This window comes from Pseudopodoces humilis, chromosome 26 (assembly GCF_049639895.1).
Source record: "Pseudopodoces humilis isolate 2021_Gansu_Grassland_sample_001 chromosome 26, ASM4963989v1, whole genome shotgun sequence".
In the NCBI taxonomy this organism is placed as follows: Eukaryota; Metazoa; Chordata; class Aves; order Passeriformes; family Paridae; genus Pseudopodoces; species Pseudopodoces humilis.
In genome coordinates this window covers 4285638-4417735 of record NC_142225.1, presented here as the reverse complement: position 1 = coordinate 4417735, position 132098 = coordinate 4285638, and the positions used below count along the sequence as shown (strand labels likewise).

General features: G+C 47.7%; 2 protein-coding genes across 6 annotated transcripts; one reads left to right on the top strand and one right to left on the bottom strand.

Moving 5' to 3' along the window:
• Positions 1 to 21371: 21371 nt before the first annotated feature.
• On the bottom strand, positions 21372 to 26830 carry RUMY1 (regulator of UNG2 and MKLN1 interacting yippee protein 1). The gene is made up of 4 exons (XM_005529325.3): positions 26512 to 26830; positions 25620 to 25697; positions 24273 to 24397; positions 21372 to 22855 (listed from the first exon to the last, which is right to left on the bottom strand). The coding sequence occupies exons 1-4, from the start codon at positions 26661 to 26663 to the stop codon at positions 22764 to 22766; spliced, it is 447 nt and encodes a 148-aa protein (XP_005529382.1). The 5' UTR covers positions 26664 to 26830; the 3' UTR covers positions 21372 to 22763.
• A 340-nt stretch (positions 26831 to 27170) lies between these two features.
• Positions 27171 to 130047, top strand: SRGAP2 (SLIT-ROBO Rho GTPase activating protein 2). Of its 5 annotated transcripts, none has more exons than XM_088066955.1 (23): positions 27171 to 27243; positions 28251 to 28832; positions 59277 to 59469; positions 66903 to 67065; positions 78450 to 78512; positions 81285 to 81500; positions 82549 to 82677; positions 87664 to 87885; positions 89439 to 89540; positions 90397 to 90594; positions 99012 to 99096; positions 103153 to 103180; positions 104894 to 104924; positions 105585 to 105645; positions 106883 to 106960; positions 109376 to 109510; positions 110728 to 110833; positions 111395 to 111619; positions 114649 to 114728; positions 118366 to 118546; positions 119106 to 119252; positions 121415 to 121742; positions 124414 to 130047. In XM_088066955.1, the coding sequence occupies exons 2-23, from the start codon at positions 28766 to 28768 to the stop codon at positions 124795 to 124797; spliced, it is 3222 nt and encodes a 1073-aa protein (XP_087923081.1). In that variant the 5' UTR covers positions 27171 to 27243; positions 28251 to 28765; the 3' UTR covers positions 124798 to 130047. The 5 variants fall into 5 exon arrangements, with proteins under 5 accessions (XP_087923081.1, XP_014113642.1, XP_014113643.1 ...); XM_014258167.2 differs by having other exon boundaries at positions 87661 to 87885; XM_014258168.2 differs by lacking the exon at positions 27171 to 27243 and adding an exon at positions 27890 to 28027 and having other exon boundaries at positions 87661 to 87885.
• Positions 130048 to 132098: the final 2051 nt, after the last annotated feature.

Here is a 132098-nt window from a genome sequence, read left to right as displayed (position 1 = left end):
ATAGCCCAGCAGGTCCCTCCCCGGGCTGGCTTTTGAATCCCTGCAGGTCCCTCCCCGGGCGGGGTTTGTACCCCGGCAGGTCCATCTCTAAATTGGGTTTTGGATCCCTGCAGGTCCCTCCCCGGGCTGGGTTTTAAACCCCAGCAGATCCCTCTCTAAATTGGGTTTTACACCCCGACAGGTCCTCCCTCTCCAGGCTCGGTTTTACACCCCTCAGGCTGGGTTTTGGATCCCTGCCGGTCCCTCTCCAAATTGGGTTTTACATTCCGGCAGGTCTCTCCCCAAGCTGGGATTTACATCCCATCAGATCCCTCTCCAAATTGGGTTTTGGATCCCTGAAGGTCCCTCTCCAAATTGGGTTTTACACCCCTGCGGGTCCCTCCCCAGGCTGGTTTTTGGATCCCAGCGGGTCCCTCCCCAGGCTGGGTTTTGGATCCCTGCGGGTCCCTCCCCAGGCTGGGTTTTGGATCCCAGCGGGTCCCTCCCCAGGCTGGGTTTTGGATCCCTGCGGGTCCCTCCCCAGGCTGGGTTTTGGATCCCTGCGGGTCCCTCCCCGGTGTCCCCGCTCCGCTGCCGAGCGCTGCCCCAGCCAGGTGAGTGCCGATCCCCTCCGGAGCTCTCCCCGAGCTGCCCCCGCTGCTTTTGGGCAGGGGGATTTTACCAGATGGGATTCCCAAAGGATGGGAACCCTCCTGCGCTCGTCCCCTGTGTCCCCTGCGCTGCCGGGGACAATCTGCCCTCGCTTTGCAGCGTCCCTGCTGCCCTGGGCTGCTCCTGCTGGGCTCTGTCTGTCCCCAGAGCCCGGGGATGCTCCCGCAGCAGGAGCCGGACCCCCCCGGCTGGGGCAGCTGAGCCTCAGCCCCGCAGCGAAATGTCTGCAAACAACAGAAAACATCATTTATTGTCACCGGCATAAATAAAATAAAATAAACAGCCCGGGGCTGCCTCCTTTGATCCGCTGTGCCTTCCCCTCTCTGCGGGAAGGGATGGGGATGGTCCCTAGGAAGCGACAGAAGCCTCAATTCTGTTGTTTTCCTCCAGCTGGAACAAAACCACCCCAAAAACGGGCAGTGAGGTTCTGCCCGGCCACGGATCGCCAGCATTCACCCCGTTATCTTCCCCAAAACATGGAAAAAATCCATGGGAAAGGGAGAAGGGAGCTGGAGATGTCCCAGATTCTGTGCAAGAAGCTGTGAGCTGAGGGAAAGGAGCTGCACTGGGGGATTGAGGGCACAGCAAAAGCTGGAAAAAAGTTGGATTCTTATTTATTTTTTATTTATTTTTTTATTTATTTTATTTTAATATTTATTTTTATATTTATTTTTAATATAAAAATAATTTTATAAATATAAATTATAAACTTATATTATATTAAAATTATATTCTATTGTAAAACTATATTATAAATTATATAAATATAAAAATATTTTTCTTTTGTGTTTATTTTTGTTTATTTTTATATTAATTTTTATATTTATATATATTAATGCATATTTTTATCATTTTCATTATTTATTTTATTTATTATTTATTATTTATTTATTTTTGTTTTATTTATTTTATTTATTTTTATTTTATTTATTTATTTTCTTTTTTATTTTATTTATTTGTTTTCTTTTTTATTTTATTTATTCATTTTCTTTTTCATTTTATTTATTTATTTTCTTTTTTAATTTTATTTATTCATTTTATTTTTTCATTTTATTTATTCATTTTATTTTTTATTTTATTTATTCCAGTGGAGAAATGGGAATTTATTTTTTTTCCAGTGGGGAAAATCCAGGTGAGTCTGGAGCTGAGAGACTTTTGGATCTCACCTTCCTGAGAGTTTGGGCACCTCCTCATCTTCCCTTCCCAACTTTTTTTTGGGTCCAGATCGTCTTTTCCCACAGGGCTGTGACTGCAAAACATTTTCAGTGCCCCTGTTCACAAACCCCTGGGTGTGAGTGTGAGTCCACAAAATTCCTCTTCTCTTTGGCAACACCCAGGCTTTGTTTTCCTCACTGGCCGCTAAATTATGGCAAGAAAAAGTAAAATTCATCAATTTTCTGCCCTTTTTTCTTATTTTTCTGCAAGGAAAAGATGCCAGCAGTGATGCAAAATTCACCTGGTGTGTGCTGGACACGCCTCTGCTTCTCTGGCTGCTGACATTCCACAGAAATTCCCGGTAAAACAAAAACAAACAACTATTATTTGCTGAATAAATTTGCAGATCACCTCTAATAACCCGAAATGAGCTCAGTTTGTGACTAATTAAAAGACATTCAATATAAAGTAGCCATCAGAGAGTGCCTGCTGGGGGTGCTGTGCATGCTTTCGGTGGATAATGTCATTTTCTGTGTTTGTCATCAGCTGCCTGATTTTCAGGAAGATTAACAGAGGGCAGTGCAAAAAGGGAAAAACAAAAGGGATGAAAAGCTGAGATGAAGGCAGAGATGGAAGGGCAGAATCTGCAGAGAGAAACAAACACTGAGAGGGTTTTGAGGGCAAAGTTGTTTTATTTTTTTCTGGCAGCATTTTGGGAGCAATTCCCTCTCAGTCAGAGCTTTTACTTAGATTTACCCGAGTTTAGTTACAATAAGAATTCTTTTCCAAGGCTGCTTAGAGGAAAATTGAGCTAATTCACAACCCTTGCAACCTGAAAATTCAATTTTCTTTAAGGGGAGAGATGCCACCACAGGAAAGAAATTTATTAATTTTTTTTTGAGCAGATGGAATGAAAAATAAACTCATTTTAATTTGTGGGTTTGCTGAAGATTTTGGGGCAGCTCCTGGGCTTCAGCAACAGCAGGGCTGGGATTTCCAGCAGGGAATTTCTGCCTGAGGAAGTTCAGGAGCTCCAGGTGAGTGATGGCCCAGCCCAGCCTGGTCCCAGCTTAGGCCATTCCCTTAAGCCAGGCTTTGGCAGCAGAGCCTGGAGGAGCTGTGGGATGAGGAAAACCCCCCAGATTTTGGGCAACACAGTTTTTTAAGTCCAGGGAAGGCACCTGGGCAGGGTTGGGATAAATTTCAGCCCCGTGCTCCTGGATATTCCTGCCCTGAAATGGGGTTCAAACTGTGGCACCCCTCCCTTCCCCCTGGGGGAGGCTCAGGCACCACAGCTCTGCATTTCTAAACCCCTAAATTCGGTTTATCAGGATAATTCTGCATTAAAATGCTCATTTTTGGCAGTTCTAAATCAAAGCACAGCACAGAAAACGCTGCTCCTGTCCCAGCTGGCAGCACAGACAGAGGTTTTGTGATTGCAAAATCATTTGGTGACTTTGTTTTGTGGGTAGCTTGCTGGTTAAATAAATAAAATAAATGTGCTGGCTCGGGTTTATGTGCTGCTCTGGCCGCCTTCTCAACACAAATATTTCATTTGTGGTATGTGATGCTGTTAAATTTTATTGCTGACAGCACGGAGCAGGCTTGGGCTGTCTTCACTGAATCACTGAAATTGTTTTTTTCTCTGGTTCAGGTCAGGAAAAGCCAGATTTGGTCATTTTGTGCTGGTTCAGATGCCATAAAATTAATGGTGTTGCAATTGCTTGGGAGCATCCTGGGGTTGTCTCCTTGGAAAGGCTGAGGGCTGGGAATTCCTGGGATCTCCTGTTGTATTAAACGCCAGCTCTCTGTCAAAATGAAGTCATGAATGGGCTCCTCCTCCACCTCCTGAAAAAATACATAAATTTATATTTATGTTAAATTTATATATTTTTATTTGCTGATTTTTATTTGATTTTTTAATATTTTTCTTTTATTTCAAAGCCCAACTTGCTCATTGCTGTTGATCTGTCTTTTGTCCATTTTTTTCCCCTCAGATCTGGACAATTTGGATGCTGAAAACTTGATGTAATTTTAATTTACAAATTAAATGGGTCTAAAAGGATTCCAACCGCTTCTGGTCCATTCTAAAACCTCAGGAAACGCCCCAAAAATGTTAAATTTCCTCTAAATGTTCACCTGGGACTGAAGAGGAGCTTCCAGCGTTTAAAGAAGTGAAACCTTTTCCAGCCCCACCCTTTCCTCCCCCCGTTTTCCTCATTCAGATTTGGGGTTTTTTTCCCACTTAATTAAAACTTCTGCTCTTTATTAATATTAGAGAGCATAAATAAATCTGCTGAGCACAAGGGGAGTGCCCAGAGCGGGGTCTCTGCTGGGCAGAAGGAGAATTTTCATGGAAAAAATCCCTGGGAAGCTGTGAAAAGTGGCAAGCAGAGCAACAAAAACAGAGGGGGTTGTGCCTTGAAGGATCAAGGTTTTCAAGGATCAGAGCCCAAAATGCTGCCCTGAACATCAGCTGAGCTGGAGGGATTTAAAACATCCCTCATGGCCATGCTGCTGCTGATGTTTGGGACATCCCTGAGCACCCGAACACCCCAAATCTCCCCAAACCACCCCCAAAATCACAGGTGGAACCCCAGGGATGCCACTGACCCCACAGCAGTGAGGTTTGGCACTGTGCTAGTCCAGAAAAACCTCCCAGGCTGCTGAAGAGTAGCAGGAGATTTCTGCTGAATAAAACAAATCCAATCCCAGGCCCTTATTGAGGCCGATAACTCCATCAGAATTTACTTTTTCCTTCTTGTTTTGCTGTGCCTTCCCATTTTGACCCAGATGTGTGGAAAGCTGCTTAAAGAGAGGAAACTGCCAGAGGTAAAATTGAAGCTACAGGCGTTCAAGATAGCAAATTACTTGTTTATCATCCTTAAGCTCTCCCTGGTGGTTTCCTTGTGTGGCCAGGGATGTTTAAAGACTTTGGTAGCTGTGAAATGCTTCAATTTCCTCCCCTGCTCCCTCGTCTCCTTTCGCTGTCATTAGCATTTAAAAACCAGACACGGCCAGAGCTTTACAACCTGCAAATCAATAATGAAAAAAAAGAGAGCAACAACCAAAATTACATTTCAAGGCTGGAAACAAATGGGTTTTTTCCTGTCCTCTGCTGTGGGGGGAATTTGTGTGTGTTGGGTGTGGACAGACAGAGGGGAAAGGAGGATTTACCTGGGACAGAATTCCCATCGTTACAGTGACAACGTGGCCAGGCTGGAAAAGCTGCTTAGGTCCCGTAAATTGATTTATGCAGTGAAAATCTGATTTGTGAGAGAGATTTTCAGCCCCTAGAGCTCGAAGAGATGGGTTGGTTTGTAATATTTTTAATAAATCCTCGTTTGGGAATTGGAGTTGGTGGCAGGGAGGAACTCCCTGGTCCAGAGTGTGGGGGTGAGTTTGGCAGGGCTGAGTCTCATGGGGCAGGGATGCTCCAGGGATGCTCCAGGGATGCTCCAGGGATGCTCCAGGGATGCTCCAGGGATCAGCACCTGCAGCTGGAATTGGGGCTGGAATAATCCCACTGGGGACTGGGAGGGGAACCTTTGTGCAGACAAAGGAGGGCACGGGATTTAAAACAGGAATTAACTGAATATCTCAGTACAGGGTGAAGTGAATTAAAACCTCGCCGTGACCTCAGCCCTGCTCTGTCTCCCCTTTCCCGATGGAAATTCCGTGGTTATTCCCATCCCATCACCCTGCAGGTAGGAGAGGCATCAATCAGGGCTGCGAGAGGAGAGGAGCAGCTGCTTGGGGCAGTGTGTTAGGAGATGATGGATCGTGGGGAATCTGCTGCAAAGTTCAAGGCTCGGTGATGAGAGGTTCTCTCCTGGTTTCGGGCCCAGGGAAAACACAGCCAAACTCGGCAGCTCCTGCTGAGGGGCTTCAACAATTAAAACACCGGGAATTCCACACCCGCCCTGATATTTTTATCCCTTCGGAGCGCCAATTCAAGGGATTTTAGAGTGCTGAGAGACAAATTCACAGAATCGGGGATTGGTCACTGAAGTGCCGCTTCCCTTCAGCCATTTCAGCAACTCCTTTGCTTTTCTTGCTATTTGTTCTTTTTGGGGGTTTTGTTTGGGTTTTTTTTTTTCTGTAGAGAACAGCACAAAATAAACCCTCGTTATTGTATCTCCACTGGTAATTTAGCTCGCCGTGCTCACCAGATAAGAAGCGCCAGCGGCATCGCCGCCTTCAGCTCGCACGAAATGTGTCGGGTGGGTTTGTGTTTTTCCTTCCCTCCTCCCCATCAGAGTGTGTGAAAATCTCCTTGGAAACAGAGCCCCGATGGTCTGGCTGCTGCCTGGGCTGCGCTTCCCCGAGCGGAGCAGGGAGCGGGGCTCGGAGGGCAGGAGGCGCTGGGGATGGGGCACCGGGATCTGCCCTGCCTTTGGATTCCCGGTTCTCCGGGGTTCATTCCCGGTTCTCCGGGGTTCATTCCCGGCTCTCCGGGGTCCATTCCCGGCTCTCCGGGCCCATTCCCGGCTCTCCGGGGATCATTCCCGGCTCTCCGGGGTCCATTCCCGGCTCTCCGGGATCATTCCCGGCTCTCCGGGGTCCATTCCCGGCTCTCCGGGATCATTCCCGGCTCTCCGGGGTTCATTCCCGGCTCTCCGGGCCCATTCCCTGCTCTCCGGGGTTCATTCCCGGCTCTCCGGGATCATTCCCGGCTCTCCGGGCCCATTCCCGGCTCTCCGGGGATCATTCCCGGCTCTCCGGGGATCATTCCCGGCTCTCCGGGGATCATTCCCGGCTCTCCGGGCCCATTCCCGGCTCTCCGGGGCCCATTCCCGGCTCTCCGGGGTTCATTCCCGGCTCTCCGGGGTTCATTCCCGGCTCTCCGGGGATCATTCCCGGTTCTCCGGGATCATTCCCGGTTCTCCGGGCCCATTCCCGGCTCTCCGGGGCCCATTCCCGGCTCTCCGGGCCCATTCCCGGCTCTCCGGGCCCATTCCCGGCTCTCCGGGGTCCATTCCCGGCTCTCGGGGGATCATTCCCGGCTCTCGGGGGTTCATTCCCGGCTCTCCGGGCCCATTCCCGGCTCTCCGGGGATCATTCCCGGCTCTCCGGGCCCATTCCCGGCTCTCCGGGCCCATTCCCGGCTCTCCGGGGTCCATTCCCGGCTCTCCGGGGTCCATTCCCGGCTCTCCGGGCCCATTCCCGGCTCTCCGGGCCCATTCCCGGCTCTCCGGGGTTCATTCCCGGCTCTCCGGGGTCCATTCTCGGCTCCCCGGGGTTCATTCCCGGCTCCCCGGGGTTCATTCCCGGCTCTCCGGGGATCATTCCCGGCTCTCCGGGGTCCATTCCCGGCTCTCCGGGGGTCATTCCCGGCTCTCCGGGGTTCATTCCCGGCTCTCCGGGGTCCATTCTCGGCTCCCCGGGGTTCATTCCCGGCTCCCCGGGGTTCATTCCCGGCTCTCCGGGGATCATTCCCGGCTCTCCGGGGTCCATTCCCGGCTCTCCGGGGGTCATTCCCGGCTCTCCGGGGTCCATTCCCGGCTCTCCGGGGGTCATTCCCGGCTCTCGGGGTCCATTCCCAGCTCTCCGGGGTCTATTCCCGGCTCTCGGGAGTTCATTCCCGGCTCTCGGGGGTTCATTTCCCTGCTTTAGGGGGTCCATTCCCGACCCTTCGGGCCCATTCGGGGCTCTGTTCCCTGCTTTAGGGGGTCCATTCCCGACCCTTCGGGCCCATTCGGGGCTCTGTTCCCGGCTTTAGGGGGTCCATTCCCGGCTCTCCGGGTTTCATTCCCGGCTCTCCGGGGTTCATTTCCCGGCTTTAGGGGGTCCATTCCCGTGCTCTGACCATGCTCTCTTGGCCGGGATTGCCGGGGTGTGGAGGTTCCAGAGCCCCACAGCTCTGCACCCCAAAAGTGCTGTGTTCTGGGGGAGCAGATCTCCCTGGAGGGAACCGGGAGCCCTCTGGAGAACCTCAGTGGATTTGGTGAGAGGTGACACCTCTCCAAAAATCCTCCCCCCTCCCCAGCAAGCTGCTGCGCCAAGGATTTGTTCGGAAATGGGCACCGGCTCCCAGATCCTGCACAAACCTGGGGAGCCCTTCCCTGCTCCCACCCGCACCCCGCAGCCCCTCCTCGGCCTTTGGGGAGAGCGAGAGGAGTTAATCCCCAATCTGCTCCCGGCCCGGCTCGCTGGCAGGCGATGGCAGCCCCGGGAAGGGCACTTAATGCTCCTTAATCCCCTGCCAGGCTGAGGTGTCTGAGGAGAAGGTGACAAAGCACAGCGCTGGCACAGAGCGTCCCGAGGGGCTGGGGCCGCGCACACGGGGAGGAACCGGGGGGGTCAGGGACGTGTGGGACCGGCTTTGGGAAAGGGAAGGGGTTGGGAACACGTGGGACCGGTTTTGGGAAGAGGCAAGGGCTTTTGGGAACACCTGGGACTGGTTTTGGGAAAAGGCTTTTGGGAAAAACGTTTTTTTGGAACACCTGGACACCTGGGACCAGTTTTGGGAAAAGGGAAGGGAACACGTGGGATCAGCTTTGGGAAAAGGAAAGGGCTTTTGGGAACACTTTTTTTTGGAACACCTGGACACCTGGAACCAGTTTTAGGAAAGGGAAGGGGTTGGGAACACCTGGGACTGGTTTTGGGAAAAGGGAATGGGTTGTAAATACCTGGGACGGGTTTTGGGAAGAGGAGAGGGCTTTTGGGAACACCTGGGACCGGTTTTGGGAAAAGGGAAGGGCTTTTGGGAACACGTTTTTTTGGAACACCTGGACACCTGGGACCAGTTTTGGGAAAGGGAAAGGGGTTGGGAACATGTGGGATGAGCTTTGGGAAGGGGTTGGGAACACCTGGGACTGATCTGGGGCAAAGGGAAGGGGTTGGGAATACCTGGGACTGGTTTTGGGAAAGGGAAGGGCTTTTGGGAACACGTTTTTTTGGAATACCTGGGACCAGCTCTTGGGGATGGATTCCGCCCCTGGCAGTGCCCGGCTCTGAGCTCTGCTGTCCCTGCCCCGCCCTGGGAGGTTTAAAGTCCCTCTGGACACCATTCCCATCATCTGGGATGTTGAACGGGCTCTGCTGCAGTGGGAATTTGGGATAATTCCCGCTCATGTTGGTGTGGCAGGCGGGGATGTTCCTCACCTCGCTCGGGAGCTCAGCTCTGTGGGAAATCACGTTTAAAATTCCCAACAGCTGAATTCTCTTTGAATCTCCATTTTTAACTTTTCCTCCTGATGCTGAAGGTCTGATTTCTTTTGGGAAGGACCGGAATTTTATAACCGAGCAGAGTCCCCGAGGAGCCTCTTGCAGACCAGGATTTCTCAGCTGGGAGAAGAGGGAACGGTGACTTTGACGGCAAAGCCGACGGTCAAGAGCTCTGACAAAAGCAAATCCTCATTGTCCGCCGAGAAATTCGAGCAGCACGGAACAGGAGTGCCGAATCCTCCTAAAATCTGATTTTAACCACCCGCCTCGGTGCCTCTAAGTGCCCGATAACGCTGAACCGAGGGGAGCGTAACACATTTCTCCGGGTGTATCACAGATGGAGACGATTCTTTCAGCCAAAGGCTGGATCAGGCTGTGGCAGTCGGTTCTGTGCCTCTAAAAAATTCGTTTAACATCGCCAGACAATGCCTTTGTCTGTGGCTCCCCGCACGCGCGGTGTTAATTGCTGAGCATCTCTCCGAGCGATTTCCATGCGCGTTGGCATCTGAGAGGCCGCGGGGATGTTTTTAGCACTGCTGCAATCGGGAATTGCTGCCCCGTGTCGCAGGAAAATGACATTTTGGAGCTTGCCGAGCTCACGGTTCTGACACCTGTAGCTCAGCTGGGCTGCACACCTGAATTTGTGGCTGTGCTGGAGCATCCCTCCCTCACCCCAGGGGTTCCTCCAGTGGAAAATGAACAAAATCATGGCTGGGGGAGCATCCACGGGTGATTTGTCTCTGGGGTTTGTGTGTGGGGATTGCTGTGGGAGCAGCCAAATCCTGGCATCTGCAGCCTGGGATCCTCCTGGGGAGGGGAGAGTGGGGAGTCACAGCCTGCTCTAGGTGGGGATGGGGGAGAGAAGTGCTTGGGGGTCTAGGTTTTATTTGTGTTTGAGGTTTATTGGCAAACAAAAGCCCCAAAACTCATTCCATTCTGATCGTAGCTCTGTTTTCAAGCTGTATGGGGCTGTGTGTGTGGCTCTGCCGTTCAGATCCCTGTTTTTAGTGGATATTCAGTGCCTGGGGAGCTCTGCCCTCCCTAAAGAGCCCCAAAGAGCTCAGCCCCGAGCCTGGGACATCACCTGGAGCTCTGCCCTTCCTCACAGACCATTCCCATCCATCCAGGGCATCAAATCCCACCCCGGGGCTCGCTGCTGTCACACCCAGGTGAGAGCCAGCCCTGCCCCGGCGAGGGGCAGATTTACAGCTCGGTGTTGGATTAAGATGAGATGTGAAAATCGCTGCTAAAGCCCTCGAGCTCAGCCAAGCGGCCCCGGCGCCCCCCAGCTCCGGGGAGACTTCAAAATAATTAAATTAATTCTTAGATCCTCAGGAGCTAATTGGGACAGGATTATCCCAGGAGGAAATCAGAGATACTGGGGACAAGGGGCCGTTCCCTGGAGTGACCTGCACTGGGGGATGAGGCAGATGCTGTTTTCCCTCCTGCTGATCCAAGGGGAACAGGATCCAGGCCTGGGGGCTCCTCTGATCACCTCTTGGGAACCTTGGCCTCGAGATGCCTTTGCCAGATGTTTCAGCCACAGCTGGAGGTGCAGAGCAGCTCTAAGGGGGGAATTAAAAGGAATTATTATCAGCTTGTCCAGGGAAGCTGTGGCTGCCCCATCCCTGGAAGTGGCCAAGGCCAGGCTGGACAATCTGGGATAGTGGAAGCTGTCCCTGCCCTTGGCAGGGGTGGAACTGGATGGGCTTTAAGGTCCCTTCCAACCCAAACCATTCTGGAATTCTGGAATTTTATAATGCTGGGGTTTTTTTGCAGCATCTGTTGATATATGTGTGTCTAATCTGTGTTTAATTTTGCAAATGTGCATTTATCCGAGTGTGGGAGCAATCCCTCTGCCTTTCCTGGGAGCCAGGACAGCCTTCTGCTCCTCCAGGGATAATTCTGACATTCCTGAACGTTCCCTGCAGGGAGCCACCACTTCTCTCCCCATCCACCCCACTTCAAAAACCACGTCCAGAATATCAGAGCACGAGGATTTGCTCGGGAAGTTAAAGGTCCCCAGAGCCCCGAGCAACCCCATCCCGTGTTAATATCCCAACTTTTGACAACCAATATCCACTGTCCTGCCCCCAAACTAATTAATTTTATGCATGATTGAGTTGAACACCATCGTTTAGCTGTGTCTGCTGGCAGAGGCTTTGAAGTGCAAAGCGATTATTCAGGGAACAAGCTGGGAGCTGGTTAATAAGTCCCAGCAAAGTGTGCACTGCTGGGAGGCTGTGAGAGGCTCCTTGTAGGATTTTATTGGTGTTTTGTCTTGGGGACGAGTGGAGCAGCAGAATCTGTCACCAGAGAGAGCAGCACTGACACTCTGGGAGAGGTTTAGAGCTCCCTGAGTGTTAATGAACAGGAGCTGACTCTGAAAATCTCGTCCTTGCCCTCATCTGCCTGGTTTTTCCTGGCTTTGGGCTGGTTGTTGAGGGAGGGAATCGAAGGGAATCAGCTCCCTGGTGCTGCTGTGGGGCTGGAGCAGGCAGGGAGTGCCTCTGGCAGCGCTCCTGAGCTCAGCCCTGGAGGTTCTGCGGTCTCACAGTGGCTGCAGGCTTAATTCTGTTTAATTCTGAGCGTTTTGGGGTGCTCTGAAACCCTGTGCCCACCGTGCTCTCTGCTAAAGGCCCTTCCCCTGAGCTGTTCCTTCATTGTTTTTTATAGAGCCAGGTAGGAAATGAGTTCTTTAATTGCATTTTAATGGCTTTTCATTACCTTTTATCCACTTCTGCAGGAGCACAGGCCTGTAAAGCATCCAGCACAAACACCAAGAGTGGAGCTTTCCCAATGGGAAGCCAAATTCCAGAGATTGGCTTCTCCAGGGGTTCCCAGTTTGGCCAGTGATGGACTGATCACGGCATTTACAGTATTTTAAATCTATTTTGGTGAAGGATTTTTGTAGCAGTTTAGGTTTGCCAATTTCGATTGCAAATACACCAAATAAATGTTGTGTTTTTAAAGCAGTAACTAAAAAAAAATCACCAGAAAACTTAGTGGTCCTGGGGTGACTTTATGATATTGGGATTATTCCACAGCCACAAAGTTCAAAGACAGCAGCAAAAAGCTTTGTGAACTCGATGAAAATATCAACCTGCAAAATTCAGGGAAGGTTTTAAAGGATCCATTTCTGGTGCTCGGTTATTTCCCTCCTGCTTTTCTTTTTCTCTGATGGGGAATGACCTGAGAAAGGCTCGAGCTGCGATTCAATCAGAAAAGGGGAGAGGGAAATGCGGAATTACCCCCGAGAGCCTGGGATGGACGCGGGGAGCGGTGTCAGAGCCCGGGGCTGTGTTTGGGGCAGGAAAATCGCCGGGATGTGGAACCCGGGGGTGTTTAGGAAAAAATACACAAACCCCCCCAAAAACCAAACCAAACTCGCAGGGAAGGGAGGGAAATAAAGGGAAAAATGCAATTAAAGGCGGCTCTAATGAGGCAGCGCCGCGGGCGGGGCGATTCCCCCCAGGGACGGGAGGGGGCGCTGGGGCTCCGGCAGCGCTGGGGGGGACCGGGGGGATTGGGGGGATGTGGGGGGATTGGGGGGATATGGGGGGATATGGGGGGATGTGGGGGGATTGGGGGGATGTGGGGGGATATGGGGGGATATGGGGGATGTGGGGGGATATGGGGGATTGGGGGGATGTGGGGGGATATGGGGGGATGTGGGGGGATGTGGGGGATATGGGGGGATTGGGGGGATGTGGGGGGATTGGGGGGGATATGGGGGGGATTGGGGGGGATGTGGGGGGTTTGGGGGGGATATGGGGGGATTGGGGGGATGTGGGGGGATTGGGGGGGATATGGGGGGGATTGGGGGGGATGTGGGGGGGATTGGGGGGATTGGGGGGGATTGGGGGATGTGGGGGGGATATGGGGGGTTTGGGGGGGATGTGGGGGGGATTGGGGGGATTGGGGGGATGTGGGGGGGATATGGGGGATGTGGGGGATTGGGGGGATGTGGGGGGGATATGGGGGGGATTGGGGGGGGGGGATGTGGGGGGGATATGGGGGGGATGTGGGGGGATGTGGGGGGGATATGGGGGGGATTGGGGGGGATGTGGGGGGGATTGGGGGATGTGGGGGGGATATGGGGGGTTTGGGGGGGATGTGGGGGGGATTGGGGGGATTGGGGGGATGTGGGGGGGGGATATGGGGGATGTGGGGGATTGGGGGGATGTGGGGGGGATGTGGGGGGATATGGGGGGGATGTGGGGGGGGATATGGGGGGGATTGGGGGGGATTGGGGGATGTGGGGGGATATGGGGGGGGATGTGGGGGGGATATGGGGGGATTGGGGGGGATGTGGGGGGGATTGGGGGGATATGGGAGGGATGTGGGGGTTTGGGGGGATTGGGGGGATTGGGGGGATGTGGGGGGGATATGGGGGGATGTGGGGGATATGGGGGGGATGTGGGGGGATATGGGGGGATGTGGGGGGATATGGGGGGATGTGGGGGGGATATGGGGGGATGTGGGGGGATATGGGAGGGATGTGGGGGGATATGGGGGGGATTGGGGGGGATGTGGGGGGGATGTGGGGGGGATATGGGGGATGTGGGGGGATTGGGGGGGATATGGGGGGGATTGGGGGGGGATGTGGGGGGGATGTGGGGGATGTGGGGGGATATGGGGGGATGTGGGGGGATTGGGGGGGATGTGGGGGGATTGGGGGATGTGGGGGGATATGGGGGGGGGGATGTGGGGGGATTGGGGGGATGTGTGGGGGGGATTGGGGGGATTGGGGGGGATTGGGGGATGTGGGGGGGATATGGGGGGGGATGTGGGGGGATTGGGGGGATGTGGGGGGGATATGGGGGGATTGGGGGGATGTGGGGGGATATGGGGGGGATGTGGGGGAGATTGGGGGGATGTGGGGGGATTGGGGGGATGTGGGGGGGATGTGGGGGGGATGTGGGGGGATTGGGGGGGATTGGGGGGGATATGGGGGGATGTGGGGGGGATTGGGGGGGATGTGGGGATATGGGGGGGATGTGGGGAGGATGTGGGGGGGATTGGGGGATATGGGGGGGATGTGGGGGGGATATGGGGGGATTGGGGGGGATGTGGGGGGATGTGGAGGGGATTGGGGGGGATTGGGGGGATGTGGGGGGGATTGGGGGCATATGGGGGGGATTGGGGGGGATATGGGGGATATGTGGGGATACGGGGGGACACAGGGACAGCCGGGGGGCACAGGCAGTATTGGGGTCTGGCTGTAAATGGGGAGGGGGGCACAAGCAGTTTTGGGGGGCAGCAGGGATGGGGAGGGGGCAGCGCCTCTGCCTGAGGTGACGCTGAGCTGGCTCCAGGCTGGGGTGGCACATGTCACTGCTGTCACTCGGACAAACACCAGCACCAGCCCATGGCCAGCTCTCTGCAAACCACTTTATTTTGGGGTTTTTTTAATTGATTGAGCCATTCCCAGCGCTCAGGGAAAGATGATTTCTCCTTTTAGGAAAAGGTAATTTCTCCTTTTGGGAAAAGGGGATTTCTCCTTTTGGGAAAAGGGGATTTCTCCTTTTGGGAAAAGGGGATTTTTCCTCTGCTGGGCCATGAGTGAAGCTCGTGTCTGTGCCCAGACATCAACTCTGCCCCCAACATCTCCTCCCACCCTGGGTCTGACTCCACCAGAGTCAGGATTTTGGGATAAACGGGACTCACTGACATCTCTGCTGCTGCTTTTCCCTGGCCAGACCCCCTGTGGGTGACACCGAGCTCTTTGTCCCCACAATTCCTGCCATGACATTCCTCCGGTCACACAAAAAAGCAGAGAAACATTTTGGAACCGGTTGAGAAACTTCCACCAATTTAAAAACGAGGTTTGGCGGGGATGGTTTTATTCCTGATTTTGGTGGGGATGGTTTTATTCCTGATTTTGGAGGGGATGGTTTTATTCCTGATTTTGGTGGGGATGGTTTTATTCCTGATTTTGGTGGGGATGGTTTTATTCCTGATTTTGGTGGGGATGGTTTTATTCCTGATTTTGGAGGGGATGGTTTTATTCCTGATTTTGGAGGGGATGGTTTTATTCCTGACATGTGAAATGTCTGGATTTTTTTTTCCCCCTGTGTCTGGCAGGATTTCTGCACTTTGAGAATATTCATGCACCGATCTTGCTGACTTCCCTCAAGCTGTTTTTATTCCTACAGCCACTCTACCCATATATTGCTTTTTTCCCCCTCTCTCTGTTCAGACTGAGACAAGAATAATCTCCTCCACGCCCCAGACTATGAGAAGAGTGGGCTGCTTTATTTTTGTGGTGGGTTGCCTTATTTTTGTACTGGATTGCCTCATTTTTGTGGCTGACTGGGCACGATATGCAGATGCTGCCCTGATGTGTGCAGCCACCGTGTGCCCATAAATGCCAGGTTGATTTTGTTCTTTTTTTGCCTTTTTCTGAAGGTTCTGACAGAGCCCGTGGCCGCAGGAGGACAGAGCAGTGAGGAGCAGCAGTGTGAGCATTTATTTGGAGTTTTCCAGCGGCGTTTCTGATGTGGAATTTAATCTGGTGTGTCTGAGCCTGGGGAGCGGCTCCGGGCCCCTTTGCCATTCCGAGGGGAGCTGATGATTTTGGCTGGTTGGAACTTGGCTGGCACATCTGATTTATTGTGTGACCCCGTTCCCAAGGAGACCACGAGTGTAACAGCCCGAGATAAGCTGCTTATAACCTAAAGGTGAATGCCTTAAAATATCAGCGTCCCTTCCTCTCCCCCCGCTGCTGGGGAGCTCCTGCTTCCCCTGCTGTCTTCATTTCAGTGCTGACAGGGGATGGAACCCTCTGTGCTCTCCTGGGGAGCCTTTCCGTGCTCACAGCTGGCTGGAGTTATAAATCCAGCTGTGTCTCCTGTCACCATCCCTGCAGGTTTGTTGATGCTGCTGTCTCTTACCCCGTGGGCTGGGGGCAGCTCCCGTGCTGAGAGCTGGAGCTGGAAGGTGCAGGATGCCCCTGGAGCGTGCCCAGGGGTGGAATTGCTGCTCCCTTTTTGGGTGCTTCACCCTCCTGCCCTGGAGAGGTGTGGGTGTCCTGCTCAGACTGTGGGACCTCGAGCTGGAAGGTCCAGGATGCCCCTGGAGTGTGCTCAGGGGTGGAATTGCTGCACCCCCAGCTCCTTTTCTGGGTGCTTCACCCTCCTCCTGCCCTGGAGAGGTGCAGGTGTCCTGCTCAGACTGTGGGAGCTCCAGCTGGACAATCCCAGGATGGTTTGGGTGGGAAAAACATCTTAAAAATGATCTCATGCCACCCCTGCCATGGCCAGGGACACCAAAGCAGGAGAAGGCTCCAGAAGCTCTCCAGGAGCAGGAGAAGGCTCCAGAAGCTCTCCAGGAGCAGGAGAAGGTTCCAGAAGCTCTCCAGGATCAGGAGAAGGCTCCAGAAGCTCTCCAGGAGCTGCAGGAGAAGGCTCCAGAAGCTCTCCAGGAGCAGGAGAAGGCTCCAGAAGCTCTCCAGAAGCTGCAGGAGGCTCCAGAAGCTCTCCAGGAGCAGGAGAAGGTTCCAGAAGCTCTCCAGGAGCAGGAGAAGGCTCCAGAAGCTCTCCAGGAGCTGCAGGAGAAGGTTCCAGAAGCTCTCCAGGAGCAGGAGAAGGCTCCAGAAGCTCTCCAGGAGCAGGAGGAGGCTCCAGAAGCTCTCCAGGAGCTGCAGGAGAAGGTTCCAGAAGCTCTCCAGGAGCTGCAGGAGAAGGGATCCTCTGGGTTTTGTGGCTGGCTCACAGCTCAGTTTGCTGAGAAGGGATTTGTGCCGCCAGGGGGGTGCAAAGGAAAGCAGCAATTCATGTTTGTATCAAACCAAAATTCGATCCAGTTCATAAAGTAAAAAGGGTTCTTATCAAGGACGGTGCCAGCTGCTTTTAAGCAGTTTTTAAATTTTGATTTCCCACAAGGACTGGAATTAAAAAATTGGACATATTCTGCTGAATAAAGACTTCCTGACACTTAGGAATGCTGCCTTCTGGTAGCAGGAGAGAGGAGAAAAAAACGTATTCATCTGAATTTTAAATTCTCAGCTTCAAAGAAAGCAATTTGGACTCTGGGTAAAATTTGAAGCAGGGGAAAATCCACTTTAGAGAGTAAAATCCACATCCATCCTGGGGTCCAAGAAAGGATGGAGCAACATCGTGGAAAGTCTTGTGGTGGGCTTTGCACAATTGCTGATTGCTTAATTTTTTCCCAACATTTTAGGCTCTCATCAGCCATGAGGGGATGTGAGATTGAACCTGCAGGAGCTTTCACAACCTCCCCTCAGCTGGGACTGCTCTGTTCCATCTGTGCTTTTAACCAAATCATTCTCTGACGGTCTCAGCTTTGGGGGAGCACCCTGGGAGAAAAATGATTGCAGATTTGATGCTCTGGGGGTCCAAAACCATCCACTGCTCTGTGCCCACCTGCAGGAGAACCAATGAATTGCTCAAAGCTCTAAAGAGATTTAAAATTTCAATCATTGAAAGGGCCTGGGGTTTGTGCTTGGTGGAGTAGCTGGACACGCACTTTTGATTGAATATGTGAGGTTTGAAGGTGCATCCTTAGCCCTGGTTTGGGAATTGATCCCATCTCTGCTGTCTCCAGGTGGTTTTGGGTGTTTTTTTCTGGTTTTAACGTGGCCAAGCAGGGCTGGCAGTGCTCACATCCGAGGCAGCTTGTGGCACACAAGCTCCTCGCTCTTCCCTTGCCAGGAGGAGCTTTCTGGGTGAGTTCTGCAAGCACAGCAGGAATCACAGAGCAGACTCGTTCCTGTCGGAGCCTGGCTGGCCTCAGAACGAAATCTGTGCTTCTCCAAACGAAATAAATGCGTGGTGAAGGAACAGCTCATCTGAAAGGTGCTGACAAAAGGGGTGGGAGCTTTGTCCCCCTGTGGTTTGGCTCCCAAACCCCTCTGCTGCCTGGCCAGCCTGTCACTGGGGCTTGGCTCTGAGAGCAAGGCAGATGACGAGGCAAAATCAGGTGAACCTCTTTCAAATTTAACTCCTATTAACCGGCCTGTGTGCCAGGAGCTGTCAGCACAACCAAAACCAGCTTTTCTTTGGGGAAAACGGGGTGAGAGCCCCAGAACACCTGCATTTCTGCTGTTAGCTCCTGTTGTAGTGGAAATTTCCCCTTCCAAAGCAGGCCATATGCTGGAGAGGGATGAACTCATCAGCTTCTGCCGTGGCACAGCAGGGAGGGATCCCAGCGAGGCTGCGCTCACACGGATGATGCCGGCTTCGTTTTAATTAGCGCTTGCCTCCAGGAAAGGAGAGCAGGCAGAGAAATGCAAGGGATCAGGAGTTTTTTTCCCTCAGCCTGGCTTTCTGTGAGGCTGCACAAAGCTGTGCCCACACTGCAGGTGCCTGGAGAGCGCTCTGGGGCTTGGTTCCTCGTGTGGCATCGCCCCGAGCCAGCAGCGCCCAGGTGACATCAGAAGTGAAGCACCAGAGATCTGGGTTGGTTTCTGTTTGGGCAGCTTTCTTCACTTTGGGGTTTTTTGGTTTGGTTTTTTTATCCCCCTCCCCGTTTTGTTGGTGTCCAGGATGCGATTCCTGCTCTCTAAGGAGGAATCCATAGTGCTGCTCCCTGGGCTGAGCTGGTGTCACCCTGGCGAGGTGACAAGAGAGGCTGCAGGCAGCTGGGATGTCCCTCTGGATAAAGAACTTTCTGGAAATGCTGCTGCCCCTCGGCAGAGCAGCGTGGTTGATATTTCCTCTGTTGAGAAGACGGAATTTTGGGGTTAATTCCAGCTGAGGTGCCGAGGGCAGCTTCGCCCTCCTGCTGCTCCTGTGTCCTGCATGAATTGAAATCACAGCTCAGCTCTGCACATCCCGCATCTGCACAGGTTTGGAATAACCTGGGGTGCTTTTTTGTAGCTTTTAAATGGATATTTTGCTTTGTGTGTACTAGAGCAAGAGAAGAAGCAGTGATGCAGTGGAGATCCAAAAGTGCTGGCAAACACAAGGATCCTTGATTTAGGTATGAGCTGGTTTGAGCTTGAGGTGATCTTCAGGGTCCCTTCCGAACCTTTGTGTGGGTCTGTGTGCTGGAAGAGCTGACTTCTCCCAGAAATTCCTGTTGGAACAGGGAGAAGGGATCCACAGCTGCAGGAACCAGCGTGGCCCCGTTGTCTCTTGTGGTGCTGGAGCTCAGGAGTCTCCTCTCGAGGCTTCACCTCTGATCTCCAGCAGTCCCTGGTGCCTTTCCTCCTTGGCTGCCTGGTTTTCTCCAGCCTCCAAGTGCTCACAGCTCCTTGCACAACAGCACCGTGGCTGTGCTGGCCCGGGGACACTCCCAAAATCCAAATATCAGCACACAAAGGTTGTTTACTCAGTGCACAGGCTGCTTCCAGAAACCACCCAGCAGCAGCCTCGCATCACAGACTTGATGAAATCAAGCTTTAGAGTAAATTCCCATTTCCCTTCTCTCTCCAAAGCGTGGCAGGCCAGGCAGAGGAGCAGAAGATCAAAGGTGGCTCAGTGATTTGTGTCTCTTGCTCAGATCCAGAGCCTGGCACTGCAGGTCGTGTCCCAGGAGTGGGGACACATCTGTCACCTGCTGGAAGTGGCTGAGCTGTGTTCCAGGCTGGGGGAGAAGAGAGAGAGGTCCTGCAGAGCCTGGGATCAGTTTGTGCCCGTAGAGATGCTGAGCTCCATCCCAGGCTGGAGCACTGGCCACTCTCTGTGCTTGGCAGCTGCTCTGCAGCCCAGGGCCAGGAGAATTCCTGTTTGTAAAGCCTCTGGGATGGATGCTGGAACAGGGATGTGAGGTTGTGATGAGGCTTTAGGCTGTGCTGGAATAAAGAAGATTTAAAAGTGCTTTTTCTCCCTGTTTTGTTTAATATGGAGGGGTATCAATTTGTCTTGCTCTGACTTTCCCCTGCCCCTGGAAAATGGTTGGCTCAATAATAATATCAATAATTTGATATCAATAAAAAATTCTGAATTTTGAATTTGATCAAGGGAAAAAATCAATCACAGAGCGATCACACAGCTCCCTGTGACTCAAAAATCAAATTAAACTTAGAGATCATCAGCGCCTTTTGGATTTCCAGCTCCAAGAGTTTCCATCCAAACAAGTCTGTGACCCTGAGCCTACAAGCCTGTGTTGCACAAGCTGTGAAATTCTGCTGGGCTGAGCTCTGGGGTGGCCCAGGAGGTTCAGCCCATGGGCTCGGAGGGCTGGGCTCGCCCATCACAGCAGACTCCAGAGCCCTGCAGAAACCCTGACTTGGAATCTAAAATCTGGGACCTTTTCCCTGATGTTGAGTCCCTCCTACACAAAGCACATCTGATTAGAGACACTTTAATTGCTCTGTGCCTTGATGAGCAGAAGGAAAGGCCTTAGGATGCAGTTCTTGGGGTTTTTTTGTGATTCAGGGGATGCACAGCAGAGATCAAATCCAATTTCTGAGATTGTTGGAAATCAAATCCGATTGTTCCAAAAGGAACAAAACCCAGCCAGCTCCTCCTGGATCAGCCTGACCACGGATCTGTCACTGCTGGGAGATCCATCCTGGATCCATCCATCACCTGTCCTGCTGTGTTTTTATTTCCAGCCGCCCCCTCCAAGTGATCCAGGGCAGATTCCAGTGCTTTTATGTGTCAAAAACCAGAGAAAAAACAAAGCAGAGACCTGAGCTGTTTATTCCAAGCACAGCTTTGGGTGGAGTGAAGGACCTGGGAGAGTTTATAAAAATATTGCTGTGGTTTTGTGCCAGTTTGGGGTTAAATCTGTCTATAACCGTGGTGATCCTTGGAAACTCAAACCTTGGGGCTCTGTGAGCGAGCTGCTGTGGCTTTAACACAAACTGCTCAGTTCTTTTTGTTTTAATTTCAGAGAAAGGAGCAGCCCTGGACATGACTGATTACCCTGGTGACATTCATGACAGCTGGGGCAATAGGGGATGTTTGCATATTTTGTACATAATAAATACAACTTCTTTATTGTCACCAAGAAGGGACTGAGCTCCTTTAAATCTTCCTCATTCTTAATTTCCAGCTGATGAGGTGTTTTAATTACACAGGCCTGTTTGAGACAGCTCGTGGTGGAACTCCCAGTTCTGTGTGGACAGATGGGGAGCAAAAAACAGAATTATGGACTTGATGGGGAGGAATTCATCCTCTGCCTCCCTGTGGGAGAGGAGCTCTGCTGACTCAGAAGGGTGAAGGTTACAAACAAGTGCTGGAGTGGCAACAAGCACAGTTAGGTCTGAACTATTGTGTTGCTCATGCAAAAACAATCTGATGTATTTTTAGCTCGTGGATTCTGCTGGGAAGAAAAAAAAAAAATATAAATGTTTGAGGTGTCACCTTGGCAGCTTGATCACAGAAACCTGGCAAAAATTGGGATATTGAGTTATGGAAGGGTTAACTGAGACTGAGAAACTGTCAGGTTTATTTATCTGACATTTATATTTATTCTGACATTTTATTTCTCACAATAAAAGTGATTTGATTTTTGGGTTGTCTAAGACAAAATTCATAACAGTAAAACCCTAATTATTCTACTCTTTTAATCCAAGATGCTATTTCATTGTTTTGATTATCTGATATATCCATATTTATGACTCCAGAGTCCAAAGCTTTTTATTTCCTGGGCAGACACAACACAGGAACTCAAAACAAGACTCACACATACAAATATACACCAATATACATTTAAACAGTGCAGAAGAGGTAGTACCATTAATTAAGAAATACATAAAGAGCAGTAAAAATAATGAGACAATTCAGATCTGTCTTCATTGCACCCCTTTCAAGTATCACAAGAGGCTGCAGAGTGATTTATTCAGCATCAATCCAAATTTAAGTGTCCTGTGTTCTCTGATACGAAATTTACCTGGAATTTTGTTATTGGTGGCCTTCAGGTGAGTAGCTGAAGGGGACAGTAATTAATTTCAGTTCAGAAATTAAATTAGTAATTAATTTCAGGTCAGAAATTAAACATCATGGTTTGTTAACAGCTCAGAAAATGAGCTTTGAATTCGTTACCTACAGGAACCAGATTGTGCACCTCAGGATGGGAAATTAGGAATGAGCACCAAATATTTAACCTGATCTCTTTTTTTTTTTTGCTTTAAAAAAACCCAATTTCATGACTGAGTTTTGTTTTGGAGAATATATATATATATATGAAAGTGGATGGGTTTTATTGCTGCCCTGAAGAAAAACTCCAGCGTAGCCTTGAAGTTCTACTAAAGAACTGCAGAATTTAGGTTTTATGGGGGAATAAAAAACATCATGAACTTGATCTCTGTGGAAAGACAGAATGCTGAAAATATTAAAAAATAAAAATGAAAAGGCTCTAAGAGGCTTCCCAGTGCACATTTAGGAGCATCCAGGGAACCTCAGGTGCTCCAGAAGCTCCAAAGAACAGCAAAACTTGGAGCCACTGCTGAGCACAGAGCTGAGTTCTTCCAGAACTCCCCTGAGCTGGCTGATTATTCCTGAAGGGGTTTTTTTTTTGGGACTGAAAGCAGCTGAGAGGTTTTTGCTTTGTGAAAAGTGCTTTAGGGAAGAAGAAAAGGATTATCAGCTGTAGAGGGTTAAGAATAAAAAGCAAAATAGAGCTCAGTAAATGGATTTTGTATTTCCAAGGTGTATCTCTGCTCAGGGAGTGCATGCCAGGCAGATTCAGGAGTCCAGGGAATGTTATAGGGAAAGAGCAAGAAGAATTCAAATTTTTTTTTTGATTTTTTTGATTTTTTTTCCTCCAGATTTCCTGGTTTTTTTAAGCTCTGATGGGCCATCAGGTAAAATGAAATGAATCCAATGCAAACAGCCAGGCCACCAGCAGAGGGAAGATCCTGCAGGTAACGTTTATCTGATGCACTCCTCCTCAGAGGTGCAGGATGTGTCTTCTGTGCTCTCCTCCAAATCTGGCAGCTCGCCCCAGAGCAATACATTCACACCTGGTGGGAAGGAGACAAAGGAGGGGGGGGAAAAAAGAGATATTTTTGGATTCTGGCCTTATTTTTAAGTTGCACAACCGTCTATTTTGAGAGAAAATAATCCCTGCAAAACCCAGGGAGTCACGTTCGTGATGAATAAATCTATTTTTTATCTTACTTCAAAGTGATCTTGTGAGTGTTGCTGTTTATTTGGGTTTTTGTTTTTCAGCCCAATTCAGAGGATAAACCCCTGCCCACAGAAATATTTATATAACTGATTCAGGTTGATAACCCCCCTCCTGGATGATTTATTTGTGAACAGCATCGATCCGAGGCACAGGTGGCACTGCAAGGTTTGGGCAGGGAGTTTCCCTGGTGATTTCTGCATTCCTGAGGATCCAACCCTGCCAGACACTTGGCATCCCTCCCACCAGGATGCAGGAGCTGCAATTCCAGCTAAGGAGGGCTCAGGGAGGGTCAAAGTGACAACGTGACTCACCCAAAATAAAGAGATGCCCCTGGACAGCTGCCTGGCAGCCCAGTAAAGCCATCCCCACCACTATAAATAAACCTGTGTTTATACTGGTGACAGCCTTGCTGCAGAAAATCCTGATTTATGTGCGTGGAGGGGCAGCTTGAGAGCGATTTACACTGAAATCTTCATTCACTGCCTCCCCCATGAGTGGTTTTGCAGGTCAGGGATTTCATTCACCGCTGCCCCTCTTTGGGGGATGTGGCTTTGGCCATGTGGAGCCTGGTCAGGGTGGGTGAAGATCATGAAGGACAATGAGACATCAAGTCTCATTAAGGACTTTTGGGTTTGGGTTCTTTTTCCCTTTGATTGATTGATGAGAGGGAGGCAGTTTTCTCTTGTTTGGACTCAGTTGTTTATTTTTTCTTCTCAGCATTACAAGGTACAAGGAGTTATGTGCACTATGATAGAAAAGGGGTAAAATGGCCAACAAAGACCTTCAAGGTCTTTTATATGTCCATTTACCCAATTAACAGATGCTAACTAAGTTATTTTTCTTAGTGACCCAATGACCCAACACCTCTGTGCTGCACTATGACATTTTTTAACCAATCACTCACTACCACCCAAAAACCTCTAGAAGAACATGAAGAAAAAAGAAGAATTACAAGAGGCAACACCCCAAATCCTCCATCTTGTCTCCTGTTCTCTAAACTACTTTTTCACCCAGTGATTTAAGAAACTTTCTAACCTACACACTTACACTTTTCCTATCTAACCTTAGCATTTGTTTTCATGTACCACCATGAAAACACGCTCATGAATTTCAGATTATATGAACTTCAGTGTTTCCTTGAATCCTAGAACTAAGTATTAGAAACAAGAGCACACACTCTGTATCTCAGACTCCAACAGGTGGGGAGTTGGGATTTTAGGGAAAGGGAAGGAAACCAAGATGTTCCTCACCAGAAGGGTCCAGCCTGTTGATGCCAAACACGGCCTGGCTGTGGAATATCCAGAGGTGGCCGTTGTTGCAGGACAGCAGGCAGGGCTTGCAGGGACAAATCACGTGGTAGCCAACGATGTTCCCACTGGAAAAGGCAAGGGAAAGAGTGAGCCTGGGGAAAAGGGGGATCTTGGTGGCTTTTTCCAGCTCCAGTTAAAGAGCTCCAGTGCCAGACCATTATGTAACTTGACAGAGTTGAGGGAACAGGGTTAAACAAGTATCTTAAATATTTAGGGAACATCTGTTGGGAGTTGCAGAATATCTGGGTTTTAGATCTTTGGCACACAGGGAAGCGTTTAGTAACTTAAATTGTGTAAGCCAGGTTAGTTTACATACCAACAAAATGCTGGTGGATTTCTTTATTTGTTTTCCTTTGGGAGGCCAGTGATTGCAACCAGCAGAGGAGTTCCTCATGCTTAAAATCCACCTGTACACAAACACCGTGCACAGGAGGGTACCAGCAGCACGAGGGATGAAAGTGAGAATTATGGAATGGTTTGGGTTGGAAAGGACCGTAAATCTCATCCAGTTCCACCCCCTGCCACGGGCAGGGACATCTTCCACTGTCCCAGGGTGCTCCAACCTGGCCTTGGACACTTTAGGGATGGGGAAGGGGCAGTCACAGCTTCTCTGGGCCAGGTTATTGACCCTTATCAACTCTCCTCGACTGAATTCATAATAACCATTTATCCATTTTCATGTGTTCTGATGAGATATCTCTGCTTCTGTCTATAAACTAATATATTGTGTCCCTATCACAAACCCCCCCCAGCATCGTTCAAATCCGAGAAAGGTAAAAATCTTGATTAGGGAGCTGAAAGAATTCTCTCAGATAACTGTGAGCTATCTGAGAGTTGTTGTTTTCACCCCTAAATATCAGGCATTAATAAGGAGGATAAAAGAACTCCAAGAACTTCAGCGACAGCCTGTTCCATCTGCTCCCAACAACCCGATCTGCCAAGAGGATGTTCTATTAATTGGAATATGAGTAACTGCTTCTTGCTGGGGCTTTATTCACAGAGATATCTCAGTGTTGAGGCAGACATTTCATGGGGCAGGTGGCCCACAAGCCTTCAGGAGGCTCAATCCACCCGACAGCATCGTCACATTTCCAGCGGGGACTCGCACAGAAATACCCTGGCAGCCTTGCCCAGGGGCAGAGGGGCTGAGTTTGTCCCCAGCAGCACGAAATGTGCACCAGGGAACACAATCTGTTCCTCCATCCCCTCCCTCCTGAGCTGCGGGAGGTGACAGCGAGGAGGGGACACGGGGCTGGGACACGTCAGTGCCACCGGCTGCGCCCTCACCACTTCAAACAGGCGATGTTCTTCAGCTTGCACTTGCAGATTTCCGTGAAGTAGCAGCTCCCGATGAAATCCACGGTTCTGGAGGAAGGAAATGAGCAGAAGTTTTAGGGCTGTGGTGGTCACAGCCTCGCTGGGGGGAAGTCACAGCAGAGCGATGCTGCCGCTGGTCCTGCGTGGTTTAAACCTCCCGAGGCCACACGGTTCTGTTTTCCTTTTGACTCTCAGCCCTGCTCATATGGAAACTTTAATAAGACAGCCACGTGACATTGCACGAGTACCAAAAATCCCCTTAAAGCAGCCCAAAAAAGCAGAGCTTGCCTTGGTACTCAGAGGCTCCCGGGCTCTGTCAGAACCCTGATTAGGGACATCACCCCAGCTCAGAAGCAGAACAATATCTCAGAGGCTGGGATGTTTAAACCCAAACCTTTGATTCCTTATCTCCTCTCCAACCCATACTTTCTGATTACCATGTCATTTCACAACCTGATTTCCTTACTATTCAAATCTCGCTCTGGGAAAGCAGCTCTGAGCCGAGCTGCGGGAGAGTCCTGGCAGCAGTGACAGATCAGGTTTGTTCTGTTTGCGGATCTTTATTTCAAATTCTAATCTTCGCTTCGGAAAGGAGCGGGAGGAGCTTCCCGTGGCTGCTGAGCCTGTGTCACCCCGACTGATGGATTAAATCGGAGCTGGGATTTGCCCTGGACGGGACATCCTCGCTTTTTGCCGTCCTGCCGCGGGTTCCCCGGGGCTGGGGATGTAGGGATGGGGTGAACCGCGTTCTGCGGGGCTGTTCTCCCGGTGTCAGCGGGTTCTGGAGTGATGCTGAGAACCGCCGGGGCTGACAGGACCCGTCCTCCGTGGGATCCACCCTTTCCCCGTTCCCAGCGCTTACCCCGAGGGCGGGATGTCGGTGGAGTAGAGGTGGGTGTCGGTGTCCGCCAGCAGCACGGCCTGCATGCCCCGCCAGCTCAGCACCTGCCGGCAGAACCGGCAGCACAGCACGCTCACACACCGGTCCTCGAAGGTGCAGCCGGAGGCGGACATGGCGGGTGGGACCGTGGTCCCGATCCTGTCCCGATCCTGTCCCGATCCTGTCCCGATGCTGTACCGGTCCCTGTGCCGGTCCCTGTGCCGGTCCCTGTGCCGGTCCCGATCCCGATCCCGATCCCGGTTCCGGTCCCGGTCCGGCGCCAACGGCCACGCTCCCACCTGTCAGTTTGAATTCCCGACCGCGCCCTCCCATTGGGCGCCGCAGGCCACGCCCACTCATTGAAAAATCCGGTGGCACCACCCCTGCCGTCTGGCTATTGGCGGAAACGCGCGCCTCGTCTCGCTGTTATTGGTTGGATTTGCTGTCACTCACATTGTCGTCCCGCCCCTTCGCCGCGCTCGGCCGGCGGGGCGGTGTCACGGGCGCCAAGCGGCGGGAAGAGAGGGCGGGCTCATCTTGGTGACTGCGCTGTCTGATTGGTTACCGCGCCTGTCGCTCACGCCTAGCTCTCCGCGCCCATTGGCCGAGACGCTGGGCGGGGCGGGGCGGCGGCGGGCCGGTGCGGGGGACCGGGCGGCGGGCGCCAGGGGCCGGAGGACGCCCGGCTGTGGGAGGCGGCTCCGCAGTGCCCAGGTAATCGTCCCGCCCGCCCGCCCGACCCCCGGCCCTCCCGTGCCACCCCCGGCGGGCCGCGGGCAGCCCTCCGCCGCTGGCCCCGCCGCCTCCCCGGCGCCCCGAGCCGCGTCCCCCCTGCCCCGGCCCCCCCCGGGACCCCCCCACGCTTCCTTTCCCCGCCGCCCGCATTGTTCTTCCCGGGCGGGATGCGGATCCGGCGGGTGCCGTGTTTATTTATTTCTTCCTCCCATACGCGCATCTTCCGCGGGGGGCTCCGGCCGCTGCCCACCCTCCTTCCCCCCCTCCCCCAAAAAAAGGGGGAAGAAATACAAATTGTAAAGAAAAGACGGGGGAAAAGTTGTGTCCCGCCCTGCACAGCGGGCGCTGGAACAAACCCTAAATCACCCCCGCAGAAAAAAAATAAAAAAAAAGGCGAAAAGGGAGAAGCTGCGGGCGGAGCCGCCCGGCGGGGGCGCGCCCGGTGTGCCCGGGGCTGCGGGGCCGAGCCCGAGGTCAGCGGGGGATGCTGCGGGGCCCGGCAGCCCCCAGACCCCCGGGAGCCGCTCCCCGAGGAGCTCCTGCTTCCCCAAGGAGCCCCCTTCCCCCCGGGAGCCGCTCCCCAAATTCTCCCCCGGGACCTGCCCCCCAAATTAACCCCGCGGGAGCCGCATCCCAAAGGAGCCGCTGCTCCCCGAAGCATCCCCTGTTCCCCGGGGAGCCGCACCCCAAATCACCCCACGGGACTCTCTCCCTAAATCATTTCCCCCCGGTTTCCCGGGACCTGCACCCCAAATTATCCCCGGTATGTGCCCCGGTCCCCGGTGTAGGCGTGTTCCCTCGGGCACCTGGCCGGGCTGCAGTCGGAACCTCCCGCTGCTGCTGCTGCTGCTCAAAGGACGATTTGCAATGTCAGGGTGTCAGGGCAGCTTTGCTTCCCATCACAAATTTGGGCTGCGAGCAGTCATTTTCTAAATATATAAATATATATATATTGTTATTATTGTTATTATTATTTGTATTTGCAGGCAAAGCAAACCAAAGCTGCTTCTCCTCTGTTGCTGCTCTCGTTTGGGATTTGATTTGCATCATCTCTGAGCCCATTAAAAGAAATAAATAAGAGAAGAGGAGTGAAAAAAAGACGAAAAAAAAAAAAGGGCAAACCAAACCCACACAAAACATGTGCGGAAGGACTTCCACTCCCTGGCTGTGCTATTGAGGATCAGGAAGAGCCTTTGGGGGCTGCAGGATCTCGCTAGGCTGATGCTGCTGCTCAAGGATTTGGTGCAGGGAGACAAAACTGCTGCCTCTTCCATCCGCTGATCTCAACATCTGCATTTTCCTGCTGCTGTGCTCCCTCTCACACCCTCTCTCCATGGACTGATTTTTTGATTTTTTTTTTTTCCCTATTTGCGGGGGGGGGGGGAGGGAAGGACGAGTGGAGAGCCAAGGCATCGTGCTGAGAGGAGCAAAAATTGCCTTTTTATATCTCGTGTTCTGGTGGATCCCTTTCGAGGTTATTCAGCTTTTTGGAAAAGAAAACATGACGTCGCCAGCAAAATTCAAAAAGGATAAGGAGATCATAGCTGAATATGACACTCAAGTTAAAGGTAAGGAAGGGTTTTATTTCCATCCCTTCATTGCGAGCCTGCCTGGCGATTGTAGGAGTTTGCAGTGGATGTTTGGGTGGGGAAGAGGAAAATCATTTGCAGATTGCCTGGAATTTGCAGGGTTTTTTTGGGAATACAAAGCTGGGTCGGGTTTGTAGTGCTGTGTCTGTCCCTATGGGGTAATTCCTGCTTTGGTGGTGCCGTTTTTAAGGTACCACAGCGAGAGCTTTTTTTTTATTTTTTATATGGAATACTCCCATTTTTGAGTTCGGGGAGATCCATCTTTTTCCTGCCTGCCGTTCCGAGAGACGGCTTTGCATGTGAAATATGAGAGGCAGGGAATTGCTTTTTAATCCTCCGCCTGTCATGGGAATCTTTGAACAATCTGTGCAGTGTCAGAGGAGCATATTTCCACTGCTGCTGATGGGGGACTGTGCTCCAGGGTCCTTGGGAAAGCTATTTGTGCTAGAAACTTCCATTATTCAGGATTTTTTTGCTTGGTGAGTCTGTAATATTCCCTGCTTTTCCTTGCCGTGCTGGAGTGTAACACCTCGAGGCTGCGGTGTGGGTGTGGGTGTACACACACACACAGAGAAATGCACACTCTCAGAAATGAATAAAAACTCCTGCAGCAGCGTTATTCCCACCATCACAGGGAATAATAAACACGTTTAAACAGTGGGGTTTGCAGTGACCCTGCAAGGCTCCTGCAGAATTCAGCTGGCTGGGTTTCAGGCCATCATGTGCCCTAGGTTAAAAAAAATATATAATAAAAAAAAAAAAAATAAAAAGGTTGGTGAAATACCCCCCTGAGCTGCTTATTTTTGACAAGTTTTTAGGATAAAACGTATTTAAAAGCATAATTAGGGCTTGTGCATGGCTTGATACATGGCTGTTAGGAAGTTTTGAGATTCAGTGATTTATCTAATTGGTTAAAACTTGCTTGGTATGCTCAGAGCATGCAGGAAAGATGGCCTTCGGGCAGGGTTGATTGAGTTAAATCAATGCAATTTGGAAAAAAAAAAAAAAAGCCAGATTTAAATCTGAGTAGGAAACCTAGATTAAAACTGACAATTAAGATATTGTTTTGCAATTAGGTGCTAGGTTATTTTTCCTGCTGGGGAGGGGGGGACTCTGCTTGTTGGTTGTAAGTCATTAAAACACCTTGTCCTACAAGGTATGTCCTACCCTGACCCCCAGTGCCCTGCACCTAGAAGAAGTTTGGGTACTTTTGTTGAAAAAATGCTTATTTGAACAAATATGAAGCTGTGTTAAGAGTTTATTTTGATTACTTATTTATTTTGTTTTAATATCCAGGTTCTTAAAGTTAGAAATGGAGAAGGGCGTGTTTCTCTTTTACTGGTTTAGTTTCTATTCCTGTTTTCGAGCTGTCTTTGGAACTGGGAATTGCAGTCAGTGTAAAATTAGAGGCTTGCAGGTTCTTTCATTATTTACCCCATCAAAATGTGCATGAAAGATGCGAGCTCGCAGTCACAATATTTGGGAATAACACGGAAACGAGGCTTTAGAATTAGCAAAGCGCATCCTCTCACCTCTCAGCTCTCGCATGAATTAGAAATCCTTCCCTTCCTTTTCAGACTGGAGAGGAAGAAAATGGGAAGACTCTTGCTGCCAGAACTCAGCTCATCTCTGGGGCTGTCAATTAATCCTGGAATGTGCTCCCAAAAGTGGGTTGTGATAGTGGCACACGGATTTTTTATTGCTTTTTTGGCCTTGTACAACATTGCTCACTCAGCCACGGAGGTTAAGGAGGCCGGAAGCGTGTGAGGGGATCAGGAGGAGCTGGGAGAAGGAGATTTCCTTCCTGAATTAGAGGGGAGGGCAGCGATGAGTTCGCCTCGGGATGCTCAGCCCGTCCCTGTCCCAGTTTGGCTCTCCCAGTGCGGGAATGGGGATGGAGGCGCTGCTCCATCTCCTTGGCTGGGAGGTGAAGAGGGGCCAGACAGCTCAGAAATGGCCAGGACAGCCCTGGCCCACATTCCCCACTTTATTTCAGAGAGGAGCTCCCCTTTTCCACCCAGCACTGACCTCTCAGGAGCTGCCTCCACAGTGGGCATCGTTGTCTTTAGGTACCAGCTCCAGGGGGAGGCTTTGCTCCTTTTAAAACCCCACAAACCATCCCGCAGATACCTCAGCTCTGAGCTGGATACTGCTGTGATTCCTTGGGGAATCTCTCAGCTCTGATTCCAGGGATGTGCAGCTCTCTCCATCACAAGGTGAGGTGGTGCTAAACCCATTGAAATCCACAAGTGTGGCGGTGCCTCATCACCAAACACGCCAAGGTTCTTATGGAAAGGTTTTGGTGGAAACAGCGTGGAAATGGTGTTAACTCTGTTTGAAATCTTTTTCCTGTGGCTGTGGGGGTGAGATGAATCACGTGTTGGCGTGCTACACGAACTGTGAGGTGGCATCTGCTCCTCTGATGAGAAAACTCGGATATTTTTTGCTGGCATTTAGAAACTTTCGGCATTTTTTGTGCTTCGCTCCACGCTGGGAACCGTGTTTAGAGGCTTGGTTTAAAACCCTTAATCCACAAACACCTCCTTAAGCACTTTAAATGATTGCTAATGGAATGATGGAGCTTTGTTTAAAAATTTAATAGCCTTAAGTGGTTAATCAGAAACTATTTAAAGAATGGCTTGATTAACAGATCATCATGATGCAAAATTTTTGATTTTCTGTTGCTGAATGAGCTCGGTGTTTTTAATTGAAGAAAGGGGCAGCAGGGCAAAGGATCATGGAATGGTTTGGGTTGGGAAGGATATTAAAGCTCATCTCATGGGCAGGGACACCTTCCACTGTCCCAGGCTGCTCCAAGCCCTGTCCAGCCTGGCCTTGGACACTCCCAGGGATGGGATGTGGATGAGTGAAACTTTCTGTTCTCCTGTCACCGTGAGCTTTAGGTGTTTGATGTCTCCCAACAGCGTCTTTTGGGTTGGAGGTGGCCCTTCCCGTGGGGAGGTAAACATTTGAATGAAATTAATCCCTGAAGTTGAAGATTTTTTTAACCAAAGTTACCGTACAGCGATCAGGGGGTGTGGAGGGAACGAGGGCTTCCTCCCTGCTGACCTGGCCACTCTGGTGGGTCCATCTGGAACCAGGCTGGACACAGCCTCGAGTTCTTGCTCTGAGCCTATAACTGACCACCAGAGGATGTGCTGGGCTGCCCAGTGGGCTCCAACATCTGGAGGTTCAGCTCCAAGCTGACCTTTCTGCAGAAGGGAATTAACCCACTGAGGTGCCCAGATTTTCCCCATCACCTGCGCCGACCTCGAGCCTTTCTCCGTTGCTTCCATGGTTTGTCCTCTCTGCTCCTGGAGAGACTCCTTGGAGTCTCCAGGGAAAAAGATTTCAAGCTTCTTTTTGAGGAAACTCAGGCATGAATCCATGTCAAGCGGTCGGAATTCTCCTGCCAGGACAACGTGGGGTGGGCAGGGGAGGGAAGCTGCTTTGATACCTCTCCATGCCATGTGCTCACGAAGCCTGGGAGCCCTGTGAAGCCGCAAAGTGAGATTCCGTGGGCTCCATATGGAGCCTTTGATATCTCAAGCTCGTCCCCTTGTCTGGATTGTCTCTCCCAATTCCTTTGTGCAAGTTGTGGTGAGGCAGAGATAATTAATTTGTGCTGTGTGTTCCATGTGAGATTGGGATGCTGCCTCTCTGTGCCCGAGCAAGCACTGTCAGGGTGTTTTTTGGTTTAATATATTAAATTGGAGTGTACACTTGCTGAGGAAAGAAAAGCCAGTGATTTATCTCTTAATTCTCCTTTTCTTTCTCCTCGTGTCCCACGAGAGCCTTATATTTAATTAGTTTGTATAAAGCTTCAGTAAATAGCTCCATGGTTTGAGCTGCAGAAATTTAATACTGACATTTTTTTACACAGCGAGGGCTCGTAAACCACTTCTGTCCTTGAGTAGTCGCTAGCAAAGGTTAAAATGCAGCTCTTGCAGATCTTGCAGCCCAGCCCAAAAAGTGCTAAAAATATGACAAATGGATGAGGTAATTTACAGCAGGAGCAAGCAGAGCCCAGAGGTGGCTGCGTGGTTGCTGAGCCGAGTTTGTCTTTGCTAAGGGAAGATTCCTGATAAGAACAACTTCAGGCAACCTCCCAGCTGCCATCACACTCAGGCTACTGAAATGTCTAAAATTTTCCCTTAAACCTCCCCAAAATGGCTGAAAAATTTGGGATAAGTCCCTTTTTCCTCTCTGCGTTGAACATCTGAGAGTGTGTTTGATCTGATTGTGATTTTTTGCCTTAAATGCTGTGTGGAAATCTCATTTGTATGGTCCATCTTCCCGAGGGATGCTCAGCATATTTAATCCTGGTGAACTCTCCTGACTGGTCCAGCCCTTCTGGGTGTGAAAGATTGCAGAAGTAGCTGTGACGGGGTCAGCAGCTGTAATTTGGGGGCTGGAAGGGGAAGTGTGATGCTTCTGGTGATGATTTGAACAAAAAACGAGCATTTCTCTCAATGGTTGCAGGGTTATTTTACAGAATAGTCTTCAGATTTTTAGATCAATGAGCTGAAATCGCTGTCATTTATTTCACTGCTGAACCCCGTGCACTTTGGGATTTTTCCGTGGTGTTGATGTTACACATAAATGTTGATTTTTCTTTTGTGTTCCTCTCCTGTTCAGGTCACCAGGTTGGTCCCCACACACTGTGACTGATCCTTGCACTGCTTGGGTGCTTTTAATACACCCTGTAAAGAGACTTTTCAGCCACTCACCCCAGTGTGGTTGAGGGAAACAGCCCCGAATTCTGATATTTTGACTCTGCACGCATTGGATTAACGTTCCCATTTAAAATGTAAAACTACCTTTTAAGGGGTTTTTGCAGTTAATCACAGCTCTGTGCCTGTAAGTGATTCCATTTGTTTGCAACAATGACTTGCTCCAAACTCAGGCTCTGGAATTGCTGTGGAATCATCTGGTTTTCTGCAGTTCCTGATAGTGCTAATCCCTTGAGTTTTGGAGCTGGATTGAGCCAGCCAAGCAGCCTTGGTGCCAAAAAAGGGGGAAGGGGGCGTTGGGAGACTGCCTTGATGTCCCAGCAATAGTTTGTGTTTTTGTGTCCAACTCCTGCTAATGGATTATTAATGAGGATGGAAAGAGGTGAAGGAATGCAGAGTCCGCCTTCTTACCTCTCCAGCTCCAAAATCCCTTTTTTTGCAGTTTCATCAGGTGTTGGAAGGCTGGAGACCAAAGCTGACCAAGCCACTCCATGCTCTGAAGTGCTGCAGCTCCCTCCAGAAGCAGAAGGAATTGCCAGTGTAACTCCAGTAGGATTCTATAAAAAGTTCACTGGTAATAGCCAGTTTTCCCTGACTCCCAGCTAAGGGACAGGACATTTTTCCTTAGCTCTAAATGATTTCCTTTCGTGGTGAGGTTATAAATTAGTATCTTTCCCTTTTCCTGTCAGTTAAAAGGTTTGACTCCTCTTTTATTCTTTTTTTAAATCCTTACTAAATTTTTTTTTTTTTTTTTGGCCATTTTGGGGATTTACTTGGAAGAATCTCTTTGCCTGGTCAACTTTTTTTCAGCTGTCGTTATGAAGAGTGAAAAATCTGAACCTTTGTTGAGATGGAAAGTATGTTCAAGCACATGTTCCCTTGAATGGCTTTCACTGTGCCATGCACAGTTGATATTCATTACTCACAACTTTATTTAGTTCATTTTTTTGGTACAACTTTCACAGATTTCATGGTTTCTCTCTGAGAATTCCTACAACATCACGGGTGTCTTGCTCTTGGAATGCTGTCAGTGCTTTGTAGGCGATGGAAGCAAATGCAGTTATGGGATTTATTGTGGGATAAAAGTGTGGAGGAAAAGGGGAGAAAGGGTCTTGACGTGGCAATAATTCCATCAGCACAGCCCAGCCTCCATTTCTACTTTCTCTGTCCCGTTTTATTCCTAAATTGCAATACTCCAGGAGGCAAAACAGCCTTCTTTCTGTGAAATCCCTGGGTATTGGTCACTGAAACTCTCCATGTGAAGTCAGAAACCGCATGGATGTAAAGTGAGGAAGCTCAACGGGTGTTTTTCCATCAAGATGCTGTAAATGGACTGGAACCATTTAAAACATTGTAATTTTTTTGCCGTCAGTGTAACTATTTGCTGTTGTTAAAGTCTTCTGACCCAGTTGTTTTGCTTTGAGTTTAATCACAGCTTCTCTGAAGGTGCTGTGGAAATTCTTCGGTCTTTAAGGGTTTCCAGCAATGCTTCACATTGCTTTGTGTGAAATGGGCTGAATTAGGCCAGGGGAGCTGCCTCATCCTGTGGCACATGAGCAGCTCCTGGCTTTTTGATTCTTGAGAAGGAGCCAAATAACCAGATTAACTCCAAACCCAGCGTGGATTTCAATCTCCAGCCCTGAACTGCTGCAGCAGGGCCAGTTGGTTGATCCTGCTACATCTGATGTTGGTTTTGTTGGGTTTTTTTTATTCCTTAAATCACTTTCCAGGAAGAGCTTCTTGGCTTCTTGCAAGCAGGGAAGGATTTTTGGTTTGTTTTTGTACCGCTGTCATTGGACGATGGCTTTCCTGCAGGGAGGAAACCACGGAACGATGCAATTTATAGATGGGGAGTGCTTGCACATTGAACCTACTTGAAATAACGAGTTGTTGCCTGGGAATGAATCTCTGAGTGTGTCTTGGGCCAGCAGTCCTGTCCCACTGCAGGACACGCTCTAAATTTGTGAATTGAGGTGGGGAAAAATTGGGAAATTCCACAACATCCATTTCTTTATGCAAGTTCACACCCTGGAGCAAGGCTCTTGCTGTTCTACTGCTCTGTGTGGTACCAAAACACATTTTATGTGATTCTGCTGCTTCTAGGAGAGCTAAACCCAGGAGTTATTCACATATTTCATTGTTTGTGTTAAAGCACAGGGAATTTTTTGGGATAGGATGATGTACTCAGGAAATTTCCACTCATCCACCAGGTGTGATTCCTCAGTCTGGGCAGGGATGTGGCAACCACGGGCAGCTGGCATGTGACAATTCTCCTCCTTCCACCCCAGATCCTCTGGGAAGGGCTGCAGGAGGCTGTGTCAAGTGTTTTCCTGGGAAATCACAGCTGTAAGGGGTGAACTCCTCCCCAGGCAATGCGTGGCACTGTGAATAACCATCTGTGAGTGGAAATGGATTTTGCTGCAGAGCTGATGCTCTTCCACCTTCCTGGGGAGCCAGAGCTGTATCTGTGTCTTTACAGTGCCTGTAAAGCAGAGTCAGGGAATTGTTTGGATGTGCCAAGATGCTGACAATCCCTTCCCTCTGGCAGGGCTGCTTTCCTGGCTGCAGCACTGGGCAAATCCATTATCAAAGTTCTGTTTAACTACCTATTTAGCTATTAATTTAATAGCTAAAATTAATAGGAATTAATTTAGTAATAGTAATAATAATTTATTAATTTAGCTTTATATTGTTTTTGTTATTGGTAAATGTACACTCAGACATAATGTGACCCATAAAGCAAATTATCATGGGCGTGAAACACGTCAAAATCTGAGGAAAGCACATCAATAAGAAGCAGCCATTGTTGCTGTAAGGGGAGGGAAAAAGTCTCAATTTTGGTTAATCTGTGCAGGGGATGGATGAATGAGTGGCAGTGACAGAGCAGAGTGTGGAGGTGCAGATCCCTGAGCAGCACTGGGAGGTTTTTTCCCCAGTGTTCGATAAGCAGCCACTCAGAAATTTAATAAATGAACATCCCTGTGAAGTGGTTTTGGAAAGCAGCCTGGCTTTGCTTTGCTCTCTTTAATGAATGTAACCCTTCCTAACTTTTCTTCTCTCCATCTGGTGAAGGAGGAAGAGGCTTCATCCCAGTTACCCTTTAATAAAACACCAGTAAGGCACCAGGATTTGTGCTGCTGGTGCCCGTGTGTGTCCCAGCTCCACGGGGAGGAACCCAGCGCTGCAGAGAGATGCTGAAATAGGAACAAAAGGCTTTGCCAGTAAAGGACTTTAAAGTGTGCAGCTGGAAAAGGGAGGGAGAGAGGAGGGAGAAATGCAGCACTACAAAGGTCACAGGATACACTGATGATGTTTGGATGGAAACTCAACTTGCTATGAATGAAGTTGTGCTCTCGTGTTTTCCCCCTGGAGCTGAATGTCTAAAAACTCTGGATACTCCTTGTCTAAAAACTCTGGATACTCCTTGTCTAAAAACTCTGGATACTCCTTGTCTAAAAACTCTGGATACTCCTTGTCTAAAAACTCTGGATACTCCTTGTTCTGTTTCTTTTTTCTTTCTTTTTTTTTTTTTGGCCTTTTCTTTTTTTGGTGCTTGTGAGTTATGCTGTAAAAATGAAAAAAAAATTTAAAAAAGAAAGGAAAAAGAGAGGATGGACAGCACCCACAGGCTGGGAGAGGCTTAAATAGTCTGAGCTCTGCCAGGTTCATCGGAGCTGTGACATTATTGGTTTCTGGTTATTTGCAAGGCAAAATTTTGTCTTTGTGAGGTTCCTTAGCAGGGAATTTGAGTTGGCAAAAATTGCTGTGCTGACCAGGGTTGTTGGATAAACTCAGAACTCAGGCTGTGCACCCCTTGGAGCCAACTTTTGGACCCCTTGAATGTTGATTCTATTTCCTGTGTGTGTGAAGGTTTGTTGCTGGTTGCTAAATTGCCTTTTCTCCCTCCTTATGCCATCCAGATTGCCTGGGATTGCTCTGAGGTTGGTTTGAACTTTTATCAATCCATATGTTAGTGTTACCTTCCATAATATGTTTAATTTCTGACTGTAATGATAAATTAATTTACACAAAAATAGAAAAGAAGTCCTTTTATTCAGGCCAGTTGCCTAATGCCAAACACATTTATAACCACTGTCTTCATTCTTAAGGAATTAATCTTAATTTTGGCTTAATGTCAAATTGTTTCCCCCATCACAGTGAATTTCATAGACTACAGCTGGGAAGGGCTTCTTTCATCCACTAATTCCCACTTTTCACACTTTCTCCCTGAAAATCTCGGCTAGAAAAGCTCCCCACCCAACCTGCCTGTGGAAATTCAGGTAGCAGTTTGGTTTCAGATTTAAATTGGGAAAAGATTCTGGCACTGGCCCCTCTGGAAAATCCCTCCAGGTAGAGCTTTCTTTTATGTCTTGAAAGCAGTGACAGCTTTTGGCAGGGAAGGGAGTGTTTTGGTTTGGTTTTTGTTGGGCCTTTTTGTTTGATTTTGTTCTGGAACTCCAAGCTATTTTCTGGTAAACACCCTGGAACTGTTGGCCATTCTTGCTGTGATTTATCCATTTGCTGCTTGGCTGCTCCCGACTCCTTGATTTTCTTGTCCTTCCTGAAATGAGAGGCTCAGAACTGAGATTCAAGGCTCCATCAGTATTTTGGGGAGGAACGAGACAAACCTAAATGGAGGTTTGGGAAATTCCACAATATCCCATATGGAGGGATGAGAACTGAAGTTGTTTTTGTGCTGCTGGAGGTTCCTCCAGAGCTCAGAATTCCACAATAAACACTGGCTGGGAGCTGGAGGAGCAGCTATAATTTTCTCCCAGCTCTGTTGCCTTTTCCAGCTCCCTCACATCGTTTGCAGTGGTTTTAGGATTAGGCTTCATGCAAATATTTCCCATTTCACCCCACCCTCTCCCAAACCCAGAGCAGCTCCACCAGCTGCCATGGTTGGGATGAAAGTGCTGCTCATTTGCTGTTACCTTTAATTGAAGGATTCTGCATCCTGGGGAAGGCTGGCTGTAAGAAGTTATTTAGATGTTGACTGTTTAAACACATTTATCAGTCCCAAAAGATCGATGCCTCTCCTTGCAAGGAGGAGGTTGCTTTGAGATCCTGCATGGAAAGTGCAGGGGATGGGAAGAGTAAGTAGATTTTTATTATTATTATTATTATTATTATTATTTTTTAAATGAAAGGCATCAGCATCCAGCCAGCCCTGCCTGGGCTGTGTTGTGGGGAGGTTGTGCTGTGTTGGCAGAATAACTTGGAGTCTTTGACAGTGATAGGACAAATCCAGCTCTTGAGAAGTACAAGGAAAACAGGTTCCTTTCCCTTCCCACCTCCTTTTTTTTTCATTTCTTCTTGCTGTGTGCCTTTCTAGAATCTGATTTTGTTAATAAAGCAAAGATTTCCCTGAAGTCTCACCGCTCCTGCTTGTGGCAATAACCCCAAAACTTGTTGCCCATTCACTTTTTTTAGAGCAAAATTCCTCATTTCTCTTACAGAGAGGTGTGGGGAAAGCACTTTTGGCTTTGTGTTTTTATCCACCAGTACGTGAAGTATTTATTTGTCTGGATTTGTTTGAAGTAGCCCAAACCCCATGTTCTTTTCAATACACTAAAGAGCTCTTCTGTATCATGCAATTCAAGATTTCTTGAAGTTTATTATTTATTTAATTAGTTTAATTTAATTTAAATTTAAATTAATTTAATTTAATTATTTAATTAGTTTATTATTGCATCACTTTCTAAATTTCACTTAACGTCTCTGCTTAGATTTTGGTCTTCCTTGCCTCTTAGTGTAAATGAAGGAGTTTATATATTGTATATAATAATTATAATTGAGAATTCTTGCATCTTTGATGCCTGAAAAACCCAAGAAACCCAAAAACCAGTGTTGTCTTCCGGAGAATTCCAATTCTGAAACTTCCTGTAGCACATTTTAAACTTTATAAACGTCATTTCTCACCTACCTTAAAGCTAAATAATCAAATAATTCGTGGGTATAACTGCATGTGTATTGTGCATGCAAAAAAAATTTGCTGTTTTCCTTCAAAATTAAATCCATTTTCATTTTGAAAAGATTATTTCTGATCATTGAAAGAGTGTCCAGTTGAAACCAGTCTTTGTTTCAGCTGTCAGAGCTTTGTGGGAGCTGTTTTTTTGCCTTGGCTGAGGACAGGGATCCTCCTGCCCTTGATCCAGATCTTTTTTTTGGGAGTCTGTGTTCTCTGGGTCGCTGAATTGGGGCTTTCAGCACATCTTGCTCAGCCATCGTGTTCCAAGCAGCCCAAAAGTAGGTGAGGAGATTAAATGGTAGTGAATTACTCGAAATGACCTAAATCAAGGTCTCTGGTGAGATTTATGGGATTCAGTTACACATCTTGAAACGTGTTGAGAGAACACTGAGCTTTTTTCTATCTTGTTTTTTTTTTATTTTGTGTGTCTGGCAGTGCAGCCTGCGTGGCTGGACAGGATGTGCCTCTTCTTTTCAAGAAAAATTACTTGGACAGAGGAGATAACTGCACAGCTCTTTTACTTTGTGCTATTTTATTTTTTTATTATTTATTTTTTTTTCCTCTTTGGGTTTTTTTGGAGGGGACAGAAGGACAAATCCCAGGGTGATGCTGGATGAGCCTGTCCAGCCTGCATCACCTGGACACAGGGGCAGGGGGATGCAGCTCATCCCTCAAATAAAACTTAACTGCAAAAAGCAATCAAAAACAACTCCAGGAATGAGTCAGAACTTTGTGCAGTCTGGAATCAGATTATCAGGAAGCTGAAATGTGTCTGCAGTTATCCCTTCCTTTGATTCCTTTCTCCATCCCCTTTTTTCCTCTCTCTGATCCCCGCTGTTTTGGGGATTAAGAAGGAAATAAACACTCCCCTGAAATCTCCCAACACAAACAATCAGGTTTGCTATTTTTAAGCGCCAGTTTTTTTGTGATTCTCCCAAAGTTCTTTTTTGCTCCACTGGGATTGAGTTTGAATGGCTGTTTTCTTTAAGTTTTATTTTTAGGAGTGGAAGGCTTGTGTGAACTTCAGTGCTGGCAGAGATACTGGTTTGCCAGTCCTGGATGTCGAATTTATATTTTAAAATCTCGAGATGTTTCAAGCTGCCAAGAAGAGAGGCCAGGTGAGAATGTGAAGGGTGCTCATTTTGCCACCTCCTGTACTGGGATTGTGTTGCCACTTCCCTACATCTGTGAGGAACCCTTGGTGTTGGAGCCAGCCCTCGCCCAGCTTGAGCCTTGGGAAGATTTTTAATTTAAACAGGAGGAAGTTTGTGACTGTTAAATGTATTTTTTGGGGTAGAACAAACACAACAAACCATTTGTGGGCTCCTTTCTTTGTTTCTTTGGAGTGTCCGTTCCTGGGGGATGGATTTTTGGGGGGTGTGTGAGGAAGAGGGGCTGTGCCAGAGCAATCAGAGGATTCCTTGTGCTGCACAGACATTCTCCTTATTTTTAGTGCCTGCTGCTGGGATTCCCTCCTGCTTTCTGAGCTGCTTGGCCCAGCCAGAGGAGGGGCAGAGCTGTAGAACACACAAGGAAGAAAACACAGAACAATTTGATATGTTGGAGGAAGGGGAGAAGCGTGTCAGGAGCAGACAGAAATCCTCTTTGCCTTGGCAGTAATTAGGCTGAACCTGAAATTTCAGCAAGTGCCTGGTTCCGTGGTGATTTCATTTCCTACGTGCTTGGTTTGAGGTCAGGCTGTTCATCCCAGCTTTTTCTGGGAGTTCTGTGCTGGTGGTGATACTTCTATTACTGATTAATAATGTGGTTACTCTTAATAAATTAATACTGCAGACTTCATGTCTTAATATTTTTTCTACACCTACTATTAACTTGCTGGTGTGGGGGTTTTATTTTTGGGTTAATTTTAGTTCTCTTGCTCAACCAGATGCAGATTTTGTGAGCATCAGTTCTGTTCATCCATTCAAGCCTTCAGAGAGTTGTAACAGCAAAGATTGGTTCTTCCCTAGAAAGGCTCAAAATGCCATTTAATACTCCAGGCTCATGGCTTGAACTCATCAAGCCACTTGTTAATGGCTTAATTGCTGTCATTTTGATTTGGATAGAGGTTGTTTTCAGTTTCCTCCTGTTGGCAGGGTTGTTGTAGATGAAGTCAGAAGTCCAGTGAACGCAGCAAGTAGAAGAGAATTCATCACTGCATTCATTTTTGAGGCTGTTTTTTCCCTTTGCTTGCTGAGGTGTTCCTCAATTATATTTTCTTCAGTACACCGTTCACATGCAGCAAACGGGGAAGAAGCAAAACCTGCTTTGGCACACGAGAACTCAGCGTGGATGACTCAACCTTCATCTTTTCTAGGTCCTGATTCAAATTCCTTCCCTGCTGGTAGCAGTGGAAATGTCACCAAATGTTCCCAGTGTTGGGAGGGCTGGGGGTGACTCCTGCCTCAGTGCTGCCAAAGGTGGTGGGCTCTGGCAGAGAAATGGGAGCCTGGATATGCAGAGTGGGAGGATGAATCACTTTTCTGCTCCTTTTGGACCCAAACTGGAGCCAGGAGGAGCTTTTGGCTCAGTGCAGCTGAAGATAGAAGGAGAAATCCTTCCTTGGATTTACAGATGTCTCACGAGCACCGAGGTGCTGATGGGGCTCCTGGGGCTTGAGTAACATGTTGTTTTTTTTTTAAAGGCTGATGTTTGTGTGACAATTACAAATCACAACAATTAATGTTTATAGGCATTGCCTGAGCCCATGGCTTTATTTTTTGTCAATGGGGTATCATTCACAAAGAATTACCAAGTCGTGCTGAGATGTGCAGCATCCCTGGGCGTTGCCATTTATTCCCAGCATGTGCCTACTGGGTTTGATATATTTGGATTTCTTTGCAAGTGATAGAGGTTAGCTGGTGTTTAGTTCTTGGAAAGCAGAGTGGCTGCTGATTTCAGCTCCTTGCCCTGGGGATTTGTGATTCATGCAGTACCTGTTGTCTGTATCAGGAATGGTGCTGGATCAGTGGGATTTTAATAAGTCAAGGTAATTCAGGAAATCCAATGGAAAATTGACCCTCAGTATTTCAAACCCCAGGAGTGTGCCAGAGGAGCACCTGAATGAGCTCTGTACAGCCCCAGGTACAGGGAATTCAATGGAATTACCTCTGTACAGGGAATTCAATGGAAAATTCAGGTAATTCAGTGGAAAATCACTGGATTGTGGCTCAGTGCAGCCACACTTGGCGCAGCATAACTGGGACATATTTATTGTGAGAGGATAAGTTCACTGTGCATCTCTGTAAATCCCTGTGCCTTTGTCTATCAGGGATTGTCTTTAAAACCTTACCCAGGCTGGAAATGGAGCTGGCCTGGAGGTAACGTCGTGTTGGGAAGGTGGCACTTCATGGTGGGGATGGTCACAGCCCGGACTCGATGATCCTGGAGGTCTTTTCCAAGCTGAATCCTGTGAAGGAGCTGCCTCATGGACCTGCTGCTTGTCCTGTGCATCTCTCCACACCTGCACTGGTGTTTTTTTGTCTCAGCAAGTTTTCCTCTCCTGTTGTTTTTAATCACAAACTCCACCCCACACCGAGCGGGCAGCGCTTTAAAATCCACAATCTCAAGACTGCCTTGGCTCAGACTTCCCAGCCCGCGCTGACATCCAAGGAGAAGCTGGTTTAGGCTTTAAATAGCTCTGGCAGGGAGGTGGACAGGAGCACACAATGTGGCCGTGGAGCTCCGGGCTATTCTTGGCGGACAATGGCCGGAACGAAAAGCCGCGGCTGCTGCAGCACGTTGGGGCCATTGTGTGCTGTGATGTTTTTAATTCTGAGAGCCACGGCTCCTCCAGGATCTTCTCCTCTTGTTGGAGACCTCTCACTGTTTTTCTTTTCCTGGGGAGAGTGGAGGTTCTGAAAGGAAATGGCTCCTGAGAGGAGACCCCAGCGTGGCACATGAAGAGCGGCCTTGTCATCTGTCGCTGACGCAATTTTGAAAAGAGGGAACTGAAATCTCTTGAGGAAAGAATTTTCTGTTCTATTTTGAGCGTGTTGTGAAATCAACGAAAGCACAAGCTGGTGTTAAATGGATGTTGAGGTGTTTGTGGATGCTGCAGCAGGGATGGATGTGTGTGGTGGTGTGGGGAGCGCGTCCATCGGGCGCTTTGGGTTGGAGCCCTCCTGTTGATATCTGAAATCCTCCCTACAAAGGACAGGTGGCAGAAGCAGTTTCTCTTCCAGCTTTATTTTTAAGGGCAGAGCTTTCTGCGAGGAAGCTGCCACATGCTTCTGCTTCCAGTGGCTGCCACAGGGGAAGCAGCTGCTGTCACCAGGCACCTCCACTCCTTCCTCTGCAGCCTCTCGAGTTCGAGTTTGAGGGAGATAATTTGCATTGCTGAGCGCTGTGGCTGATGCAAGCTGCAAGTGTGGAGCTGTTTGTGTGAGCCCAGTCCTTCTGTCCACCACCTGCAAGGCTGCTCAGTGTCACCGTGCCTAAAAATGAAGATTTTCAGGTTGGGGAACTGGAGAGGATCAGGCTGTCTTCAGATTGATTGGCTTGACTTCCTTCCCATGCGGTGGTTTCTTAGCTACACTTGAGGAGATGAAAAGCTGGACATCCTGTTCTAGGGAGGTTTTACCCCTCTGGTTTGCTGTCTGGGTTACTTGGATGCAGGAATGCTGCAAGGATGGATGCCTTATGCTTATCTCATTAATTCCCAGTCCAGCAGTGAGCACTTCCAGCCACGCTGAGGGACAGCCAAGTGTACCCTGTGAAATGCAGGGGGTTTTCTGAAAATTCATTTTAGTCTCCCCTGGCTGCTGCAGCATGTGGAATTCAGGACTTTTAAAGCTTGCACCCTGACTCTCTCTTGCTGCAGAGCATCTGCACTTGCTGCGTAATCCACGTTCTTCAGGCAAATGATTGTGTCCAGGGTTTGTTGGTGCTTTTTTAAACCATAATTTAATTCCTTTTTAATTACAGCATCCTCTGCAGATGTTGGAGCGCCATAAAAATGAAATGTGGAAACGAATGCAGAGTTGTCATGGCTTGCTCCAGATTCTGGGTAGTAATTAAGCTGTCGGGGAGTAGTGGAAAGTTCGTCTGCTTTATCTGTGTGTCCTTTGGCAAATGACCTCTGGGCTCGTTAATGGGAAAGGCAAATGTGCAACGAGCTGGATCCAGTGCCTTGGCTGGATCAGCGTGTCTGCTTTGGCAGATAAAGGATAAAAACTCCCCTGGATAATCAAGTCCAAGATTTGGGGGGGTTATTTAATAGCTGGAGCCATTGCTGATTGCTATCGGGGCAAATTGAGGTAGAAATGAGCAAGAATACCCAGATCTGAGTGGTTTTTGCTTTCTGGTTGGTCACAGGGAACAGCAGCACGCTGTCGGTGCTGGGGGATTGCTGGTGTAACTGGGAGCAACTGGTGCATGGGCCAGGCAGGTCCAGAGCTGGCTGAAGGGGACAGGAGCAGCTCTCAGAGCTGCCAGTGATGCTTTGATATCTCTGGAGATATCTCTGATATCTCTGGGGACAGCTCAGGGCTGCCTGGAACCCCCCAGTGCACTCTCTGCTCTTGGGTTTTATGGCTGGAGCTGCAAGGTGAAAAGACAAGCCAGAAGTGGATCCCAGAAGGATCCACATTTCCTCCCCTCTGTCTGCTTTTAAAGATTTTTTATTTTTTCTTTCTAACACGTTCAGCAGATCGTTTTGTGTAATCCTGTCTGGCAATTTGTTTCAAGATTCTGGGTTGGTTTTTTTTTTTTCTTAAAGCTCTTGTCTGAATGTTTTGTCCAGATGGTCTCAGTGTGAGTCAGACTGGAAGGTGCAGTGGCTTGCTTTGATAAGGTTACTCTGTTTGGAGAGTTGATGGCTTTATAGGAGTGAAAAAACAGATCTCTCATGTTAATGGGAAATTACCATTCAGGCTTTTAAAAAACAAAAATAGGACCAGAGCAGCTGAAGCTTTCACTGCTCATTTCCCTCTGTAAGTTATTCTGATGTTCCTGTGAAAGTGTTGGATTTTAAATGGTGATAACAAACCCATCTGTCCTGGCTCTTCACAGGAATGTCTCTGCACAGTAAAGGTCCGCCACCATGAGAATTTACAAATGTCAATCACAGCTTAATGGCATCAATGATTTATACACCTAACGAGCAATAAGAGTTAATGAAATGTCGTGTATTGATAATTCATAATTCAGCCATGCCAATAACTGGATTTCCTAAGTTATCTGAGATGTTGTCAGCGTATAAATCAAATTTAAATAAGTTTTATTGAAAGTTACACGTGTAACTTTATCAATGGTGGTTTTACTACACCATTTATTTGTGTGTTCAGTATTGCTAAGATAATATTTTTAGACCTCCCTGACACAGGCTTTTGCCAAGTATAGATATTTCCAATAAAACCCCTATTACTTATTACTATTATTAATATTATATTAATAGATATATATAATATATATTATTAATTATTACTACTTATTATTAATACTATTAAACCCAAACAAAATGCTGCATTATTTTTGGTGTATTAATGAGCTTGAGAAACATGGATATTCTGGGGTTGGTTGAACCTCTGGAGGAAGTTTCCTTTTTCTACCTCAGTGGGTTTTTTTCTCAAGGAGGATGGAGAAAGTTCCCTTGCTAAGCTGCCCCTGAATTTGCCCCCAGCTCCTTCAGGGGCTCCTCTGCCCCATGGCTGGGGCTTCAAAAATGCTCAGGGTAAATAAATCACACCCATTGCAGCTTCCTCCTGTCCCAGTGGCTTTGAGAAATCTCAATTTAATCCTGCCCATGAGCAGAATGGGCTTTAAGGTCCCTTCCACCCCAGCCTGGGGTTCTGTGACTCCTAAATTTGGAATTTTTTTTTTTTTTAATTATTTTTTTTTAAGTGATGTTTTCTAGGGACCAAACTGTGCTGGTGTAGTGACACCAAGCAAGTGAAAAATGAAGTGAGTTAATCAGGGCTCAGGTCAAGCTTGACCTGTGCAGAGGAGACCCAAAGCAGTCCTTTTCCTGCCAGGCTCAGCCTGAATGGAAAATACAGTGCACAGTGCTTAATTTCAGGGAATACTGTGTCGACTCTGTGATCCAGCTGATGCTGGGAATCCAGATTAATCCCTGGATCTGTGTCTCATACTCTGGCTTCAAATTATTCCAAGTTTCATTTATATAAATATGTATAAAACATGGGGATTTTTTTCCCCTTTGACACCTAGTGCATGGCTGCAATTTGTGTGGTGGGTTGCACCTGAGTTTCTTTGGAAAAATCTTTTTTTGGAAACTAGGTGATTTTTTTTTCCCCAGGGGACCTAGGATGGGATCAGAGAGGAAAAGAAAAAAATTCAGATGAAGACTTTAATTTTATTGTAGAAGTTACTACTGTGCAAAGACTGGGCAGAGCCCTGTGTATCTTCCAAACAGTCTATGTAGTAAAGTCTTTTATTGAACCTTGAGTCATTTATTGTAAATGCTGGAGCAATTCAAATGGTTTCTAAATGATAAAGCACATGTGTGTGTGTAAAAAGGAGGACCTGAATTTTAATGTCTGTTCTCTGACAAAGGCTTATGAAAAATAAGCATCTCCTTCTTCTGGCTCTGGTCTAAGCTGTGCTGATTAATGGGTGTTGCTGGAGCTGACAATGAACTGATAGAAAAATGATGATTCACATAATTCGAGCTTTGCAGGCTCTGTCAAATATTCATTTCTTCCTTTACAAGAGGTGCTGTGGAGTAAAATGTGAGTTCCTTTTGAGACAGCAGTGCTGCACTTACACAGCTGAATATTTATACCTGAAGGAATTAGTCCTGTGGATTGGATAGGAAAATCCTGCTTGGGATAGCTTTGCTTTCATTGAGTATTCCTGGTGCAAACTCCTTTGGAATGTGAACAGGCTGAGCCAGAGAGCAACAGGGAGACTGGAGTGCTTTTTTGTTTTTTAACATAAATGTGTTTTGTGGTTTTCAATTAGGCTTCTGTCTGGCTTTTAGGTGTGTTCTATCTGAATTAAAACAATGCTCCAATTTGATTTCTTATGCAAACAGTTAAGACTGATTTATCATGGCTGAAGGAGGAGTTCCTTTGATTTTACGGGGTGTTTTAATGGCAGGTGTTGGTGGGGAAAATGAGAGGCTGCTCTGGAGGAAACCAGCTCTGTCATCATTGCCCACTGGTACCCTGGGCAAATAACCTGCGCCTTTTTGATGTTGTTCAAGTCAGCTGTGAAGTGTCTGTAATGATGCTCATTATTCAGCTCCCCTGGAATGCTCAGGTTAATTAATAGCCCTGAAAACCTCCCAGAAAGGCTCACACAGGGCCTGGCAGGGAGGCACTGGCGGCTCTATTTGACTCACCGTGTTGACTCCTGGGGACAGTCGCCGTCCTCCTCCTCCATGGACTGAGAGCTTTTCCTGCTGTTGAAGAGGGAAGGAAGGGCAGGAGGAACCCGAGGAGATCCTTCATGGTTCAGCTGTCCAGGTCCAGGGGCTGCTGGCCTGCCCCGGGCTGGCCCACTCGGGACCGACCAGGTGGGTTCACCTGCTCTGGAAGGGATGGTGGCACCAGGGAAGGGTCTTCGTTCCCAGGATTTCATTGCAGGATGCCTCTGGAATGGTGGGATCAACCCAAAGTTATCTTTCACTCTTATATAATTAATGGATTTTAAAATGAAGCCTCTTCCTAGTCTTTTTTTTTTTTTTTTTTTTGTTGTTTTGCATCTTTAGGAAATATTCAAGGTAAATTGGTGTTGGTTCTTTTTAACGCAGAGCAAGGATGAAAATTGTCCATGTGATTAAAAAACCAACCCCACGTGTGTCTGACTTTCCTCTCACTGCCTAAGACAGCCCTGGAATTTGGCAGCTTGCTGGAAGTGATTTTGTAACTGAGTTTGCTGTGCTGTGCTTGAGGAGTGTTTACATGTCCCCTTTTGTTCCACTCTTCATTTCTTTCTCAATCATTTATTCATGTTAACGTGTTAGGTACCAGAGAGGAGAGGGAGGCAAAGAAATCCTGAGGTGAAATCCAATTAGACACCGGCATTAATCATTCTGTTTGTATCTCTAAATATCTGACATAATTCACCAAAGGATTTTCCTTTAATTGAAGAGATTAAGGCATGTAAGTTGTAAATTGCCACTTTTGTTCCAGCAATTTTATTCATTTGACAAATATGCTTGATGTTACTTTGCATGAAATAATCGTGTGTAAGACAGTAACTCTGAAGTCTTGTGAATTGGGAAGAAATAGTGATTTTTCATATTAATGCTGTTTCTGGGTTCTTGCATCCCAGATCCTTTAGCACTTCCAAACTTTGAGCACCCTTGACAGATAAATAAAAAATTATAATATCAAATTAACTAAGGTTTTGCAGAGGCAGCTGGGAATTGGGTCTGGGGAATTTGATCCATCCCTGGACTGTTTTCCTGAAGAAATAATTAGGACTGCAGAGGATTTTATCTGTCTGTGTGTGTGTGGATGCTGCGTTCTCGCCTCTGGATGTGTCTGTGTGTGCAGCACTGGAATGTGGCGCTCTGGGGATGTGCAGAGAGCTGAAATTGGGATTCCTGAAGTGAACTGAGGCACTGAGAGCATATGGGAAGTGCCAGAAATAATGATCACATTACACGTTTCTGATGAATAATTCACTTCAGTTTAGGGCTTGTTTCACCGTTAAAATAAACCCCTCACAATATTTGACACGGCACAGCTGAAACACTTGGAGGAGAAATTTTGGAAGGCGAAAGGAGCCCTTGTTTAACTTCTGTTGTAATCAGCAGCAGCAGAGGAAGTCTTAACGCTGAGGAGGAAGACATATGTAAGGTTTTAGGATGGAGTTGTGGCTACTAAACAGCTACTACAGTGTGGAGCAGGGGTGAAGGGCTGCAAGCACAAACTCTCTAAAATAAGCCAGCAAAGCACAGCAGGAGCTACTAGAAGCAGGGGTTGGGAGAAATGTGCCAGAATTGGTTTTACAATAAGAAAGGATTTATTTTTTTTTTTCCCCTTAACCCTAAAATCCACTTTTCTGCTTCAGAGATTTGGGGGGAAAGAAAACTACAACCACGTATTTCTGGGCTGTTTTGCCAAGAGTTTTGGCACACATTGCTCCAGGGATGTGTTTTGGAAGAGGGAAGTGCCTGAGCAGCCTGTGGGGCAAGAACTGTGTCCTGATACCCATCCAAACCCCCCTGACAAAGCTGCAGGTGATTCCAGGAGCTCCTGGTGCAGGTAGATCCAGGAGCTCCAGCTGCAGAGGGATCCAGGAGCTCCAGCTGCAGATGGATCCAGGAGCTCCTGGTGCAGGTGGATCCAGGAGCTCCTGGTGCAGAGGGATCCAGGAGCTCCTGGTGCAGAGGGATCCAGGAGCTCCTGGTGCAGGTGGATCCGGGAGCTCCTGGTGCAGAGGGATCCGGGAGCTCCTGGTGCAGGTGGATCCGGGAGCTCCTGGTGCAGAGGGATCCGGGAGCTCCTGGTGCAGGTGGATCCGGGAGCTCCTGGTGCAGGTGGATCCGGGAGCTCCTGGTGCAGGTGGATCCGGGAGCTCCTGGTGCAGAGGGATCCGGGAGCTCCTGGTGCAGAGGGATCCGGGAGCTCCTGGTGCAGAGGGATCCGGGAGCTCCTGGTGCAGAGGGATCCGGGAGCTCCTGGTGCAGAGGGATCCGGGAGCTCCTGGTGCAGAGGGATCCGGGAGCTCCTGGTGCAGAGGGATCCGGGAGCTCCTGGTGCAGAGGGATCCGGGAGCTCCTGGTGCAGGTGGATCCGGGAGCTCCTGGTGCAGGTGGATCCGGGAGCTCCTGGTGCAGAGGGATCCGGGAGCTCCTGGTGCAGAGGGATCCGGGAGCTCCTGGTGCAGAGGGATCCGGGAGCTCCTGGTGCAGAGGGATCCGGGAGCTCCTGGTGCAGAGGGATCCGGGAGCTCCTGGTGCAGAGGGATCCGGGAGCTCCTGGTGCAGGTGGATCCGGGAACTCCTGGTGCAGGTGGATCCGGGAACTCCTGGTGCAGGTGGATCCGGGAGCTCCTGGTGCAGAGGGATCCAGGAGCTCCTGGTGCAGAGGGATCCAGGAGCTCCTGGTGCAGAGGGATCCAGGAGCTCCTGGTGCAGAGGGATCCAGGAGCTCCTGGTGCAGAGGGATCCAGGAGCTCCTGGTGCAGAGGGATCCAGGAGCTCCTGGTGCAGAGGGATCCAGGAGCTCCTGGTGCAGAGGGATCCAGGAGCTCCTGGTGCAGAGGGATCCAGGAGCTCCTGGTGCAGAGGGATCCAGGAGCTGGAGCTGCACAGAGCTGTCCCCTATGACGTTCCTGAGCAGAGGAGCTGGAGCTGCACGGGGTCAGCAGCATCATAACTCAGCTTTTGTCTCCTGGACCTGTTCTGCTGCCTTTTCCTGCTGGGTTTATTCTAGAATAAACAGATATTTCTGTCGAGAGCAAGTGCAGCCTCTCCCTGTACAAAGGAACCTGAGGTGCTTTGTGAGCACACCACATTCTTCATTCAAATCCTCTTCTGAAGGGAAGAGCCCTGGCTCCCTCCCTCCATCCCTCCCCACGCCCAGGCAGCTCATGGCTTGCAAATGAATTATTACCCTGGTTCCTGCAGGCTGTTTCTGCGTTTCCCACACTTTTGGGGCAGTTGGATTCATTCTTGCACTGCGATGCTCCGTGGGGAGGCCCAGGGTTGATCAGTGCTCAGGAAGCTTCTCCAAACTGGGTGTTCTGTTCCTTCATGGCTTTTTTTTGGTGTTGTTTAAGGTGTTAAAGAGTGGTGTCAGAGGCTGGAAGTGTCGGGTGCTGGGGTTAGGGTGGTCCAGGGGCTGGTGGAGGAGCAGGAGTTAAATTTCCCTTCCTTGGAGTGTGATCCTTATGCAACACCCGCTGGAAATCCCCACTCCTGCCCTCCCTCTCAGAAGGGATCCAGAAACATTTCATATTTTTACATTTTAGTCATAACCAGCCTTGGTTTTGTGAGAAATCAGGAGGAATTTGATTTGAAAATGTGTCCAGCACATGCTTAGCTTTACTCCTTGCACTCCTTACTGCTGTTTTTATGAATAACTGGGAGCACATCTCCAGCTCCTTGCACTGATAACACCCTTTTTTATTATTATTATTTTTATTTTTTAATTTTTTAATTTTTCTTTTAATGATTAACACAGCAGGGTTTGAGGGAAGAGTATTTTTCAGAGAGAAAGGTGTAAGTGAGCAGTAGGAGAATATGATGGGAAATACCTGAGTTTGGTGCTTCAGGGAGATTTGGTTTGCCCTGGGTCAGAAGCAGAAAGAGAATTAAAGCAGGAAAAAAAAAACCCTTTATATTAAAAATATTCACCAGATTTTTTACTATCTATGCAGTGCTGGCTTTGTCACCCTGCAGGAGAGGAAACCATTGAAATAACTATGAAAAAATTGTTTGGAGAACATATTATTTTAGGTTGTTTAGTGGGCCCAAAGCAATTCCTGCCTCCCAGGGCCACACAACATTCAGAGTGCTCATTACAGGAGGTTACAAAGAGTTTTTTTAGTCCAAATTATTCTCTGAATCTTGAAAATATGAACTGGGGGATGTGTATGTGTGTGTGTGTGTTGTCTTTGATTGCAATAATAGTCCATGTGTCAAAATGACTTTTAAATTGTTTATTCTGTAATTCCATGCTGCAAAACAGTGATAAAATGTAGTTTTACTACTTGCCCGTGGTGTTTTTTCCAGCATTCAGAAATTGGGAGAGCATAAGCAAAGCTTTGCCTGAGGTTCTTTTTTTTTTTTTATTTTGGCTTGGTGTCAGTTGGGGGAAAACCTTTAAATGAGTACAGACAATCCTAAAATAGCTGTGAAACTTCCTGGAGAGGAGGAGCTGCAGTGCTCCTGCTGTTTGCACGTGGCTATTTGAAGTGTATTGATAAACTTTTATTTCTTTTGAATAAACAGTTGTAGCACCTAAAAATAGACTGTTATTACCTGATGTACTCAAACATGTTACCCTTATCAGGCTTGTTTTGAGGAGTTGCTCACGTTCTGCTGTTGGAATTAGGGCCATGAATCCCTGCCCAGGGGAATTTAATCTGGGTTCTGGTTTTAAACATCCTCCCCAAAAGTCAACAGCATGGGCTGTGTTTTGATGATAGCAAAGGGAACCTTCATTAGACAGAAAAAAAAAAAAAATTAACTATTTAATTTGAATACTGGATGGATTAAATACCTTGGCAACTTTGTCTGCATGGTTCACAGCAGAATTTTGAGCGTCTGCTTAAAAGCTTTGCACGTCTGAAGCCTCCCATCAGTTTGCAGTTTGGGAATATCAGATGAGTGGTGTGTTTGGGGTTTTTTGGTGTGGATATGGAAAACCAGTGTCCAGGCTGGCTGTGGTCAGTGGGATTCTTTAAAGTTATAATTTTTCCAGGTCCCAGCTGTGCTGGAGGCATCACCCAGGGCAGATGCAGCGGCTGCCACGCTCCTGCGAGTGGCCCTTGTGTGGTGCCTGGCAAAGCTGGGAGCCCCAGGTAATTAGTGATGCACACATATTAGGGTGTAGGCGAGGAAATAAAAGCTGAATGTCCTCAGTTCTTCCCTGAGACTGAGACCAGCCTTAATTTTTGCTTTTAAGCACGTCTGGCGTCCTCTCCTCTCACTTCATTAATGCAAATCTCCGAGCGCTCGTCTTGCACCTCCAAACAATTTCATCAGTCTCTGTTGGAAAGAATTTCAGCTCCCACCACCTCCAGCTCTGTTTATATATTTATAACTACAAAGGGATTCTTGTCACTTTGTGTTACCCGTTGCTATTACTTCTCAAATGGAATATCTGGCTGTAGAAAGAGTATTTACCTTTTCCAGGGCTTACAGTGGTTGTGAACCTGAATCTCCCTCCTGGCTCTGGTCTTAAACAAAAGGCTGTATTTCCTCCTTTTATATCATTTTCACTTCAAAGCTGAGCTTTTAGATTACCAGGGAGATTTTTAAGGCTGTGATGATCAACAGCTTTTGGCTGGTGACACACAGCTTGCTCCCTGGAATTCTGGCTGTTAATATATAAAGGCTTTTCTAAGTCATTAAACCTCACAGACACGTTGGGGTTGCTGGGCAGGGCCTGTCATTAGTCACAGCCCTGTTTGTAATCATGTACCAATAAAAATGCAATAAAAATAGTCAGAAGTACCAAGTCCTTCACTCTTGGAGTACAGCCTCTCGTATGTGATGGCAGGAGAAATGTGAATAATTTAGTGATGTGGTAAGAATATGTCAAAATATGTGATTCAGCACATTCTCTGAAAGTTACTTGTGTATTTAAACAGTTATTGCTTTTACTTGAAAGTTGTAGTGTTGGATGGTTTTAACTTTTGGAAACTGAATGGGGTGTTGGCTTTAAACTCAGCTGCAATCTTTAATTTGACTTCCATGGAGTCTCCAAAGGTGGATTCCTGGGCATCTCATTCTGATGTTCAGCACCCGAGCGTGTGGCAGCTTCCAGGAGATGGGGATTGAAAAAGGATGAGGCACAAGATCTAAAACCACTCTTCCAGCTTTGTCTGAAGTGGAGATGTAATTCCATCCATCCATTCCATCCATCCATGGCTTTTCTTGCCTTTCCTGGGCTGTGGGGGGAGGCTGGAAGATGAGTTTGTGTTGGGCTGGGTGTGCAGCTTAGCGTGGTTCCTTCATAGGGCTGAGCCACTCACCCCGTGCTGGATTCCCATTCCCATTCCCATTCCTGGCTGGATCCCGCTGTCCCTGGGCTGTGCCCTGGCTGCTGCCCGTGCTGAGGTCCCATGGCAGGGCCATGGGATGGGGATGAGTGTGGGACCACCGGGCACAGCTGGGTTTGGAGCTGGGCTCTGCCCAGGGCATCAGATCCGTGTGGGTGAGAGCCTCGCTGTTTCATCTGGGCGGGAGCCGGCGCTTGGTGGTTCTGTTTTGCTGCCATCCCACTCCTTTCCCAAGCTTGTCATCTTTTTATCCAGCGTGGCACTCGGGATGGGGCGGGGACTCCTTGGGAAAGCCGCGGCGTGGATGCAGAGATGGGCGAGATACTGAGCAGCAGCTGGGGCTGCTCGTGCCTCCTCTGGTGCCCTGTGCTGGCAGCCTGTGATTCACCCTGCTGCCATCCAGCTAGAGCGGTTCCAGCTTACCCAGGGAAGAGCTGAAACCCTTCCTAGGGAGGGACATGATCCTGCTCGGAGCAGGAACGTCGTTTAGAGTCCCTGAAGGAGGGCTCTGGGCTCTGAGGTTGCCCTTCCTGAGGTCACTGCGTGACCTGTGGGAGAATGAACAAGTTGGTACAGAAGATTTGGTTCCGTGTTCCAACTTCATAGGACGCTTAAGCCTTAAAAAGTTGAGTTTGGGAAATTCTTTTTCAGAGGGTGGATGTTGGGTGCTGTACCAGAGCCCCAGTCACTGTGGATATCCCCCTGCTCCAGGTGGAATTGTTTGATGAAAACACAAATTCTTGCCAGGAGCTCTGCAGGAATCTGTTGTGTTTGGTGGAGTCTGAGGATGCTGAGGATCATGGAATGCTTTGGGATGGAAGGGACCTTAAAGCTCATCTCATTCCAGCCCCTGCCCCTTCCAGCTTGCTGCAAGCTCCGTCCAACCTAGCCTTGAACACTTCCAGGGATGGGGCAGCCACAGCTGCTCTGGGTGGGGAATGGCAAATGGGACTAAAATCTAGAAGGCAGAAGATCCTTCCTGATTCCTCTGAATTCGTTGTGAACTGGACCTGCCTCCTGCATGCTCCATGGGATGTTGAAAAGGTGGCTGCAGAATGGGTAAAAGTCAGGTCATGCAGCTGTCCAGAATTACACAAAGGTCTGTCCCTCAGTGACCCAGGTGACTTTATAATCTGGTGATGGAAACGAATAAATGGTTTGTTTGAAGCGGATGGAAAACTTTCTGTGGCTGCTGAGGGTGTTTGCATTATGTAGCTGTCAGCCACGTGAGCTTGAACTACAATAGGCAGAACTCAGCAATACAGGGCAAGGCTTGCAATAAAAATACCTGGTGTTTAATCCTAATTTTGCCACCGGCATCTTGACCTTGAATTCAACGTGTGCTTATTCACCCTTGGAGCAGAATCTTCAGGAGGTTGTTCCTTGTCTTCGGCGACCGCCGTGGGTGGGATTGCCAAGCTCTAAAGGAAAGCAGGGGGAAAGACTTTTTTTGGTGTTTAAAGTGGCTGTTAACCTAGTAACCTGTGCAAATTAAAGGATGCAGAAGCAGTGGATTCAGGACTGGAGTGGTTGTTGTGACTGGAGACATGAAAAGGTCCCGTGTAATTCGGTGACCCCCGGGTTAGAGCACGCACGGCCCCGACTCCTCCGGGGGATGTGCTCGGAGCAGGGCCGAAAAAAATACCTTCTGCTTGTGTAAGCAGTGGGAAAACAAGCAGACACTTTATACTCTGGGAAGCCCAGTAAGCCTCAGGAAATTCCTGCATTCTTGATTTTATTTTGTGGCAGAGGACTGCGGGGTGTGTGTTTGAAAGATGAGCAAGGTTGCCTCGCTCCGGCCCAGCGCCACGGCCTCGATAAGCCAGGCCTGAATGGCTCATTGTTCCCTGCAGGAGCCCGGTCAGCTGTCACTGCTCCCCTCCAAAACACTGCCTTTATTTATAAAGAAAAGTGCTGATATCGCATTTCACACTGAAGGAGAAGTTGCTGGTTCTCGGTGCTGTTCAGTGAGAGGGCTGCGTGTGAAGTGTCCCACCTCCAGAGCCAAGAGCTGTGTTGTGATTTTCTAATTAAAACACTCGTGCTCTGCTGATCTTGTTTTTGAGAGCTGCTGGTTTTTTGGAAGCGCTCCTTTGTAGTTCTCCTTTTGCTCCAGGAGGTGGTTTTCCAGTTGAGAACATCATGGAGAACATCCAGTTTTGCTGGGTTGTTGCCCTCATAACAAATCCATCAGTTGAGGCACCAAGGAGGGTGGGTGGTCACGGTCTGCCTGAATCTGCTATTTCCATCCCTACTCCACTCCTCTCTCTAACAAGGTGTCTGCTGTCCATCCGTGCTAAAAGGGTTGCTGACTTCCAAAAAATTGCAGATGAGCAGTCCCTAAATGCACAAGTAAAAACGTCACAGGCAAAATTTGCTGTGTTTGAATCCTGACTCTCTTTCTTAACGTACTTAGCAGAAAACACCAGATCTGCTCAGGTGGGATCCCTTTCAGTGAGTCCTCAACTTCCTATAGTTAGTGTCTTTTGTCCAGTAGCTTCTGAAAAGGTCACAGAGTTGTTTCTGTGTTGGGAACATCCCTTTTGGTGAGGAAAGGGTGGAGGAGAAGAAAACACAAAGGGAGGAAGAGCTTTCTAGTGCTTCTTGTGTTGAAGAATGTTCCTTTTTGGATGCCAGACCTGCAGGTGAGTATCAGGTTAAGGATCAGGAGAACTGAGTGGTGGCAGCAAGGAAACGCCACCTTCCTGGCAATTTTGGTGCTGTTATCACCTCCTTTGATTTAAAAAGTCTTAATGGCAATGCCTCAGGTGGGATGGGGGTGTCTGGTTTGCATTTCCCTGGTTAAACCTGTCACTCGTGCAGAGCCTTGCAAATCCTTGAGTGGGTTTGTGGCCCCACAAGCTGAGGGTGTGCAGCACACTCTTGAGCAAAGTTTTCCATAAATGCTGGCAGGTCTGATGTGTGTGAGCATCCCCGTGGCCCTGCCAGTCCTGAAACACCAGCTGGGATGGAGCAAACAACAAAGGCAGCTCAGAAGCAAAGGGATCTCCAGGGCTGCAGTAAATGCAGCGTGCAGGTTTCACCTGGTGTGGATTGTGCTTCCCTGCACAGCCAGGGTCAGGTTCCCCATGGATTTCTCTGCTCAGCACCCTTAAAAGGGTGCAGAGATCTCCCTGGGGTGACCCCACACTCTTCCCACCTGAGCTGGGGCATCCCTGGGAAAACGATGGAGCTGGAGTGCTTTTGGTTACAGAGGTGCACAGACAGCTCAGGTGGATGCATTTGCCTGTAGCTGTGTTTCCTGGTGAAGAAACACAGGTTTTCTGGTTTTTTAAGATTCTCTCCTGGGGAAAAAAAAGAGATCTGACCAGCTTTGCCCCCACATTAGTGATGACTCCTCCTTTTCAGCAAGAATTTCCTCCTTGCAGCAAAAGCCCCTGGGTGCCACAGGCTGAGAAGTTTGGAACGACCAAATTCGGTGCTAATCAAGGTCATCTTCAAGCTTGAAAACCCCACATTTGTGCAGATTTTTTATTTTTTTTCCCCTCTTTTTGGCAAGCCTGACTGGGAGCCGTGTTTTCATACATGTGGTTTGGGTTTTGGAGTCCTTAAAATAAAGATGCGGGGTTTTGTTCACGGCGAATCCCGGATTCCCTAAATCCATTCCCGCAGACGTGAGCACGATCCGAGCAAACTGATACTGGGAGTGCATGGCAGGAATTAAACCATGGAGGTCCAGATGTTTGTTTGTTGCTTTTTTTTCCTGGGCAAAGGGACAAACTCCCAGAGGAGCCAAGCTGCTCTCCGTGATTTTCTGTATTTCAGGAATCAGCGGTGAAGTCGCCGATTCCTAAAAAAATTGGATTTGGGGAATGCTCCCTCCTCTCCTTCCCTTGTGGTGATGGAGTCGTGGGCGCCTGCAGTCACAGCGTGGAGGTGTGAGGAAAGCTGTAAAACCTGAAATTTTATTGCTGGTTCTGGGTTCAGCCTGGAACAACACGTCAGGAAAGCTTTGGAGGGAGCAGCACTCGCAGTCAGGCCATGGCAAATCTCTACGCTTTGACTGCTCAAAGACCTTTAGATGAAAGGGCATATTTTATTGATTTCATGTTGAGTTTATTGCCTGTGTAAAAGCCAAATAGCCTTTGCTGGCGGCATCACTGAATATTTCTGCATTTTTAGGCTGGGACTGACACACTTCTGCTGTGTTTTCTTGCCCTGTTTGACCGTGAGTGAGTCATTTTACTATTCTGTCCCTTAAATTCAGGATCAGTGGGATAAGGAGAACACATGGCTAATGGGAAAAGCTTTTACGTTTGTAAAAATGTTTGAAAACTGTTTGTAAAACGTTGTGTTAATGTAGAGACATTCATAGTAATCATGCTGTGATTATTATGAATATATATTAATAATTAATTATAATATTAACACCTATATCTGTGTGCTTTATGGAGTCCTTAGATGGAGATACGTTGCTTGCAGATATTTTAAAAGGAAAAGGAGCTTTCCTGGAGATGATTCCCATTTGGGAAGTGCTCTGGTGTTGGCTCTCCAGAGGGGTTTCTTCATCTCTTTCATGGCTGGGTTTATAATGAGCTGCCCAGCTGGAGACTCAGGAACAAACTGAATAATCTGAATTTGGTGCCTTCGGGGAGTGCCCCAGAGTGTGCAATGTCTTGTTTCTGCATCAGGAGTAGTTTGCAGAGGAATTTGATAGAAATTCCCTGAAGTGATCTGCTGAGCTGACGTGGGGGATTGTAGCATTCAGTCCTTTTTCCAGACTGAGATTCAGTACATTTTTAGGCAGTGACCACTTGTTCCCCATGCCAAAAATGCACTTGACACTTGTAACTGATGCACTTTTCAGCAGCAGAGCTTTGCTGTGCACCAGACTGTGGGGTTTGGGATGGATTTCCTGGGATTGGTGTGTCCAAGGTGCAACCCCAGTCATTTTCTGCCTGCAAATAGAGTTAATCACCACGAGGGAGCCTGGCTGACACTAACGAGGAAACATATTTTTTAACGATGATTTGCTGGAGAACTGTGGTGTTTTTTGATGGTGTTTTCTGTGATGGGATTGTGTTTAATCTGCAGTGCTTTTATTTGTTGCAGAGATCCGTGCCCAATTGGTAGAGCAGCTGAAATGCCTTGACCAGCAGTGTGAGCTTCGGGTCCAGTTACTGCAGGACTTGCAGGATTTCTTCCGCAAGAAGGCAGAGATTGAGATGGATTACTCCAGGAATTTGGAGAAGTTGGCTGAAAGATTCCTGGCTAAAACTAGGAGCACCAAAGACCAGCAATTCAAGTAGAGTATTTGCCTTTTGTTTCTGCCCTTTTTTCCCAGCTGTAGATTTGATTGCAAGGACAGGAATGGAAGTGAGAGTTGTTAAGAGTGAATGCAGGCACCAGCACTGCTCTGAATTCCAGAGCCAAACGTTCCCCAAGTTTGTGTTGGACACAGAAGCCATTCCCTGTTTCTGGGTGCTCATTCATGTCAATAACTCCTGGTAGGTTGTGTGCTGTTAATAGGGAATGGGATGTAAGAATGTGCAAAAGGAGTCATTTTCTTGGGAAATGTGGGCAAAGCTGTGTGCCAGATTTGATGGACAAAGCCAGGATTTCCTTCAGTGTCGATGGCTTTGGTTTTCTGAAGGGAAGCTGTTCCCAATCTGTTCCCTGCTGTCAGTTCTCTGTTTTTGGGATCCCACACACGCTCTGTGTGGGAGTTGTGCTGCAGCTCTGCTACTATCACTTCAAACAGCAGGGAAATAAGGCCAGTAGCATTTCCAAAGAGAGCTGTGCCACTGTGGGTGGGGAATCCCTGGACACCGAGCTGGTGGGACTCAATTAAAATCTAAACATGTCCTTACTGACAATCTCTGGACTCTCCTCCCTGAAACATCATTTACAGGTGGGTCTGGCCATGCTGCTGGGCTTGTTCCTGGATGTTCTTCCCCTCTTCTCTGCCTTGGGGTGACTGATTGTCCTGCAGTGACAGTTCTCTCCCAAATTTGCCCTAAACCAGGACACTGATGCAGATGGAATTTGGTTTCATGGGTTTACATCCTCCTGGTTCTTCTGAGGCCCTTTTCCCAGGAGCAGGGGGTGTGTGGGTGAGGAGGGGGCTCCCAGCCCGTGGCTCCCATCCAGGCAGTGCTCAGCCTTGTTGGGTTGTGTTGTCAGGGCAGCAGCTGGGGAAAAACACGGAGCAGCAGCAGCAGCAGCCTTGGGATCTGAATCATTTCTGCTTTGGACATTTCGGGCTGAGAGGATCCATCTGGGGCTGCCCCCGCCCAGAGCGCGGCGTCACTTTTCGCATTGTTTGGGTCGGGACGTTCTCCCTGTGTTTGTGTTGTTGCTGTGTTTGGGGGGATGTGGGGACACAGCAGCTTCCCCTTTCCAGCAGCAGCTCTCTTTGTGGAAGCCATTAAGGAGGCACCATTTTAGTTTCCTGTCTGCACAGCTTTGATGTCATTCACTTGGGTTCTCATTTAGAGCACACGTTGTGCTGCCTCCTCAGGAAAGGCTGGCTCCAGAGCAGAGCTGTTTGACAGACTGGGGAAGGGTTGTTCTGCATATCCATCTCAGAATCTGAAGGATTTTTTTCTTTTCCTTTGGAGTGAAAGTGTTTTTACAGCTGTAAACTGTGCACATCCTGCACGTGCCTTTAAGATGGCACTAAAGAGATGGTGTCTAGAATTACAGTTTTCATTTGCAGTATGATCAGTGGTTTTGGTTGATTTTGTTGTTATTTCTGGTGAAAATTGAGGTGATTTGCTTTATATTACGTGATATGAAACATCCCATCAGAAACACTTTTGTATTTGGCTTGACAAAGTTGTGTAGAACTTCTGCTTGGGGATTTAGAATGAATTTATAACGTGGAATTTTTGCCCAGAGTCGAACAGAATCCTGCAGGATTTGCAGGGAGAGGGCTGGTGATTTCACTTTAGCAGCAGCTTGCTCCTGCCAGAAAAACACCTTGCTCTTGGAATATGGCATCCCTGCGAGGTCTGAGTCCTAAATACACACATAAATTTGGTCAAGAGTTGGAATAAGAGAAGAAGAACACAAAGTCTGAGGCTGCTGGGTGTGTGGTCAGCCGTGGCACAGCTCAGGCTGGCCATGCAGCATTTGTGTGGTCATTTTTGTGCCAGCTGCGCCAGTCAGAAGAGTTCCAGATTGCCACAGGGATCCATAGGGGAGCAATTCCCACTGTAACCACCTGTCCCCAGTGCTGCTCTGAATCACAGCGAGTATCGTGGCCGGCATCTCTCGTGGAGATGCTGGAGCTGGAATCCCATTGGGAGCCCCCATTTGATCAATGCCAGCCATCAGCTCCCTGCTCCTCGGGATTACACGTCTGCCAGAGGAGCCTGCTCTGTAATTGCCTGGCTCTGACCCTATAAATACCCCATAATAGCCTGCTCTCCCCAGAACTGCTAATTATGTCGAAGGTACCGTATCATTCCCTGCCTGCTCCCTGTGGCACATCCCGTTTTTAGATCTCCTGACACACGGGCCGGGAGGAAATCTGTCAGGCAGCCACCCTGTCATTTGCATGGCTTTCCTGCTCTGCAGCTATTATGGAATTTGGGTTTGTCCAAGGGAATGCTCTCCAGGGCAGGAGGCTTCGGGCTGACCCCTGAAATTGGAGTGTGTGGATTCCTCCACACTGGGAAGAAGCACAGGCTTCAAGGAAAGAGCAGCGTGGGGCTTCCCAAAGCCTAGCGAGGTTTGTTTTTCTTAGATGTGGCCACGTTTGTATTGAATCACAGGAATGGTTTGAGTTGGAAGGGACCCTAAAGCTCATCCAGTCCCTGGATACCTTCCACTATCCCAGGTTGCTCCAAACCCGGCCTTGGACACTTCCAGGGATGAGGCAGCCACAGCTTCCCTGGGAAACCTGTGCCAGTTTCTCACAGGAAAGAATTTCTTGCCAATATCCCTTCTAAAGCTGCCCTCTGTCAGTTTGAAGCCATCCCTCTTGTCCTTCCAGCCCTTTGTAAATCATCTCTCTCCATCAGCTTCAGGCACGGCGAGGGCACAGCTGGGTCACCCCAAAGCTCCTTTTCTCCAGGCTCAGCAAGCCAAATTTCCTCAGCCTCCACAAACCCAGCTCTCAGCCCTTCCTTGCAGGAGAATTTTCCAGGTGGGTTTTGAGCTGGAGATGGCTGGGCTTGGGCTGAAAGGGTGCTCAGTTTGAAGCTTCACTGGAGCATCTTAAAATGATTTACAGGGGTAGGTGTGTGTTATCCTCATCTGACGTCTCTGAAGAAGGGGAACAGATTGATTTAGCCAGGGTGACACAGGAGTTGATGGCAGTTGGATACAGCCCAGGTTTTACTTGATTTTAACTTCTCTGCCATGGCTGTTAGACCTCACTGTGCCTCTTCTCTTTCAAAAAGTGTTGGATTTTTTTTTTCAATGAGGTTATTAAAGGGAATAGCCATACACAATATTTGGTGTATATATTATATATATTCCTGATACCCTTTCAAAGCCCAAGCCTTGTAACTGTGGTTGCTCCAGGAGCCTGTTTGTCCCAGGTGTGGTGCCTGAGGTGTAAATCAGGTGTAAATCAGGTGTAAATCAGCCATCTCACAGCTGGCTCTTGGGTCTCAGGCTCCCTGCAGGCTGCAGGGCTGGGTGTGAATTCCAGCCCCCCGAAAAAGGCTCTGTCCCACTGCACTCAGACCCTGGGACCTCCAACCCCAGCCTTCCGTTCTCCTATTTCATGTGATTTTTTTGTCCTGGAGGCATTTGCCTATTCAAATAATCAGTTAACAATATGAAAACCATGGCAAATCTTGAGTGATTGCTTTTGAGGCAGAAAATGGAAAAAGAAAAAAAAAAAGGAAAAAAAATAAAAACAAAAGAGAAAAGACAATGCTATTTTTAAGGCCATATTTTAAATCAAGTTAATCTTTGGAAGCAGGATCCTGAGTAGCAATTGTCAGCTGGAGAGCTGAATGTCCAGGATATCCCAGCATGAAATTCAGATGGCTTTCTGGCAGCCTTTGCCTTGAAGTAGAAGATGCAGAATAAGTCTGGCAACCTTCAGGCTGAGCACTTGTAAACAACAGATGTTCATAACTGGAATCTCTTGGAAGAGAAGGGCAGGGAGCAGCATGGATGTCCATGCTTGTAATTCTCAAAATTTACAGTTCACACCGAGCTGTGTCAGGGAAAATCAAATGTGGATGAGCAGCTTGCAGAGAAGTTCAGCTTTAATCTTCCTAAAAGTAAAATGATTTCTGTAAAGCAGGGATGATACAGATTGTGAGGGGGGAATTGACAAAAGCATTTGGGTCACGTGGGCTCCACTTACATTATTATTATTAATACTAATAAACATTATCATAAGCTATTTTTGTGGTTCTCTTTGCTGAAACCGAGTCCTGCACATTTTATTCTGAGCCTGTCAGAATAAAATTCCCCATTTGGAAGGGTTTTGTAAGCATTAAACATTCATTGATTCAGTGACCTCCGTGAATGCAGAGAGCTGGGGATACACGACCGGCAGAAATGGATGGAAAACCTCAGGGAGGATTTTTGTGCTGTTTTTCATCATCTCAGTGGTGCTGGTCTCACACCACGTTGCTGTGATTGTGGCCAGAGGACAAAATTCAGACAGGGCTGCATTCAGAGGAACAATTAAATCTCTGCTCTCACTTTTGGCCTGGCTCCAGCTCTGAGGATTTGCAGAGTTGACTGTCCTGGAATGCAGCAGCTTTGGAAAAGCCTGCTGGACACATCTTGGGAAAATGTGAATATTTTGGGGAGATGAGGAGGTGAAACAGGAGACTTCAGGTGTTGTTTTAAAGACCTCACTCACAGCAGGGATGGTCGGGGAAGTTTTCTGTTGCCAGGGACAGTGGAACGTCCCTTGGAGCCTTCATCAGGACGGGACAAGGAGTGGATGGGCTCAGGTGAGATACTGGGGAGGAATTCCTCCCTGGGAGGGAGGGGAAGGCCTGGAACAGGCTGCCCAGAGAAACTGTGGCTGCCCCATGCCTGGAAGTGTCCAAGCCCAGGTTGGACAAGGCCTTTCTCTCCATTTGAATGAATATTTTCATTCTCGTCTGATTCATTCCCTCGTCTTGTGCTCCTTATGGGAACACATGGTTCCTGTTCCTGGTTTGTGGGTGTGGTTTTAGATTTATTTTTAAAAAATATTTATTTTGTTAGTGATTATTTTTTTATTTGAATCTGTTTTGTAAGATGACTTTTCTCCTATTTCCTTGCAATCCCAACTCAGTGTTGTTGGCTTCTGTCGCTCTCCCCTGCTTGCCTTGAAGCAGATCAATCTTGGATTGTCTGCCAGTCCCTTGTATGAATGAGTAATTTAATTAAGATACTCGAGACTCAATCTTCCCTTATGATCTTTTGGAGACCCAGCTGAAACCTTTGAAGTGGAAGTTGCACAGGACCTGATCAAGATGAGACCCGAGAAACCACAGGGCTTCATCATTTGTGGTTCCCTAAAAACCTTCCTCTTCCTGCTGCCAACCAGCCCCCAGTGCTGGGATCTGCTGTAATTTAGGCTAACCTAAATAAACTCTCCTCACTCACTATCATACACCATCTTTACACTGGGAGAAACAGTGCTTGGAGTAAATCTGCATCTTGGCATCTTCTTCCTCCTCCTCCCCCTGCTCTGGGGAGAAGTTTGAGTCAAAAAGTTGTCAGCGTGAAGGCACCAGCACTTTGGGAAAGTTTATATTCACATCCTCAAGTTTTTGGGTTGATTTCATCGGTTTTACCTCTCCAGGGTGAACGGGGACTCTGTCACCCTGCAGAATGTGTGGGGATGGAGTTTGGGATGGTTCTACCCACCAGGCCCTGTTGACATTTCCCTTTTCCATCTTCCTCTGTGGTGACATGGGAGCAGAGTGCCTTTGGCAGCTCCTCCGAGGGTTGAAATGGTTAAAATGGTTAATGGCAATCACAGTTTGCTCCCTGCCATCTGCTGTGCTGAGGATTGAAGAGGTTTTATTGTGAGCAGTCGTAGAACTCCTGCTCCCTGTTGGGAAAACTGCGCCCAAGGAGAAGCTGCAGTTCCAGAGGTGCTTTAAAACTTAATGTGTGTGGAGTTTTAAAGGATGCCTGGGAGGTTTGAAGCAACTCTTTCCTTTTCTGTTCAATTTCTGCCTTGAATATCTGTTTTTTGCTGGGAAAATCGTCACTAGCAAATAATTAAGGAGATGTTTTGCCTCCCTTCCCTGCCACCGCATCTGTACAAAAGCCAGAGCCCGTTCCAGCAAGGCACTGAAGGGGTTACTGAAACCAAGAGACAGCAAGAAATTAAAGGAATTTCAAATGAGAACCTGGCTGTGTGTGGCTTGAGCATCCCAAAGGTGACAATCCTGGGAGTGTGTGGGCTTTGGGGTGATTTTCTCCTGCAGGATGGCCTTTCATGTGGAACCACAGCGCGTGTGTCAACAACCGGTGTGGCGCCAGCAGCCACCAGCCACTTCCCTGGCCAGCCTTTCCTGGTATTCCTGCTATTTGCTGCCTTGGAATAGCCAGGGCTGCTGTGGCTGGGACAGCTGGGGTTGGTGTGTTTAACTCCTGCAGCTCCCCTTTCCTCCATGGAAAATCCTGCCCGTGGGCTCCTGCAGCCACAGCTCCTGCTGGTGATGGAGCAGGAATGGGGCTCTGAGGGGTTTTCAGGCAGGGTTTTGGTGGAGAGTCTGAGGGTTTTTTGTTCCTGTGTTTCATTCTCAAACTCGTCATTGTAGCTGGGTAATTTTCATTTGTAGCTCTGCCAGCTTCAGAGGGCAGAGATGGAGTCAGTGGGTGAAGCAGTCTGGATCAGCCCTGAGCTTTCCAATTTATTTTTTGTTAAAGGAAAAAAAAAATATTAAAAAAAAAAAATCGTCAAGATCAGCTGTTCTGAAACTCTTTATCTAAAATTATCCCTATTGCAGCACAAATCCAGCTGCTGGTGTCATGACAAGGCTAATGAAACTCTGCCCTGGCTCGGTTTTCCCGTTTTCCCAATGTTTCTTTGCAGCAGAGATTGTTGTCCTTTCAAGTGCAAAATATTCCCTTTCCAGTGGAAATTAAACTGCATTTCTTTTAGGAGGAAAGATATCTGATAGAGTCTTGTACTCCAGGGGCTTTGCACCACAGGTTTTACTCTTTTCTAGATAAATATTATTGTGCTGTAAATGAATGGTAAACAGAGCTGCAGAGAAGTAAATGCTGTCATTAAGGCTCCACCTGGATCTGAAGGAAGGTGGGGAAAGTTCAAAGATGAGAAAATCAAGCTGCTTTTAGGAGTGCTGCTGTCTGTGGCTGGGGACAGATAGAGAAGCCTTCACATAATGAGCTTTCCACAGGAGACAGTGTTTTGTTTCCTATGCAGATGCTGTTTGGTTCACTGGGTGCTTGAAATCTTTTTTTATTGTGGTTAAGACCCAAATTCTCGAGACAGGACTGCGAAACCTTCTGTCAGACACTGGAGCCATCGCCCTCCCTCCCTCAGGCTCTGATTTATGCACAAAATCCTGGATTCAAAGGGAAAAATTAAAGCCTGTGCTTGGCACAGTGCAGCTTGCGTTTGCAGGATCCGTTTGTTGCATGACAAAAGCTCGTGGGAATGTAGGGAAAGGGAGCTGAGGGTGTATTTTCTGTCTTCTCCTCAGCATCCCACCCACCCCACAGCTGCATTTACAGCTCCAGAATGGTGGTGGAATCCTGTCCAGTTGTTCCTGTTTTGTGTCCTTGCAGGAAGGATCAGAACGTGCTGTCGCCAGTGAACTGCTGGAACCTGCTGCTCAACCAGGTGAAGAGGGAGAGCAGGGACCACACCACCCTCAGTGACATTTATCTCAACAACATCATCCCACGCTTTGTCCAGGTCAGCGAGGACTCAGGACGCCTCTTCAAGAAGGTAACTGAGTGCTCCAGCACAGAACTTCCCTTTGCTTCTTCTCAAACACCATTCCAGCCATTACTCGTGGTACAGCCATTTATTGGGGGATTTTTTTTTTTCCTCTTTGTGCTTGGCTTGCCTTTGATTTCTACAGTTATTTTCCCCAGTGTGGCCAGTTGAGATTTGTTGGTCTAAATTAAGGCTTGTGTTTCTTCTCCTCTTAGTCTGCTCCACGGTTTTGTATGGATGTTGAAAATTTAATTAAATAAGCAGAAACCTTCCAGTTCTTCAGCTCTGAACATGAGTCAAGAACAACACTTTAAAGACAGAATTTTATCTGCCATGCAGAAGTAAAAGAAAAATTAGGGAGAATTCCTGCTATGCTAGGTAATAAAAGGATGTATTGTCCTTATCTGGGAAAAGGAGAAAATGCAGCTGAAGTCTCTTTTGTTTGCCTTGTCCCCTTGATTTCCACCTGGGAAGGAAGGTGGGACAGTGTGGGAGGGTTTTCCTATTAGGATTCTGTTCTTGCAGTTAAATGAACATGATCTGGAGGCTTTGAAAGTGCTGTTCAGGGGTGATGCCTGGTCCCTGCAGAGATTTGTCAATGGCTGCAACATCTGCTGCTTCACCTGGTGGAATCATTGCAAATCTTCACTTTGAAAAGCCATTTATTTCTCTGCCCCCTTCTCCCACCCCCTGCAACCTGTCCTGAGCTGGGGGAGTTCTTTCTGCTCTTGCAAGGCCTGGAGAAGGGAGGGATTGTTCAGATATTCTTCATTTCTGTCTATTGCTTTAAGTGTAAAAAAAAAAACCCTATGAAAAGCAGTTTATTTAGGCTGTTGGAGAATGAACAATGCTTGATATTGTGAATTTTCATGCGCAATATTTCATGTTCAAGATGCACTTGAAGGAGCAGCATCTTGTTGTGTGTTACCTGGGGAGCAGGGTGCCTGTGCCCTGTTCCAGCAAGGTTTTGTGGGGATTATTTCTCTGGGAGAACAAAATCTCTGCTGTTCCCTCTCTCCTGCCCTCAGTTTTTAATGGAAAATTAAAAATATATTCCACTTTTGCATTCTGTTTCTCTTTAACGGAAAATTAAAAATATATTCCATTTTTGCTTTCTGTTTCTCTTAGACTTCTCTTTTTGAAGTTATTGCCTGAGCAGAGGAGGAATCTTCTCCTTTTTAAGTAACGTCACACTGAGGCCTTTTTGACCTTTTAAAACTTTCTGGTAATTACATTATGGTTGATTAGATACTTACACGGGATTATTGAATGGCACTTACTCTTCAATTCCTCTAATCCCTCCAAAGGAGGAGTAATCTCCCTGTTGAATTTCAACAAGGGCTGTGCTGGAGCAAGGTGGCCTGGAAAATGCCTTGGCAAAGCATTACTTGGAAATTGATATTATCCCAGTTTGGCTGGAAATGGCAACTTTATCTCCAGCCCCTTATAAAGGAGGGCAAACTCATGTTTATATTTTATTTTGGGTGGCAGGACTAGAATAAAAACAAACAAATAACCAATCAACAGCAAAATCAAAAATCAAAATACCATCTCTGCTTTGTTTCTCACAGGCCAAGCTCAAACTCCACGTAAATTTGTGCAAACAAAAGGCACTTGTTGCTAAATCCCAACTACTTGTTTGGCTGTTTGCCAGGAATACCAGCTTGGCTGAAGGCCAAATCAGGTGTTTGATTACAACTCCACTTGTGCTGGGTGGTTAAAACCAAAAATTGCATCCTCTGTTATCTGGTACCAGCTGATAAATAGGGAAATTTGGCTGACGTGGACCTGGTTGTGCTTTTTCACTTGAGTCTCTTCCCTTCCTGAGCTGCAAGAAGCAGCTTGAATCAGTACAGAAGGTACTGCAGGCTAGAAAACAGATGAGGTGTGTGATTAAAACATTGCAAATCAGCTTTGCAGTGGATTTAAAGAAATGTTACCCATTTATAAATACCCATTTATAAACCCCCCCCTCAGTGGCGCATTTGTAAAATATCCCCAAAGCAGCACAGAAGATGTCAGATTATCTCTGAACTTGAAGCAAATGGAACCTTTTCCATCTTTTTTACCTTTTCCTGGGATAAAAACAGGGACAAGTTGCTGGCAAAGCCAGGCTGCCTTGCTGTAGGTGTTGGTGGGGAATCTTAAATTTGGGAAATATTCAGGTTGCAAATAACGCCATGAAATGTGCAGAGAGGATGGTGACACCGAAATCCTCATCCACTGGGGGCACCCCAAAGCAGATCCTGAGGCATAAAATCCTTTCCTTGGGCCGTTTTTCTCAAATCGGCGTTATGTGTCGTGCTGGGATGGAGCAGGTGAGGTGGGCAGGGAAAGAAAAGGAGGTGCTTGAGGTCCCTTTTGTCGCTGAGCTCTTGAGCTGCTGCATCTGTGAGTGTGTGGAGAGCTTTTCAGAGGGCAGAGTGCAGCTGTGATCTGGCTGTCTGTGATAAGGGCTGTGCTGGCAAGGAAAGGTGCCTGTGCTCAGGTGGGGGCTGAGCTGTTTCCAGGCAGCACTGACACACCAGAGCACACAGCCTTGAGCTGCACCAGGGGAAATACAGGTTGGATATTAGGAAAATGTGGGGGTTTTTTGCTGAAAGGGTGATAAAGAACTGGAATGTTCTGCCTGGGGAGGTGGCGGAGTCAGCATCCCTGGATGTGGTTAAAGAAGGATTGGATGTGGCACTGGGTGCCGTGGTTTATTTGAGGTGTTGGGGCTGGGTTTGATGCTCTTGAAGGTTTCTTCCCTGGTGGTTCTGTGATTGAATTTGGTCCTTGTGGCAGTGAGGAGGGCAAGGCAGACAGCCTGAGGTGGGGGGACAGCTCCTTCTGCATCCAGAGGATCGCCAGCAGCTGTGGCAGTGTGGGTTCTGTCTCTTCAGGCTGGGGTGGAGAATGCTCAGGGTGAGAATCTCGGACCCTGCAAGGGGCAAGGCTGATGGTGGAGCATGGCTGTGTTCCTGTCACTTTGAAATGAGTGAATTCCAGCCCCCAGCAGGGCTGCACACAGGCTTTCAGAGGGTTGGTGTTGGCAGTTCTTGGGTTCCAAACACCCTGGAAATCCTGGTCTGTGGCTGTGTCTGGTGCTGGGACGAGGAGATCCAGGTCCTGTCCCTGATCCCACCCCAGGGCTGCGGGATGGATGGATGGATGATGGATGGATGATGGATGGATGATAGATGATGGATGGATGATGGATGGATGATGGATGGATGATGGATGATGGATGATGGATGGATGATAGATGATGGATGGATGGATGATGGATGATGGATGGATGCTGGATGATGGATGGATGGATGATGGATGATGGATGGAATCCATGGATGGATGGATGGATGATGGATGGATGATGGATGGATGATGGATGGATGATGGATGGATGGATGACGGATGGATGGATGACGGATGGATGGATGATGGATGGATGGATGGATGATGGATGGATGATGGATGGATGGATGGATGATGGATGGATGGATGGGTGATGGATGATGGATGGATGGATGATGGATGGATGATGGATGGATGGATGGATGATGGATGGATGATGGATGGATGATGGATGGATGGATGATGGATGGATGATGGATGGATGATGGATGGATGGATGATGGATGGATGGATGATGGATGGATGATGGATGGATGATGGATGGATGGATGATGGATGGATGGATGATGGATGGATGGATGATGGATGGATGATGGATGGATGATGGATGGATGGATGATGGATGGATGGATGATGGATGGATGGATGATGGATGGATGATGGATGGATGGATGGATGGATGGATGATGGATGGATGGATGGATGGATGATGGATGGATGATGGATGGATGATGGATGGATGGATGATGGATGGATGATGGATGGATGATGGATGATGGATGGATGGATGATGGATGGATGGATGATGGATGGATGATGGATGGATGATGGATGGATGGATGATGGATGGATGGATGATGGATGGATGGATGGATGATGGATGGATGGATGATGGATGGATGATGGATGGATGATGGATGGATGGATGATGGATGGATGGATGATGGATGGATGGATGATGGATGGATGGATGATGGATGGATGATGGATGGATGGATGATGGATGGATGATGGATGGATGATGGATGGATGGGACGGAGGGATGGACGGAGGGATGGACGGAGGGATGGACGGAGGGATGGATGGAGGGATGGATGGGGGCCTGCCAGCCACATCAAAGCTATCTGTGCTGATAAGAGCAGCTGTGTTTGCTGCCAGAGCCAGCCCTGGCGTGCTGCTGGATGAACATCGTGTGTCAGCCCCTTTTCCCCTGCCTCTGGGCTTTGTTTACTTCCCTGGGTCCCTTTTCCTGCAGAGCCTTCCCATGTCTGAGCTGAGTGCCCCAAATGTGGCTTTGGCTTGGAAACTCTCAGCTGAGGTGCAGGAATTCTTGGAGCACTGTACTTTTCCGTGCCCTTGTTTTGGTTTCTCCTGAGAAAACACTTTCAGGTGTGGGTGGGAGATGCTGCTGATCAGGGACTGGCTGCTCTTACAGTGCTGAAGATGAATCCTGGAGCTGTCAGTGGGAATCTGGGATTTGTCTGCCCCCAGGGACGGTGTCAGTGCAATTCTGTGGAAGATAAATGGTGAAATAACCACATTTCCAGCAAATAAAACGGGAGGGGGGAGTGGGAATTGTCCTAGTAACAAATAGTTCCACCTTGGGGAGGAGGTGATGTTTTCTTGTTTGGGCAGAGTTAATGATTTAGGGCTGGCTTTGGTTCCCAGCCCTGGTGCCACCAGCGTTGCTATTCCAGTCACCTCTCCCTCTCCTGGAAGATCATCCTGCTTTGATGTCTGCTCCTTTTCATTCCTTCATCTCCCTTTGATTTCTCCTGCTTGTCCTCCTTCAGCACAGCCCCTTTATTTATTTATATTTCTAGATCTATGTATGTTTTTATATTTATATATGGGTTTTTTAACCCCAAAGATTCTTCTGTTTGAGCTGATTCCTGCTTTGATTTCCCCTTTTCTCTCTATCCCCCTGTCACCCTCTCTTTTCTTTTTTTATATTTATATGTGTATTTTTCCCCCCAAAATACTCTTCTGTTTGAGTTGATTCCTCTTTTTCTACATTTCTATATCTATGTATGTTTTTATATTTATATATGGGTTTTTTAACCCCAAAGATTCTTCTGTTTGAGCTGATTCCTGCTTTGATTTCCCCTTTTCTCTCTATCCCCCTGTCATCCTCTCTTTTTTTATATTTATATGTGCATTTTTCCCCAAAAAATACTCTTCTGTTTGAGTTGATTCCTGCTTTGATTTCCCTTTTTCTACATTTCTATATCTATGTATGTTTTTATATTTATATATGGGTTTTTTAACCCCAAAGATTCTTGTTTGAGCTGATTCCTGCTTTGATTTCCCCTTTTCTCTCTATCCCCCTGTCATCCTCTCTTTTTTTACATTTATATGTGTATTTTTTCCCCCAAATATTCTTCTGTTTGAGCTGATTCCTGCTTTGATTTCCCTTTTTCTACATTTCTATATCTATGTATGTTTTTATATTTATATATGGGTTTTTTAACCCCAAAGATTCTTCTGTTAGAGCTGATTCTTGCTTTGATTTCCCCTTTTCTCTCTATCCCCCTGTCACCCTCTCTTTTCTTTTTTTATATTTATATGTGTATTTTTCCCCCAAAAATACTCTTCTGTTTGAGTTGATTTCCCTTTTTCTACATTTCTATATCTATGTATGTTTTTATATTTATATATGGGTTTTTTAACCCCAAATATTCTTCTGTTTGAGCTGATTCCTGCTTTGATTTCCCCTTTTCTCTCTATCCCCCTGTCATCCTCTCTTTTTTTATATTTATATGTGTATTTTTCCCCAGAAAATACTCTTCTATTTGTGTTGATTCCTGCTTTGATTTCCCTTTTTCTACATTTCTATATCTATGTATGTTTTTATATTTATATATGGGTTTTTTAACCCCAAAGATTCTTCTGTTAGAGCTGATTCTTGCTTTGATTTCCCCTTTTCTCTCTATCCCCCTGTCACCTCCTCTTTTTTTATGTTTATATGTGTATTTTTTCCCAAAAAAATACTCTTCTATTTGTGTTGATTCCTGCTTTGATTTCCCTTTTTCTCTCTATCCCCCTGTCACCCTCTCTGTTTATTGTGACCCTTCATTTCTCTGCATGGTGCAACCTTCCTGTTTCTTGCATGGTTATCAGGTTTTCTTGCCTCCAGACGTATCTTTTGAGTGGGATCCCTTGGGATTATTTATACATGTATAGACCTTTGAGCAGCAGTTTCTTTAATTTGGTCTCTTTAATCACTCTTTCTGTGTTGTCTCTTTGAAATTTTCCTAGCAGCAGCCTGATAATCTTGTTCAAATTGAAAGAAAAAAAAAAAAAAAAAAAGAGAAAATTACCTTTTTTGAAAGAGCGGACTGTGGAAGCCTCACTTTGAGCGGTGTCTGAACAAACTGATTATTTTCAGTTTGGCAGATTTTTACATGAGGAAATTGTGAAGTGACTGGCAAATGTTAATGGACAGAAAAGCAGATTTATTCTGTGGGCAGAGGGGCCTCGGGACAGGCTGTGTCTCCGAGCTGAGCCAGGTACCAGCTCAGCATCTGCCTGCCCTGCTGGGTTTAAAACACATTTTCTGCTCTGGTTTTCCCTGGGCTGCTGGGGAAGGGACTTTTCCCTGCTGTATCCACTCATTTGAGGATATTTATGGGGAGAAACCCCCATTTGGAATCAAGAAAACCAACCAAAATTCTCCTGTTTAGCCCCTTTGATGGTGGGAAAACCCCCCAGTTTATCTCCTGGTACACTGCAGGGTGTTTGATGTGAAATGGAAAATCCACAATGAGTTGGTTAAAAGCCTTGCAGTAATCAAGGAAGAAGAATTATTAATTCTCTGAAGGGGTCTGTCATGACCTACTTTACAGCTGCACTGAGGCTCCTGCTGCTCTGGTACCAGAATATGACAAATCTTAAAGCACCCCACACATGGAAAAGCCAGAAGTGTAATGGTTAAAATGCTGGGCATCTGTAAAAAATATTTTCCCATCACGGTGGGAATTTGTAAAAGTGCAAATGCCACGAGTAAAACTCTCATTGAGCTGCAGAGTTGTGCTACATCCCTGCTCCCCTCCTGGAATCACTCCACTGGTGAGTCAAAAAATATGGGAATATTTAATGTTTATTCCCCACCTAGGCATATTTAATTGTTACTTCTAAAAAGATGCAGAGATACTGTTCCAGAGCTGTTCCAGCATCAGCAGATTTGGGCTCCAGCTGTCATCCTCTGACATAATTTGAGGCAGCAAATTAGATAAAAATCTCTTATCTTGGTGTGTTACACATTCCCCCTGCCGTGGCTTGAGCCCTTGCTGGCTGTTTTTGGGGAAAGCACCTCAGCAACTCCAGGGAATGTTGGTTTTGAAGCCATCCCATCCTTCTGTCGGGCTTTGGGAGGACCTTGCTGGGGCTGGAGATGCAGGGCAGAAAATGTTGACGGCATTCCTGAGCTCTCCTCTTTATTATCCCCCCCCAAATATTTGGAAGCTGAAGTCGTTAATGTTGGGTGGAATGCGGAACCCGGCGAGCCCCGCAGTAGATCCCAAAAACATCTTGATTAAATTAGAGGGGAGGTGGAGGGGAGGAGGGCTGGAACAAAGAGGCTGTTGAGGAGCTGGCACAGCCCGTGCTGGGAATTTATGTTCCAGCCAGGGGTGGCAGAACCTCCAGCCCTGCACATGGTGCAGATACACCCTGGAGTAACAAAGGAGTGTGTGTGTGCTCACAGCAGCCTCCTGGGCTGGGGAAAACCTGCATCCACAGCCTGGCATTCCTGCCACATCCTGCTGGGACTTCCCTGGCTGCTGCTGCTGCTGCTGCTTTCCTGGATGGCAGAGGAAGGGAAGGGGTGTTCAGCACCTCCCTGGATGGCAGAGGATGGGAAGGGGTGTTCAGCACCTCCGTGGATGGCAGAGGAAGGGAAGGGGTGTTCAGCACCTCTGGTTTGCAGAGGATGGGAAGGGGTGTTCAGCACCTCTGTGGATGGCAGAGGAAGGGAAGGGGTGTTCAGCACCTCTGTGGATGGCAGAGGATGGGAAGGGGTGTTCAGCACCTCTGGTTTGCAGAGGATGGGAAGGGGTGTTCAGCATCTCTGGATGGCAGAGGATGGGAAGGGGTGTTCAGCACCTCCCTGGATGGCAGAGGAAGGGAAGGGGTGTTCAGCATCTCTGGATGGCAGAGGAAGGGAAGGGGTGTTCAGCACCTCCCTGGATGGCAGAGGAAGGGAAGGGGTGTTCAGCACCTCTGTGGATGGCAGAGGAAGGGAAGGGGTGTTCAGCACCTCTGGTTTGCAGAGGAAGGGAAGGGGTGTTCAGCACCTCTGGTTTGCAGAGGAAGGGAAGGGGTGTTCAGCACCTCTGTGGATGGCAGAGGAAGGGAAGGGGTGTTCAGCACCTCCCTGGATGGCAGAGGAAGGGAAGGGGTGTTCAGCACCTCTGTGGATGGCAGAGGAAGGGAAGGGGTGTTCAGCACCTCCCTGGATGGCAGAGGAAGGGAAGGGGTGTTCAGCACCTCTGTGGATGGCAGAGGATGGGAAGCCTTCCTCCTCCTCCTCCTCTTCCTTGTCCAGAGGAGGCAACAAAGCTGGTGATGGATTTAGAACACGAGCCCTGTGAGGAACGGCTGTGGGAGCTGGGGATGTTCAGCCTGAAGAAAAAGAGACTCAGAGGTGACCTTATCACCCTCTACAGCTCCCTGAAAGGTGGCTGTGGGCAGGTGGGGTTGGTTTCCTTCTCCAGGCAGCACTGACAGAGCAGAGCACACAGCCTTGAGCTGCACCAAGGGAAATACAGGTTGGATATTAGGAAAAGGTTTTTTACAGAAAGGGTGATGAAGTTCTGGAATGGTCTGCCCGGGGAGGTGGTGTTGTCACCACCCCTGGATGTGTTTAAAAAATAAAAAGGTTGGATGTGGCACTGGGTACCGTGGTTTAGTTGAGGTGTTGGGTTGGACTCGATGGTCTCCAAAGGTCTCTTCCCACCTGGTGGGAGCTCTGTTGTGACCTCTCAGGGCCCAGCACAGGTGAGGAGCTGCACCCTGAGCTGTGCAGGGAGCTCCTGCTGTGCCCCAGAGATGCTCCTCCGAGCAGATCATCTCCCACATCTACAGGAGAAAGGTTTAACCTGATCAGATCAGGGCACACAGTTTGTGGGGACACCTCCACCCCACACACCCAGCTCATTAGTGCAGCCAATTAATTAAGATTTAGTTGCACAAGCCCTTCCTCACGTTAAGGGAGGTGCAGGTAGATGTGGTTGCAGGTACAGCCAGGAGGAGATCCCAGTAAAGTTGATCAGGATATCTTTCATTTATTGCCTTGTTTACAAAATGAATCGTTCTGCCTTTGCAAAACACAGAGTAATAGAGAAAATACAGAACAATGCCGAATTTGCTGCTGCAATAGCAATTGATATGGAGACATTGACAGCTGCCAGGACTGTTGTTGTCTTTCCTTGGCATGGATTTTATTCGTCATTCCGTGGCACTTTCTGGCACCATGCTGGAATCTCTCGTGCCTGTATGGCAGTGGGATCAGCAGCCTTTAATCTGCACTTGGAATTCTGTGGGAATTCAGGGGAATTCTCCTTGGGCATCACCTCCACCTCCCTCCACTGCACTCCAGCAATAACTTTTTCCTAACGTCCGATCCATTTTCCTCTGACTTTCCCCAGCAAACCCTTCAGCTTCCTCCAATGTATTTTCATTTATCAGGGTCAGCTTTTTTTCTCTTAGACATTTTTTTTTAGGGTGGAATCAGTGCAGGGAACAGTTTTACATTAACAGTGCTCATTGCACAGCTCTTGTTCTGATGTCCCCTGTGATCTGTCTTACCTTCATCTTAATGGAAGGAGTTTTTTTCCAGTCCAGCAATCCAGCAGCTCCTTTCTCAAGAGCTCATTTGGAAGCACAGAGAGTTTCGTGTTTTGACAATTTGGCATCTTCTTTTACCCCTTTCAACCCGAAATCTGCATTAAAATACTCATTTTAATCTCTGCAGTATAATTGATGCTTCAGCAGTCTGTGCGGAAAACGAGCAATTTTTTAGTGCAAGAAACGAGCAAAAAGGGGTGAGAGGCAGAGGATGGGGCCAGGAGGTTCCAGCAGCACTGGAAAAGGGAACAGGGAAAAGTTCAGTGACAGAGCCAGGCAGTCACTTCCATTAATCATCAACACGTGGAGGAAAAGGCAGCCAGAAAACCCCGGATCACTGCAGGGCGAGCAGCAGCCCCGGCTGCCAGAAGTGGAAATCCCGTAGGTTTGTTCCTCCAAACTCCCTTGGAGGTTGGGAATCAGCAGCTCTGTGCTTTTCTCTAAATTAGAGGCTCCTTTCCTTTGTCAGCGTTTGTGTTGGGTGCTCTTTGTTCCTCGGGCAGCTGGGTGAGGAATATGGGATTGGAACATGTGGAGAATCCAATGGATTTGGCATTGGATACTTGTGAATCCCACTGTGCTGCCAACAGAGCAATTCCAGGCTGGTCTGAGCCACAACACCCCAAAATAATACAAAAATGTGCTCTAATAAAGCAATTTTTTCATCTAATAAAGCAATTTTTTCATCTCAGAAGCACACTCCAAGCGCTGCTGAACTGGACACTATGGGGAAAAGAATAATTTAAATTCAAATCAGATAATCTTTCTCTTCTGGCTTTTCAATTTATCAGTGTGTTATTGGGTTTTTTCCTCATGGCTTAGCACTATCTTGACTTCCTGGGCAGAAATGTTGGTTTAAGCGTGGGTTTGGCTGCACTGCCTCTTTATCTGTTTCTTTTCCTGAATGTTGTAGGCATAAATAATCTTGAATTTATCAAATTTGCTTGCCCCAGTTGATATTAAACACTGGTAACATGAGGGTTGGAACACACAAGTGCTGCCTTAGCGGGCAGTGAATGAGTAAAATCTATAAACTGAATTAAGTTATTGTTATTGTGGTGATTTCCTTACCCTGCTTTTCTTCAGCTTCCACACCAAACCTGTCCTGTACCCTCAGTCTTGCTTCATCCTATTCAAATGGGAAAAATTCTATGTTTTCAGGCCGGAGAATTGAAAAATTTCACATTTTCTGGAAATTTCCATCTGTGTTCCATAGAGCTTTTCTGGCTGTGCCCATCTGGGATTTCAGTTTATTTATACTCCTGGTACAACGTGACCCTGAGTGCCTCTGGGCTGGGCACTGATTGGATTTGCCAGCACAAACGGTGGTGCTTAATTAAGCCTGAATTATTTGTGGATGCCCCGTGCTCGCTTCCTCTGCCTCTGCAGCATCTTCCTCAATTAACTTTCATTTCTCTGTTCTGTTGCAGAGCAAGGAAGTGGGACTGCAGCTCCAGGAGGACTTGATGAAGGTCTTGAATGAACTCTACACGGTAAATCAAACTGATTTCTTGGCATCTCCTCAGGCAGAAGGGAGAAGTGTTTGACTTCTCCCACCAAGGCTGAGAAAAGGCTGCACTCCCTGCTATAAAGCTCCATAAATCCCATTTTTCCCCCTCTGTCCTGCTGTTGTTTCAGCTCTCTAAGTGTTGGCTCACCTCCCTGCCCATTTGTTACTTTGCTGCTTTAAAAAAAGAAGCCAGAGACAGGAGAATTATCCCCAAACACACCCAAAATCTCGGGGTTTGTGTGGTGTGAGCCTTCAGAGGCACCCTCTGAGCTTATTTGTCCCTCAGCCCTGAGCAGAACAGCTCCTTTTGCAGGAAGAGTTTCCCATCTCTGCTTTTTGCCTCTCAGTAAATCCACTGGAGGCACCGAGGAAGAGGAAGGAAGTTTCCCCAAGGGTTCACGTGCCTGGGGATTTTCTTCTCCTCACACACATGAATGGAGAAGCCTCTTGCTTGATGAAAATTTTGCTTCCTGCAGCTGATACTGAGCGAGTTCTCTTCTTTAAAAGCAGAACTCACTGTCCAGTGGCTCAAAATCCCTTTTATTTTTGTCCTTCCTGAGTGGTTTGTTGGGTCATGACACTGAGATTTACGGTCTGGCCTTCCTCCTTCCAGAAGGTGACCCAGGGTTTGTTCTCAGGCTGTGAACATATTGACCCTGTGGTGAAATTCGGGGTAAAAACCAGTTTTGCGGAGTTTCAGGGGGGTTCCCTGAAATTTCCTGTGTTAATAAATATATAGAGGGAATAGTTTCATTAGCATTTGTCACAATTAATGCCTCAAAGCCAAATATTCAGGCAAATCAGCTCTGCAGAAATAGTTTTCTGTTTGAGGGCGTAATCAGGTCAACTTTTGAGTGCTGTCATGGATGGGATCCTAAGGAAAGACATGGATCTGTCTCTGAATTTAGGAACTGAGGTAAATTTCTGATCCAAGTTCAGCTGGCTCTGGAGTTTCATGGACAGGGGATCATTTCTGGGTGCCAGGCTCATTTTTTTTCAGCCAAATAATGAATTCTGCTAATATCTGTTCCCTTGGAAGGAAGAACTTCCAGAATTCAGCCTTTGCTAAACAAAGAGATGGAAGGTATTGATATTTTTAATATCTGGGAATTTGAAATCTATTTATTCATTCCATCTGCTGCAGAACTGTAAATTGTCCCTTCACCAGAAAACCTTTTCCTTTGCAAAAAGCCACTCCTGATGGTGCTAAAAGATGCTTTTTGCTGGAATTAAAGCCACCCCACCAGTGATTAAATTTAGGGGTACTTTTAGAAGCAATTCCACCTCTTTTTCTGGGCTGGGTGATCAACCAAAGCTGGTCTTTCCCAACCTCAGTGATTTCCCTAATTCCACATCCAAAGGATTGGCAGTATCCCTGCTTTTAGGTAAAATGGATCTGAGTGAAATCTTTACTTTCTCTGCACAAATACAAATTTAAAAATACAAATACAAATTTACAAATAAAGCACAGAGGTTTGTCCCAGCCTGTAATTTTTGCCCTCTGCAGACCCCAGTGAGTCACCAGTGTCCCCACACCAGAGCCTGTGGCTGCCAACGTGGCACAAAACCATCACAAACCCATTCAAACTGGGATTTGGGATTTCTCGCTCTGTTCCTGCTCTCTGCCAGCTCCACTCCGAGCAAGAGAGGAAAAGCAACTCCTCTGCATCTATTACTATAATTATAAATGCCTGCTTTACAGTCTGAGCATCTGCAGGGGCTGGGAGTGCGGCTGTGTGAATTATTCAGGATGTTCTTTAGCACTGGCTGCACTCACATTCCCTTTCACGTTTAAATCCAGAGTCTCTTTGGATCTGGGACCTCTGCTGATCACTGCAGAGCGGGGGCACGCAGCCCACTCGGGTGAAATTGTGTTCTGTTCTGCTGCAAAATAGCTCTAAACGGGTTTTCAGCTGAGATAAATCAAATTATTCACAAGTGGAACCTTTATTGCTGCTGGAATGGGTGACTTTATGCAATTGTGCAATTTTTTTTTTTGCCCCCTGTGAGTGTTGCATCGTGTTTGTTTTGGCGTGGGACTCAAATTGCTTTGCATTTATGGATAAAAAAACTGGTTTATATCTCATGTCCTTCGGTTCTATCTGCTTAACACAAATCTAGACATTAATATGACATGAAACAAATGAGATTTTCCTGACTGTGGGGGGATATTTAGCTATATTTACCTATAAAAATGTGCTTTAATAGAAGTTGTCCACACCACACAGGGTCTGGGTCTCCCTACATGCAAGAAACACATTTTTTTTATTACATGAAGTGCCCAGAAGTACTTTTATGTCCCAAATTCGATTTGTACAAATGGAGCATGAGTGGCTCTCGCAGCTGAGACTGGATTTCCACCCTGTGGTGTTTGAAGCTCTGACTCACCCAGATGAAAGGCTGATAGGGCTCCCTTCAGAAACCTTACCTGCTGATGAAAAGCTCTCATTTTCCTGCCGTATCATTTCTTTTGAGCAGTCAAGGAGGCTGGATTGAGTCTTTTTTTGTTGTTTTTGTGCCTCCTTTATTGGCTTGTGCAAGAAGGCACACGCCAAAGCCAAACAAAGCAGCAGCTGCAGAATCACCCACTTGGATTTCAGATCTGTTTTGGGAGCCACACTCGCTCAGGCACCTCCTGCCCTGCTCCTCTGACGTGGGAAATTTCCCTGAGTGGTTTTGTGTGGTTTTTTTCCTGCTTCAGGTATTTCAGACCCGACAGCCCTGGGCCCTGAGTGATGTTTTTTGTTGTCTGCAGGTGATGAAAACCTACCACATGTACAACGCTGACAGCATCAGTGCCCAGAGCAAGCTGAAGGAGGCAGAGAAGCAGGAGGAGAAGCAGATTGGGAAGTCGGTGAAGCAGGAGGACAAGCAGACCCCACGCTCCCCTGACTCCACCTCCAACGTCAAGTTTGAGGAGAAGCACGTCCGGAGAAGCTCTGTCAAAAAAATCGAGAAGATGAAGGAGAAGGTACTGGCAAGGGTGCACAGGAGCCAGTGATTCCCTCCTCACAGCCAAACCCCATCCTTTGTGCAGCTTTAATTTGTGCAGGTTGAATTTGTGCAGGTTTTATTTGTGCAGGTTGAATTTGTGCAGGTTTTATTCATGCAGGTTTAATTCGTGCAGGTTTAATTTGTGCAGGTTTAATTTGTGCAGGTTTAATTCGTGCAGGTTTTATTCCTGCAGGTTTTTATTCCTGCAGGTTTTTATTCCTGCAGGTTTTTATTCCTGCAGGTTTTTATTCCTGCAGGTTTTTATTCCTGCAGGTTTTTATTCCTGCAGGTTTTTATTCCTGCAGGTTTAATTTGTGCAGGTTTAATTCGTGCAGGTTTCATTTTTGCAGGTTTTATTCCTGCAGGTTTTATTTCAGCTGAAGGAAAGGCAAACCCAGCAGCAGGGCTCCTTCAGGATGGTCAGGTGCAGTTTGTGTAACCCCAGGCATGGCACAAAAAGCTGAAACCAGGTTAGAGTGGGAGAGCAGCAGATATCTGCTTGGAATTCATGGTTAATGTGATTATTTTTGTTGTCCAGAGCACAAGACCAGCAATCCCAAACTGGCTCTGGGGACAGAACCAGTGGGCTCAGCAATTGGTTCCTCCAGCAGTTCAGCTCTAAGGTTCAGACCAAGAGAAGGGGTTATTTTTGAATGGATTTAGGCTCTGGAAGGACAAAGTTCAGGCCTTGGAAGAGATGGAGTACCTGTAGCAACCCTCAGACCCTCATGGGCTTCTCTGGTGGTGCTGGAGCTGGGCCATAACCTCCTAAACCCTCCTTGTCCCTTCATTCCTCCTTTAATCTTCCCCATCCCACAGCCTCAAGACTTTGAATCCAGTTTAGCAATGTTTAAGCCCATCTAAATAATTCATCTGCATTTCAATCCTTGGAGTCCTGGCAGAACTGGAATTCAAATGGGCAAAATCTGTGTGAGCAGAGTACGGTTTGCTCAGTGTTCTCTGGTGTTACTCAGGGTGCTGCTCACCTCTTTTAACGCTCTGTTCTGCTTTTTGTTGCCTTTCAGCGCCAAGCAAAGTACACAGAGAACAGACTGAAGGCAATCAAGGCGAGGAATGAGTATCTGCTGGCCCTGGAAGCCACCAATGCCTCGGTGTTCAAGTACTACATCCACGACCTGTCTGATCTCATTGATGTAAGTGCTGGGGCCGGGAGCCTCCCACGTCCCTCTCCTCCCTCTGCACAGCTGGAAAGCTCTGCACAGCTGGAAACCTCTGCACAGCTGGAAACCTCTGCACAGCAGGGCTGGGCAGCTTGGGGGGTCTCAGTGGCCTGGCACTGGTCACTAAGCTGTGACAAGAGCTTTTCTCAGGTGGCCACCTCTGTCACACGGACGAGGAACTCTGAGAAAAGGAGGAGCTGCTTAGTTCAAGTGAAACCCAGCTTCAGGTTCACCCTGCTGCCTGAGATTTTCGTTTGACTGTTTTGAGCAAACCCACAAGATTTCAACTCAGCAGCATGTTTGAAAAAAAAGATTGTTAGCTGTAGAAACAGTAGAAGAAATTTGGTAGAAGAGAGGGAGTTCAGAAGCGTTTCCTAAAGCTGCTTTTAACTGGTTTTGGAAAAGCCATTGAATTATGGAATATTCTGAGTTGGAGGGGACCCACAGGGATCATCCAGTCCAGCTCCTGCACAGACACCCCAGAACCCCAGCTGTGCCTGAGGATGCTGTCCAAGCACTCCTGGAGCTCTGGAAGCTTTGGAGCAGTGCCCATTCCCTGGGGAGCCTGCTCAGTGCCCCAGCACCCTCTGGGGAGGAAAACCTTTCCCTGATCTCCATCCCAAACCTCCTTGACACAGCTCCAGCTGCTCCCTCCAATCCTTTCCCTGCCCACCAGAACATATTTCAGTCTCCCCACCATTCTGCAGCAATTCTGCTTTTGGTATAATGCACCACCAAAAAAAAACACCCCAAATCTGATTTTTGAAATCTCAGCCAGGAGCCCCGAGGTTATTGCCAAGGATGGAAGCACCCCTTCAGCCTGGACACACTGAGTGTGGGATCCTGTTCCCAATCCTTCCCCTGGACACACTGAGTGTGGGATCCTGTTCCCAATCCTTCCCCTGGACACACTGAGTGTGGGATCCTGTTCCCAATCCTTCCCCTGGACACACTGAGTGTGGGATCCTGTTCCATCCCTTCCCCTGGACACACTGAGTGTGGGATCCTGTTCCTCCCCTTCCCCTGGACACACTGAGTGTGGGATCCTGTTCCCAATCCTTCCCCTGGACACACTGAGTGTGGGATCCTGTTCCCTTTCCAAGGCCATCCCTGCTGGAATCTCGCGGCTGCAGAGCCTGGAGGGAGCTGCTGTGGAGGAGCAGGGAGTGATGAGCACAAGAGTCTCTAGACACAGGCAGTAAAGAGCACTCAGATCTCAATTAATTACCCAGCTATTAGAATAACCAGCAGTCCATAGGATACATTTATTCAGCTGATGATAAACTCGCCTGGAGTGCTCTTGTGCCAGGTGTTGATTTAAACCTGTCCTTTGGAGGTCAGGGCTGTCACTGAGAGTGGGCTTGAAAAATGCTGTTATTTCCAAATGTTGTGGTTTGCAGGATTGCTGTGCTGCAGAGGCCTGGTTTGTTTATTCCTGCTGCCTTTTTAGGAGTCCTGTTTTGCTTAACATTTGCTCAACCTTAATTGCATGGCCCTGGGTTTTTAACAAATTAAAACTCTCTGTATATATTTCTATCAAAGCTACAAGATTGGGATTAATTTCACCAACATCAGCCTAATTTCATTGTTTTAATATTTTTCATCTAAAGCTCTGTCTCTCAAGTCTTCCCCTGAAATGCTGCCTGGTTCAGTTTGTTCTTGGTGTATTTTCATGAATCACAAGTAGCAAAGGATGCTTTTGGGTTTCACAAGCCCAGAATGATTCCTGAGCACAGAGCTGAGGTGTTTTCAGCAGGACACGACAAATCTGGGCTACCCAGCCTGGAAGGAAGGGCTGCTCTCCCTGGGCAGTCCCAGCTGTGTCTGGAGCACGGCAGAACAAGAACAAACTTCTGAATTCCAGGGAATTTGGCTGTTCCTTGTGGCTCTGGGTGAGTCCCTGCCCTTGGAGCGTTCAATTTAACTCTACAAAATCCCATCATCTTCAAAATAAAAGTGTTATCTGCTCTGTGTTCAGGCATGGAAAAATGTGGGACTTGTCTGGGAGCACAGGAGATGGAGTTCAGTTATCTCATTGTTGAGACACAGGGAAAATAGATTTATTAATGCCTTTGATCCTGAAGGATTGAAAATTAACAGTTATAACCAGTGATGGTTATCTGAGCCATCTGACTTGAATAAAAATGTGATTTTTAAGCCAGGCTGTAATGCCTTCCCTCAATCTAATCGTTTGGTGATATTGAATTTTGAAATATAATATAAAAGTAATCTTCAAAGTTACTTCCAAGGAGATTGTGTTAGGCCAAACAGCATTAAAGTTTGTTTAATGTCATGTTTGTCCAGCACATTGTTCCCTCTGCAGTGTGCAGGGAAGGATAACAGGGAGTTAATTCCTTGTCGAGAGTTAAGAGCAATAAATTGTTTCTGCCATAGCCCAGTAGTTTTGAATTTCCTGACTTTGGGGACTGAGGCAGCTCTTTGATGCTAATGAAATATTACAGTAATGGGGAAGTTTGCATTAACTCATATTTATAAAAGGGTCACTAGGACAGGATGGAGGAAAAAAAAAAAAAGATAAAAATGTGTGTGTGAGTCCCAGAGCTTGGTTTGCTCTTCTAGGAATAGATGGTCCATGGCTGCCTACTCCAGGATCTCATCCTTCCCCTTCCAAATGTGAATTACATTTTAAAACAGAGGGCCTTTTCCCCTTAAATCTTCTATTTTTGAGGTCTGTTTGAAAGCTAGCTGGCAAAGGGTTAATCAGCTGTCATGTTGGGAAGTGAATTTGAATGAGTTATCATTAAATTCTTATAAAAAATTGATTTCCTTCGAGAGCGATTCCATCAAACATTTATATAACCCAGAAAAGGGATGGCAGGACTGGTGCATTTATAAACATGGAACACTGGACTTAAAAAAAAACCCCACAAAAATCTCTTTAAAGTGGGGGAGTGGGCTGGGAGATGTTTTCTGTCAGTGGCTTCAATAGCAAAGAGCCAGCACGTTCTGCCTGAGTGCGACACATGAACTCCCCTTTGGGTTCCCAGTCCTCCCAGTGCATTCCTGGGAGGACAAACTGGTCACACTGGGAGGGTGCACCAGCAGGAATTGTGTTCAGTTCTGGGCTCTGCAGTTGAGGAATGACAGGGAGCTGCTGGGGAGGGTCCAGCAGAACCCACAAAGACAATTTTGGGGGCTGGGAGGGGCTCCCACCAATCCATACAAACCTCCCACCAATCCATACAAACCTCCCACCAATCCATACAAACCTCCCACCAATCCATACAAACCTCCCACCAATCCAAACCTCCCCAAGGGATGTCAGGACGGTGCCAGGCTCTGTTCAGCGACAGAACAAGGAGTAATAAACCACAAACACAAGAAATTCCACCTCAACATGGGGAAGAGCTTCTGTCCATGAGGGTGGCAGAGCCCTGGAACTTCTGCCCAGGGAAGTCCTGGAGTTTCCCTCCCTGCAGATGCCCCAAACCCACCTGGACGTGTCCCTGTGTCACCTCCAGGTGACCCTGGCTTGACCTGGGTGATCTCCAGAGGTCCCTTGCAACCCCAAAAATCCTGTGGAAAGGAGCAAGTGCTGCTGTTAAATGTGAGCTGATCCCAATCCCTGTCCCAATCCCATCTTTCCCCCATGGCTGCAGACTGAGCTGGGAGTGCCTCTTCATCCAAGGCTGCCTCCACACGTGCAGATTCTCAATCAAGCCTCTTTTATTTTGCTTTTTGTTTTGGTTTGGGGTTTTTTGGGTGGTTGTTGGTTTTTGTTTTTTTTTTTTTTTTTTTTGCTTGGCTGGTTTTATTCTTTTCTGATTGAATGTAAAGTCCTTTAATTCACTGCCTGCAGCCCAACCAGCAACTGCAGCTCTTTTTCCAAGGCTTCACACCTGCCACAGCTTGTTTGGCACAAGAGCCAGGCTTCCAGCACTCGGTGGCAGGAATTCTGTGGGAGCAGGGAATGGTCCAGCACTTTCTCTTCCCTCTCCCCCCACCCCTTCTTTTTTCCCCTCTTTTTTTCCCCTGCGTTTGCAAACAATGACAGTGATGAGACCCAAATGATGGGAGTTTTCATGTGAATTTTGCTTACAGAGCAGCACAGCAATCAAGCAGATGGTCTCTTTCTTCCCTTTTTGGATATTCTCCTAGTGGATGTAATCTTGCTCGCAGTTCCAGGAAGGTGGGCTCCTTCTTGTTCACTTTATGAGATGGCTGAAAAATCCAGGCTGCTTCTGATCTCCTGCTAATGAAAAGCTCCTTTTTTTCCCCTTCTGAAACAGGAAAACTTGGCTCTTGCAGCCGTGGTGGAAATGAAGCTGCTTGATTGTCCCCCGGTGACATCATCCCAGTGTCAGCCATAGCCAGGAAATTCTTGACCATAACCACTTCTTGCTTCAAAGTTTTTTGCTCTTCTGTTTCACCCCAGCAATGGAATCATCCCCAAGTGGTGGCTGCTGGGTTTGGTGACTCTGTTTTCACGTCCAGGTCGTGCTCCTCCTTCCTGGAGTACATGGAACGAAGCAGTTTGCTGGAATTGTGGAATTATTTGGGTGCAGATTGGCCTTTATAGATGATCCAAATCTTGTCTCTCCAATAGCACTTCAGTGACTTGCTTTCCTCTTCCTTTGCATGGTGTTATTTAAGGATTTTGAGGTGTTTTCATAGGAACAAGAGCCCTAAAAGAGTCAGGTTAGAATTTAGAGAAATTCTGCTGTTAAACTTTTTGGATGAAATGAGTCTCGAGTACTCCATGAAAAACAAGTCTCAAAAACTCCAAGAAAACCCCACAAGCTGTTACAATGATTTAATCTTGGTAATCAATGATAAAATTTGCATGGGGTTACACCTTGAGGAGCTCTGTGCAGCCAATGGGACAAAGACAACAAAACCCCCACATCTCATTCCCCATTTATCCAACCTCTGGAAGCGCTCAGATCCCCATTCCTGAGTTCCCTTATTCATCTGGAGTTGTGTGTGTTTTTCCAGCAGTGCTGTGACCTGGGCTACCACGCCAGCCTCAACAGAGCCCTGAGGACGTTCCTGTCGGCCGAGCTCAACCTGGAGCAGTCCAAGCACGAGGGGCTGGACGCCATCGAGAACGCCGTGGAGAACCTGGACGCCAACAGCGACAAGCAGAGGCTGATGGAGATGTACAACAACGTCTTCTGCCCCCCCATGAAGTTTGAGTTCCAGCCACACATGGGGGACATGGTCAGTGCGGGTGCAGCTCGCTCTGCCTGTTTATCACACTCACTTTTGATAAAGTGACCCCTCCAGGGCTGCCTGGTGGGCTCTTTGGGGAGCCTGGGAGGTTGGAGATGATGAAAAGACGAAGCAGAGATATCTCTGTTTGTAAAGTTTCTTGGCTGTCAAAGCTGGATGATCTCCAGAGGTCCCTTGCAGCCCCAGAGATTCTGTGACAAGGAGCTGCTGTTAAATCCAAGCTGATCCTGACCCTTGGCCCTTCACTGGAGGTGAAAATTCTTAATTAGGTTTGATATTAAATGGGAGTAGGAAATGCTTTCCTTCAACCACAGGTTGATCCCCAAGACAGCCTCTGAATTTTGAGATTGGAAGGGCCAATATAAGAAACCTAAATGCTGTTTTTTTGCAGCGTCTGAGTGTGCAACCTGAGAGCACAAATGCTTTGTGCTGGTGCTTTCTGCATCCTCCCTGTGAGCTGGGGCTGTCAGAGGAATCTTCATTTTTGGCAGGGCAAACCCCTCTCTTTTTTGTGTTTAACAAGACGTGGTTGCTCAGCTGGGAGCTGCTGAAAGCCCCACAAGTGAAACTGGTTCTGAGTGGGAGCACATGCACAGAGTGACAATTTGGGTCAGTTGGTTGCATTTCCAGATTATCCCCCGAGCACAGGCTCCTGCAGACAGCCTCTCCTTTTGGGCTGGGAATTACAGCCACTGCTCCAGGCTCCTCTTTGTCTCTCCCGTTTTTCAGACTCCAAATGACCTTTCCTGGATTTTTCTGTGCTTGTGATGCTGTAAGATCGTAGGAAGAAAAGGAATCACCTGCAGAGTCTCATTCAGGAGCAGCTCCCATTCACTGAATCATTTATCATTTATCTCTCAAGGCCTGAGGAGTGTTTAGAAATGCAGCTGATGCTCTTGTTGCAGTGGTGCTGCACGCAGCAGATGAAATCAGAATGTGTGATCCTGTGTGTGCACGGCTGGGATAAAACTCCCAGTTTCAATTTCTGTCTCTGAAGAAACAGCCTCAGGCAGCGAGGTCAGTGTTTTCTTGTAAGAAAACCCACACAAAACCCAGAACAAAACGAGCAGCTCAGGGAACCTCGGTGTTCTGGTGTGTGTGACAGGTCCCCAGCCTGTGCTCTTTTTATTTCTGCTGCCCTGGATTCATCCAGGAGTGACCTGTGCCTGTTGCTGTGCCGTGCAGGTGGCTCAGCTGAGCAATCCCAGCCCCTTGTGCCCCTAGCCCAGGGTGCCTGGCTGAAGAACTGAACCAAATTCTTCATTTTTGATGTGGTTTATCCAAATACCTGGGGTACAGCACCTCCAGACTTGCACAGCACACGATGAGCTGACATCACTGAAAGCAGCTGATGCTTTCTGGCTCTTCTTTGATGCTGCCATCATCCTCTGCTCGCTGTTCAATCCTCCCAGCTTCTGCAGAACCTTCTCCTCTGGTTGAAACCCAGCTTCACCGAGTTTGGAAGTTCAGCACTTCAGGGAGTTTGTGTCTGATAAATAAATGAGTGACTGCAATGCTCTGCTGTGCTGTTTCTCTTGCAGGAGTCTCAGCTCTGTGCCCAGCAGCCAGTCCAGAGCGAGTTGGTGCAGAGGTGTCAGCAGCTGCAGTCCCGGCTGTCGACGCTGAAGATTGAAAATGAAGAGGTCAGTGAATAACCAAAACTCAGCAGCCCCTCTTAGCCACTTCCAGTGGTTATTGGGCACTGATTGTGGAAGAATCTGGTTGTTGTGATCCCTTTTTGTTAACATTTGTGGTAAAATTCAAGGCCAAAGCATCTTGTGCATAAATTATCGTGCGATCTCACAGCAAAGTTGGGTGCTTGGAGAGAATCCTTTAAAATCCTTTAAAATCCCCCCCCATATTTCTCTTCCCATCCTTAACTTGATAAGACTGGCTGTTTTGCCAAGGCTGAATTTGGATAGCAAATGGAAAAGGAGGAATTTAATGTTTTGAAGTGAGTATGCATAACCTGAGTTAGTGATTTTTGTTTCATTGGCTATCCAAGGTGAGAGGAAGATGACAGGAACGGGGATCTAATCCCTGCACCTCTGTGTTCAGGAATTTTGGGGCAAAATTTACAACCCCTTTTATGTCTGGAAAGTTGATTCTGGCCTTCAGTAAAAGTGCACAGTGCAGCAGAGTCCTGTTTGTAATTAACATTTGATGCCCAGTAGACGCAGTTGCAGAAGACAATTTAGGGAAATCTTTGTTCCAGCTTTCTTTGCTTTGAGGTGAAATTTCTTTCCATCTCCTCCTGATCCCAGCCCGTGAGATCACAACTGCAATCCTGGCACCGAGTCCTGGCAGGTTCAGGGTGCTGCCAGCTCTGTGCTTGCATGGACTGTGCTGTTAACGAGCCAGAATTAATTACAGCACACAGGGTGTGAAACCAGTAATATCTGTTTATTAGCAAAGTGCTCGGGGGGACTCCACGACCTCTGTTGTTTACTTACAAGAGAAAACCTTGAGGTTTTGGGTTCTCTCCTCCTTGCTGGGCAGGTTAAGAAGACGATGGAGGCCACGCTGCAGACGATCCAGGACATTGTCACCATAGAGGACTTTGATGTCTCTGACTGCTTCCAGTACAGCAACTCCATGGAGTCGGTGAAATCCACGGTGTCGGAAACGTTCATGAGCAAACCCAGCATTGCCAAGAGGAGGGCAAACCAGCAGGAGACTGAGCAGTTCTACTTCACAGTAAGGGGCTGATTCTTAGGGATTTTGGAGGTTTTTTTCCCCCCTGTCTCATTAAGTTCTGCCCTCTGAGGGTGCTGCAGCTGTGGCTGCTCCATCCCTGGAAGTGTCCAAGGCTTGGAGCAGCCTGGGATAGTGGAAAGTGTCCCTGCCCATCCCCTGGATGATCTTTAGGATCCTTCCCAACTCAACCCATTCCACAATTCTGTAATTTTCAATGTGATCCATTCAGAATTATCCTCACAACGGAGTGTGATGTTCCTGCCCAACAGAAAACGCTTCTCTCACTGATTTTGGGCAAGCAGAGTGTTGGGGTTTAAAAACGTGTGCTCTCAATTCCCTGGAGGTATTTTGGGATGCCTCTGTTGATTCAAACATAGTCTGTGGGTAAATTGTGTCAAGTTTGGTTTCTTCTGCATCTGAAAAGGAGTTTTCTGAGAAAGAACTTAATAGCTTGTAAACATGAAATTTCAAAACTAGTGCAAACTAAAGAATGTTTAGCTCTTTCATTTTTTTTGTTATCATCTTACAATTTCAGCCTGCATAAGCTTTTCATTGAGTCAGTGTTTTTTACAAGATGCTGAGTGCTTTTTGATATTGAATTTCGTGCCAGACTATCTTTTTCCTGCATCAGATTTATGTTAAACCGTTGAATTTGTTTCCAGTTTCAAAATATTCCCGAGCAGCAGATGAAAATCATGGATTTTACCCTGGATAATTTGTGATTCCTTTGGGCATCCTTCACCACTTTCTTCCCAGAACGGTGTTGCTTGTTAAAAATCTGAATTTTCAGTGCAAATGGAACTAACTTGGCAGGATGGATCATTAGGCCTTGACTTGGAAAAATCCAAAATCCTTCACTGAAGGTGAATCTGGCTGTTGAGAGAAGTGGGTGGAGAAGCTGCTTCAATTAAGGCAGGATTGACCACCCTGCCCAGGGTTATGGAACTAGAAAAGTGATTTTTAATTGAACTCTGAGCTTTCCCTCTCTAGGGAGAGCTATTTTGAGTTCAAACAGGAGCAGGAGGAGCCCAGGGCTCAATCTGGATGGGATATTTCTCTGTTTCATGTTGTTGGTGTGGTGCTAGAGAGAGACCCAACCTGATCAGATGCTGCATTGATCTGCTATTGGCCAGGCTTATAAATAGCCTTGATAAGGATTTCCAGCTCTGAATCTGCCAGGAGCAGCTTTTTCAGTGTCTCATAAAACCCTCAGATGGGCATTAATGAGGCCTGGGGGCAGAGCTTTGTGTAGGGGATAAAAAACAAAGTGCAGTGCAGAACTGAGATTTAATTCCCTTTTACCTTGTGATGTGCTGGGGGACAGGAACCGTAAGAAAAATGCTGATTTCAAAGAATATTCCATATGAATGTGACTCAGGGAGGAAATTCCATGTGCTGCATTCCTAGGCAGAGCTCTTGGCTGAATACAGCAATGGGATTTTAGTGGAAGGACACTCATTGGGGTATCTGCAGACTGGAATAATCTGTATTTCCTCATCCCGGTGTGCTGATGGATCTCCCGCTGGGCTTTGAAGGGAGATTTGTGTTCAGGGGAATTTAAACTTCCCAGAGTGCAGGGAAGGATGGGCTCAGCCCTGAGCTGCTGCAGGTGGTGAGGCAGGGAGGTGACAGCGACTTCAGGGAGCCAAAATCCAGGGATGCGCTGCTGCTGCCATGGTTACAGCCCTGCTTCCAGAGCCAGGGATCCGGGCACAGCTGGGCACAGCTGGCACCGCCTGGGCACTGACAAGGGGGGGAAATTTTCATTCTTTCACCTCTAAACCAGCATCATTTTAGGCAAAATGTTGGGTTTTTTTAACTCTGGAAAGAGGAGGAAGCAGAACAATGCTGGTGTGAAGTGCTGTGGGATTAATGCAGGTTTGTTTTTGCCACATGGGGAGATGGGGGATGAAATCCTCCCGAGTCCTGCAGCTGGGGGGTCCTGCTGGTGCTGGCCCTGTGGGAAGTGGATCCAGTTCCCACATCCTTCAGTCGAGCTGGAATTATTCTTGGAGAGGGGTGAGAGAGGAAAATCACTGCGTTTTCCTGGCTGGGGATGGATCAGGATGTGGAGCAGTGGCAGAAATGGTTTTTTTCTTAATATCCTGACCAGGGGGGAAGGCAGGGTCTGGTTGGGTTCTGCTTCATCCCTGCTGCAGCTGGTTCTGGCTGGGAACATCCTGCAGGGCTTTGGGCTCAGAGATTCCCACCTTCCTCCGTTTTGTAGGTGCAGAAATGCTCCTGGCTCTGACTCCCAGCTGATCTTCACCTCTGAATTGTCACCCTGCAAAAACGAGGTTTCTGCTGCTTTGTTCTGGTTCCAGTTGGTTCCAATGAGTGAAATCCTCATACAGGTCTCCTGTAGTTTGATTCTTTTTATTTATTTTTTTTTCCCCTCTGACTCTCTTTATTAAGCCAAGAATCCAGGGCTAATGCATCTTTGTGATTCATTGAGAAAAGCCTGAAGCTTTTTTTTTTTTTTAAAATTAATTTTGTTTTTTTTCCATCAGCATCCTTGCAGTGGGAACAGAATGTTAGGCATGAGGAAACAGCAAAAAAAAAATGAGATTCTGCAGTGGATGGGAACATCTTTTTCTCCTTTAAAGCAACCCCTGGTACCTGTTGATGTTTTTAATGACCTTGAAGCCAGAGCAAGTCCCAGTGAGTGCCTCTGCCCTGCCCTGCCTGGCCCACCTTAGGCTGGGCTTAAGTGTTTAGTTCTGCTTCAAAGGGGAGCTTAACCCTGCCAAGACGAGTTGATTTGCTGATCTTTAAGCTCCTGTTTGCAGCTGAGCCTTCCAACCCTCCTGTCCTTCCACCTGAGACCCCCCAGAGCCAGATTCACCCTCAGCTCCCCCACTTCAGACAGGTTATTTTTGCAATTTGTGCTCATTGTATTTTCTTCTGCAAAAATTTCACTGATTGAGCAAAATCCATTTAGGGCTCGGTGAACAGATTCTACAGGGATATTCCCCCTCCCCAAAAAAAAATGGAATTAATTTTTCATAGTGGTGAGGGCGCTTCCTGTTTTCTTCCAAAACAACAACAACAACAAATTTGAAATATTAATAAAGGAAGCAGGAAACACTGAGACTTTCCAAAGGTACTTAATTCTTGTGAAATGTTTCTTTCAGTGTTGTCAAGCAAAGGGACATAAAACCCAGGCTTTTGGCAGTTAATTAAAGCCATTTTTGTTTGTTGTGTCAGTGCACACCAGGGCTGGGGAGCCCTCAGGGGAAGCTGAGGAGTTCCTGGAAGGTTTTCCCTCACCCTCACTGCTGCCCCAGTGTGGGTTTATATAAATTCCTTTATTTATTGATGTGTCTATTTCTACTTGCCTCTTTCCATCCCGCACAGAGGCTGCTCCTGCAAAGGCCAAGCGGGGTCCAGGCTCTCCTGTGGTTAAAAATACCAATTTTTACCTCGAGGATTTGCAGTTTTAAGTGGGCAGATCAGACCTGGAAGGAATTGGATTGAATTGGGGGAAAGCTGGAAGTGTCCAAGGCCAGGCTGGACGGGACTTGGAGCAACCTGGGATGGTGAAAAGTGTCCCTGCCATAAAACTGGAGGAGCTTTGGGGTTCCTTCCCACCTAAACCATTGGAGGATTTGATTCTGACAAGAACATTTCATTATTAGACGAGGATCCTCTCTCTGGGCTCGTTCTGCTGGCAGAAATTTGAAGATCTCTCAGGATTCCAGAGGGTGCTCTGTGATATTTGCAGAGTTTGTGGTTTTGAGTGCAAATATATCGCATTTCTAATGTGGGCAGCCCCTGTGCAGCAGAGTATTTCACACGCTGCAGCTCAGTGAAGATAAATAAAACTGCTCAGAACTGCAAGATCAGAGATGAAAGAGCTGCAAAAAGAAAAAAAAAAAAAAAACCCAAAAAAAACCCCCAGCATTTGCAGAGCTGTGGAAAATCAGGGAGCAGCAGGAAAAATGCGTGGCTGTACAATATCCCACTGCCAGAATAAATCTGAACTTCAATAATATCTTCATTTGTTTTGTCCTTTGCAGCCCTGTGGATCATCCAGCGTGGAGGCAGACGCAGGGTTTGACAAGTAAAGTGGGGTGAGGGAGGTTAAGTGAGAGAATAAGCACAGTAGCAGCCTTTTAGTTGGTTAAAACAGATTGCTCATTCACTGAGGGGTGGATGACAGCTCCTCTGATGGCTCAGAAGATGCCAAACATTCAGCTGATCCCACAGTGGAACAATGGAAATTGCCCTGCAGATGGAGAATTCACAGAATTTCAGAATTGTTAAGGGTGGAAAAGGCCTGGAAGATCGTTGATTCAAGATTGGTTGGGCTCAAAATATCAGTGGGCTGAGCTTCAGAGTTACCCAGATGCACAAGGCAGGATTTAGTTTGTGCTTTAACTGTGAATTTCAGAGTTATTCTGTTATTGTCAATTTTGGTGTCACTCTGCAACTGCAAATTCAGTGTCACTCTAAATTCAGTGTCACACTGTAAATTCAGTGTCACTCTAAATTCAGTGTTACTCTGTAAATTCAGTGTCACTCTGTAAATTCAGTGTCACTCTGTAAATTCAGTGTCACACTGTAAATTCAGTGTCACTCTAAATTCAGTGTTACTCTGTAAATTCAGTGTCACTCTGTAAATTCAGTGTCACTCTGTAAATTCAGTGTCACTCTGTAAATTCAGTGTCACTCTAAATTCAGTGTCACTGTAAATTCAGTGTCACTGTAAATTCAGTGTCACTCTGTAAATTCAGTGTCACTCTGTAAATTCAGTGTCACTGTAAATTCAGTGTCATTCTGTAAATTCAGTGTCACTCTGTAAATCCAGTGTCACTGTAAATTCAGTGTCACTGTAAATTCAGTGTCACTGTAAATTCAGTGTCACTCTGTAAATTCAGTGTCACTCTGTAAATTCAGTGTCATTCTGTAAATTCAGTGTCACTGTAAATTCAGTGTCACTCTGTAAATTCAGTGTCACTGTAAATTCAGTGTCACTCTGTAAATTCAGTGTCACTGTAAATTCAGTGTCACTGTAAATTCAGTGTCACTCTGTAAATTCAGTGTCACTCTGTAAATTCAGTGTCACTCTAAATTCAGTGTCACTCTAAATTCAGTGTCACTCTGTAAATTCAGTGTCACTCTGTAAATTCAGTGTCATTCTGTAAATTCAGTGTCACTGTAAATTCAGTGTCACTCTGTAAATTCAGTGTCACTGTAAATTCAGTGTCACTGTAAATTCAGTGTCACTCTGTAAATTCAGTGTCACTGTAAATTCAGTGTCACTCTGTAAATTCAGTGTCACTCTGTAAATTCAGTGTCACTCTAAATTCAGTGTCATTCTGTAAATTCAGTGTCACTGTAAATTCAGTGTCACTGTAAATTCAGTGTTACTGTGTAAATTCAGTGTCACTGTAAATTCAGTGTCACTCTGTAAATTCAGTGTCACTCTGTAAATTCAGTGTCACTCTAAATTCAGTGTCATTCTGTAAATTCAGTGTCACTGTAAATTCAGTGTCACTCTGTAAATTCAGTGTCACTGTAAATTCAGTGTCACTCTGTAAATTCAGTGTCACTGTAAATTCAGTGTCACTCTGTAAATTCAGTGTCACTCTGTAAATTCAGTGTCACTCTAAATTCAGTGTCATTCTCTAAATTCAGTGTCACTCTGTAAATTCAGTGTCACTCTGTAAATTCAGTGTCACTCTGTAAATTCAGTGTCACTGTAAATTCAGTGTCACTCTGTAAATTCAGTGTCAGTGTAAATTCAGTGTCACTCTGTAAATTCAGTGTCACTCTGTAAATTCAGTGTCATTCTGTAAATTCAGTGTCACTCTGTAAATTCAGTGTCACTCTGTAAATTCAGTGTCACTCTGTAAATTCAGTGTCATTCTGTAAATTCAGTGTCACTGTAAATTCAGTGTCACTCTGTAAATTCAGTGTCACTCTGTAAATTCAGTGTCATTCTGTAAATTCAGTGTCAGTGTAAATTCAGTGTCACTCTGTAAATTCAGTGTCACTCTGTAAATTCAGTGTCACTGTAAATTCAGTGTCACTCTAAATTCAGTGTCACTCTGTAAATTCAGTGTCACTCTGTAAATTCAGTGTCACTGTAAATTCAGTGTCACTCTAAATTCAGTGTCACTCTGTAAATTCAGTGTCACTGTAAATTCAGTGTCACTCTGTAAATTCAGTGTCACTCTGTAAATTCAGTGTCACTGTAAATTCAGTGTCATTCTGTAAATTCAGTGTCACTCTAAATTCAGTGTCACTCTGTAAATTCAGTGTCACTCTGTAAATTCAGTGTCACTCTGTAAATTCAGTGTCACTCTGTAAATTCAGTGTCACTGTAAATTCAGTGTCATTCTGTAAATTCAGTGTCACTCTAAATTCAGTGTCACTCTGTAAATTCAGTGTCACTCTGTAAATTCAGTGTCACTGTAAATTCAGTGTCACTCTAAATTCAGTGTCACTCTGTAAATTCAGTGTCACTGTAAATTCAGTGTCACTGTAAATTCAGTGTCACTGTAAATTCAGTGTCACTCTGTAAATTCAGTGTCACTGTAAATTCAGTGTCACTGTAAATTCAGTGTCACTCTGTAAATTCAGTGTCACTGTAAATTCAGTGTCATTCTGTAAATTCAGTGTCACTGTAAATTCAGTGTCACTCTGTAAATTCAGTGTCACTGTAAATTCAGTGTCACTGTAAATTCAGTGTCACTGTAAATTCAGTGTCACTCTGTAAATTCAGTGTCACTCTGTAAATTCAGTGTCACTGTAAATTCAGTGTCACTCTGTAAATTCAGTGTCACTCTGTAAATCCAGTGTCACTGTAAATTCAGTGTCACTCTGTAAATTCAGTGTCACTGTAAATTCAGTGTCATTCTGTAAATTCAGTGTCACTGTAAATTCAGTGTCACTCTGTAAATTCAGTGTCACTCTGTAAATCCAGTGTCACTGTAAATTCAGTGTCACTCTGTAAATTCAGTGTCACTGTAAATTCAGTGTCACTCTGTAAATTCAGTGTCACTGTAAATTCAGTGTCATTCTGTAAATTCAGTGTCACTCTAAATTCAGTGTCACTCTGTAAATTCAGTGTCACTCTGTAAATTCAGTGTCACTGTAAATTCAGTGTCACTGTAAATTCAGTGTCACTCTGTAAATTCAGTGTCACTCTGTAAATTCAGTGTCACTCTAAATTCAGTGTCACTCTGTAAATTCAGTGTCACTCTGTAAATTCAGTGTCATTCTGTAAATTCAGTGTCATTCTGTAAATTCAGTGTCACTGTAAATTCAGTGTCACTCTGTAAATTCAGTGTCACTCTGTAAATTCAGTGTCACTGTAAATTCAGTGTCACTCTGTAAATTCAGTGTCACTCTGTAAATTCAGTGTCATTCTGTAAATTCAGTGTCATTCTGTAAATTCAGTGTCACTGTAAATTCAGTGTCACTCTGTAAATTCAGTGTCACTGTAAATTCAGTGTCACTGTAAATTCAGTGTCATTCTGTAAATTCAGTGTCACTGTAAATTCAGTGTCACTCTGTAAATTCAGTGTCACTCTGTAAATTCAGTGTCACTCTGTAAATTCAGTGTCACTGTAAATTCAGTGTCATTCTGTAAATTCAGTGTCACTGTAAATTCAGTGTCATTCTGTAAATTCAGTGTCACTCTGTAAATTCAGTGTCACTCTGTAAATTCAGTGTCACTCTGTAAATTCAGTGTCACTCTGTAAATCCAGTGTCACTGTAAATTCAGTGTCACTCTAAATTCAGTGTTACTCTGTAAATTCAGTGTCACTCTGTAAATTCAGTGTCACTCTGTAAATTCAGTGTCACTCTGTAAATTCAGTGTCATTCTGTAAATTCAGTGTCACTCTGTAAATTCAGTGTCACTGTAAATTCAGTGTCACTGTAAATTCAGTGTCACTGTAAATTCAGTGTCACTCTGTAAATTCAGTGTCACTGTAAATTCAGTGTCACTGTAAATTCAGTGTCACTGTAAATTCAGTGTCACTCTGTAAATTCAATGTAACTGTAAATTCAGTGTCATTCTGTAACTGTAAATTCAGAGTTGCTGTATAAATTTTGTGTCATTCTGTAAATTCAGTGTCACTCTGTAAATTCAGTGTCACTCTGTAAATTCAGTGTCACTGTAAATTCAGTGTCACTCTAAATTCAGTGTCACTCTAAATTCAGTGTCACTGTAAATTCAGTGTCACTGTAAATTCAGTGTCACTCTGTAAATTCAGTGTCACTCTGTAAATTCAATGTAACTGTAAATTCAGTGTCATTCTGTAACTGTAAATTCAGAGTTGCTGTATAAATTTTGGGTCACTCTGTAAATTCAGTGTCACTCTGCCCTCCTGTTCACAATCCACCAACCAAAGTCTTGACCAGAGAAATGAATTATCCACTCACCATCCTGTTTTTTTCCACAGAAAATGAAGGAGTACCTGGAAGGCAGGAACCTGATCACGAAGCTCCAGGCCAAGCACGACCTCCTTCAGAAGACCCTGGGAGAAAGTGAGTGTGTGTCCCCAGCACAGCCCTCAGCCAGGCTGTTTATCCATTTAATTTATTTGTTTTTAATGGGATAATTAATTTATTGAATTAATTTTCTGGATTACTCAGCTGAGGGTGGCAGCCCTGGATTAGCAATGCACAGTGGCCGTGCTGGTGTTTTATGAATTGATTCCTCTGAGCTGTGTGGTGATCACCAAAATGCTTAACGAGGCACTGATGGTCATCACTGATCTGTGTGCTGCTCCCCCCCTCACACCCATCCTGCTTATCCCTGCTGGGCCAAACCTGGAGATTCACTGATCAATCCAGAATTATTTACCTGGAGATTCACTGATCAATCCAGAATTATTTACCTGGAGATTCACTGATCAGTCCAGAATTACCTGGTGATTCACTGATCAATCCAGAATTACCTGGTGATTCACTGATCAATCCAGAATTACCTGGTGATTCACTGATCAATCCAGAATTACCTGGAGATTCACTGATCAATCCAGAATTATTTACCTGGAGATTCACTGATCAATCCAGAATTATCTACCTGGTGATTCACTGATCAATCCAGAATTATCTACCTGGTGATTCACTGATCAATCCAGAATTATCTACCTGGTGATTCACTGATCAATCCAGAATTACCTGGTCATTCACTGATCAATCCAGAATTATCTGGAGATTCACTGATCAATCCAGAATTATTTACCTGGTCATTCACTGATCAATCCAGAATTACCTGGTCATTCACTGATCAATCCAGAATTACCTGGAGATTCACTGATCAATCCAGAATTATTTACCTGGAGATTCACTGATCAATCCAGAATTATTTACCTGGTGATTCACTGATCAATCCAGAATTATTTACCTGGTGATTCACTGATCAATCCAGAATTATTTACCTGGTGATTCACTGATCAATCCAGAATTACCTGGTCATTCACTGATCAATCCAGAATTATTTACCTGGTGATTCACTGATCAATCCAGAATTACCTGGAGATTCACTGATCAATCCAGAATTACCTGGTGATTCACTGATCAATGCAGAAATATCTGGTGATTCACTGATCAATCCAGAATTATTTACCTGGTGATTCACTGATCAATCCAGAATTATTTACCTGGTGATTCACTGATCAATCCAGAATTATTTACCTGGTGATTCACTGATCAATCCAGAATTATTTACCTGGTGATTCACTGATCAATCCAGAATTATCTGGAGATTCACTGATCAATCCAGAATTATTTACCTGGAGATTCACTGATCAATCCAGAATTATTTACCTGGAGATTCACTGATCAATCCAGAATTATTTACCTGGAGATTCACTGATCAATCCAGAATTATCTGGAGATTCACTGATCAATCCAGAATTACCTGGAGATTCACTGATCAATCCAGAATTATTTACCTGGTCATTCACTGATCAATCCAGAATTACCTGGTGATTCACTGATCAATGCAGAAATATCTGGTGATTCACTGATCAATCCAGAATTACCTGGAGATTCACTGATCAATCCAGAATTATTTACCTGGTCATTCACTGATCAATCCAGAATTATCTACCTGGTGATTCACTGATCAATCCAGAATTATCTACCTGGTGATTCACTGATCAATCCAGAATTACCTGGTGATTCACTGATCAATGCAGAAATATCTGGTGATTCACTGATCAATCCAGAATTATCTACCTGGTGATTCACTGATCAATCCAGAATTATTTACCTGGTGATTTACACATCAATCCAGAATTACTGGGCCTTCATTTGTGTGGCAGTCCAGCTGCTCCTCACCTCTGTGGGTTCACACCAATGTGTGGGAGCCCAGGCTGTTCCAGGAGAAGCACAAACAAATTTCAGAGCATGTGAAACACGTTGCCTGTCTAGAGGGCATCATTCAGGGGGCAGCAGCCAGATCTGAATATTCATTTGCTGTTAGGCTTAGAACAAAGGCAGATTTCTTTCCCTTCATGGTATGGGCAAATCCTGTTGGCCAAAAACCCTTCAACTACGCATCCAAGTTTCCATAGAAACCTGCCTGCCCTGTTTGCAGAGGAGAAGGTTTGAGCAGTCTAAATGTCAGGTCAAGAACGGGCTGGGCTCAGTCCTGGGCTGTGTCTGAGCTGGACTCCCCACACTCCTGCTGTGCCAGGATTCTGGATGAGAGCTCAGCCAGCATGTGGGCTTTGAAGTGCTTTGCTTTCACTTGGAAAACGTGCTGGCAAATTAAAATACTCCTTGCTGCAGTAATTAAGAGTTTTGTGTTTATCAGAGCCCGACCGCTGGGAGATGAGGGGAGGACGCGCCTCAGTTTGGGTTGGAGCTGTTAAAGTTGCTCGTCTCTTCAGCTCTCCTGTAAGAAAGGGTGGCTGAAGCCAAAGTTTTGTGTCCTCAGGGCATTTTTCTTGTGCCTCTAAATATCTGTGAGTGCCAGCCGTGCTGCCCCTGTGGCTGATCCCGTTGCTGTGTCGTGGCTGACCTCTGCATTCCTAACCCGGCTCCTCTTAACCTGCCTGCCCCCTCAACCCGGCCCAAGCTGTGGTGGGGGGAAAGGAGAGGAATTAAATGTGATTTCTGTATTGCTGTGTGGGTTTAAAGGCTGCTTCTCTTTCCTTCGTTGGCTTTTTGCAAACCAGAGCTGTCTTAGTGGCCCTGTGAGTGTCAGGGTGAGCACCAAAATAAAAAAACTCCTCCTGTCATCTGTGAGATCAAAAGGAACTGGGAAAAGGGAGGAACTTCCCATTTCCCAACCCACTGGAGCAGGTTAATGGTACAAACTGGGGAGCGTGCCTGGATTTATCCATAAAATGTCACTTAATTGGGAAATGGGCAAATAAAATTCCCTTCACACGTCCCCAGAGCCCGGTTAGGAGCTTTAGAGGAAAATGTGCCTCCAGCTGCGTGTCTTCAGTGCCTGGCAAGTTCAGGGGGTCGTTATTTTTTATTCTCCTCCCTGCCCCATCCTCAGGTGACATTTTTCAGTCGTGGTGCAAATTGCCTTAATCTGAAGATGACAAGTTCCAGCAATAAAAGTAGCAGCAAGTCCTCCTCTCTGCAAGTAATTATGTCCCTGCCTCCTGTCCCCATTTGTCACCCTAATGCAGGAGCCCCTTGATGCTGCCGTAGCCGTGTAATTTCTCTGTATGAATATTCCATGATGAAAACGGGGACAGATGGCTGGAAATTCTGCTGCAGAATAACATTTTCATGTAAATTATGCACTGTTTTGGCTTTAGGTGGGGAGAGCAAAAGTGGCTATCAAGATGTGCTCGACTAATTGTCAGCCATCAGCAATTAGCTGCTTCCCTCACTCCTCTCTGCATCTCCCCAGGAGCAGGAAGACAACAGGAGGGAAGGTGGATTTTCAGCTGGTGGGAATCAGTGTGGTTTCACTGATTTTTTTTTTGCACCAAAAAAACGATCCTGTCCCACTCCCAGCAGCACATCCTCCTTTTTCCTGCCTCTTGTGTTGTGATGTTTTAGGTGATGCTGCATTAGCAAGTCCCGAGCTTGGCTGCCGCTTCCTGGGAAACTCGGCGCAAGTTAATGGAGTGTTTTTATAAATATGTTTGTGGAAAACACCACTGAACGTCTGTCTCTCAAAATAGCTCCGGTGCCAGCACGTTCAGGCTGTGGGCTGACAAATCTGGGAATGTTTGCACTCTTCCTGAGGGGCTTTGTGAAGGAGAATCTCTCGCCCCACCAGTTCCCCTGGGAGGAGGGAGGGACTGACAAGCCCAGTTTTTTGGCAGAAGTTAACAATTAGAATGCTCAGGGTGGGAATTTCTATTTTAAAAAACAAACAAACAAAAAAAAATCTATTTAAAAACAAGAATTCACAGAGATAGGAGTCCTTGGACAGCCTGAGCTGGTGCCTGGTTGGATTTGGTGGAGCTCAGCTGGCAGGGATGGGTTTGGTGCTGTCCTTGGAGCTTTCCCCCCCTCTCTCCTTTCCTCCATCTCCTTCCAGAATTCTCTGTACAGAAACACTGAAAGCATTTTCCCATTCCTCCCTCCTCATGCTGGATTTCTGTGTCTCCTGCACAGGTCAGCGGACGGACTGCGCCCTGGCCAGGTAGGTGTGGCTCAGGGAGTTGTGTTTTCAAGGAAAATCTGATGCAAATTGGTCATTCCACATCAGTTACCAGCCCAGGATGTGCCTGTTAGGAAAATACTCTGATTTAGAGTCACAGATTGGAATAATGGAGTGCTTTGGGTGGGAAGGGACATTGAAGCTCCTCCAGTGCCATCCCTGCCATGGGACACCTTCCACTGTGCCAGGCTGCTCCAGATCCCATCCTGCCACTTCCAGGGGTGGGGCAGGAATTTAATACATTTCATTAATACAAACAAATTTATTTGTTCTTGCTCTGGTGTATTTAGTGCAGATCAGGAGCAGGATGGGAAAGTGAGAGAAATTCCTTAATTTGGCGCTGTCACCCAGAGAATATTCTCCAGATTTGGGTTTTTATAACCAAATCTCTGGTCCTGGGAGAGAGGTTGGCCCATGGACTGGGCAGGGCTTATCCACAGGGTCAAAGACCATAAATTGGGAAACTCTTGATCCCAGTGCTGGATTCCAGCAGGATGGGGGGCACGGGGAAAAAACCTTTTAATTTCATTAAGACCAATCCCAAAACCAGCACTGAGCTTCTGGTGGGGCTTTAGTAAAACAGAACAAATCCCCATCTCCAAATTGATGGATTCAGGGGGTTCTGCTGGGCATGAGGGGCTGGGGCAGGGGCTGTGCATCATCCTGCCTCGTTAACAAAAGGAAGGTGATTACCACCAGCGTGGACTCATTACTGCCCTTCCCATTGCTCAAAGCAAAGCAAAACTGGCAGGTCCTAATTAGACCCTGACATCTGTAATAATAAAATATTATTCATCATGAAGCAATTTTAAATATCAAAGGATTGTGCCCGCTAAACTGTTTAAAACCCACCTCGGTGCCTGTGACAGCCCGTGGAATCAGATTGATTTTTGTCTTTCATTTCTCACTCAGTGTTTTGGATTTTTATTTGTTTTTTAACAAAAGGAATTTCCCCCAAATTAACACATTGTACAGGCTTTTTTTTTTTTTTTTTTTTTTTTTTAAATCACACTTCTAATCCCCTTATTTATAATTCACAGCCATCTGCCCTGGCAGGGAATTGGCTGGAATGATGCATTAGGGCCTCTCTGCTATTATCTCCCTTGCTTCATTTTTACAAGAAACTAAAGGAATTTTAAACCCCAGCAGTAAATTTTGAAGGGAAAAACCCTGGCAGAGCAGGGCTTTTTTCCTATTTTTCTGCCATTAAGGTCTACCAACACCAGCAAATGAGAGCAGACACACAAGGCTTAGCCTGGGCTGGTGTTCCAGTGGGTTTTGTGTTATTTATTTATTTGAAATCTTATCAAAACTGTAATAAAGACTCCTCAGTGGCAGCTGTTAACAGCACAGGGGGAACCAGCCTGCTCCCACCTGCTCTTCCCTGCGCAATTTATATCAAACTTCATCTCCAGCAAGCAGCCCTGGATCACAGAATTCCCTCTGATCGGAGTTAAAGTGTCAGGGGTAATCTTCTGTCAGGGCTCCCTTGCGCCTCGTGCAGGTTTTGAGTGATTTAAAGTCACTTAAAATCTTCCTGGAGTTCCATAAATCGAGTGAGGCTCTGGCTTTGTGGTTGACTGGGATATCCCTGCTCCAGAGCGTGGTTGGGAGCGCTGGAGGAAGGAGTTGGTGATGGTGGAGGATTATCCTGACTCTTGTGTTCTGTTTTTCCCTCCTGCACCCCTGGACCAGTGGCAGGCGCAGCTCCACCGTGAGGAAGCAGGTAATCCCCATTTCCCTCAGGAACGAGGCAGGGATGTGGTGTGGGAAGAGGAGGAATGATGGAAAACAAATTTTTATTTCTCCCTCCCTGTCTTCCATGGACCTTTCCAGTCTTGCCTGAGAAATCCCTCAAACCTGGATCCAAAACCTCGTTCATTTTCCATGACAAAATTTTAAATTGCTTTTACTCTGTGTTTTGACAGAGCTGGAAGCAAAATTCCCAAACAGCCTCGAGCTGTTTGGACAGTGGTGGTTTATGGGATCAACGCTGTTGTTTCTTTGTCTCCATTCCCTTTATATTCCCTGGAATCCCCCTGTTAAACTTGGAACTGCTCTCTTGTTGTGCCTTCCTGTAATAAAGATTTACAAAGCCAGGCTTTGTGTCCCTGGCCTTGGGGATAATCTGTTGATTTTTGGTACCCAAGTGAGCTAAAATGCGTTTCTTTGAGATAGGGAGGACCCAAAGTATCTCTTGTTGATACTGTAAAGGTCAAAGTTTGGGAATTCCAGTTCACACAGCCTTGGGAGTTCGGGAATAAAGAGAGCAAGTTGTGATCTTGGTGTGCAGAGTCAAACCTTTCTCATTTTTTATTCTTTAATTTTTTTTTTTTCTCTTCACTCTCCATCCTGCCTGCTCCTGCTGTGACTCCTGTCTGGGCAGGATTCCTCCCAAGCCATTCCTCTGGTGGTGGAGAGCTGCATCCGCTTCATCAGCAGGCACGGTGAGTTCTGCTCTGGGCTCAGGCTGTCCCCTGCCATTCCTAGAAAATAAAAACCTCCCTAGAAAATAAAAACCTTCGAAAGAGCGGCTCAGGACGTGCTGAAGCTGCCACAGAAGGAAAATGGCTCTGATTTTTGTTTATTTTTGCCTGCACTGCCAGTGTCTGCGATGACTGCTCCCAATAACTGACCTTACAAATGTTTTGCCAACAATATCCCTTTATTCCCTGCAAAATAAGCTTCCCATCCATCCACATCACTCGTTCCTCCCCTCCACTCACCTTCCTTTGAGCCCTGAAACATGGCCTTCACCAGGAACAATCATCCTCTTCACGAGGAGGAGGAGGAACGCTCGGAGTGTTTGAATGTAGGAGGTCAAGCAGGGAATTAATTGCTCACTTACTGCCACAGAGAGATGATTTATGCCTCTTTGGAAGGTTGACCTCTCCCAGCCTTAAATGCTGTGCATTTATCGCAATTTGTTTTCATTTTTAATTGATATCATTTGTTAGTAGCGTGTGAAACAGCTGTTAATTAACACGTGTGGAAAGAGCTGGAATCTGTCTTTATTAACCAAGATGCAGGGCCAGCTTAGCAGGTCCTGTTTGTTTCCCTTGTTCCATTCCTATTTTAGAAACCAGAATCTGGAGTCCCATTCTCATCATCTTATTTTATTATATATTATTATATTATTATTATTAATTATTTATGTTATTATATTGGAATGACCAAGTTCTAGAATCCTCCTTTAAGGCCATACTTGGATATTTTCTGGAAAAATCCTTGAAACCACACGAAAATGGGAACTGATGGGGGATAAATCATGGCCATCAGGAGATGCTGATTTCACTCAGATTCCAGAATTGGCTTCGATTTTCCAACAGACTCAACTGAGTCCTTCTTAAACGTTTTAAATGTTTTCCTCCTGGCATCGGTTGTATTTTACTCCTGGCTGCTCCACCGCTGGTTTATGACTTCCTCTGGGTTGTAAAATCCTCTGGGGATGCTCCAGGGTGAGAGATAACATGAATGGCTGTCAGAGCCCTGTTACTCTGACACTTTAGAAGGGTTAATAATTTTCCTGCCTGTGCTGAGTCGTGTTTTTTCATATTCTGGACATGTCAGGGAAAGGTGGCTTTTAAACCAGCATCCTTCTGCCTGTGTTCTTATTTTTCCTTGATTACAGGAGCTGCTGAAGGTGCCATCTTCTTTTATCTAATTTATCTTGTTTTCCCACAGGTCTGCAGCACGAAGGAATATTCAGAGTGTCTGGGTCACAGGTTGAAGTCAACGACATCAAAAACGCATTTGAGAGAGGTAAGGAAGAGCTCTCCCAATATCCCAGAAATTACTGCCAAGTTTTGGGTTTGTGTGAACACTCACAACTGCTCACTCCTTTTTGTTCCTGGGATTTTTGTGTCTCCTGATTGAGGCTCTCCCAAACACCTCCCTGCTGCTCATTAACCTTGAATTCTCAGCTGTTTGCTGTTGTGCTTTGTACCCTGTGGAGTGGCTGTATAATAAATATTCTGAATTCAATCTCCTCTCATGTCTGATAGTTTATTGATTGTTTGCAACACTAAAGGACATAGAGGATTTCATTATTAGGTGTAACTGCAGTTTCCTCCCCCCTCCCCCAGCTCTTTGTGTGCTGGAGGATGAATTTCCATGGTTTTTTTTCATGTTGTCGAGGCACAGCTTGGCTACATTTATTCCAAATACCATCGAGGGAGGGAGGGAAATTTCAAGAGAGTGTTAATTCGAGGTAGCTTTTAATAGATTGGGTTTTTTCTCTGGGAAGAACAATTCCATAGAAAGGCAGGGAGCAGTTGGGAGCCTCCTGACTCATCAGCTCCTTGCTGGGCTGTTCTCCCTGGCAGAGCAGGTTCAGAGGAGCTGGGAACACTGGGGTCACTGGGAACAACAGGGCTTGTGTTAATCCCTGGAATCTGTGTTCCCAAAGAATTGGATCAGTGTTTTCCTCTGCTTGCTGCTGCAGGAGAGGGGCAGTCATTAATTAGGCACAGCGAGTTGATTTTGCTTTTGGGGGTGAGAGAAGTTTAATGAGCGACGTGTGGTGGGTGATGTCACCTGTCCCCAGCTACCTGAGAGGGAAAATCCTCAGGAGCAGAGGAGGCAGGAATGTGTGTCACAGTCAGGAAAAGCATCAGAATCAGATCTTCCTATAAAGAAATACCAGCCTGGGGAAATACTCTCTTGTCCCACGCAGAAATAAGAAAGAGGATTATTTTTCTCCCTTCATCTCACTTGTCTCTGTAAAACCTGTGATGCAGAGGACTGCCAAAGTTAACAGCAAGGTCCCTGCAGTTTATTACTTCATCCAGAGCCCTTGGTGGCAGTTAATACCAGGGATAATGCCCAGGTTTGGAGTGGCCCATTTATTATCCCGTGCGTTATTAAGATAATAGTCAAGCTCTGGTAATTTCAGTCACATAATGGATATATATAGCTCCAATTTGAGGATTGCCCCATCATTAAATCTAATTATGTCTGATAGGGAGTTTTCCCTGGGGAGCAGCTCCTTGAGTGAGCATCTTCCCTTTGGCAGTGCAGACAAACCGTGGCAGATCTGCAGCAGCAAACTGTCCCAGAAACACTTCCCCCACCTCATCCCTTGTGTCTGCTCCCACCTGTACCAGGTGTGTGATGCTTAGGTGTTCCCTGCATCATCTGGGCCAGGTGTGTGATGTTTGGGTGTCCGCTGAGCCAGGTGTGTGATGTTTGGGTGTCCGCTGAGCCAGGTGTGTGATGTTTGGGTGTCCAGCTGGGCCAGGTGTGTGATGTTTGGGTGTCCCCTGAGCCAGGTGTGTGATGTTTGGGTGTCCCCTGTACCAGGTGTGTGATGTTTGGGTGTCCAGCTGGGCCAGGTGTGTGATGTTTGGGTGTCCCCTGTATCACCTGTACCAGGTGTATGATGTTTGGGTGTCCAGCTGGGCCAGGTGTGTGATGTTTGGGTGTCCCCTGCACCACCTGAGCCAGGTGTGTGATGTTTGGGTGTCCCCTGCACCAGGTGTGTGATGTTTGGGTGTCCTGTACACCACCTGGGCCAGGTGTGTGATGTTTGGGTGTCCACCTGCACCAGGTGTGTGATGTTTGGGTGTCCTGTACACCACCTGGGCCAGGTGTGTGATGTTTGGGTGTCCCCTGAGCCAGGTGTGTGACGTTTGGGTGTCCTGTACACCACCTGGGCCAGGTGTGTGATGTTTGGGTGTCCCCTGAGCCAGGTGTGTGATGTTTGGGTGTCCTGTACACCACCTGGGCCAGGTGTGTGATGTTTGGGTGTCCACCTGCACCAGGTGTGTGATGTTTGGGTGTCCCCTGTACCAGGTGTGTGATGTTTGGGTGTCCCCTGCACCAGGTGTGTGATGTTTGGGTGTCCTGTACACCACCTGGGCCAGGTGTGTGATGTTTGGGTGTCCCCTGCACCACCTGAGCTGCATTTTCTGGGTCTTCCTCCTGTCAGGTGCTGGAGCTGTGTTGTTCCCACCTGCCCAGAACACCTGAGGTGTTTGTGCTGCACCACACCCCCGTGGGTGTCAGCTCTGGTGACATTTGGAGCTGTCCAGGTGTCCTGGGGCTCCTGGCAGCGCTCCCACCCGGGGATCTCTCTCTGCCTCGCTCCTGCAGTGCAGCTGGGGTAGGTGCCATTAACACAAATCCTTTTCTTCCAGTGATTTCTGATTTTTCTGTCCTTCTCTCCTTGCTCCAAAGGGGAAGATCCCTTGGCTGGGGACCAGAACGACCACGACATGGATTCCATAGCAGGAGTCCTCAAGCTCTATTTCCGAGGCTTGGAGCACCCCCTCTTCCCCAAGGACATCTTCCATGACCTGATTGCCTGTGTCAGTAAGTACATGAAGAGCTGGAAAGAAACTGGATCCATTTTTCTCATCTCCCACTTCTCTTTCTTCCCTTTCCCCTTTTTTTCCTGGCTCCAGGGTGAGTTTTTGGGGTTTCTTTGGCTGGGTTTGTGCTGCTGGGCTGGTCTGTGTTATCCAGCCTGGGCTGTCACCTTTTCACAGCCATCCTTGCTCTGACATGGATGGACAAGGAGATAGAAATTCATGGATTTTGAGGGCTGTGAGATGGGGTTTTGTGAGACAGTGCGTTGTGACAGGATTCTTTTAAAAGAGAATAAAGCAAAAAAACCCTCACTTGTGTGAAATAATCTTGAAGAGCTGTCATCAGAGGATGTCAGAAATGCCCTCTCCAAGGCAGGGATCAGCAGCAGGGCACCCTGCCTTGCGTGCTTTCCCTGGATATCTGCTGCCATGCTCCTGTGTGCTGGCCTCAGCTGACAAGGTAGTTTTTATTCATACTCCTTTTAGCTTCATCCCCACCAGGGACCATCCACTGCCTCCTGCTCCAGCATATCAATCACCAGGGCACTCACAGCCGAGCTGTTAACATTTTTCATGGTTTCTGAAGGTGCTTCTGCCTGGCAGAGGGTTGTTTGTGGTTTCTGTATGTGAACAACCTCGTTTTTAAGTGGCCTGGCTCTTGCTACGTCCCCCAGAATTGAAGAATGATTCCATTGTCCAGGCAGAGAAATGGCCTTTGCAGGGAGAGGCAGAAGATTACTGAGGAGACAGCTTCAGAAATGGCCTGTGCTTCTCTGCTGCTGATAAATGCATTTCCAGACTTGGATTCATGTTCTGTTGAGAAGCCAAATCCGCTTCCCCCCGGAGGAGCTCTCCCTTCTGAGCTGATTTATGCTGCCCACTGCTTTCTCAGCGGGCGCTGCACACGCAGCCCTTTGCCTCAACCTCCAACTATGTTAATTGGAGTGCCACACAGCTTTTCCTCTTCAAACACCCACCTCTCCCAGCTGCCCTGAGTGAGCCCCTGTGCCAGAGCCCCTGCCCAGGTGACATCCAGAGCTCCCACGCTGGCACTGAGGGTCCCACGTGTTCGGGGACTTCCTCTGGCAGAGGCGCTGCCAGCAGCTTCTGCAGCCAAATCCCGTCCTGCTGGTGCTCTGCTGGCTGCCCAGTTTGCAGAGCTGGGGGCACTGGTGGCACTGGGGCTGTGGGGGTGACTCTGGTGCTCTCTCTCCCTTCCAGCCATGGATAATTTGCAGGAGCGAGCGCTGCACATCCGGAAGGTGCTGCTGAACCTGCCCAAGACCACCCTGATTGTCATGAGATACCTCTTTGCATTCCTCAATCAGTGAGTACCCCTGGGAGCACCAGGGCTCTGCTGCAGGGCCTGGGATAAACATGGGATTATTGAGGATGGACAGGGCAGGGACATCTTCCTCCATCCCTGGCTGCTCCAAGCCCCGTCCAGCCTGGCCTCGGGCACTGCCAGGGATCCAGGGGCAGCCACAGCTCCTCTGGACACCCTGGACACCCTCACAGGGAGGATTTCTTCCCAATATCTCATTTTGCCTCCTCTCTTTCAGTTTAAATCCGTGGCAGGGGGGTCCTGCTGTAAGCCTGGCCTTGAGTTGGGCTGCAGGTGGGGCTCTGAACAATAACAGAGAAAAAATAAAGTCAGACATTAAACTCAGCACCCAGAGCTTTTCAGGCTTTCAAACCTTTGCAGTTTCTGTTTCATTTCTCAGTAAATACCATCAGTGTCTCATTTTTTGCCTGGACCCAGAACATTTGTGTCCCAGAAAGCCCAAAGCAAACCTCCCGAGCCCAGCTGCGTGCTCCGAGCAGAGGATGCTGATGAAGATGACGATTTCTGCTGTTCACCCTTCTTCCCACCTGTGTTTTTTCACAGTTTATCTCAGTTCAGTGAGGAGAACATGATGGATCCCTACAATCTGGCCATCTGCTTTGGGCCCACGCTGATGTCTGTGCCCGAGGGTCACGACCAGGTCTCGTGCCAGGCTCACGTCAATGAACTGATCAAAACCATCATCATCCAACATGAGAACATCTTCCCAGGACCCAGGGAGCTGGAGGGCCCGGTCTACAGCAGAGGTGGAAACACAGAGGATTACTGGTATGATGGATGCTCTGAGGAGAGCCATGAGTGGCTGTTTATCCATGGGTTAGGATGCTGCAGTTGTGTTGGCTAATTTGGGATTGCAGCATCTGGCCCAGCCTTTCAAAAATTCAAAATTTCAGAAATCTGTTTTATAGCAGCAAAGATGGCTCTGGTCTCTCCAGAGAGTCATCAGCTTAAAAGAAATAAGCTGGTATAAAGTAGCTATTCAGCTGTCAAACCTTGCTCACTTATCTTGAAGGGCAAGGTTGTGGAGGGATTTTCTTGGATGTTCTGGTTTGGTAGCTGCCAAAATCAATCTTTTTGTTGGTTTTTCTTTTCCTTTATTTTTTTCTGCCTTTTCTCTCTGCCTGTGTGGAGTGCCTTTGCTTCAGACACAGGGGTCACTTGCAGCTGAAGCTCCAGGGCTGTGGCATCGTTTAATTTCCAGGGCAGCCCCGCTGGAGGGGGAGGGAAGAGGCAGGAATGCAAAATCACCATTTCCATGCAGCCCCGAGCTCCAGAGGCTCCACGTGCTCAGTCTGGGAGCACATCTGGAAGCAATTCAGGCTCCTGTCATCTGGGCTGGGAGCTTGGGCAGAGGGGGAAGGAAAGGAGGGGTTTGCTTTCCTCCTGGCCGAGCTGATCCCTCCCTCTGAGCATCAGGAATGTTCATTTGTGTCCCACTTCTCCCCCCACTGCTCCTGCTCTCCTTCAGCATCACAGCAATGTAAAGGATTATTTTCCTGGACTAAAATAAATAGTTTTGTTGTTTTTTTTTTAATGAAGTCACTGTGGTGACAGAGCAAGCCTTGTTTCTCTGGCTTGTCTCGGAGCTGTGGGATCACTCCTCGTTTCGAGGCTCCTCCAAACTCACTGCTGTGTGCAGAGGACTTGCCAAAACCTTTTGGAAATTCTCTTAATTTCACCCCCCTCTCTGATGTTTTTAGCTGATGTTTTATATGAAGGAATTGCAGGGGTGGGGAAAAAAACCCCAACTTAGTAATATTTCTGGCTTTCAGGAAACACATCGTTTTGGACAAGAGGTTTTGTGCCATGAGGTGAAGGGAAACAAAGTGTGCTGAGTTCCCTCAGTGTGGGTGTACACACAGGATGTCCTGGGGGGTGATACCAGGGAAGGAGATAAGGGATGGAGCTGGAAGGGACCCTCAGGGATCATTGGTACACACAGGATGTCCTGGGGGGTGATACCAGGGAAGGAGATAAGGGATGGAGCTGGAAGGGACCCTCAGGGATCATTGGTACACACAGGATGTCCTGGGGGGTGATATCAGGGAAGGAGATAAGGGATGGAGCTGGAAGGGACCCTCAGGGATCATCGATCAGCCCCCAGCCCTGCACAGACACCCCAAAATCCCACCCTGGGAGCCTTATCCTGGAGCTCTGGCAGCCTCAGGGCCGGGACTATTCCCTGGGGAGCCTTTTCCAGTGCCCCAGAGGGGAAGAACCTTTCCCTGATCAGCCCCCAAACCTCCCCTGGCTCCTTCCCTCCTGTCCCTGTCACGGGGAGCAGAGATCAGAGCTGCCCCTCAATTCCCTGCTGGGAATTCCTCGACTCCATTCCTCTGGCAGGATTTATTGCTGTCACTGCTTCCCAGAGCAGCACCCAGGGCTCAGCCAGCAGCAAGCACAGGTTTTTAGGTGGGAAACGCTGCTCTTCAGCAGGCATGGCTGGGAAGAGGCACGTGGCCTCTGTGCCGGCTTTGGAGCGCTGGCTGTGCTCGACATGACTTCACAGGCTGGGTGAAACTTCAGCCCTCAGTGCTGCTTCCTCCTGGGGCCTCCAGCTGGCTGCAGAGGCTTCTGTAGGCTCTGCTGGGGAGCACAAAGGCTCTGCAGAGGATGGGGAAGGTTGATGGCTGAGGTGCTGGCTCAGGAGATGCTGGGCAGCCTGGTGTCCTGCGGATTAAGCAGAAGGAGACGCCGGAATTATCCAGATGTTTCACCCCTTCTCCTTTTTCTGTTTTCCTCGTATTTAAAAGAGCACAGGGGGTAGATTGCCAGGGGGAGAGCACTGTCCAGCCAGCATCACTTAATTTTAACCATTGCAGGGCCAAAATGAGGGATGAAATCACTCCTGTGTGAAGGAGATTAAAAATCCCCTTGAAGGAGTCACAGTGTGAGAAGGCAGCAAAGGAGTTTTCTGGTGTAAGATGAAGAGCAAGCACTGCTTTTTAGCCCTTTTTTTCCTCCTGAGAGGAGCAGGCAGGGCTGCCAGCTGGCAGCAGCCCTGTGGAGCTGCTTGGGAGAGGCAATGGATCCTCTTCCAGTTTCCTTTCTGCTCCTGTCCAGAGGGAGCTGCTCGTGGAGCTTCTTACAAAAACATAACCTTTGGTTGCCACTTGTTTGTCTGTTGATCCTTTCAAAGCTTTTCTTCATGCCAAACATAAATGAGTCCTCCTGGTAGTTCAGGTGCTCTGGAATCTTTATTTACAGGCAACTAATTGGGCTGTGGGAGTTGTTCAGGGAAATGAATGGGACATTTATGGTGCTGATAAAAGGGATGGAGGGAGATGACAAACACAGACCTGGAAATATCGTTATAAATCAAGGAATGATTTCCCCCAGGAAGTTGCAGCTTTCTCATCAGCCATCTAATGAGCTAATTAGAGCAGTGGAGAATGCAGCCAAGGGAATAATCCTGGCGTGGCAGGGAGGAGCTGGACCCAGCCTGGCACTGCTCTCTGAGTGCTCAGCGTCTCCAGAGGTCCAGGCTGTAAGATGTGGAGTTGGACTTTGCTGACAGCACTCACAAGGGGGTCACCAAGACGTTTGGTTTGGCTGATCAAACAAGAATTCAGCTTGATTTTTACCCACAGCCACTTCAGCACGTGCAGACGCATCCACAAAGTGTCTGTAGCAGCAAAACCTAAACTCCTGATGGGGATTCCCAGTTCTATCTGATTGTTTTCCAGGATGTTCCCAGCTCTTTCTGATTACTTTCCAGGATGTTCCCAGCCCTGTCTGCTTGCTGGCCATGAGGGATCTCAGTTGCCAGCAGTTAAAGCTGTTCCCTTCTGTTGCAGTGAGAGCCCTCACGGAGAGAGAGCCCTGGCAGAGGATTCGGTGCAGGACGTCACAGCCGAGCACCACACCAGTGACGATGGTATGGGAAGTCTGGTGTTCACTGGGGGAGGCAGGGAAGGCTGTGCCCTTGGAGGTTTGAAGATCCAAAGTGGAGTTTGAGTCACTCAGAGCATCACGTGGCAGCGTTTGGTGGCAGAATGGAGGTGTAGGATCGGTGGGAACCTCCGGAATTACCTGGTGATTTTGAGCGTGTCCCTTCTTCTCATGGGGTCTCAGCTGCAGGCTGGATGTGTTTCAGTGTCCTCTCCTGGCACAGTCAGTGGCTCAGGAAGGAGAATTGTGAGTGCTCAAAGCCCCAGGGCTTTAAGGGAGCAAGCAAACCCCAAACCTGCCTGTCTTCCACAAAGAGCTGGGCTTTACAGCAGAGGATCCTGAGGGCCTCTCTCAGAGATAATTTTTAGATTTCCTTAAGGAAGCTCAGTTACATTTCTTGCCTGATCAGTGAAAAGAGGCACCAAGGCTGAGAATTCCAGGATATTTCCTCAGGAAAAAGTGACACTGCAGTTGTGAGCATCCTTGATGCTTCCAGAGCCTCCTGGGACGGGGAACATCCTGTGGGCCCCATCCAGAGCAGAGGAGGGATGAAAGGAGTGATGTGAAACGATGATCCCTGGCATGCTGAGCAGGCTGACCACCAGGGCAGGACAGGCTTTTCTTCTTGTGTTCAGGCCCTTTGCAGCTGTGGAATTTCTGGGGTGGTTTTACTTGCACAGCCTCAACTGCAGAGGTGGGAAACAGCATTCCCTTAAAATTGGGCATCCTCCTTTTTGAGCTGGCCTTGAGGAATTTGCTCAATGGCCCTGCCAGGTGCTCCTGTGCTGCCTCTCTGCTCCAGCAGCTGCCTAACAAAGCCTCCCCTGGCTCCCACTGGCTTCACAGCTCGCTGATCTCACAGCTCTGTCCCGACCTGAAGCATTTTCTGTGAGCCTCTGGTGCTCACACAGCAGTGAGGAAGGAAAGGAGACGCTGGGAAATGAGTTCTCCCTCAGCCAGGCCAGGCACTGCTGCTCCTCTGCAGGGCTGGGAAGCACAGATCCTTGGGGAATGAACCACAGGGTCACTCCCTGCCTTGGAGAGAGTGTTCTGTTTGACAAGTGGGAGCTCTGAAAAACGCATGGAAATGTGTCCTGCTGGAGCTTGGGTCTCTGAGAAGGAGCACCTGGATGGTGAGGAGGGACAGGCCACCCCATCCCACGGCTGTGCTGCACCCTCCTCTGAACTTGTGCTGTCTGTGGCTGGGGATTTTACATCTTTGGGTGACTGGGAGGGCACAAGGGTGAGAAAGGAGCAGAGATCAGAGAAGGACACTGCTCTGTGGCCCCTGAGCAAGGTAAAGCTGGGAGGTGTTCTGGATGGAGTCCTGCAGCCTCTGTGGAATGTTCCAGAGGAGGCAGATGGGCTGGGGCTCTTTGAGGGAGCAACAGTGCGTGGTTAATTAAGGAGTCTCATGCTAATTGGGCTGTGCAGTGTCACACCCTGCTCACACCTCTCAGCAGTGCAGGTACAGCTCCACCACGGAGCTTCCTGGGGCTTTTCTCTCCTTCTGTCTTCAGATGGGACCAAACCTCCTAAAAACCCTTTGGGGGAGGCTGGGATTAATCTTCCCAAAGTAAAGCTGTCATCCCAGCCACCTCTGGGTGGGATTTTGGGCTGAGGGGAGAGTTTGTGTTTGGCAGAGCATCTGTGCAGCTCATCAGCCTCCCTGAACGGATTTGAGACAGGTATGAGAGGTCAGAACTGCTGAAAGACAAGCGGATTGTGTGTTTGTTAAATACGAGTGGAAATGTTCTAATCTGCTGCTTGTCTGCCCAAGCTGTCAGACTGGCAGGGGGAATTGTTTGGCTTAGCCTTATTGCTCTTCATTCACACAGTTTTCTCCTCTGAGCATAAGTGTCAGTAGGAAAAAGCTACTGGAAATTAAAGTCTAAAATCAGTCCTCTGGAGAAAAGCCAGAGTCCTAAAAAGCAAATTGAAAACATAAGAAACCTGAGTGCCACGCTCATCTGGAACAACAAACACTTGCTAATGAAGCAGATGGGATTTACCAAACCACACTCCCATCCCCTTCCTAAATAGAGGGGGACACCAAAAACCAGCATTGTTGGGGTTTTGGGCTGTTAGGACAAGCTGGCAGAACAAGCAGGAGGGAGGAAGGAGCCAAGCCCAGATAACCACGTGCTTGGGGGTGTCTGCCACGAGCTGCCAGCATGGGCCAGGCTTTTCCCACCCTTCCAAATCCCTGGCTGAGGGCTGATAAATGGGATTTGTGTGAGTCTGACCACAGGCTTACCTGGGGGAATTCTGAGCTGTCAGGTTTGGTGGAGGAGGGGTCTCACAGATCCTGTGGCTGACTGCACTCGGTCTCTTGGTGCTGGGTAATTCCAGGTGCTGCTGAGGCTTTTTGGGGGGGAGATGCTTCTGCTCTGCTCCCTCAGCCTGGCTGAGGCGCTCCAGCTGCCTCAGGTGGATTTACACCATTATTTTCCCAAGCCCTGCTGCCACCTTGCAGCCTACAGGCAGCTCCAGAGCCGGTTCTGGAGCATATCCTCTCCCAGGGAATAACTGGAAAAGCTGTGCCTGGTATTTGGCCTTCCAGCCCGTTTCAGTTTTCTCCTGCACTGTAGACTGAAGCTTCCTGTGGTGCAGAGATCTCTGTGTGCAGTAGCAGATCTCTCTTTGATCAGGGGAGAGGAACCACAAATCTCTTTTCTCCAGGAAAGAACTCCATTTCCATGGATTGCTGGGCTGCATTAAAGCTCCTTTAAAGTAATTAGAGGGAGCCCACTGGGGCTGTGTGGTTGAGCTCATCTCCATTCCCCTGATCCCTGCCCAGAACCAGGAGCTGCCTTAATACACATTTACACTCCAACAGTGGCAGGGTTTTTTTCAGAGCCTTAAAAATAATCCACGGGAATTCCACATTGATTTCCCTGAGTGTCTTAAATGCCCTTATTGTGCCTCTGTACAATATCAGAGTCCTGCAGGGACCTGGATTAGTGGCAGGGCATGGCTGGAGCTCCTGTGTGAGCTTTGCAGGAGTGGGCACAGAACATCCCAGGGATGCTCTGTGTCCTCATCCCTGCACCAAGCCCGGCTCTGGAGGCCCTGGATGTTTTCCTTTGCTTCCATGACCCTTGGAGGAACAGCAGGGCCTCCCACCGTGCCAGAATTCCGCTCTCCTGCCTCAGGTGAGCCTCACAGGCAGCAGAAATTTCCTTCTGAATGCTTTATTTCTGAAGCAGCTTGGAATGAGAGGATGTTTCCCTCCCCTGCCTGCCCAGGGGGTTCACTTCAGCTGCTTTTAAGGAAGTGAACCACGGGCAGATTTTTGTCTGGAACGTACCTGATTGCTTCCCACCCCTGAAACCCTTTTGTTTTTAATGAACCCCTAATTCTGCCCTTGCCATTTCCATCTTTGTTGGCTTGGACTGCTGTGTGGGGGCATTTAGGGCTTGGAAAATAAAAATGTGTCTCCGTGCAGGGATGAGGTAAAGGGTGAAAGGTGCAGCATCCTTAAGTTCAGGGGTTCCCCTCTGAGTCCTCTGAGCTTCCAACCCTCCTGAAGAAGGAGCAGTTTGTCCCCCTCCTGCTCTGCTTTCTGGCAGGTTTAAAGTGCTGGCTGCTCAGGTGTTTGTTTATCCCCTCCTGTCTCCTAGAGAGCGAGCCCATCGAGGCCATAGCCAAGTTTGACTACCTGGGCAGGACTGCACGGGAGCTGTCCTTCAAGAAAGGCGCGTCTCTGCTGCTGTACCAGCGCGCCTCGGACGACTGGTGGGAGGGACGGCACAACGGCATCGACGGCCTCATCCCTCATCAGTACATCGTGGTGCAGGACACGTAGGTGCCCCCCTGCAGCCTCCAGAGCCGCCCTGGCACGGGGCTGCGTGGCCACGGCGCCGCGGAGAGCTCGGCTGGTCACGCGCTGGGAGGTGGAGGGGGGAGGAAAGGATTGGTGTGTGGTGTCTGCTGAAGGGGCACGGCTGGCATCTCCAGAGTGATCACGGCAGGCAGGTGCTCAGGAGGAAGGGGATTTTCCACAAGGGGTGATGGGACGTGGGGGAATGGCCTTAGGATGCAGGAGGGCAGGATTAGGCTGGGTGCATTGGAAGGGATTCCCTGGGAGGGCAGGCAGGCCCTGGCACAGGTGCCCAGAGCAGCTGGGGCTGCCCCTGGATCCCTGGAAGTGCCCATGGCCAGGCTGGACGGGGTTTGGAGCAGCCTGGGGAAGCAGAAGATGTCCCTGCCCACAGCAGGGAGGTGGGACAAGACGATTAGGATCCCTTCCAGGGGGACCATTCAGGGGTGGGAATGACACCGTGCTGCCATAGAGCTGTACTGCAAATCCAGCCCTGCTGCCCCTGCTGTGGTTGTGACACCCTCCCCTCCTCCTTCCTAGCGAGGATGGGATGTCGGAAAGGTCCAGTCCGAAGTCGGAAATAGAAATAAATTCTGAGCCACCGGAGGAGAAAGTGACGGCCAGAGCCGGTGCCAGCTGCCCGAGCGGGGGCCACGTCGCGGATATTTACCTTGCAAACATCAACAAGTAAGAGCAGCCTTGCTTTGTTTTCCCTGCCTGTCAAGAGCTTGAGTCCAGTGAGATGCTTCCTTCCCTGAGAAAGATTCATTAACAAGCACTGCCACCGCTTTTCTCTGCTTCCCCCTCTCTTAACTCATGTTTTGCTGTCCCCTCTCTGTCACCGGCGTGGCCGTGGCTCATTTGAAGCCCCCCTGGTTTCTGTTCCCTGTCTCCAAGGTGCCATCTGGTCCTGCTTTCCCAAACCCGCCCTGTTCCGTGCTCTGAGCGGGCAGAGGGAGGGAGGGGAGCGCTGGGCTGAGATCTCGTCTCGTTGTCCCCATCCCTCCTCGTGTTCTGTCATCTGTCACGTCTCCTCCACATTCACCACGTGCTGTTGGGTGGGGTGGGGGGACAATTCCTGCAGGAAGCCGTGTCCCAGTTTGTGATAAATGCCATACCTGCAGTCCCTCCATCTGGCACTGCCTGGAGCACTCCTTTGTTTCTGCAGCACTCCTCACCTCGGGTTACTAACCATATGCTTGCAGTGCAACTGCACAACCCCCTGTTGCTCTAACCTTGCCTCCTCCACCAGAAATCGTTGCTTTAGCCAACACTCAACATAACAAAAAGCTGGAGAATCGAGCCAGGAGCAGACTAAATTCCATGATCTGTTCAATCATTTTTTTTCCTAGACAGGCTTATCCCCCATATATTTCTGATTATTTTCCTTCATGTTAAAAACCTCCACCTCTCTCCGTTGTGCAGTGAAGGTATTATGTGATAATTGCAGTTTGATGGGAGGGGATGTTCTTAACCTTCAGTTAATTTAACACAATGTAGTCTATAAAGGCATTAACACAAATGCATCCTTTTAAAAGGTTTGGTCCCTGCTCATGGCCTAGAGAGCCTGGTCCTTCCTTCTGGGATTCAGCAGAGCTCCAGTGATATCTGGGAAGCCGTGTTAATCTCCATCAGCTTGGGATCTGGGCTTTCTTTTATGATATTTGCTGTCTGAGCCACTGGAGTGGCTGTTCTGGCAGTTATGGAGAGATTTGTGTAATAACAGACCTGTGCTGGAGCTTCACCATCTGCTGGCTTTGGTAGAGTTGTGTGCAGTGGTTTTTAGAAGCCTGGGGAATGTCCACTCCAGTTTTGGGTTTGTTTTTTCGTTTTGTTTTGTTTTGTTTTTTCCCCTTTACTAGGGAACCTGATATTTAGCAATAAGTAGCATAAGACTCATTTTGTTGTTTTTTCTTTAGGAATGAATCTCCTGACCTATGTGTGAACAGACTTGAGCAAAATTAAATCAGATGGTTTCGCAATGACAGTTGTGCCACCCACTGAATTATTATTTGGATGCCAAAATCCTACTGGAGTTAACACTTTCTTGCAGTTATTCATGGGGCTGGTGCTATATATATATAAATGGATCCTTCCCTGTATAATGGATGCCAAGCTTCAGACCTATGGCATAAAGTATTCTGCTGCATTGGCCTTCCCATGATTTGAGTGGAATCGTGCTGTCAGACCTCATGGTGCTGGGGCAGAAACTAAATTCTTTGGACCAGTTCATCCATTTGACATCATCCCTTTGGTTTTATCTGTAGCCCTGCATAGATAATGCCTTGTGGTCCTGCCAAAGCCATGAAAAAGAACCATCTCTTACCACCAGCAAACATTGGAAATGATCATTAGCCCCAAACTGGGGGTCTTTGCTTGCTGATCTCTGAAAATAATAACTTGATGCCTTGGGCCAGGAGCTTAGTAGACTTATACTGTCAAAGATTGTAGCTCTGCTCTTGGAATGTAATAAAAACACATCATCAAAACCTGTCGATGGCACAGAGGGTTTGTTTCTTTTGGTTGGTTTTTGTTTTTTTTTTGTTCCAGTATAAATTCTTCTCCTCTTGACCAAGTTAATCACTTTCCACCCAAGTTTTCTGGTTTTGCTATGAATGTGCACAGCTGCCAGGACTCAGTCTTGTTGTTAGAAGCGTGAAACTGGAATGATTCATAATTTATAATTATTTCACTGTACCGCAATCACTCCTCAACCCCCCGGGTCTGTTTGTAATCTGGGCTCCTCTGTGTCTCTTCCCATTGTCCTGTGTGTTGTTTTTTGGGGGGATATCTTCAAATGACAGCCCTGTACCTGCTTGTATTGACTTGTTTTGCTTTTGTGACTGAAGGCAAAGAAAGAAACCAGAGTCAGGCAGCATCAGAAGAGCGTTCCGTCAAAGTGACAGCCACGGCCTAGGTAGTTCCCTGGCAGAACCAGCCTCCCCCGGAGCCATAGCCGGTTCCAGGCCCTCATCTCAGCCCATTATGAGCCAAAGTCTTCCCAAGGAGGTTCCAGACAAATGCTCCATCAGTGGCCACGGCAGCCTCAATTCCATCAGCCGGCACTCGTCGCTGAAGAGCAGGATGGACAGCCCGCAGATCCGCAAGGCTGTCACGGCAGGGAGGTCCAAGAGCTTCAACAACCACCGGCCCATGGACCCCGAGGTCATTGCACAGGTCAGCAGCGGCTTCTGCCCCGAGGGGTTTGCCTGGGGAGCTCGGGGATGTGGGTGCAGGAGCTGTTGGAGTGTGAGGTGTGGTTTAATCCCATGTCCGTTCCCCAGGAGGGAATCCTGTGGATCAGGAGAGACTCTGGGAGCTGGGCCTGGCTGGAGAGGAGAGGGCTGAGAGGGGATCCCATGAATCCCATCCCATGAATCCCATCCCATGAATCCCATCCCACTAATCCCATCCCACGAATCCCATCCCACGAATCCCATCCCACGAATCCCATCCCACGAATCCCATCCCACTAATCCCATCCCACGAATCCCATCCCATGAATCCCATCCCACGAATCCCATCCCACGAATCCCATCCCACGAATCCCATCCCACTAATCCCATCCCATGAATCCCATCCCATGAATCCCATCCCATGAATCCCATCCCATGAATCCCATCCCATGAATCCCATCCCATGAATCCCATCCCATGAATCCCATCCATATCCCCAAGGATGGTGCCAGGCTTTCTTCAGCAGCAGGACAAGGAGCCACGGATTAAAATAAAATAAAAAGTTAAAATCAAACAAAAAGTTCAGCCTCAATGTGAGGAAGAGCTTCTGTCCCTGAGAGCAGCAGAGCCCTGGAGCTGCCGGGGAGGGAGTGCAGTTCCCCCTCTGCAGACACCCCAAAGCCACCTGGATGAGTTTCTGTGTCACCTGCTCCAGGTGACCCTGCCTGGACAGGGCTTGGACTCCAGAGGTCCCTTCCAACCCCAAGCATTCTGTGATTCTCTCAGTGCGATATTAACTCAGGGCACAGCCCCAGTCTGGGTTTTCATCCTCTCCATGTGCAAGGCGCTGCTTTCCTGAGGGGAGGTAAAGAGTCAGGTCCTTCCTCCGTTAAAACTTGGCTCTGTTCGTTACCCAGAATTTAATCTCAACACTAAAAACACCCGTTTCAGAAAGTGACACAGATTCCAGAGCTGTCAGCAGAGAATTGAGCAGTCATAACTGCAGGACATGAGAGAAATGAAGTATTTACTGTGGATTTAACCGTGCAGGCTGCTGACTTGTGGCGTCCTCATCTTGCAGGGCTCAGGGTGTGATCAGAGACCAGCTCTGAGTGCAGCCCTGCTGGTTTTCAGGAGTTTGTTATTTACACAAGGGCCTTGAAGTCGGGGCTGGCTCCAAAAGGTGTGAAGTTACCCATTTCCCTCTTCCAGCAGGGCTTTTCCCGGGTGGATTTGCCTGCACTTGCATTTCTCTGTACCCACTGCTGGCAGGGTGGGATGGATGGCTCTGGCTGGAGCCAAGGAATGCTCCGGGCTCGGATTACAAAACCAGCCCTGGGAGACCTGACTGCTCTGCCTGGCTCGGGGCTCTGCAGGTTCCCAAGGAGCTGGGGGGAAATACGTGACAATCAAACGGGATTTTTATTGACAGAAATCATAATAAAGTCATAAATAAGGGGCACACTAAAACCCGATGGGTTTAATGCTGATGGGAGTTTGTATTTTGCCGTTTTGAGTACCCTGAGCCCAATTGTTACAGTGAAAATGTAGTGAACAGCTCCTGTTGTCTTGGTGTTTCCCTCTCCTTCCGAGGCTTTGGTTGATATAAATCAGATTCTTTGTTTTTTCAATTAGGCTCTGACTGAAGTTGTTCTGTCTCCTCTCCCTGCCAGAACCTTCGCTCCATTGTTTCACTGGAGAAGAGTCTGGGGACAAAAAGGAAAGGGGAGGGGGAAATAAATAAAAAAAGAGGAGGGAGAAAAACCCAAGCTGTGTTAAATCAGAGTTTTTCTCTGTAGTATCTGCTCGAACACCATCCAATAACCATCTTACATATTTCCCCAACTTCACAAGGGAAAATCTGCCTGGCCTCAAGATAGAGTGGGAGGTGTCAGATTTCTGCCTCTGCTTTCTTCCACCATCCCTTGACTGATTTACCTTCCCCACCCCCTGAAAAAGCTCTGAGGAAGCTGGAAAGCTGCAGCCAAAAGTGTGAGTCACAGCCAGGCTGAGCTCTCCTGCTCCCCAGGGAGTTCTGTGCACCACTGGACTCTCCAGCAGACAGTGTGGATGCCCTGAGACAAAAACCCCGTGGTTTTAGCTCAGAAGTTCTCTTTGTATTTATCTGTTTAATAGCTGTAATACTTTTTAAGAGGAAGGAGAAGGGCCAGTTTTGGTTTCTACACGTGTTTCTGGCATCTTCCGTGTTTTCTAAAACTCTGAGTCCTGTGAAATACATTTCTGGGAACAACTCAGCAGGAAAACCAACAATCCACGAGGATTTCAACATTCAGTGTGTGGCCCATCAGCCGATGTCCAGGCCATCAGGAATTTACTCTCCCGAATTTCACGTGCCAAACAAAACCGCAAGAATGGGCACTGGTGCTTTGGTTTCTGTTCCTTGCTGCAGTCTGGGGCTTTTCTCTGAAGCCTGGGCAGCATCAGGAGCAGTGAAGGGCCAGATTAGCATCAAGGCAGCGCTAGCAATTATTTTGCTCCCCGTTGCTGGAAAATGTTAGTGATTATTGGCCGCGGGATGCGGCGCTGCACAGTTTGGTCCTTGACCCGAGGTCGGTGTTTAGAAAACAAAAATGTTCTCAGAATCTGCCTTTTGTCTGGTTATTTGTGTGTCTGGGCCGTGCCTTCACCGGGCTCCTCTGCTGTGCTTGCAGGACATTGAAGCCACCATGAACTCGGCCCTGAACGAGCTGCGGGAGCTGGAGAGGCAGAGCAGCGTCAAGCACACGCCCGACGTCGTCCTCGACACCCTGGAGCCCCTGAAAACGTCCCCGGTGGTGGCCCCCACCTCGGAGCCCTCCAGCCCCCTGCACACCCAGCTGCTCAAGGACGCTGAGCCCCCGTTCCAGCGCAGTGCCAGCACGGCTGGGGACATTCCCTGCACCTTCAGGCCCGTCAAGTCTGTTAAAATGGCCACGCAGGTGAAGCCGCCGGCCACGCGGCCCAAGCCCGCCGTGTTCCCCAAAACCAGCGCCACCAGCCCCGGCGTGGCCTCCTCTGCGCCCCAGCAGCCCCCTGACAAGTCCTGTACTGTCTGATCCACTCCCTGCTGCTCTCTGGGTACAACTCCTGCTGTTCCAGATGAAGAGAACTCTGTCAAAGACATTAAAATTCCTGTTTAACGAACGCTTGGGCTGAAGGTGGGTCGTGAGCTGCTCCTGAGCGGCGACAGCCTCGTGCCACGTCCCCAGGACAGCTCCTGCCACGCTTGGGGAATCCACAATCCACAATCCACTGTGAAGCTGAGCAGGAAAACACCAAGGGATGAGCTGGAATTTGGTTTCGATGCCTTGTTCAAGTGTTCGGCCGCTGGAAGGAACATTTGGTGGTGTCCTGTTTTTGGATACTGGTGTAGTGACTTCTATATTCTGTGTTTCATTTACCACAGGGAAACAATAGGATAGATTTTAGTCTATTGCATGTTTTGGTGCCACTGGTTACGTGGAGCTTGGACATGCCTGTTTCTTGTGCATTATTATTATTATAATTATAATTATTATTATTATTATTCCCTCGCCCGCTGGTGCCACGGTGGTTAAGGGTCTGTCTCGACTTCCATCACATCCTCTGGTTTTGTTTGTTTGCTCCCCATTCCTCCCCCTCAGGGCCAAAGCCTTTGGCCATCCAGCCTCATGCTTTAGTTGTCATGGAAAAAACAGTTTACTCTGGAACACTCGTAGATTTTGTGGAGTTCTACGTAAGATGTGTCTGTGCAAATATAAACAAACACGTTCCTGAGGGCTGGGAGCACAAGAAAGAGCCCAGTTGTTGCTTATGGACAATCCTCACTGGTTTCCCCCTTTGCTCTCCCATATTTAAAAGCAGTTTTTTCGTTTCCAGTGTCACTTTCAGCCCGTGGGCTCTGACGCGCTGTTTGCTCCCGGGAGACTGAATGTACGAAAAACACAACCCAGATCATTTTGAGAAGGAGGTGCTCTGCTGGGACCCCACCCCCAACACACACTCTGCTGGTTTGCCCGTTCCTCAGGACAGATCCTGACCCCAAGCCCAGCGCCAGGCACAGTAAAAACTCCGCTCAGGAGTTCTCCAGCTCCCTGCCTTGTCCTGCCCTGGGCACCTCTGCTCTTATAGAGCAGTGCAGGGAGCTCTGCTGGGGACAGGCAGGTGACAGCACCTCTGGAGTGGCTTCCCTCCTGCTCCACGCAGGACTGACCTGTGAATGAATTCTTTGCTATTATTTGTATTTATCCGTAGCCAGCAGCACCCACGGACTCGTTTGTACTCCGCCAGGAGCTCTCTGGCGTTAATTTAATTTAATAATTGAGAGGAGTGCAGACTGGCTGACCCCCAGCTCGCCTCATTCCTCGGCTTTTCCAGGATTTCAGACCAGCTGCACCTCTTAGGCTTCCGTCAAACAGGACCAGATAAGGAAAGTCATTCTTCTCACCCTTTTAAGCCGAGTTTCCTTTCAGTTTCTGGGTTCCTGGTGACTGCAAAGTCACTTTAGTTGGCACGTGAAAAAAGAAGAAGCAAAGAAGAGTTGCTGAAATGTCCTTTCCTGATGCATTTAGGATGTTACTTGGAAAAATGGAACGGGGTCTTCGTGCATCCCTGTCCATCCCCACACGCACATCCCCCTCTCTACAGAAGCAATCAATCCCTAATTAATGACTTTCCAAAAAAAGCCAGCTTCCCCTGGGCCCTGCATGAAGGACACGTGAGAATTTGGGGAAGGTTTTGGTGAGAACATTTCTCCTTTCCCCATTTCTCCTGAGCTTTCCTGGGGAAGCCCCACGGTACGAGCGTGACTGTCCCTGCCCCTCCAGGAGATGCCACCAGTGCCACCAGCGACCTTTGCTCTCAGGTTCTGATGGACTTCCACCACCAAGGAATCACTTCTTCATTTTGGGGAAAAAAGAAAGAAATAAAATGATTAAACTCGTAATTTTTTGCTCAGGCAGAACTTTCTGGCATTTCCTTTTTTAGTAAGAATTTTTGGGTTTTTTTGATTTCTTTTTTTATTTTTTTTTTTTTTTTTGGTCTCGAGTGACCGAAGTTAATCTGTGTCAAGAGCAGGATCTCTGTAAATTGACTTTGCCTCATTTTAATGCCTTATTTTCTTTTTATATTTTTATGCCTAGCATTCAATATTCCTAAGAATTAAGTGTTCAGCCACGCACAGCACATTGGAGGAGCTGCTCTTTTCCAGCTTCAAGGTCTGAAGTGTGGAATTAGATGGAAACAAAACGAAAAAAAAAAAAAATAAATATATATAAAAAAGACTTCAGGTTACTGTAACAGCAACTGTCTGTATCTGAATTATTCCTGTGCTTCTCTAGCATCCACAGCTCTGGGACAATCCTGCTGCCAAGGTGCTTGGCAGGATCACCTGGATATGGAGCAACTCAACTGGAATTGTGGTGTGCACTGTGATTGACACAAGCAATAGGACAGGCTGCAGCTCGTCCTTCCTCTTCCTCAGAAGAGAGCAGGGCGGTGAAACCGGAGAATCACACGTGAAATAACGGGGGGAAAAGGAGATTTTTCAGCTTGTCAGCCTGGCTGTGTGAATGCACAAGGCTGAGAGGACGTGTGCCCTGAGTGTTTCGTGAGCAGTCGCTGCCGGAAAGGGAGGAAGGAGCAGCTGGGGATGTTCCCTCCCTGCGGATCCGGGAGAGGAGCACGCCGTGCTTTGCTTGGGGAGGCACAAATGGCACTCCACATCTTCGCATCCCAAGGAAATTTTTAGCTCTTCCACAGAAATCCTCTTGTCGTGACTTTTGTTGTGTCAAATATAAAAGACGAAAGAAGTGTTTGGTAACTGGAATTACGTCTGTCTGTTCCATAGTGCTTTGTATGAACCTTGTTCATCAGGTGTTGGATTGAAATAATCCAAAAGAGAAAAAAACAAAAAACAAACAACAAAACACTTTTAAAACAAAATACGGTTTTAGGTGATCAATCTGAATGGTTTCTGAAGCTCAGACCTTTTCTGGGTTATTTCCCTAGTTGGGAATGGAGCAGTGTGCTTTAACCATTGCTTAATTTCTGCCTCTCTGAGGTCATCCAAAGTTTATGAATTGTAAATTTGTCCTTCATGTCCGAGCAGTGGGACACAATCAAACCCTCTCAGTTTATCTGTACTGGGTATTTTATTGCAATGAAAATGAGTAAATAATTAGAGTGCACTGTGACAGCAGAACAAACAAACAAACAAACAAAAAGTTGTTGTATATGTCTGTATTTTGATACCTGTTCAAAAGGAGTCTTTGGGTTTCCTGTGCTGAATACCTCATGTGTCGGGTTTTGGGAGGTTTTGTTAATATTTTTTTTTTTAATTTTTATTTTTTTTATTATTATTTTTTTTTCTTTTTTTAAGGCAAGATCGTTCTTGCACAAAAGTAGGTTAAGATAACCGAGTTCTCATAAATTTATTTACTGAATCAAAACACTTCAGCTTGGCAAGAAACCCCATCTGTTTTAATTCCCCACCTTGCACTGGGTACGGGGCTGACCCGGCGCACTTGGAAGAGCTCCAGCAATACTGGGACAGGAGAAATTCCTTGCAGGTGGAGTTTGCTGCCTTATTTCTCTTCTTCTCTGTGTCAAAAACCTCAAATCCAGTGGATCGTGGCGTAGGTTTGGGGATTTACGGAGCTTTTGGGAGATTTTCCTCCGCAAAAATCGGCGTCTCCGCTTCTGAGCACCGCAGATCCTTCCCTGGGGAGTGGGCTGGGGGCTCCGTGTGGAGGGGACACTTCCAGGAGGTGATGCTCGCAGAGAGGAATCGGGAATTGATGGGAAAACGCCCCAAAAATCCCCACTGGGACGGTTTGATTCCACGAGAGGCTGAGCTCAGGCCCCTGGGCACGGTGGGAGAGGAAGGAGGTGGCTCTGTGTCCCCAGGTGAGGGGCACCTGTGCTTGGCAGGACCAAGCCCGGGGTGTCCCCCAAACACTGAACTCACCTGTGAGCCAAACCGCCTCAAAAACTGCTTCAAAACCCCAGGAAAACGGGAGCACTGGGGCATTTCCATCGCTTTGGGGCCTGTCCAGAACAGAAAATCGAGCTTAACAAGCCGGGGATTTATTTATTTCGAGATTTTTAGCTTTCACAAAAGTAACCAGCCCTTTTTTTGGGCTTATCTGGCCTTGGCTAACGCCCCACGAATGCATTTGGGGGCACAAAGCTGTTCCTTAGTGCTGGCAGCACAAGAGGTGGGAAGGAGGGAACGTCCTTCCCCAGGGACGCTCTGGGGAAACACCGAGCACTTCATGGACTGAACTTTGGGCTTTGAGCTCTTCCCACATCGGCTCTCTGTGTCTCTGTGTCTGTGTGACAACCTGGTACTTGAAAATAAGAAATAAAAATAGAAATACTTGACCCTCTGCCTGGTGCCTGCGGGGCCGGGATGGCCCCGGCTGTGTCACGCACAAGCGGTTCCGCCCACCAGAAGGCAGATGAATTCTTTTCCAGGCTCGGTTCTAGCCAGCAAACCATCCATTTGCGTGGTTCTAGAGATGCCAAAACTGCAGTTCAAGGCCTGGAAAATGCAAGGGTTTTGTTGGTTTGGGTTTTTTTTTTTTTTTCCTGTTAAATTTTGTGCTTCCTCTAACGAAGTTTGGGGTGAAAGTGTTTTTCAACGATGGGCCAAAAAGAGGCGAAGGTGGGGAGGGAAGGCAGATTCCTGCCGTGCTGATATTTGATCTGCCAAGCATCACACAGGGTAAACACTGGGCAGTTTGCAGCGGGAATCGTAGGTGGGCACTGTGGTAACCTTCCTCCTGGACTCCACCAGCCTTTCCTCCAGGCTGAGACGTGAAGAACAACCCAAGCCCTGGGCTTGGGCTCGTGAGTGTGCCAAACTGCTGGAGCAATACTCGTGAGCAGCAGCTCCTGCGAAAGCCCAGCTCGATGTAGCTCAGACGGGGCGATGGCTGAAATCCATCTCTGATCTCCAATTATCCATTTTCTGATTTGAGGCAGGAAAAGCGGGTTGCAAAACGTAGGAATTGTGGTTTTCTGTCTCAACCTGGGGTTGTCAACAGCGGTTGTGTCATGGTGGGATGGAGTGTTCTTGCTAAAACAAGTTTCCACTGTTTCATGTCTTCTACACCAATATATATATGGTGTATATATTAAACTGTGTAAAATTGTACTTTGTACATAGAACTCTGTACAATATGGAGGTACAGCCTTTTTTTTGTTGTTGTTTGGTTGGTTTTTTTTCCCCTCCCCCCTTTTTGGTACAGTATTGTACAGTATTAGGAGTCGATGTGTTGGAAGTGTTAAATCCATACTGGGGCAACAAAATGTATCCATTGTCATTAGCAATAGTTTTGGAGAAATAAATGTTTTGGGTATGGTGGAAACACTGACCTGAGGGTGCTGGTGTGTGATGTCCTGGGTTTGAGAGGGACAGAGGGGGGGAGTGTGGTCTGAGGGGGCTTCTGGAATGCCCAGGAATGTTGTTGGAGGTGAGGAAGGAGCCAGGAGCACACGGTGGGCACGGGGAGGAGGGGGACACCAAGGATGTGGTGATGGGACAATGGCCTGAAGCTGAATGAGAGCAGGGTTAGATGGAATATTGGGAAAGAATTCTTCCCTGTGAGGGTGGGCAGGCCCTGGATCATCCCAGGCCAGGCTGGAGCACCCTGAGATAGTGGAAGGTGTCCCTGCCATGGAATGCAGAGAGATTTTAAAGGTCTCCTCCAACCCAAACCATTCTTTCTGTGACCCCACTGACCCCTGATTCCGTGTTCCCCCAGCCTGGGCTCGCACACACTCACCACAGCAGGGTTCCCTGGGGTGAACACTTCCCTGGCAGCCACCTGATCTAAAAATGCTAAATCTTCATCATCTTCCTGCAGAGGATGGGCCCCCAGCTGTCTCAGGAAAGAGGATTTAAGATTGAGATTATGGATTTTTTTATCATTGTTATCATTTTTATAATTGTTATCATTTTCTCCCATCTCAGGCCTTTTTCAGAGCGTGGAGGGGGAACGTGCCAGGGCTGTGTCATTTCGGCTTCCTTTTATTAAAATTCAAAGGAATGACTTACTTTCAGTGAGGTTTGATGTTTAACTGAGGCATTTTGTCCCTGGGGTGAGCATCCCTGAGCTCCCTGTCCTACATCTCTTGTAGGGAACAGCTGGAAATCCGGGATGGTTTTACTCCAAAATCACATTTTTACTCCAAATCACCCCAGAGGCAGCTGGGCACGCTGGTGGTGGCTTTTTGTTTCTAAAACATGAGACAGGAGTCAGCAGTGAGGTGGCAGGGATAGCAAGAGATTTTGGATTTTCCCTTGGGCACTGGTCAGCAGAAGACGCTGTGATTTCCTCTTAAACCCTCAGCACAGCACGGGTGGGTCCGAGCCTCCCTCACCAACCCCATTATTGTGGTTTTTAACAAAGAAACGCCGTGCTGAGCTCTGGGAGGGTTCAGCTCTCAGGGAAATGTCACAGGTTTGTCACAGTGACACCGTGGGGACACCGCTGGGCTCGGGGGGCTCTCGAGGTTCCTGCTTGTCCTTTATTCTTCGGGCTTTGCTGCCACCAGCTGGAACAATTAATTCTCGTCACAAATTGCTCTCAAGGCCGGGTTTTTTTCTCTCCCAGCCTGTGCCAGATGCGCTCTCCCACCACACCAGGGTTTATCCCCTGTGGGCACATCCAGTCCTGGGGTTCAGATGGGATTGGGGAGTCAGCTGGGAGGAAAATCCTGCTGATGGGGCATCCATGGAGAGGAAATGAGCTGGGAATTTTAAAAGGATAGCAGAGGAAAGGATAATGGGGCTGGAAGAAGCCAGGGAGGTGTTGTGGGTGAATTCCCTGCACTCCCAGGCTTGGCCATGGGGACAGACTGGTGGCCCTGCTTTAAGGACACATAGAAAATAAAACTAGACACAATTTCAAGAAGTCACCCCGTCGCTTTCTCTTCCTGTCAGCTGAGCTGCAGCCAAATGACTTCAATCAAAGCGATTTCAGGTTTCCTGTGGTTAAACGGGCTGTCACTGCGCTCCCGCAGCTGCCGAGACCCTGCCGCCCCTTCCCAGCCCCGGGCATCCCTGGATCACCTCGGGGAAAGGGCCAGGCTGTGCCCTCAGTCAGGCTCTGAGGCTTTTCCAGGCGCTCCCACCCGCGGCTGGGAAAATGAAGCTCAACAGGAATTAAGGGATAATTAGGGGTGGAGTTTGTGCGCAGGCTGGTGAAGTGGTGTCGGTGTTGCGATGCCGCACACGCTGGTGAACTCTCAGACCTTTGGAGGCTTTGTTGGTGAGGATGGAGCCTTTGGAAACATCCACGCCAGCCTGGAGTAATTCCTGACAGTGGGGCCTTGATGCTGAGCTGGTCACGGTGAAGCCGGAGTGAGCAGG

What these genes read in the sequence shown, in the direction of transcription:
- SRGAP2 (XM_014258167.2), top strand. Translation starts at nt 28,766, where the DNA reads ATGACGTCGCCAGCAAAATTCAAAAAGGATAAGGAGATCATAGCTGAA. An exon ending in AGCCACACATGGGGGACATG is followed by an intron (nt 87,886 to 89,438) that starts GTCAGTGCGGGT and finishes TTTCTCTTGCAG; the next exon opens with GAGTCTCAGCTCTGTGCCCA. An exon ending in ACCCCGAGGTCATTGCACAG is followed by an intron (nt 121,743 to 124,413) that starts GTCAGCAGCGGC and finishes CTGTGCTTGCAG; the next exon opens with GACATTGAAGCCACCATGAA.
- RUMY1 (XM_005529325.3), bottom strand. Translation starts at nt 26,663, where the DNA reads ATGTCCGCCTCCGGCTGCACCTTCGAGGACCGGTGTGTGAGCGTGCTG. An exon ending in ACCGACATCCCGCCCTCGGG is followed by an intron (nt 25,698 to 26,511) that starts GTAAGCGCTGGG and finishes TCCTTCCTCCAG; the next exon opens with AACCGTGGATTTCATCGGGA. An exon ending in CAACAGGCTGGACCCTTCTG is followed by an intron (nt 22,856 to 24,272) that starts GTGAGGAACATC and finishes CCTTCCCACCAG; the next exon opens with GTGTGAATGTATTGCTCTGG.